The following is a 121,896-nucleotide window of genomic DNA, read 5'->3' on the forward strand; positions in this document are numbered from 1 at the left end:
AAGCCCTTCCCGACAATTCATCCCACACTCGCCCGCAGCGCATTGCTTTCAATGGAGCGGGCTGTATTGCCGGCTCCATTGAATGCAATGCGCTGGACAGCTCCGCCCGATTTTCGGGCACCGGTCACGCGATTTGCGGATGCGCATCCGTCATGCGATCCGCAAATCGCGCGAAAAAACGCCCGTCTGACTAAGGCCTTAGTCAGACGGGCGTTTTTCGCACGATTTGCGCATGCGTCCGGCGAATTTTTATCGGACACATGAGCACTTTTTATGCGCTCGTCCGATAAATTATAGAACAGAAATCGCAGATCGCACCTATCTGCGATCTGCGATTCCTGTTCTCTTCTCTATATGCGCTCAATGGGGCCGGCGGCAGCAGCGCCGACCCCATTGAGAACATATAGAAGAGAAATCATTCTTCTCTGCCACAGCTGTAACAGCTGTGGCAGAGAAGAACGATGTTAGCCCATTGAATTCAATGGAGCGGCAATACAGCCGACTCCATTGAAAGCAATGGGCTGCCGACGATCGCGGGATGAATTGTTGGGAAGGGCTTAAATATATAAGCCCTTCCCTGCAATTCATCCCGCGATCGTCGGCAGCCCATTGCTTTCAATGGAGTCGGCTGTATTATAAGCCCTTCCCGACAATTCATCCTGCGATCGCCGGCAGCCCATTGCTTTCAATGGAGTCGGCTGTATTGCTGGCTCCATTTAATTCAATGGGCTAACATCGTTCTTCTCTGCCACAGCTGTTACTGCTGCGGCAGAGAAGAACGATCTTTATGCTGACAGTGCGGGGGGGGGGGGGCACTCTCGCCGCTATTGTGGCTTAATAGTGGGACCTGTGAACTTGAGATGCAGCCCAACATGTAGCCCCTCGCCTGCCCTATCCGTTGCTGTGTCGTTCCCATCACTTTCTTGAATTGCCCCGATTTTCACAAATGAAAACCTTAGCGAGCATCGGCGATATACAAAAATGCTCGGGTCGCCCATTGACTTCAATGGGGTTCGTTACACGAAACGAACCCTCGAGCATCGCGAAAATTTCGTCCCGAGTAACGAGCACCCGAGCATTTTGGTGCTCGCTCATCTCTAGTCCTAATAGCTACAGTATATCTATTTCTTGGATTGAAATAGGAAGCTTTAGTTCTTGGATTTGCTTCTGGGAAAAGATTTTGTTGAGATGAATTTGTTAATTATTTCACTAGTGGGTTGAGGGGTATCTTTGTCGTGAGTTAAATTGTAGAGTAGATTGTAATATTCGCTAAATTTGTTTGCAATTTCTTCTGGGCTATAAACCTTGTTTTTTGTTGTTTGAGATATTAGAAAGGGGATTCTGAACTTGGCTTTTGCTGCTTTGACTCTGTTGGCCATTAGTTTGCTTGCCTTATTATGTGAGTGATAGTGCAGTATTTTTAGCCTTTTAAGATGGTTTCCATGGTCTAGTACCAAATGTGCTCTTGTAATTCTGTTCTTGCTTTTTTAGGGGGAGTAGGTTTGGCAGGGGTCAGCTATGTATGTGGGGGTTAAAGTGGAAATTTTGGTCAAAAGATCTAGTGTAGTTGCGTTCTGATGCTTTTTATAGTGTGCAGTTTGTTGTATGAAAAGGCCCTTGTGTAAGCCTTATGTGCATTCCAAAGCAGGAAAGGGTTGGCAAGCGGAGATGAATTAAGTGAGAAAAATTTTGTGAGAAGCTGTTCGGTGCGGGTTATATTGTTTTTTAGGGACATTACGTAAGTATTGTTTCTCCAGACAAAAGAATTGGGGGGTAAGTGAGGCAGCTGAAGAGAGAGAGAGGAACAGGGGAGTGGTCGGACCATGTTATGTCCTCTATTTCACATAGAATTGTAAACCGCACACAAACACATAAACTGCATCAAAACAATAATAAACTAAAACATGGGAACTCTTTCCCTATCTAAATAACCTCAGGGAAGGGGACCTGCCTACATGTAGGCAATTCGCCCTGACAAGGACGTTCCTGACCTTGTATCTCAGTCCTTAGTCAACCCTACATGGGACAGGGGAATAACATAGGAAACACAAAAGAAAAGATACACAAACTTAGCTTTGTGATGCAGCAGGCAAATGATAATTCCAGGACCGAGTCAGAGCTAGACTGAAGATTCAATGGCAATTCAGTCCACCCTTAGCGAGACTAAATAGCCGTGACAATTACCCTCAGGTGCGACTAAGCATGTCTCACCTAATACCAAACCCACCAGGGCCAGAAAATGGAGAACTACCTGTAAAACCTGCACCAGACTATCAGCATGGCAGCAATCCCAGAACCGCCACAACAGTACCTCCCCTTTTTAAAGGGGCCCCAGGACCGATAGGACCAGGTCGATTTGGACTCAGCCTGTGAACATTTTTCACAAGCCGATCCGCATGGACAAAAGCAGCCGGTACCCATGTCCTCTCCTCAGTACTATAACCACGCCAATGTACCAAATACTGTAGGGATCTACTAACTTGATGAGAGTCTACTATGCGACTTATCTCAAATTGAATATCTCCATCCACCAGCATCGGGACTGGTGGAGATGAATCATTTCCTGAATCAACAAACTTCTTTAAGAGAGATTTGTGAAACAAATTAGTTATTTTCATAGAACTAGGAATCTCCAAATGAAACGATACAGGATTAATTTTTTCAATGATTTTGAAAGGGCCAATAAACCATGGGCCTAACTTAAAGGACTGTTGTTTGAGTTTTATGTTCCACACCAAATTTTGAACCATCCTCTGAAGGTTCTTCTGAATCATCTCCCACACTGCCTCGATATTAGAGGAAAACTCATTTTCCTCTGGTAAGTCTGACACCTTTTTGGAAAAGGGACCAAAACATGGAGGAAACCCATAATTACAAAAGAAAGGTGACGTCTTCATAGATTCCAACGATCTATTGTTAAGTGCAAATTTAGCGAAAGGCAAAAACCCACCACCAATCCTCCTCCTTCTCTGAGACATAACTGTTCCAGACTCCAGTTACATCTCTCAGTTTGCCCATCAGTCTCCGGGTGATATCCCGAGGAAAAAGAGTGCTGAATTCCCAACTGAGAGCAAACAAAACGCCAGAACCTGGAAACAAACTGGGCCCCACGATCAGAGACGATATTTGCTGGTAACCCATGCAATCTCACAATATGAGTAATGAACAATCTGGACAAGGTTTTAGCATTGGGAAGACTGGGAAGAGCCACAAAATGACACATTTTGCTGAAATGATCTACAACAACCCAGATGATAGTATTTCCTTCAGAAAGCGGCAAATCTGTAATAAAATCCATAGACAAATGAGTTCAAGATCTCACTGGTATCAGCAAAGACGTCAACCTCCCGGCAGGGACAGTACGAGGCGATTTTGTTCTGGCACAAACCTTGCAAGAAGAAACAAAACTGAAAACATCTCTTTGTAACGACGGCCACCAAAAAGGCTCCGGCCATGGAGCCCAGTACTATGAATAAAGCATTATGGTTGGTGGCCCTGTTATAGATTTTGCATTGGGGTCCAGAAGCTTCAAGTTATGCCTCTACGGGGCGCTTTTACTACAGCAGCCTCAGTAGTAATAGTTTTCCCCTATATCAGCCCCAGTAGTAATAGTATTATTACTGAGGCCACTGTGGGGGTCACTATTACTACTGGGGCCCCTGTGGGTCACTATTACTACTGGAGCTGATACAGGGGACAATACTACTGTCAGCTCTCCCTGCCTTCCAGTTTCCAGCAGCCCGGTCAGGTATATGTATAATAGCGATGTATTTTTCATGGTTTCCTACCTTTCCTTCTGTACATAATGTTCACATTGACGTGATAAAAATATTCTCTAGAAAGTGAGAAAGAACGAGAGTTGCTTAATAGTTTAAAAATGTCGGATGCAAAAATTATTGAAAAAAATACTAAATATTATTATAGGACGCTGTAAAATACTGAAGAATGGGTTACATACCACGAGGTAGTGCTGAGGCTAGTGTATATAGTGAGTCACAGGGCAACACTTTATGCCACTTTACCAATTCAGCCCTCACAAATGCTGTCAGAGTACCATGGCTATCATTATGACATTTGCTAAGTATCACTTCCTCTCTTCCCAGTCTGTCATGTTCCTGTCATTATGCGCCCGTCGCCAGCTGATCACCAGCAGTTGTCACAAATGTAGAAGACAGTTTTCTGAGAACAAAGGCATCAACTCATGATTTAAAATCCTGCAGCTGTCAGATACTGCAACCTTTTTTCTTTCCCTAGAAGGTGGAAATGATCAAATGCAATTATTTATCTCACATTATAGGACTCACCAAGCTGTCACATTATACACAGTAGTGAGAAAACACAGAATTACTAAGACTTGGAATTTTAATGAATAGCCTTAAAAGATATTTTTAGGGTTTATTCATACAAGCAAACATATGGAAAACCTCACCACTGTCACCACTGAGAATTTTCTATTTGGGGTAGGCTTTGGACTGGCTTACTCCTTTTTTTCATACCCAAATCTCAGTGCTGCATGATCAGTGTTGGTTTGTGATCTGCACTGGAAGCTCCGGTTGGAGGTTGCATCACAGATCCAGAACAAAATACAAGAAGAAAAAGTGCATGCAAAACTAGTTCTTCTGGGCAGCTCAGCAGAAACCGAATGATCCCATTATGGTTGGTAATGTTTGGTTTTGTCATAAGGTGGAGCTATTCCACCAAGGATTTCCTCTTTCTTGCTCCCCGCTCAAAGCAAAAAAACGGAACACCCAATGCAGATGTGAAACCACCCTAATGCTATCCCAGCTGTGAAGTATGGATGGTGGACAAATTCACGGTTATAGGCTACAAAGTCAAGCCATCTATGTATAAGATCCTAGTGGTGGGGGGATATATTGGGTTTGCCATAACCACCATATACTGGAAAAATGGATAGACCAATGTAATACTAATAATATTTATATAGCGTCATCGTATTTCATAAAAATCAGAGGGTACATACGGAGACAAAGTCAGACAATACATACAATGTAAAACCCAAAATAAAATAGAACTGAAGGGCTGAGGGCCTTGTCCGCAAGTTCTTGTGCACTTCAATGATATGGCCATCTTTAATAAATAAGGTAGTATACAAAATGCTATGTGAGCAGTTCACCAGCCAATATCTACATATGTGCATAAGTGCATTCATACATATGGGATGAGGTGGACGCCTTGATCAGATTTGGATGGAGATTGTAGAAACCAGATAGAGCGGGAACAGTTAGATTAGGAGATGTGTTATGCTTCCCTAAAGAAATGTGTTTTTAGGGCTTACTTATATTTATGGGTGTTGAGGATTAACCTGGTTGTCTGGGGTAGAGCATCCCAGAGGACTGGAGCAGCTCGGGAAAAGTCTTGGAGATGGGAGTCAAAGGTCTATTAGGAGCGTGTAGAAAAATGGATGCCCTATTTTGATTTTGCTACGGAAATCAGTGATTAGTTCTGATGCCTTGGAGTACTAGGATCATGGGATCAAATGTAACCAAGGACAATATCAGCAAGGAGTGGAGTTTGCATTTTCTTCTTTGGTCTCCTCCTATAAAATATGATGATCCTATATATGCAATGGAAAAAAAATCATCATTAAATGAAATGCTCTGACTACACAATCTCCAGCTTCTTCGGATTTCAAACTGTTTAGCAGAAAATTTTGTTCTTGACCATTCTGTTGTAGGATATCATTCAGTATACATATGTATATTGCCAGGCAAAGCCGGTAAAGTGCTGGTAGATTGTTCAGTATATTGTACCTCTACTACGGTAGTAACAAGTAGTTCTACTTCTAGGAAGATCTGTATTTGGAAGCATGGTGTAATTAAAGTAGAGAAAACAAAACAGCCACCTGAAGTTTCTACAACCCCCAAAGTCTTTGCTTCTCCTTGAAGTTGAAACAAGTTTTCAGCTAAGGTTTCTTTGTTGTTCACTTGGCTCAACAAAAGACTTCCTATTTCTCACTTTATAGTATAGCCCATTTATGTATGTGTTGTATAAAGGGTTGCAGTGTCTAAATTACAGACGGATTGTGAAAGCAGTGATGAAATTGAGCAGTGGTGGGTAGCTTTAAAGCACAGACTCCGGAAGTTACAGTTGTGTAATTCAGCGTCTCAGCTACTCAAGTATTAAGATACGTTAAGAAAAGCTTATTGTACTGTGTAACTCCAATGAAACTAAAAGCCAGCTTATGTGGAGCTTTGTGCCATTAAAGCTGCCTATCCTTGCTGCTATAGTGGAGCCAATGCTAGGTAACTGCAACTGAGATAATTGCTGCTGACTGCAGAAATAGACTACAATAGAGCCAAGCTACTGTACATGCCAGATAAGCAGTGCCAAATCCTTTTTACTGTAGATCCACCTGTGGATAAAGTGATACGGAGTGTATATTAAGTCAGTTCCAGGTTCCACCCTGGTTTCTATCTTCATGCAGTTTTCTACCCAGAATGGACCCAATGCTAGTTTCACAAAACATAGTGTGAAACCAACCTTGGTTCAAGTGTTTGTGAATTATTGTGTTAGAATAGACCTTTTATGGTACTGATTCCATAACAGCCTTTATTTGTATAGAACGTTTTTTTTCATTTAATTTTAGTACTTCAAGCAACCCTCTAGTTTGGGGACATAATTATGTCCCAGGACCAGAGAGATAGGGGGTATATTATCTGCAGTTTTTCTTCTCTGCCATCTCTCCAATCCACCAGTTCAGACTTCCAAATCCCCACATTGCACTAGTAGTGTTAGACTACCAGTGAACTATACCTGCTCTATGATTGGTCACCCTTGCTCATGTAATCAGTACTGGTCAATCAGAGAGCAATGCACGGTGTGCATTAGGTAGTTAGAATTCTGCTAAAGACTTTTTGGACATGAACATGTGGAATCTCTGTGGGTAGAAATACAGGGAGGGAAAAATAACAAAATCCTGATAGGGGTTAAAAATAACAGAATAAACTAAAAACTTCTTAATAAGACAAATAGAAAAGGTGTTAAACCGCAATGAAGCAATTATTATGGGAGACTTTAATTATCCAGATATAATATGGGAAGACGAAATCTGCGAATCTCATAAGGGCAATAAGTTCTTGAGAACAATTAAAGATAACTACCTTACCCAACTTGTACGGGAGCCATCTTGAGGGAGGGTGTAATGACTAAGGATGTGGAGCTACTGTGTCAATGTTACTTGGTAGGTTATGGTCTTGTCCGGCACTGCTGACAACTGACTCTGGCATTCGGATATGATACCAGATGTAGGAAACCCAATCCTTAGGATAGAACTAGGGAAGATACCTTGCCCAGACCTAGTAATGGGAAGAAGGTAGACCATCCCTATAAGCAAGGCTAGCATCCTAATATGGACAACTCTGCAGTCTTACTCTAGGCACTAAGTGACCCTGACAGGACAGAACATCTATACAAACAAAGACAGGCCTATACCAGGATACGTATAGAAACAGAAGAAGGGACAGGCTGACATGGATAAACAGAGGAACAGTTGTCATTCAATAGGAAGCTCTATCAGGGAGTGACAAAAAAAACTAAAATTTGATCAACTCAGAATTACCCTTGGCAACATTAATTGCAACAACATCCTCAAAAATAACAGTACAGGCGACAAATGGGAGAAGTTTAAAAACATCCTAATTACCCCATGTGAGCAGTTCATACTCTTTAAAAATAAAAAAAACTACAAGTAGAAGGAAACCAATGTGGCTCGACAAGACTGTAAGGGGGGCAATAAATGAAAAAAAGAAAGCATTTAAATTATTAAAACAAGAAGGCAGCGAAGAAGCGTTAAAATCATACAGGAAAATAAAACTAATTATGTAAGGAAAAGATCAAAACTGCCAAGGAAGAGGTAGAAAGACTGATTGCTAAAGAGAGCAAAAATAACCCTAAACTATTTTTCAATTATATAAACGGTAAAAAGATCTGCACTGAAAGATGCAGTAAACGGTAAAAAGATCTGCCATTTAACAAATAATGATTAAGAAATCATAGAAGGCGAAACTATAAAATAGTTTTTTCTCAAGTGTATTAAAGAAGGAAAAAGAAATGTCCCACAAGATGCAGGGGATAAAACAACCCCCCACCACTAAATATCACCTGCCTAACGCAGGAGGAAGTGCAGAACCGGATAAAAAAGTTTAAAATCGACAAATCACCAGGCCCAGATAGAATACACCCAAGGGTCCTAAGGAAACTAAGTGATGTGATAGACAGACCGCTATTTATTATATTCTATTGAGACCAGGGTTGTACCACTGGATTGGCATATTGCTGATATGGTTCCAATATACAAAAAGGGGTCAAGAAGGGAGCCTGGTAACTACAGTCTGGTATGTCTCACTTCAATAATTGGAAAAATATTCAAGGGTTTTTCGAGAAATGCCATCCTAGAATACCTCAAGGAAAACAACGGTATAACTCCCCATCAGCATTGGGTTGATTATGTCAGACTAATTTGATCAGCTTCTACAATGAAGTAAGTTCTAGGCCGGATCTGGGAGAATCTATTGATCTTGTGTATCTTGATTTTTCTAAAGCATTTGACCCCATGCTGCATAATAGAATGAAATATATATATATATATATATATATATATATATATATATATATATATTACAGCTTGGTCTAGGCGAAAACCTGTGTATCTAGGTAAAGTATGGTCTCAGAGATAAAAAGCAGAGGGTGGTAATAAATGGTTCGTACAGTGATTGGGACACCATTGCTAGCGGGGTGCCACTGGGTTCAGTATTAGGCCCCATTCTGTTGAGTATATTTATCAATGACCTAATAGAGGGACTGCACAGTAAAATATCGATATTTGCAGACGATACGAAATTATACAAGATAATTAATACAGAGGACAGAGGCTTGAGTAGAAAAATGGCAAATAAAGTTCAATATTGATAAATGTAAGGTTATGCACATGGGCAGGAAAAACAGATGTCACCAATATACACTAAATTGGGGTACTGCTAGGGAAAAGTGAGATGGAAAAAGACCCGAAGGTACAAGTTGACTGTAGACTTAACTGAAGTAATCAATGCCAATCAGCTGCTGCAAAAGCAAATAAAGTCTTGGGGTGCATTAAAAGAGGTATAGGGGCGAGGGACGAGAACATTATTCTTCCACTATATTAGGCACTCATCAGGCCTAACATGGAATACTATGTACAGTTCTGGACACCAGTGCTCAGGAAAGATGTTGCAATGCTTGAGGGGATTCAAAGAAGGGCAACTAAACTAATACATGGAATGTGAGGACTGGAATACCCAGAGAGGTTATCAAAGTTGAGATTATTCACCCTGGAAAAAAGATGGCTAAGGGGCGATGAAATAACTATATATGAATACATTAGGGGACAATACAAAGATCTCTTCCATGATCTGTTTATACTCAGGACTGCAACGGTAACAAGAGGGCATCCTCTACATCCAGAGGAAAGAAGGTTTCATCACTATCCAGAAGGGGATTCTTTACTGTAAGAGCAGTGAGACTGTGGAATTCTCTGCCTGAGGAAGTGAAGATTGTAAAATTGATAGAGGAGTTTAAGAGGGGACTAGATGTCTTTTTAGAGTACTATGATATTACAAGATATAGACATTAAATAGCCAGTGGGGTTGTTTATCCAGTTCTTGGAGTTGACTGCAATTATGGAGTCGTGAAGGAATTTTTTCCCCCAAATGGGCTAAATTGGCTTCTGCCTCAATGGGAATTTTTTGCCTTCCTCTGGATCAACAAGAGGGGGTGGAAACAGGCTGAACTACCGTGTTTTCCTGTCTTATAATAATTTTTGCCCCAAAAGAGGCACGGGGTCTTATTTTCGGGGATGTCTTTTACTCACCTAGCAGGCGGCGTCAATCAGAGCCGGAGCTCGAGAAACCAATCACAGCCATTCATTGAATGTCTTATATTTCAAGCTCCCCTCCCTGAAATCAGGGTAGAGCTTATTATCGGGGTAGGTTTTACTTTTGGGGAAACACGATAGATGGACATTGTCTTCTTTCAGCATAACATACTATGTTACTATGTAACAAAACTACAGTCACTAATTAAAAATGTGCTCTAAAGGAGTAGTGCTAAATACTAATCAGGCGATCAATAATGAAGGAAATAAAAAGCAGCTACTGTGAATGCCATTCATAGGTGGCCATGTATATATCATTCTAAGCATTTTTTTATTGTAAGCATTGCAATATAGTAAAAATAGTTCAAGCGTCCATCAATCCCGCTGACTGGAATTTACAGCTTGATGTAACACAGGGTATTTCTGTTAAATCATGTATGGATTTTTCTAACTGTAATCTCAGCAGTAAAATCAACTGCCAGAAATAAGATTTCCACTTATATTTTCGGGAAGAATATGGAAGAAATCAATTATTTTTAACAGTATGTGGCTTGATGCCAGGTAATGATAGTTACTAAAATTAATTTATGGCAAAAAAAATTTGAATAATTTGACTAAATGTCTATGTAATCAGATTTTATCCAATTTTACCACTTACAAAGTGGTCTGTGATAGCCTGAAATCCAAGAACTAATTTAGAGTGAAGTAGTCTTTAGCTGTTTTCTACATTACCTTTTCAGTGCAAACTCAAATTCAGGGGCCTAAAGGGTCATTTACACCAGCTGATGATCGTCGTTCCCCTGATCATCTGCCCGTGTGAAGATAACGCCAATCACACGACGAATAAGCAAATTATGGATGAAGGTGGATTATTACTTTAGGGACACATAGGGGTATTATTATCATGGAGGGGCATGAAGGGGAGAATTATTAGTCTGTGAGAAGATTTTTATTGTGTAGAAGAACAAGGGAAAGCACTAGAGATGAGCGAGCACCAAAATGCTCGAGTGCTCGTTACTCGAGTCGAACTTTCAGTGATGCTCGAGAGTTCATTTCGAGTAACGAACCCCATTGAAATCAATGGGCGACTCGAGCATTTTTGTATATGACTGGTGCTCCGCTAAGGTTTTCATTTGTGAAAATCTTAGCAAATCACCAAAGTCAAGTAAAAAACACAGAAATGGGCAGGCGAGAAGCAACATGCAGGGCTGCATTTCGGGCTCCGAGGTCTCACTATTAAGCCACAATAGTGGCAAGAGTGAGACCCCCCCCCCCCCCGCGCACTGTCAGCATAAAGATCGTTCTCCTCTGCCATAGCTGTACCAGCTGTGGCAGAGAAGAACGATGTTAGCCCATTGAATTCAATGGAGCCGGCAATACAGCCGGCTCCATTGAAAGCAATGGGCTGCCGGCGAGCGCGGGATGAATTTTCACGAAGGGCTTAAAAATATAATTAGCCCTTACCTGAAAATCATCCTAAAATGTGTAAAAAATAAATAAAAAATTATGTCAGCATTAAGATCGTTCTCCTCTGCAACAGCTGTAACAGCTGTGCAGAAAAGAACGATGTTAGCCCATTGAATTCAATGGAGCCGGCAATACAGCCGGCTCCATTGAAAGCAATGGGCTGCTGGCGAGCGCGGGATGAATTTTCGGGAAGGGCTTAAAAATATAAGCCCTTACCTGAAAATCATCCTAAAATGTGTAAAAATTAAAAAAAAATGTATACTCACCTTTCCGCTGCAGCCGGAGTTCAGCCGCGTCTGGCCGGCAGTTCTTCTGAACCGCTCTGAGTAGTATTCAACAGCCGGGGATTTAAAATCCTCGCCTGCTGAATGAGCTGCCTCTGATTGGTCACAGCCTCACCAATCAGAGGCAGCTCTCACTCACACCCATTCATGAATTCATGAATGGGTGAGTGAGTGCTGCCTCTGATTGACTCAGCGCAGGGACCAATCAGAGGCAGCACTCACCCATTCATGAATGGGTGTGAGTGAGAGCTGCCTCTGATTGGTGAGGCTGTGACCAATCAGAGGCAGCTCATTCAGCGGGCGGGGATTTTAAATCCCTGGCTGGTGATAGATCAGCAGTTCAGCACCACAGTGCAGGGGACAGCAGGAGAAGACGCGGCTGTGCCCCGGCAGCTGAAGGGAGGTGAGTATCTATTTTTTTTGTTTTTTAAATCGCTTTTAATTCATTTCCAGGGAATGGCTTATATGTAAAGCCCCTCCTTGAAAAAGAATTCTGGTGTGCCAGCAGACCATTGTCTTCAAGAGAATGCCTGCATTTTTATTCTTTTTTACACTAAAATCTTTCTTTTTCAGGGAAGGGCTTATATGTAAAGTCCTTCCCTGAAAAGGCATGCAGGGAGCCATCAGGTTATTGTCTTCAATGCGGCAGCAGCCGCGGCTCCATTGAAAACAATGCATGCATTCCCTATGGTGCACGCATGTCCTATCTTTGCAGCCACGCACCTGCAAAGTACGGACATGTGCACACACCATAGGGAATGCAGTGTTGTAAATACAAGCGTGTTTTTGTGCGTGCGTATGCACGCACCAAAACACGCTCGTCTGAACGCACCCTTAAGGAAGATTTTCAGGTAAGGGCTTATATTTTTAAGCCCTTCCCGACAATTCATCCCGCGCTCGCCAGCAGCCCATTGCTTTCAATGGAGCCAGCTGTATTGCCGGCTCCATTGAATTCAATGGGCTAAGATCGTTCTTCTCTCCCACAGCTGTTACAGCTGTGGCAGAGGAGAACGATCTTTATGATGACATAAATTTATTTTTTTTTTTACACATCTTAGGATGATTTTCAGGTAAGGGCTTAAATTTTTAAGCCCTTCCCGAAAATTCATCCCGCGCTCGCCGGCAGCCCATTGCTTTCAATGGAGCCGTCTGTATTGCCGGCTCCATTGAATTGAATGGTCAGTGCTCGTTTAATCGAGACGAGTACCGTGTGATGCTCGTCTTGAGTAACGAGCATCTCGAGCACCCTAATACTCGAACGAGCATCAAGCTCGGACGAGTATGCTCGCTCACCTCTAGAAAGCACTAACTGTGGCACATTACTTGGAGGGCACAAAAGGGTGTTCTGTGTAGGCACACAAGAGGGAGAAGTACTTACTTTGTGAGCAGCCCAAAAAGGTTATTATTGTATAAGGGCATTGAGAACACTATTACTGTGGGACACAAAAAAGGGCATTATTGATTTGTCATGGACACAAAGGGAATTCCTTTGGAATGGATGTGGATGCTAAGCGACGCTCCTGTCAAGTGCTTTCCAGTTTGACTGTTGCCATGTCCCCAAAACATGGAAGATCAAGTCGTGGATGTTGAACAGTTCAAGCCGAATCCTCGGCTTGACAGTTCTTAAAACATTTACAACCATTTTTTCAAACATTTTATGTTCGCGTAGTGAACATCGGGTCAATCTAGTATCATAAAGAGTCGTCAGCGATCTGTCTCATTCATATACACTACATGCTGGTTAAAATCAGAATTACGTTTCCTCGCATAATTCCAAATCATAGCTAACTGAAGTGTGTGTATGTCTGTGGTGGCAATTGGGAAGATGGAACAATACCACTGCAGCACCACCTATTGGAAGGCAGAATTCCTACAAGTCAATGTCAGACTCCTTAAACAAGCCTTGTAACAATTACTTGAAATTGTGAGCCAAAGCTAGAATAAGCATGCACATAGATATTCTGGCTTTAGCCCACACATCCCAGTGATTGTTACAAGGCTAGTTTAAAAAGTTGGCTGCCTGTCCACGGGCGGGTGTGAATTGCGTTCCCCGCGGTGATAATCCGGCCACGGGGAACGCAGGGGAAACCTCTCCATTGCTATGGAGAGTGCTTGCCCCCTGTCCACAAGCGGAGAATCATTGCGATTCTTTGCTGTATGCCTATCTGTCAGATAGGCTGACAGCGGAAATCCGTCTGCCAGCTCCTGCTCACGGCCGGTGGTATCCCGCGGCTGATCTCCGCCGCGGGATACCGCACCGCCTGTGGACAAGCAGCCTAACGTGTAGGAATTCTGCCTTCCAATTGGTGGTTCTGCGGAGGCATTGTCTCATCTGTTCATTTGCATATTTACCAGAAGGGCATGGATGGCCTTATAAGGCCTCATGTCCATGGGGAAAATCAGGCCCGCTACGGATTCTCCATGGAGAATCTGTAGCGGGTCCCTTCTGCCCCGCGGACATGAGCGCTGAAAATAACAATTACTCACCTCTCCGCATGCTCCGGATCTTTCCTTCTTCGCGGTTTGATCTTCTCTCCGTCGCGGCCGGATCTTCTTTCTTCGGCCCGGCGGATGTGCACGGCACGGCGGTTGCATGCCCACACCTAAATGGAGCATGTCCATTTTTTTTCATGCCCCCTTTTTTTTTACATTCACTTTTATTGACCATCTGCGGGTATTTATCTACCCGCGGGTGGTCTATGCATCCCTATGGGGTGCAGATCCGCGTGCGGGTGATCCGCTGCGGATTTTAAATCATCTTTTGCCCGTGGACATGAGGCCTAAGTCTCCTTACACCTTCTAGGTGTTCTCGCTGAGGAGAATCAATACCCCCCCTGTGGTGACAGTGGCATGGGGCAGCAGCATTGGAGCAGAGGGACATATTGTAGAAGTTGTTAGGGAGCTGCAACCATACAGAAAGCGCTCTGTGCCATACATATTTATAACCTGGCATATAACAATCTCTGCCAGCTCACCCTCTGTGATTCACACATCACTCTGTGTGCTGACATCTGGATACTAAGCGAGCCATATGTCTGATAGCTGGGGCTATGTGCTGAAGTTTGCTGGGGGAGACCAGTTTTTCCAGGTAACAGCTTGACACTGTCTCAGAGAGCGCAGTCCCTGCAATGCAAGCCATTCCAAGCAGATACATAGACGGCACATCTTATCTGGCCTTTGAGCACACAGTATGGTATGTGAAAACAATCAGCTGGCTGGCCACATTGCAGTAAGGAACACTGTCACTTCCTGGAGCGCAATACAGGAAACTACTACAGGGGTGTTCCAAAACTAATAGAGTCATCAGTTTAAGTAAATCTGCAAACAGCTCTTAACATAACTGTAAGTCTAACTGCAGCAATGCTGCGGGGACCTGTTGTGCCTGCAGCAATACAGATGTGCAGCTGGATGAAAAAGGAGAGCTGGAATCCTGGTCAAGGCCTGCAGAGTATGGCTACATGTCCATGGGCGTGATTCCCCCAGCGATAAATCGCCGGTGAATCACGCTGTCTAAAGCTTTCCATAGCGTTGCTATGGAAAGCGCAGCCGCGGCGTCCACGAGTGCAGAATCATAGCGATTCTCCACTGGCAGGATTCAAATCGCAGCATGCTGCGATTTGCAGCGATTCTCCGTGGTGAGCCTATCTGTCAGATAGGCACAGTGCGGAGAACTGTCGGCTGTCTCCTGCTCCCCGGCGGTGGCTCTCGCTGCAGAGATCTGCCCCGGGATATTGCTATGCCCGTGGACAGGCAGCCTAAGAAAGAAGAGGAGTTCGACACCTGGTGTGGACCCACAATCCAGAGTAAGGCCTCCTTCACACGACCGTATGCATTTTTATGTTTGCCCGTACGCATCGGGTGAACGAAGATTTGACTCGATCGAGTCATGATCTTTATTTGCGTATTTCAAGCTATTTACACGGGTGACTGCTGTGTGAATGTTAAAAAATATGCAGAAGCGAGGGAAACCAACGATTGGCACTTATCCTTGTAATGATCAATAATGCTTCATTACAGCCAGCTGTCTTCTTTGCCCAGCGTTATACACAGGGTAAGGGTGCCTTTCCACTAGCGTCTTCTGCATCCCCTGCTCGGAGCGCTCGGCTGTATACCAGCTAGGTGCTCCGAGCAAAGAACAGCTGGATGCAGAAGACAAGTGGCTCTGCTTGTCTTCTGCATCTCCCGCTTAGAGTGCAAAATGATCGCTCAACGTTTGAGCAATCACCTAGCACTTTAAAGGCACACAGCGATTATCATTTAGAAGTCGCTCAGAAGAGTTTTTGAGCGATAATCGTAGTGTCTAAACCAGGCTATAGTACTCTATACAGCAGATGCCAGAGAAGTACTGGTCAGCTATGTCATTGCAATGATCCCAACTACATTACTGCCAAGCACTGAATAGTTTAGAAGTTGTCCTTGATACTTTTCAAGGTCAGGCACCCAATACTGCACTTGAGCATAAGGCCGATGTCAAACGGGCATATTTGAGTGCGTATTTGTGCATGCAAAATTTGCGTGCGCAACCTGAAGAAAATAGAACTCGTTGATTTCAATGGCTTCTTCACATTTGTGCATTTTTCTGTGCATTTCAGTCGTGCAAAAAAAATGCAGCATGTTCTATTTTTTTTGCAGATTTGCACACCAAATGTCCCCATAGAAGTCAATGGGGGTGCGCAAATACACGTAAAATACGCTAGGAGATAAGTGAAACACTGCGTAATTGCTCAGGAAAAAGAATACATCTGGAACTAATTAATCTAATTAGCCATTTCTATCCGTGTATATTTCTTTGCTGCACGCAAATACCTCGCACGCTGAAAAAGTACAGTAAAATACGCAGATGTGTGCGCAAAAAAAAAAATCATTTGTTCTGCAAAAACGCTGCTCTTGTGCGTGCACAAATAGGCATACGCCCGTGTGAATCTAGCCTAACTGATACAGTAGGACACAGTTTTAAAGTGCCATACAAGAATTGTACTGTATGCTTTCTTCCTTCAGAAATGTATTCTTGTGGTTGGTACCGACATCCTCAAGATAAAGTAGCAGATTGTCAGACGGACGTTTCTGCAAGAAGTGATTTGTAATTGAGAAATGTCAGTTTGTAATGAGAAAGAGGATAATTAATAAAAAAGATAGCGTGCGTAGGATTTTAAGATTAATGATTGCACCAACCATGGGAGCAGGCAGCCTGGTGACAACATGCAGTGGAAGCCACGGTGATTCAGCAATGCTGTCACAAGACCTGAAAGAGGCAGATAGATTATACGGAATAAGGCGCTCCCCGTGACATTTACAGATATGTTTTTCAGATGTTGACAGAACATGACATCTCTAATATTTAAAATATTGTGCTGTCTCCAACGTGATGCCAAGGACAATTTTCTTTGCAAATGCCTCACGTTGAGCATACATATACCTGGCAAACTCTTAACAATGAGTCAAATCCAATGTACCGTAGTAATAATATATGTATTCTATTGTGTATTTATGTTCATATGTTTCTCACATCAGCCTATGCAAACATGAATATATCTATAGATATTGGTCTTCCTTCTTAGTAAATAACAGAATCTAAATAGTTAACTTGTTCAATATATTTTACACTAGTATGTATTAAATTCTTGTCCTCTATCACCTACCCATGGTTCTCAGGTCCCACACAGCCCTCCCACAGATCTTTCTCATGAGAGCGACCTGGGGCCCCAACCTTCACATTTGTAGGATAATGAACACAGTGTAAGTTCTTTTTCTTGGAAATCACGAGTTTTAATAGTAACACACATCTTAAGGCGTTAACATATGTTAATTATTAGGAACTAAAAGCCCATTTAGACACAAAGATTATCGCTCAAAATTCGCTCAAAAGCCATCTTTTGAGCGATAGTTGTTCTGTCTAAATGCACTTCTATTGTGCACTGTTCATTCAGCCAGCTAGAAATTAGCGATGAGCCTCATCAGTGTCGCACGCTGATTTTCTCAGCGGGCGGCACTGATAACATTCTTTTAGCTGGTAGTGGTATCCCATTGGGACTTCTTAGCAGGATACCAGCTGAAAGCTCTGAGAAGAAAGGAGCTGTTTACAGAAGACAGCGCTCCAGCTATGTTCTGCATACCCCTTTCGGAGCACTCAGCTGTATACCAGCTAAGAGCTCCAAGAGCACAGCAGCTGTATACAGAAGACAGCACTCCCGCTGTCTTCTGTATACATCAGGAGCCTTCATTCACACACTATTAAGCTCTTAAGAGCTTATGCGAAGTGAACACTCAAATTGTCACTCAAACTGGCGTTTGAACGAATTTTAAGCGATCATTCTTTGCGTGTAAATGCACACAATGATTATCACTCAAAAACAACTTTTTGAGCAAATTTTGAGCAATAATTGTTGTGTCTAAATGAGCCCTAAGCCAATTAAGAGTTCTTATGATTTTAGGGGTATGTATTTCTATTCTTATATCATTTGACGTATATATGTACCATGATGCTATTAATAAATGAGAAGCATACTGGTTTGCTCCAAGCAGTGTTTCAGTCTGTTACTCTTTGTACACAAACCTCACACAGTAAACTCAGAGGGGCCCATTTGGCCCCAACAACACAGGCCAAGTTACATGTTGCATTAAAAGACATTTCATGGATTTTCCACACAAAATACCATTAATGACCTATTCCCTGCATAGAGCATGCACAGTTGATCACCTTGGGTTCATCGTTCAGGACTATCAAAGGATTGGGCATCCGCTGTCAGTGCTGCGATACCCAGGGGTCAGAGAAGAAGCAGCTGCTCCAACTCTTCTGTAGTGCCGATGCTTGTAACTGCAGGCGCAGCTCACTTTGATTTTAATGAAACACCAGCCTGCAGTTACAAGCACCGGCCTCTACTTAGGGGCTGGAGCAGCAGCTTCCATTTTGAACCAGTGTGTATCCTGATACTGGCAGTGAGCAGCTGATCAGCTGAGGTTTCGAGTGGCGAACCCCAGCTGATCAACTAAGGATGCTCTATCCTGAGCATAGGTCACTAAAAGCAATTTGTGTAGAAATCCTCTTTAAAGAAATATGTTTTATTACAGTTGTTCTGTTTTGCTAAGATATAGTATGTTATGTTGTTGGTTGATGCTTATTAAACAATCACTGAAAACAGACAGATACATTGATTCTTATTATGTTCAGACAGTGACACCTCAGATTATATTAGCGCTAGACTCATAGATGCAGGAATATGAGTGTAGGGATTTGCAATAATCCTGTTATTTATATAGCACATGCATATTATACAGAACATTACATCATGGGTTCTGCCCCATTGGGGCTCGCCATTTTCAAATTCACCTATTAGCATGTTTTTGAAGCGAAGAGGAAACCCCCTCAAACATTGGGAGAACATGCAAACTCCATGACAAATTTGAACCTAGGACCATTGCAAGACAACATTGCTAACCACTGAGCTACTATGCTACCCAGTAGTTCTGTATACATAGCATGTTGTGTTCCAGGATATATCTTAATTTCCTATGTGATCGATAAGGTACATATAATTAATATAGATCGGGCAGGGACATTTTTCTTATTCAATGTACATTACACTAACTTGATATTATCCTTCCATAGGAATGAGCAAGAAAACTGTGGATTGTTGGTGGGGTTATCACTATATAAAGGCAGAGAGGATGACTTTTTTTCTTTTTTTGAATAATGCCATGGTCCTGTTAGTAGGTGATGAAATACAAGGAAGCAATTTTCTTGGGGGAAGTTGGAATAGTAAACTTGTACATATACTCTTTGTCAAAAAAATCAATAACACAGGAGGAGTTGTCGTTTTACAGCAAAACTCAGCATGCAGTTACATCATCAGCAGACAGATATGCAAATTATTAAAGTTGTAGCGTGACTAGATGAACAGTCTTGCCCCTTGAGGTCTTAAAAGTAGTTTCACCCTTGGCCTATGAAAAAGCTTCTCAGAGACTACTTGTGTTTAGTGGACCTGTTTTTCCACTTGTGTAGGGCTTGTTGACGATGAGACATGCCTCTACAACACAATTAAAGAGATTTCGCCCAGTTAACAGAGTTTGAGAGGGGGCTCATTTTTGGAATGAAAGAAGTTGTATGGTCATATTGATGAACTGCTGCCACCTGAAGCATTCTAACCAGACTATTAGGATGTTTTGGGAACTGTGGATACGTGAGGGCACACACACAATGTGGCCAGGCTCAGGATGCCCTCAACAGAATACCAGTAGAGAGGAAGCATTTGATTGTCCAACAAGCACAAGCAGCTCCAAATGTTACATTGGTGCCAGCCAGAGACAGGTGGCACAATCATTACAGCTTCTTATGTTAGAACCATTTCCAGGTGATTGGCTGAATTGGTCTCATGGTGCCCATTACACCCACTGCCTTTGTCACCCACTATCACCTCAATTTGCAATGGTGTCATAAACAATGAAACCGGACTGCTACAGAGTGGAAGCTAGAGGCGGTACAACAGGGTACCAGATCCACCCTTCAAGTGTTCAGTTTTCTGCAATAAATTATCCTTTTGCCCTGATACTGTAATCACTTACTTATAGCAGCATTACAATCACACATAGAAAGTTTAATTCCATTCCAACAACTCCTTCTAGGTGAGGGATTTTTTTTCACAAAGAGTGCATGATCTGGTATGGATGTTTTAACCCCTTAATGCTATAGGACATACAGTTACATCCTGCAACGCCCAGGTATGTATGAAGAGAGATCGCACAGCGATCTCCTTCCATGCAAGGTGGCTGTCGGCTGTTTCTTACAGTGGACACCTGCCGGCAACAGCTCTGATAAGCAGCGCAGCTCATCTGAGCTGTTAACCCTTTAAATGCCACAGTCAATTCTGACAGCGGCATTTAAATCCTCCGGTCGATTTTCGCAGGTCCCATATGGTTCTCCGCGATGAGATCACAGGGAGCCCTGCAGGAGTCATGGCAACCGGAGGCCTTATGAAAAGTCCCAGGGCTTTCATGACAGAATGCTTATCAAACCATGCCCGTAGGGTGGCTTGAAAGACTGCCTGTCTGATTGCAGTATGATGTAATGCTATGGCATTACATCATACTACAGGAGCGATCAAAGCATCGCAAGTTGTTGTTGTGAAAAAAAGTTAAAATATGATCAATAAAGTTTTACTTATATTAAAAAAAAGAAATAAAAGTTTAAAGAAAACTTTTTGCCATATTTATAATAAAAGAATTTAAATAATAAAAGAAAAATACATATTTGGTATCGCTGCCTCCGTAAAAGTCCGCTCTATCAAAGTAATGCATTATTTACCCCGCACGATGAATGCTGTCAGATTTTAAAAAAGCATGTGGAAGTGTGGTGTGCTTTTTTGGCCATCCTGTCTCCAAGAAAAAATGCAATAAAAAGTGATCAAAAAGTCGTATGTATTCCAAAATGGTACCAACTCAAACTAAAGGACGTCCCGCAAAAAATGAGCCCTCGCACAACTATGTTGATGGAGAAATAAAGTGTAGCCGCACTGATAACTGCGTATTTTAGCGTGGAATTACCATCAGAATTCTGCTATTTTCCATTCTGCATCAAAATCTGCATATTAGCAGTGCAGATTTTGGTGCTGAATATTCTGCAGAAGGGCATATTCTGCAACTCTGTTGTGGAATATTGCATCCTGTGTGAAAGATTCCTTCATTAGATTAGTTTACACCAGTTTAGCATCAAAATTTTGGCAAAATTTCTGAAGCATAATGTTGCATTTAGACCATTCCAGCTCCTCTGACATTAGTGGGAGCCATGCCTGCATGCTCCGACACCTGTGTATTTGTGGCTCTGTCAGCAGACGCACAATTAGCTAATCGGTCGAGGATCCGAGCGGCAGACTCTAACCGATCAACAATTGATGACCTATCCTGGGGATCCTAGGTTATCAATAGTATTTTCCCGAAAAACCACTTTAAGGGGTTAAGATGCTGGTAAGTGACATAGGAGAAAGTTTAACTCCTTAAGGATGCTGCCTTATATTTTATTTTCCGGAGTCCGGATGCCATAGGTATGTTTGCTAATAAAAAAAGTCTGTAATAGGGGTGGTATTCCTGGTGGTTTCTGTAACAGAGAATGATTTAGCCTTACTGGATAAATGGTCCAAACAATGGAAACTGCAATGAATAAGAAAAGATGCTTATAGCATATTTTGAGGGCCGCAGTTGTTCCTTTTCCGGAATACAATTAGAGAAGTCATTGCAGCATTTACACAATATAGCTGACACTTTTATTAAAAGAAAAATGCAGTGACTGTGCCTCGGAGGAGTCCTGTGTCCTCTAGTAAGCTCCAAGAAAAGGATTTGTATCCCCCACTGCAACCTTATAGCTCTAAACATTATGTCAGCGAAACAGATTAGTCTAACTTACAGTATGTGTGGGAACTCGGTTTATAAATGTGGCCATAAACCATTGTATATCAGCCAGGTTTTCTTCAAAGTACCCCAGCTGTTTCATCCTAAAAACCAGATTGCTTTATTAGTACCTACTTATTACCTCTTTGTAAATACACATATATTACAGAAGTCTGACATAAATTGTCAAACTTTTCTTTCTGTGTGACTACGTGTTTTGGTACTTTTTCATACATAAGTTGAAAATTAATGACACTGAAGGGATACAAATATGCTAATATATAATAAATATGCACAAAATTGCAGTTGCTGGTGTCCCCAAAGTGGACCCTAATGGTAGAAAGTAACTTGAATGGTTTTATATGCCTCATTATTTACAGAACCTTTGGGTGGCTTTACACTGGAGAACGATTGGCCGAAAAATCGCTTAAACAAGGGTTTTTGAGTGATACTTGTCCCATGTAAACACATGATCTGACAAGATACTGAGTACAAATCCATCAGTAGTAGAGATGAGCGAGCGTACTCGGAAAAGCACTACTCGCTCGAGTAATTTGCTTTATCTGAGTATCGCTGTGCTCGTCCCTGAAGATTCGGGTGCCGCTGCGGCTGACAGGTGAGTCGCAGTGGGGAGCAGGGGAGAGCGGGCGGGAGAGAGGGAGAGAAAGATCTCCCCCCCGTTCCTCCCCGCTCTCCCCTGCAGCTCCCCGCTCCGTGCCGGCACTCGAATCTTCAGGGACGAGCACAGCGATACTCGGATAAAGCAAATTACTCGAGCAAGTAGTGCTTTTCCGAGTACGCTCGCTCATCTCTAATCAGTAGTCGCTAGTCAATTAGTTTCAGCTCACTGAAACAAAGTGACTAGTGAGAGACTTCTCGTTCAGTATAAACAGGCAGTTGTTCATCTATGAATGACTGCCTGTTCACTGTGAATGGAAATCGATGGCCTGAAGAGATTTTCGGCATGATCTACCTCCATTTGGTGAAGGCTATCGCCCCTGTGTGAGAGCAGGAGTGATAGTCATCATATGTAAAGTAACACTTTCACTAAGTCCAGGCATCCAACTCCTTTGTAGAAAATGTATCCCAATACCATCTGAGATACTGGAAGCTAAACAGTAGACAAGACACAATCTGGATGAACAACTTTGTCTTTGGCACCAACAACTTTGATCCCTATCTGATTCATGCACATTAAACTTGCTTTAGTCCAAGCAAATGACATGTTTCCACTGTTCTTCCATTGTAAGATTCACAGAAATCACATGGGAAAATAACCTATTGTTTTGATTGGGTGCATTTACATGTGCTATTGTTCTCTTGCTTAAGAAACAAAAGCTGTACTGTGATTAGTTGCTATGAGCAACAAGGACAATTTCTTTTAGACAGTTATAATAAATGAGGTACACTGTTCTTCATGGTGATACAATTTTTCTGTGGACTACTGCTTACGGTGTTACTGCTCTTTAAATCCTCTAGGTGATCAGGGGGCTTTAGCTGTAGTTCATGGATATTAGAATTTTGGCTGAAGATAATAGGTAACAGTTTGTTACATAAACAGACAATCTACCTGAACTAATGAGTATTAACCAACAATGAGCATGTCAGTCAGGGTGTATTGATAATGATTATACTGGCAGATTACCTGCTCATATACAGTGGCACATCTGTTTACACATCTACGTCAGAACCTCCAGTTGGAGATTCCATCACAGATCCGGCTCAAAATACTGGGAGAAAAAGCCATGAATGCAGCACTTTTTCTGCCGTCTAAAAGCTGGGCAAAAAAGTGAATGGACCCCATTATAGTAAATGGGGTCCATTTGGTGCAGTTTGGTCCTGATCCGAAATGGAGCCATTCGGCTATGGAAATTCCCCTTTCCTGCTCCTCGAACAGAGCAGGAAAGCAGAAACCCCCAACACAGTTGTGAAACCACCACAACAGCAACTGGTGAGCATTAATAATAAATTAAAGCTTGCAACAGAGGCTAAGAGCAATAAAATAGGATTTGGGGGGTATGTCAAAAGAAGAAGAAAAGTCAAAGATGCAATAGGATCTTTACAGGATGAAAATGGTGAATTGGTTAAAAAGGGTGTTGAGAAGGGAGGGAATTTTGGGGAAATTGATCAAATTTGCCAACAACCCAAAGCTAGGAGGGATAGCTAACACTAGAGAAGAGAAACATACAGACCAGTAGCCTATTGGAGGTAATTTTGTAGGGCTGCAGTGGTGTACCTCCTGTTCCTTCTTGCATAGAATAGCAGATACCAGTCCCGATGCTGGGTTGATGCGGTTCCATGGACCTCTGCAGCTATAGGCTATGTCCTGGTATCTGCTCCATGCTCTTTAGATTATGCTGGGAGAAACTACAAACCTTGCAACACCAAGTATGTGTGTGCCATACTAGAGGAGGAGGACTACCTATGCAGCCTGATTGGGTGAAGGTACCACATCATGCCACCAGTAGTGACAAGGACACCAGTAAAATGCAAAACTAGAGAAGAATTAGTCATGAAGGATAAGGGCGGAGTAATTCTCTGTGGCCACCACCTGAAAAATCAGTCCCTTTTTGGGGGATGTCTTGCTGTTGCCTCTCCATTGCATCTGTTGTCACTTTCATTTGCACTAAAGCAGGTGAAATTGATTCATAATCGTTTATGCTTCATAATGAGACAGATTAATATCTGCATTGCGGCCAAAAATCGCATGAAGAAGAGGCAGCCACAACCAAGTCACGGTTGCATCTCAGTTTTCTCACCAATTCAGACGGCCTGGCTGCAGCATATACACACCACAGCTCTGCTAAACACCCTCCTCCGCCACTTGCTGGCTGCCGGCAAAGAGAGGGGGCGGGAGCTTACAAAGCTAGTGCATTAAACTCCCTTCCCCTCTTCGCCTCAGCCTATGGGAGCTGCCGGCAAGGGGTGGGACTTTAGCAACATGAGCCGCTGCTAACTCCCCCCCCCCTTTCCTTTTCTGACGGCTCTCATAGGCTACCATAGGAGTCTATGGGAACAGCTGACGTATTCCCACAAAAGATAGGACAAGTTTTATCTTTTCCAGTTGTGCGTAAAAGCAGCTGGCACTATCTTTCCCGTCTGATTTCTCAATGGGGCGGCGGCAGCATTGGGCCACGTCCTAAGTGCATGCGATGCGAGGCCTCCCATTGAAAACAATTGGAGAAACTCCACGATCCTCCACTGTGGTGATTAACAGCCATGGTGGAGGATCGAGTCTTCTCCGGAATGATGTGAAGTGGTTTTGAAACAAAATCGCCTCGCGACTAAAGGGGAAAAGCATGTTGGCGAGCATGACATCGGCCATGATTCACGGCCCCATATCGCACTCACCTGTGTGAAGTTAGCCTAAGTGTTCTCTTAATTTTTTTGAGCAGTGTATTTTCATTACTTTTATCCACATAAGATCCCTTTTTAATTAAAACTGATGTTCCTAATTCCAAAATAGCTAGATAAATTATACTGTATACCTTGTCACATAAAACTCTGCCTGCTCTTATAAACTAAGTATTTGTGACAGTGGTTACTCCCAAGATGTCAATAAATCTCTTGGCTGACCTGGAATAACCAGGACATTGCGAAAATTGCAGAAAGATACAATCATCACAAGCATTAACAAGCTATAGAATTTACGTCCTGTAGGGAAGTATGACAGTCCTATAAATCTCCTAGCTGTTCAACTGTAATACTGCTGTAAGTTGTAACAGACATACACTCCGTAGATGGGTTTAAATAACATTTACTATTGAGCTGAACACATTTTCCTAATAAACATTACTTGCCTAGTACTTAAACTTGTCTCTGCTAACAAATGTATGTAATGTCACCATTGGCAATGCTGCTAGTTAAACTTCTACTTTAGGTAAAGCTGAATTTAGATCTGCTACTGTATTTTAGTGTACTTGATGTGTGCATTACAGGGTCAGAGAGGGACATAGTATAGAGTGCTGCAAGTACTATGGAGGGGGGCAAAGGGGTTAAAATGAACTCCATATGTATGTTGGAGTAAGTTATCTTGCTAGACCAGAGTTCTCTTCCCCTCAATTTCCTGCAGTTTAATTCAGTAATCCAACTGTGACTCTGTATATCATTGCAACATGTAGCTTTTATATGATGACAAATAATTCTGCTGAGTTTCAGGTATCTGTTGTCAAAGTTTATAAATATGCAATCCTTATGAACAACATAAAATAACTTAAAATCAGTACAAAGACTATAAACTTTTTATGGAGATATAAATTGAATAAAAGTATGCTTTAAGTGCCTATAATTTACTTTTGGACCCCAAAGTAACCACCACAGCAGTCACCTTAACTACTGAAATCTACCACTAAGGGTGACTACCCACTAGCGTTTTTTTTCTCTGCGAAATTCGCAGCGTTTTTTTTCCTGCAGGGGTCTATGGGACTTGTAATGTTAAAATTGCGATTTTGCGCGATCGCGATTTTAGCTTTACATGTCCCATAGCCCAAAGACCCCTGCAGAAAAAAAAACGCTGCGAATTTTCCAGTAAAAAAACACTAGTGGGAAGTCATCCTTAGAGGTACATTGGATGTTTGTCTTCAGTTGAACACATTCTTGATTCTAAATTCCTCTGCTGGGTCACAGATCATCATCAACTTTTTTCCTGCTCCGAAAGAACAAAAGCAAATGTATTTCCTCACATTAAGTCAGTTAGATAACATCTGGCATGTCAATGTTATCAGTTGTTGGCATGATTCCTCCTCCACCTCCTTCAGAACAATTCTGCAGACTGGCACATTTTCATCTAAAGTAATGCACTTTTTCTTGCTGGCACTGAAGCTCCCAAGTGTGCTGTAATGTTGGCATAAATATCAAACCCATGCTAACCTTATTGTTATGTTTGTCATTGTTGTCCGCCCAAGCAAACTCATAACTCACTGTAAGCTATCAAATAGTTACTATGATTCTGCAAGGGAGTGGATCCATCCCCTTCTACATCCCCTACAATCAAAAACCTTTCCTGACTGCTTCTATCTGGTGCTTGAAAAATGTTTGGTACCATGTTAATCAAAATAGCAAAATGTGATTGTTCCGAACAAGAGAAGCAAAGTAATCTTGTAGATATGATAGCTTTTAATGGATAATAAAAATACATGATGTTAATGTGAGCTTTCGGCAGAGGCGCAACTTGAAGCTCCTGGGCCCCAATACAAAATCTGTAACAGGGCCCCCAGCGATAATGCTTTAGTCATAGTACTGGGCTCCCTATATATGGAGAAGACAGGCCTTATGGGCCCCCTAAGGCTCCTGGGCCCGGGTGCAACCGCATCCCCTGCATCCCCTATAGTTACGCCTCTGGCTTTCGGACTTAAGGCTGATTTAGACACAACAAGAATCGCTCAGAATTCACTTGAAAGAATCTTTTGAGCGATTCTCATTCTGTCTAAATGCACTGACATTGTGCAGTTTTGATGCACGAGTCATTGATCGCTGAATTCTAGCTTCCTAGAATTGAGCGATCAGCTGTTATCAGCGGAGCAGGCTGTTATCAGCCGACTGCACTGATAATATTCTCTGTGCCTGTGTCCTGCTTCACAGCGGGGCACGGGCTGTAAGTGCAGAGAACACTACAGCTGTTTCTTCATGCAGAACAGCTGTAGTGTTCGGCGAGAGATAGCGGCGGTGTGCCGCTGTGCATGCATAGCTGTATAGTAACTAATTAGCTACTATAAAGCTGATCGCTCAAAACTGTCACTCAAACTGTTGTTTGAGTGACTTTTGAGTGATTATCTGTCAGTCTAAATGGGGTATAACTCAGAGTCCTTCATCAAAGCAAAATGAATCATTTTAACTTTTGAATGAGTAAGTCTGAAAGTTCGCATTAACATCATGTATTTTTGTTAGCCATTAAAAGGTATCATATCTACAAGATTACTTGGTTTCTCTCACTAAGAATAATCACATTTTAATCTGGTCTTTCTAATCCTGTTTTGCTAGGAAGCTGCCTTAGAAAAGATGACTAATTAAGCCCATTAATTAGAAAATATTGAAAAGTATATAAAAACCCTAATGCCTGGTTAAGGAGTATCTGCACATGTTGTGCAGTAACTTGGATAAGTGATCTTCATTGTGGCGGTCACAGTGTGAGTGGGACTGCATGCTACTGGCCCCATTCCCCCTTACTGCTGATAAGAGCAGACAATTTACCTGGAGTGAATTACAGCCCTCTGTAAAGCCTCATTCACACGAGCAGTGCGATTTTATGCTGGCCACACCGCGGTCTAAAATCACAACACTGAAGAGTAGCCGTGATCGAGTCCCGTGATTAATTAATGTTTTCTTGTTCATTCACAAGGGTGTATCATGGGAAAGAAATGCTGCAGCGTGAAATTCTGTGGGACAGCAGAAATCCTCGTAGCGAATTCTAATGCTTAAATATAGTCACCTATCTTCTTTCCGGAGTGCTGGACGCAGGTAAACTGCCTCCCCTTCCCTTTTTTTTCAGCTCCCATAGGAGCTCCAATGGGAGCCTCCAGCAATTTTCATCAAAAGGTCAAGACTAGAGATGTGCGAACGTACTCGGTAAGGCCGATTTCGCAATCGAGCACCGCCATTTTCGAGTACTTCACTACTCAGGTGAAAAGATTCGGGGGGCGCCGTGGGTGAGCGGGGGGTTGCAGAGGTGAGAGGGAGAGAGAGAGAGCTCCCCCCTGTTCCGCGCTGCTACCCCCCACTTCACCACGCCACGCCCCGCCCCCCGGCGACCCCCGAATCTTTTCACCTGAGTAGTTGCGAAATCGGCCTTACCGAGTACGTTCGCTCATCTCTAGTCAAGACCTATCTTCTGCCACAGCCATTTTTACAATGCAATTTTTTTTTCACGCGCCAAAAAATTGCCCATGTGAATGAATGCATTAGAATCCAATGCTTCACATGGTTGTGATATTCGGCCAACGTTTTATCGCAGCAAAATAGCCACGTATAAACACTCGCATGAATAAGGCTTACTAGTAGTTTTCTCTGCTCTGCTCTCTGTCCTCTTAATCTTCACCTTCACCATCCCTCAGCACTGTGATACATCCCTCTGTAATAGCTCAGTGGAGAGGCAGTGAATACATGTTCACAACAGGGGAGCAGGCTGGGGGACGAGCTGTCAGTTTACTCTAAATGACAGAATTTGTTAAGATTTCAGTCCTCCAGTCTGCAGGTCCTTGGAAAACAATACAAGTGTAGAAATCAAACAAGCAGAAATTTAAAAAAAAAATGTAATTACAAAAAGTCTTAATTTCCAAAAACACATTTATTAAAAAAAATCATGGTGTGCATAGTCTTTAAGTCAGCAAAATAGCCCAGTGATGGCTGTTAGGAGACATCAAAGAATACATCCAGTAAAAAAAAGACCTCAGAAGACAGGGTTTGGGGGCACTAGAGTGCCGTTAAGTGTTGTATGGGTCGCAATTGTGACCCAACCCTTAGCTAGGGGGTCCCCTCCCATATACTGATTTACCGTCATGGGCCAGCTATGGGTGGCACTCAGGGAGGAGAAGGACCATTACCTGGGGCAACTGATAGCCAATTCAACGCTGTAGACTCCCCCAACGTATGGTCCTCCCTACCACTGAGAGATTGCAGTTGTGATTCATCATAACTGCAGTCTATCAGTGCACTGCAGGCTGCATGATTGGTCCAGCCAGCAGTGTCTGATAGCTGAGGAGAAAGAGAGGACCATGCTGGTGTAGCCAGGCATGTGTTGCATATAATTATATATGTACAACTTATACCAACTATACATATCAAACTATATGCAGATTACACCAGCATGCTCAATATCTATATACAGAAGATGTACATCCCTATATAGTAATATGGACCATGCCGGTATACCCTAGGTATCTCCTGTATGTATATATATTATACATGCATATATATATATATATATATATTTATATATATATATATATATATACACACACAGGAGAACTTTTGCTGAGAACTATTCCGAGCTGAACTTTTGCACCTGGGCCCCGAAGCCTTTAGCTACGCCCCCGATACAGAGCCATGTACTGCCCAGATAGCACCATATAGTACCCAGTTAGTGTTATAGTTTGGCCAAGCACATAGGGAATACTGCAATATCTAGAGTACCATTAATTGTCAAGCATAATTCATACATTGACCTATAAAGCTGAATAGAGTGCATTTAGAACTATAATATAGCTAAACAATGCCCAGATAGTAGCATATTTTGACATCATACTTTTCCACAGTCAAACTTTTCCCTGCATAGTGCTCATGATACTTTGAACTTAAGGCTATATAGTGCCAATGTGATCCTTGAAAATGCTATACAGTGCTCATGTACAGCCCTATAATACAACATACTATCATAATGTGCCCACAGGAAGTTAACCAGTACCCACAGGGCACCGTGCATTCCTATCTGTGCCTATATAGCCATACAGTGCCACACAGAACACTTGGCTTATATAAAATCTACAGGTCCCACAACCAGCAAAATAGCATTTACATAGTACCACAGCCTGGTCATAGCCACTAAGTCCCATCCCCTGCATTCCAAGTTGGGGCTGGGAGGAAAATGATAGCCAGGAAATGAGTCCTGACAGTTCTGAAGACAGGTGCTTGTGAGGCATCAGGTGAAGCCCCGTCCTCCCTGCCAGCGCAGAGTCAGGTAGGGACCTACTACAGAGCGTTGCAAGCATTATGGCGAGGAGGCTTCTTCCCAACTGATGAAATACATCCTAGGATACTAAAGTAAGCAGCAGAGGTAATTGCTGAACCACTCACCATAATCTTTGAAATTTCCTGGAGAACAGGAGAAATCCCAGAAGACTGGAAAAGGGAAAATGTTGTTCCTATCTTCAAAAAAGGGCAGAAGGTAGATCCAGGAAATTACAGGCCTGTGAGCCTGACTTCTATACTGGGAAAGGTCTTTGAACAAATTATTAAACAGCATGTATGCAAGTACTTGGATAAAAATGGAGTAATTAACCAGAGCCAGCATGGGTTTGTAACAAACAAGTCATGCCAGACAAATATAATTTCCTTCTATGACAGAATCACTGACTGGGTTGATCAGGAAAATGCGGTGGATATAGTATATCTTGACTTAAGTAAAGCATTTGACAAAGTATCTCATACCATACTTATTGAAAAATGACCAAATATGGTATGAACAAGGCAACAGTTAGGTGGATTCACAACTGGCTGAGGGATCGTACTCAAAGAGTGATCATAAATGGCTGCACATCCAAGTGGAAGAATGTATCAAGTGGGGTACCACAAGGCTCAGTCCTAGGCCCAGTGTTGTTCAACATTTTTATAAATGATCTGGAGGAGGGAATTGATGGGAAACTGATCAAATTTGCCGATGACACAAAGTAAGGAGGGATAGCTAACACTAGGGAAGAGAGAGAGTATTCAAAAAGATCTAGAAAAGCTTGAACAGTGGGCAGAGACTAACATAATGGTATTTATCAAGAAGAAATGCAAAGTCCTACATCTGGGCAAGAAAAATGAAAAAAGCACATACAGAATGGTAGGAATTGGGCTAAGCAGGAGCACATGTGAAAAAGAATTGGGTATGCTAATAGATCATAGACTGAACATGAGTCAACAATGTGATGCAGTAGCTAAAAAGGCAAACTCAATTCTGGGATGTATTAGGAGAAGCACAGAGTCTAGATCACGTGAGGTAATTATCCCCCTCTACTCTTCCTTAGTCAGATCTGATCTGGAATACTGTGTCCTGTTCTGGGCACCCCAATTTAAAAAAAAAAACGTAGACAAACTGGAGCAAGTTCAGAGAAGAGTTACCAAGATGGTGAGCAGTCTGCAAATCATGTCCTATGAGGAACGGTTAAAGGATCTGGGAATGTTTATCTTCCAAAAAAGAAGGCTGAGACGAGACTTAATAGCTGTCTACAAATATTTGAAGGGCTGTCACAGTGCAGAGGGATCAGCCCTATTCACATTTGCACAAGGAAAGACCAGAAGCAATGGGATGAAATACAAGGGAGGAGACACAGATTAGTTAATAAAAACAACTTTCTGACAGTGAGGGTGATCAATTAGTGGAACAGGTTGCCATGGGAGGTAATCAGTTCTCCTTCAATGGGAGTGTTCAAACAAAGCCTGGATAAATATCTGTCTGGGATGATTTAGTGAACCCTGCACTGAGCAGAGAGTTGGACCAGATGACCCTGGAGGTCCCTTCCAACTCTACTTTTCTAAGATGTCAGCGGCTGTGGAGACTGAATGCATGCAAGGGAGAGATTATAGGGACTAAGGCCTCCCCTCTGAGGTATGAGCCCAAAAGCTCAGATTCTTGGCTCATCAGGCCAGTGATATTAAATACTGTGAGTTGTGTCACAGTTCTGAGTGATTTTGCTACAGGAAAAGGGAGAGAAGCAAAGCAGAAGCCCAAAGGAGGTGGTAAAGTGATGGAGGCCATTGTCCACAGGTGCCGTGCTGTCCCCATGCTGGGGAGCAGCCAGCAGGACAGAGAGGGCCCTAATGACTGAGAGCTGAAAATGTAGCTTCGACCAAATGGAGTCCGAGAGAGAGCAGCAGTGTTGTGGCCCCAAACTGGAGAGACAGCTGGACAAGCACTGCAACGAGAATCAGCGTACGAGGTTGAGGGTGATGCTTCCTGGCATCACCAGCTGGAGTTAGTAGAGGTCATACCCCCTTCCAATGAGATGTAAGTAGGGCCCCCAACATTAAGTGTGCACACCATTTAGGACTAGTTAGTGAGTCAGCAGGCCTGCTGTAAGGGTGGGAAGGAATTGAGTACTATTATTTTGGAGAGTTGTGCTTTAACAGAGGCTCAAACAGTTAGTAGCAGACTATTATTGGGACTTTTACTGGGATCGAGCCTTCACATTTATAAATGAGTAGAATTTAAGGTAAATGTTTCCACATCCCACAAGTTGGCCACAGCACGACTGAAAATCGCGTGAACAGGCACACAAATCTCCAGTTTGTGCGCCCATTCAGATGGTCTGGGTACGGTGAGTATATGCCGAGCCCGGCATGCCGTTGGGCGGGGGGAGACAGTGTAGCTCTCGGCAAGGGGAGGGGGTGGGACGGGGCAGGAGCTAGTGTGCTAAGCTCCCTACCCCACTCCAACCCTTGCTGGCTACCTATCTTTGCAACTAACTCCTGCCCCCTTCCATTGCAAACAGCCGGCAAGTGTCACACTACTAAACTCCCTCCCACCTTCCTTCTCCGGCAGACCCCATAGGCTCCCTATCCGCTTTTACACTGTGGGAATACACCCAATCGAACTGATGCATTGTAAACCAATGCATCTGATGGGCAGTGTATATCGGCCGGGTGGGAAAAAGCAACAATAAATTAAGTTATGGTGCCACAGTAACCCGGGTAATGTATTTTTTATACTAACCCACTCAGGCGATTCAGCGTTGACACCTAGTGCACAAAAATCTGTCCTCAATTTCCTGGACACACACTCTCCTATACACTTGTATGGAAGAGCACACGAGGCAATCAATGGGAGCGAGTGAGAATAAAAAATACATCACCTGCCTCCCTGTCGTGCTCCCTAAGAGCACAATAGCTTGATTTATGGTGCTGTGGGGAAGTGACATGTTCCCTTAAGAATTCGACTTGCCTTATTAATATTGTGATTTGCCAGCATTGTAACTATCACACAGGATGTTACAGGTCAAGGCTACAGGCAGTGGAGTCGGTAGTGGACATATGCCTGAAGCTGATCAACTTGTTGCTGTATGATGTTTGATGCAGCGTTTAATAACAACTGCCCTCCAATGGAGTGAAATCATTTAATTATTGCTCATTAAGTAAAGTTCGGTTTTTGAAAACCTCCACCTCCATCTGTCATCGCCGCACCATATTGCATAACCCACTTGCTTCATACACACATAGGCAGTTTATTCTGAAAAGTCATCTGAAAACTCAGGCACACTTTAAGGTTATAATAATATAATATTATAGAGAAGAACTGTATTGTCTTTCTTTTTCTTGCTAAATCTTGGGGTAAACTTTTCCATGAGGCTATGCTGAATGCAGTCGCTCTTGTTTTCTCAGATCTTCAAAAATATACCAGTGTCACAAGATGACTTTCAATACCAATTTAGTTGTATTTCTTAAAGAGATATCTGGCCCTATATACACAGCACTTTCCAGTGCATCCATGCATACAGTTGTTCTTAATGACAGTAGTTTGCCTGACTTATTCTACAGCATGTCCCCACCTGTCAGTACTGGAATTTGCTGAATTGTACTGCAGTCCATGACTCTACAGAAACAGAGCAGTGAAATATAGGATGATACTACAGCTTCTTCGGCAGCTGTAATCGCTGCATTTAGCCCATGGTTAGACATCTGGTCACCCAGGTAATGCTGGCGCGCCGGAGACCCCCTCCCTGTACCCTGACGAGGAGGAATCTTCGCGGGTGGATGTCAGCAGGCAGGTGTCTGGAGAGAAGATCTTTAACATGGCAGGCGCTGGGACCCAGGGGATGTGTTATCTGTCTCTTCTAATTAGTACAGCAAGCTTCCTGGACACAGAAACCTATAGAATAGCAGAGAGGAACTGCACCGAGCTGTTGGGGAGTAACACAAGGGGACTTCTGCACTGGGGACGGAGGGACGGCTGCACCGGGGCTTCTGCTCTGCTGCTGGCGAGAAGAACTTAGGAAGTGCAGCAGGGGCTTCTCACTACTGAACATTGTAAAACAGGGGCTTCACCTGGAGCATCCCCTCTACTGGATGTACTATAGTAACACAGGCTGCACCTGGAGCTGCTGATCTGCTGGATATAGGAGTAACACCTTGGATTTATGTTCTACTGGACATAGTAACACAGGGACTACACCTGGAGCATCTTCTCTCCTGGATATAGTAGAATAAGGACTACACCTGGAGCCTCTTCTCTCCTGGATATACTAGTTTAACACAGGCTGCACCTGGAGCTGCTGATCTGCTGGATATAGTAGTATATGAGTAACACCTAGGATTTATGTTCTACTGGACACAGTAACACGGGGACTACACCTGGAGCATTTTCTCTCCTGGACATAGTAACACAAGGACTGCACCTGGAGCATCTCCACTGCTAGGTATAGAAACACAGGGACTTCACCTGTAGCTTCTCCTCTCCTAGATATAGGGACACGGGGACTACACCTGGAGCATCCCCTTCCCTGGATATAGGGACACGGGGACTACACCTGGAGCACCCCCTTTCCTGGATACAGTAGCATAGGGACTGCACATGGAGCTTCTCTTCTAATGGACACAGGGACTACACCTGGAGCTTCTCCTCTCCTGGATATAGTAACACAGGGACTACACCTGAAGTATCTCTTCTTCTGTACATAGGAACACAGGAGCTTCACTTGGACTCTACTGACTATAGTAACAAAATCTGCACCAGGATCGCCATGATGTACGGGACACTACTTTAGGATTACACCAGGCTGTACTACATAATAACTCAGAGAAGCTCCACTTATACAGGATATTGCAACACAGGACCGCACCAGGTATTTCATCTTTTGGATACTAACTCAAGGAACTCCATACTGCAATAGTGAAGTAATAGGTCAGATGACCTTCTGTTTTGTTTGCCGGGAAGTTGGAAATCTTCACTGAACTACTACTACACCCCCTGGGCACTTCCTCTAGTACACGACTTGTCTCTGGCAATTACTTAAGAGCCTGAGCCCAGGACTCTCCTCATTTAGTCATATTATGGGGCTGACACAATCAAGATCTATGGTGACTCGAGAACTTATAGAGAAGACTGGCTGTAAGTAGCACACTTGGTCCTGCGATACACAGTAGATAAGTGGCTGGCATGTGCCCAGACCTCCTTATCAGCACATACACATAGTGTATGCTCACTATCCAGCACTGTCCTCACCAGAAGCAGTGTGTGTGGGCAAGATTCTACTTGCTTTATTTCTGCTTGTATGATCCATGTTATAATATGTAGCTAAAGCATTTGTAAAATGTACACAGAAGGAATGACATATTCGGAAGGATGCTTCAAGATCATTTTCTCTTAAAAGGAAAAACCCTTTATAATATGAAGTGGAACTGTGGAAAAGTCCAAGGTTTCATGACCTTCACAGTGCAGGGGGCTGACAGGCACAACTAATAATAACCTGCTCTTATTTGTTCAATGTCATATTAAGACAGATGCTCATAGGGAGATGTAACACTGTAGCAAATATTAATTTGCTTTTTAAGAGTATTCATAAATAAGTACAGCAGTGATTAAAGACATATGTGGCATTACCCAATTAACTTGAAGCTTCAAAGCAGCACAAAAAACAAAGTATCACGTTTCATGACATATTTTCCATTAATAGTCTCATTTATTGCTTTAGAGAAAAGTTAGTTAACTGCTTTAACTTTCTAGAAAAGTGCAAGCGAGTCATCGCGTTATTCTGCGATTTCGTTTCCTTTGATATCAATGGAGCCCTCCCGCAGTGAATCTGAGGTAAAATAGAACATACCCCGATTTTTTTTTTCACGCACGTGGAAATCTGCATGTGTGCATTGACAGGCAGAAAGCTATTAGCTTCAATAGAACCTTGCCATTGCTGAATTCACCTACGGATATGCGCCACGGGAAACGCGATGCAAACCGGTCAATGAGCATTCACCCTAAGGCCGCCTGCACACAGTCGGGTTGGATACCACTGTGAGAATTCTCGCAGCGGGATGCGACCCGTGCCCCGGTCTTGACCTTATACTCACCCGTCTGGCGCACAACCACACATGCGCAGTGCAGAGCCGGTGTGTCAGCTGTGACATTTCTGTGCGGGCCTCTGTGAGGCTTGCACAGAAATAGGACATGCCCCGATTTGTTTACCGCGTGAGTTTTCACGCAGTCAAATCGTGGCTGTCTGCATAGGATTGCATTATCTAATGCAATCCATTGGCAGCAGGCATGGGCAGAATTCTGCAGGAAATCCCGCCGCGGAATATCCGCCCATGTGCAGGGGGCCTTAGGCCTGCATTTTTTTTCTATACTTTTATCCAATTTACATCTCGGAGAGTGTTCAGACTTTTGTAAATGTTGCAAAATGGTTGTATAATAAAACAACTTTCTAATATACTTAATAGAGATGAGCGAGCGTACTCGCTAAGGCAAACTACTCGAGCGAGTAGGGCCTTATTTGAGTACCTGCCCGCTCGTCTCTAAAGATTCGGTGCCAGCGGGGGTCGGGGAGCAGCGGGGGAGAGCGGGGAGGAACGGGGGGAGATCTCTCACTCTCTCCCCCTGCTCCATCCTGCTCACTCCCGCAACTCACCGCTCTTCCCCGCCGGCACCCAAATCTTTAGAGATGAACGGGCAGGTACTCGCATAAGGCACTACTCGCTCCAGTAGTTTGCCTTAGCGAGTATGCTCGCTCATCTCGAATACTTAATATTAATGATCCACATTTTCAAGATTTCTGTTCGCTGCCATGAAAGAAAAACATTCCTGTCTATATATAACAGTTGGAACCCCATATATAATGGACATTTCTCAGTTATTAGTTTTTGCTACATTTTATTCGGACTAACTACTCCTCTATCTGATAAACAGCATGAACTCCAGGTTAATACATTTGACCTTCACTGGTACTCTACAATGTAACAAAATGTAAGAATGTGAAAGCTATTGATGCTTCTAATGGATTTGGATCACTAATTGCCTAGATGGGATACACTATCAAAGTGTCAACTGAAATCAGAACTGAACCTGTGCAACCTTTCAGCCTCTGGATGTACACACAAATACTTGCATTAAAGGGGTTTTCCAGAGAAATACTATTGATAACCTACCGTATTCTTAGGAAAGGTCATAAATAGCTGATCAGCTGTGGTTTGCAGCACAGGCCCCCGACTGATCAGCTGACTGGATGCCCACTGTCAGTGCCCAAATAGTCATCAGCTTATGCTCTGACCCCTGTGTAGTAGCAGGTGTTTGTAACTACAGGTGCAGCTTCCATTAAAATCAATGGGGGCTTCACATGTAGTTACCAGTGCCAATCACTATACAGGAGTCAGAGCAGCAGCTTCTGCTTTGAGTGGGGCGTAACTATAGAGGGTGCAGGGGATGCGGTTGCACCTGAGCCCAGAAGCCTTAGGGAGCCCATAAGGCCATTTTTCTCCATGTAGAGATCACAGTAACATTGAATAAAGCATTATAATTTGGGGTCCTGTTACAGGTTTTGCATTGGGGCCCAGAAGCTTTAAGTTACGCCTCTGCCTCCGACCCCTTGTATATGGCGGTGCTGACAGCGGGTGCCCAGTCCGCTGATCAGTTGGGGCCCTGTGTGCCGAACCCAAGCCGATTAACTATTAATGACCTATCCTGAGAATAGATTAAAATTTCTAGCATTGTCAGCAGCACAAGCTAAACACTGCCAGTCCAGGGAAATGGTAAATACACGCCCAGGTAAAGGATCTTGACTCAGGATCCAAATTCACAACAGTAATTGAAGAGGTCACTCAAGAGCTGAGAAGTGTCGCGCATGAGCAGAAGCTGGGACTGGATCCTGATACACTTGGTTACAGTAGATAGACAGAGGGGGTGGGAAACAACAGCTGCAGGATAACTTAAAACCATTATGAGTAGAATGATTGGATGGATGCCGCCTCTCCATCCTCCCCTCTCCATGACGGAACACCAGGCACCTGTCCAGAGGAGGTATCGTCTGATTGGATGTGTTGCTACGGGATATTGTTTTAGATATATTGCATGTCATTTGTGTTCTGTGTTAGCTTGATAAAGAGTCTCTTATTTAGGGTCGAAACGTTGCTGTATGGTGCTGTGAGGAATTTAAGTACGCATCTAATGCAGATGTAAGGCCTTCCTCACACAGGTGCTTGCAGAAATGCAGTGTTTTTCAACGCTGCATTTACTGCGGTTTCAGCAGCATTGTCATGCATTTTTGACAACATTTTGGCTGTGTTTTCAGCACAGCTAAAAATGCAGCCAAGGATGTTGAAAAAAAAAAAATAAATACTCACCTAGCTGGCGCTGTCCAGGTCCTTGCTGCTGTTCTCTGGTGCTCCCGGCACTTGTCATCACCAACAGAGGATCGTTTGCTAGTGATAGAGTTTAAAGACCCTGCCCCCAGCAAGAGAGTGCTCTGATTGGCTGAGCCCACTGAGTTTCAGCAGGCTCAGCCAATCATAGGCAGCGCTGGATGCACCAATCATTCATTGAATGGCTGTGATTAGTGCATGGAGCGCTTGCTCTGATTGGTTCAGGAGCGCCGGCTCCGCCAATCAGCGCAATCTCTTGCTGGGAGACGGGGATTTCAATTCCCATCACTAGCAAAAGATGCTTTGTCGGCTTGACAAGGGGCCAACAGCTTGCCTGGAGCTCTGGAGAACAGCGGCTGGGACCCTGACGGCGCCAGCTAGGTGAGTATTCCTTTTTTTTTTTGGTAGTGCAGCCAGTGCTTCCGTTTAGCGCTACTAAAAACGTGCTACCAAGTTGTGCCACGTTTTCAGCAGCACTGAAACCACTGCCCATTCATTTCAATGGGCGATGCTGGACTGAAAACGGCCAAAGATAGAACATACATCACCCCATTGAAATGAATGGGATAGTTGTACAGTGTTTAGTGCAGCACTGAAAAGGCAGTGCTAAACGCTGTATAAAAACGTCTGTGTGGGGGAGGCCTAAGTTTGCACCATTCATGCTGCCCAGGACTGTTATTGCTATCCTGAGAATAGGTCATCAATAGTATTTCCCTGGAACACACCTGTAATGAATGTATTTGTGTGTACATCCAGGGGCTGAAAAGTTGCACATGGCCAGTTCGGATCTCATTTGGGACTTTCATAGGGTATCCAGTTAAGGCAATAAGTGATCCAAAAGATTCCAAACCCATCAGAAGCACCAATAGCTTTCACATCTCTACAGTTTGCTACAATATAGAGTACCAATAGTACTTTGCATGGAAATCTTTCACTGACGAGAAGTAGGAAAATTAAATAGTGAATTTAATCCTCTGTATACACTGATCAGCTATACCGCTAAAGGATTTTTCCAGTATACGTCTGTCTTTACAAAGGGCAAGAATGCTGAGGAATTTCCACTACCAGAATCGCTGCAGAAATTCTGCAGCATTTAGGGTGCCTGTCCATTGGCGTGATTTCGCGGGTGGTAAACTGCCGGCGAATCACGCCCTCTGAAGCTTTCCATAGCACTGCTATGGAAAGCGCTGGCACACTGTCCAGAATCGCAATGATTCTCCGCTCGAGGCGGGCAATTTGCAGCATGCTGCAAATTGCCCCGATTCTCCGCAGTCAGCCTATCTATCAGATAGGGCTGACTGGCGGAGATTTGGCGGCGACCTGCCGCGGGATACCGCAATGCCCGTGGACAGGCCAATTGCTGCAATGAATTTGCAGCGTTTTTGAAAATCACTGCAGGTTCAAAATACGCGGCATGTTTACTTATGCTGCAGAATTCAACCCTTGAAGTACAAGTGTTAAATCCCGCAGCAGATCCCCTGCCAAAAACCGTAGCTAAAATGACATCGTTTAGGTTTGCCTTTGGCCACAGCAGTTTTACAGAATAATTGCTGCAGGTTTTTTCATTGCAAAATGCCTGAACGGTTACGCTGTATGTGAAGGTACCATCATGGTGTGTTCTCATGGCAGATTTGTGCTGGATTCCACAACATGTCTGCATTGCCATAGTGCCCCATCGCTGTCAATGGGAATCTTCACCATTGTCTATGCATCATGAATGCTTTCCGTATTTGGATTTGATATCTACATGCATAAAACAAAGTGACATTTCACTTCTTGATGTTGATTCTGCACAGACTTTGCATCAGGAAATCCACAGGCAGAATTGCCCATTGCAACAAGCTAAATCTTCGTGCAGATCTGCAACCATAGAAGTGCCTAACCGCGTCAGAAATCTGAAGCTCAGCTGTGATTTCTGTGTGGTTTTTGAGGCAGAATCCATGCAGAAAAATCTAATGTGGATTCCGCTTGTATGAACATGCACTTATAATATTGATGACCTATCCTCAGGGTCAGTATCAGATTGGCAGGGTTCCAGGTTCGGCACCCTCAATGGTCAGCTTGTATGACAGAAAAACAACTTCAGCGGGAGAGAGCTGCAGTACCATTTCAAGCCACTATACAGTTTACGGAGTTGTGCTTCTTCCAGCGCATTGCAACTTCTTAATATCAGCTTAGGATAGGTCATCAACATTATAACACTGAACACCCCTTTAATGCCATCTTTCTAATATTGCGTAGCTCTTTCTGGTGCAGCCGAAGGAGCTCTCACCCGTCGTAGCATGGATTCCACAAGACCTTTGAAGACGTCTTGTGTAATCTGGAACTAAGACATTAGCAGCAGATCCTTTCAAGCCCAGTAAGGGCTCCTGTCCACGGGCGAATTTTGTACAGTATTCCCTGCGGCGATAATCCGGCCGCGGGGAACTCCGTAAACGCTCTCCATAGAGTTGCTATGGAAAGCGCAGCCCCCCTATCCGCGAGCGGAGAATCATAGCGATTCTCCACTCGCGACCGGCAAATCGCAAGGACTAGACAGGAATGCTGCATTTATTGTTCAGAAAATCGTTCAAAGAAGCGAAATGCAGCCAACGACTGAACGACGAACGAGAATTGTGCGGGTCTCGCTTGTCGCTCAGTTACAGCTGGCATAAAAATTAGCGCCGGCTCGTTCACTTGTTGGGCAGTTTAAACACTGATTGCTCAGTGTATCACATAGAGGAATCGTGCAGTCTACACAGGCGGCCCGAATGCGGGCGAACTGCTGATGATGTCACCAGCTTGTTCGCTCGGGCAAACGAGGATCATCCAGTTTAAAGGGGATGGAACAGAGGGACATTTAAAAGTTGTGGTTGTTTTCATTGTTTTACCCCATTATCTATGCTCTGGAATTTTTTTTTTTTTTTTTTTAAATCTCGGAAAACTACTTTTAATATTATGGCAAATTAGTGTATATTAATGCTGCATGTTAACCTATATAAGACCCTGCAACACTTTATATGCCAGATGCATTTTGGGAGTTAAAAGCGACTTTCTGAAATTGACATTTTCCCCAAAAGCTCCAATCTGTGAGACGTTAAAAAAAAAACCCTGTCATTTATTTATGATACTTTTAGCATTACAATTGTTTTCTCTCACTGAAACTCTCCTGTATCTGGTCTTTGGTCATGTGATCTTGTCGCAGTGACATTGCATATATAGTGACATAGCCTCCTGCAGCAATGACGGTTGTTATATAAATCTCCCTATTGTTCTCCTCTATTGAGATGGTAAAATGATGCTAGTTATTCATCTAGAGATAAGCCTTGTTACACAGCGGCACAGGGACAGCGGATATGTCTCTGTACATTCAATTGATGGTCAGTTCTTTCAGGAAAAATGGTCCGTTTTGCAGAATCAGTTTATCGTTTGAACGATGTCACAGTTTGCTCCGGCAGCCTGTTTATATAGGCAGAAACAACTGAACGAACGCAGTTTAAAGTGAATGATAAGTGAACGAGCCAACAATGAACTGCAGGAAATGACCGATGAACAGAAAGTGAACAATTCTAATAGCTGCTCCTTCAGTTGCTGGCTGTGTTTGCACTGAACGATTATTGTTCACTTTCGCTCATTTGAACAATTTTTTGAATGATAATCATTCCATCTAAGGGCTCGGTCACACGAGCGGATATCCACGCGGTTTTCCGCACGGAAAAAAAACCGCACCGTGTGTGCGGCAAAAAAATCTGCACCTACAAAAGATAGAACATATGGGTGGCAATAGACGTGGTCTTGTGGATTTTTTTTTTCCGCTCGGATATCCACTCGTGTGACCGAGCCCTCAAGGGGCCTAAAATGGTGTTTTCTTTTAGAACTCCAAATAGACAGATTTGATATTCAGAAGTCTGTTGAAGCTGGGCAGCCTCAGATGTCGTTCAACCTCAGGTGGAAGCTAAGGTGCTTGACCCAGCATGGACAGACAGGGAGAGACATAATAGTAGCTCGCAGGAGGAACTGGAAGAGATGGACATTACGGGGCAGCACCATGCTAAAATAGGGCGTAGGATGTCATAGACAAATATATCATCACCATCAGCTCCTACTAGTTAAGGCAGCACCAACCTCAGGCCCACAGTTAGGTCTGCCACAGGACTAGTGCAACCTGAGCATTTTTTGAAACCACACATTATAACAGGACAGTGGCCATCTGTAAGATCTGTGGTAAACGTTTAAAATGCAGCAAGAATGTAAACAACTGCAATACAACATGTATGAACAGTCACATGAACTCCCACCACCTGCTGCCTCGGAGAGTCCACCGGGGCCAGAGGGCAAAGAGTCAGCCTCACCCTGCTCCCTCTACCACTGCTGTAGCTGCCCTTTTCTCCATCTCCTTCCCTGTTCATGCAGCAGCCTCTGAGCACAGAGAGGCAGTTTTGTGTAGGGGCAGTAGCATGTCTACTTAATGCCTATCCTCCACAATTGACGATCAGGCTGCAGTTGAGTCTCCACCATTACCACCACCTTCGCCAACATTGACATCTACCCCATATTCCAGCATGTCACAGGTCAGCAGTCAGTCCTCCAGCCCCCAGCTATGGGAATGTCAAAAGAAAGATACACCCCAACCATCCATGAACATATAGCCTGAATGTAAGCATTGCACAGCTGCTTGCAAAGAAATGCTGTCATTCAGACTAGTGGACACACATGCCTTCCACAACGTGATGCTCCATGCCAACCCACAGTACTAGATCCCCAGCTACAATTTCTTTGCCCAAAAAGCTGCCCTTGCCTTGCACTACAATATATACTGGCGTTGAAGAATGCTGTCAATGGCAGGGTGCACCTGACCACAGACACGTCGCCCAGCAAGCATGGCCAGGGGCAATACATATCCGTAACAGCAGCACACTGGGTTAATGTTCTACAGGTGGGGCATGAAGCCAAAAGTGGTGGTTCACATTTCATGGTACACCCAAGAGTTATGGGATATTCATCTTGGTCTGTCTCCTCTTCACCCACTGCTCCTCATTCTCCCAAAACAAAAATTTTCTAAAGCCCAAGAAACAGCAGTAGCTCTACAGCTATTCTTTGGTGAAGGTCCATGCTTGGCTATTCTGTTTACCTGGTTGAACTTGTCCTTTACAAACTTTATGACATTCCTTTTAACCCCTTGAGTGGCGGGTTTCCTACCACCCTGTCGTGCCCACCAGGGCAGGTTTTTTAAAATGGTCTAATCATTGAATTTAAACTAGTTTTGCAGTTGCGTCTCAAGAGCCATAACTTTTTCATTTTTCCATTGACATGGCCATATGAGGGCTTGTTTTTTGCGGGACAAGTTGTGATTTTTTAAACAGGGGGGAGGAAAAAAAGAAATGGGGAAAAAAGAAAAAAGGGGCCATGTCATTAAGGGGTTAAATAATGTATTAACTTCCTTCTCTGGGTCATTACGACGCACATGGATACCACATGTGTGATTGTATTTTTGATTTTTTACAAAGTAAAGGGAGACAAGTGTTTTTTTAATTTTTTTAATAATTTTTTTACTTTTTTTTTTTTTAATTTTTTTAAAAATTTTTATTTTTTTTTGTCCCTTTAGGGGACTTCCACAGGGACCCATCAGGACCCCTGATCACATTCCGGGGGTCCGATGGTGACAGCCCTTTACATGCTGCAGTGACAGCCCTTTACATGCTGCAGTCACATAGACTGCAGCATGTAAAGGGTTAACACAGCAGAGATCGGAGGTTTTCTCTGATCTCTGCTTTAAGAGCTGGTACCTAGCTGTCCTCTGACAGCTAACAACCAGCTCTCCCTGCCACAGAGACCATCGGCTTGCTTCTGACAAGCCGATGGTCTCTATGGCAACCTGTAAACAAAGCAGGACATTGCCGACATGTCGGCAATATCTTCTGCTGTTTTTTCAAAGCCCTTGCTTTGTTCTCTGTGGGTCTGTGCAGGCAGAGCACACTGTCACAGCTTGTGGCATTGTGCTCTGCAGCTTCCATAGTGATACATAGCCCGGAAATCTTCCGGGCTATGTTGCTATGAGCAGTGGAGCTCGTCACGGAACTTTTCCGGGCGTGCCACTCAAGGGGTTAAAAGAGGAATGACACCTGATGTTTCCCTTGACGTAATTTGTGGTAGCTCTGCAGCTTTTCCTTGGAGAAGGCTTGAGCTTGGCTGTTCTGTTCACCTGGCAGAATTTATCCTTGTAAAATGTATAACAAGTAGCACACTTGCTGTCTTGCATAGCAACATTTTTGGTAGCTCTACAGCTGCTCCTTGGAGCAGGCCTGTGCTTGAGTGTTTTTTTTACGTGGTAGAATTTCTTGTAAAATTTATGACATTACTTTTAAAACAAGCATCACACCTGCTGTCTTCCTTGGCCACAATTTGTGATCTAGGAGACCCTATGTAGGTCTTTTTTTGTTTTAAATGACACCTGTGTGCTATGATTGAACCCTACACCACTGTACACTGTACTGTCCAATTTTTGGTAAGAGCACAGTGTTATCCAGATCTTTGTCTGTATTACCATGCAATTTGCGGGCCTTTGGCTGCATTGGAGACCTTCTGGAGAGGAAATTAGTGAACCCAATTTTTTTCTCCTATTGACTTTAATGGGAGTTGAAATTGACTATCCTGATTCATGATGATTTTCGTGAAATTGGCCTGATACCAGTATGAACCAATTATTTAACTAATTGCTCATCAATATCCACTATTATAAGTAATATACATAGTAACATAGTATGTAAGGCCGAATGAAGACAATGTCCATCTAGTCCAGCCTGTTATCCTCCTGTGTTGTTGATCCAGAGGAAGGTAAAAAACCCCAAGAGCAGGAGCCAATTAGCCCTTTTGGGGGGAAAATTCCTTCCCGACTCCCTAAAGGCAAAGTAATAAACAGATGAATAAAACTGTATGGAAGCGGTCTGCCTATACAAGTCCTTACAATAAAATAATAAATGAAATGTATTCACCTGGTAAAACCCCTTGTCATTCCATCACCATCGCTCTGGTACTGCTTGCCCAGCTGGTCTCTGTACTTGGCTGCAGCAGTAACAGCATTTCTACAACATGTGACTGCTGCAGCAAATCATGGCCCCAGCAATACAGCATTCCTGGAAAACCTCTTTATATAATCTCCCTGTTTGTCAGTATTTTGAATGTAATTTCTACTATTTGCACTCATTTTCTCAGATAATATAATATTTATTGGATTATTTTATATTTTAATCAAGCTGGAAGTGATATGCCTCAGCTACATGAGGTTAATCACATATGGGTTATTCATGTGGAAGAGATGGGAGCTTGTATGAGGATTAGAAGGTGTCACTAAGGTGTTACATTTACTGTTTTACATAAAATTTGCCTCAGGTAATCCTACTTAACAGACAAACAATTGTGTGTTTGTCAATAATTCATAGAGTGAGCAATGGATTAGATTCAGTGGGTGCAAGAAGTGGACCGCATTCACATCTGCTAAATTGCACAAAGAAAGGAATGCAGGGAAACCAGTTTTTAGCTACACAGTAACTTTATTCAGCCAATTAGTATATCTTTCTTTTTTATCAAGGCCCTCTGGGTAGTGAGGTCTTGTATATCTGATATCGAAGAACATGATGATGAGTGATGAACCTTCAGAGGCGTAACTGGAAACTCTAGGGCAGTGGTGGCGAACCTATGGCATGCGCGCCAGAGGCGGCACACAGAGCCCTCCCTACTGGCACGCGCCGCCATCGGCCGCTCACCACTTGTGAATGCCGGCAGGGGCTGCGGCTCCCCTGCTTGCATTCACTCAGATGCGCTCCTAGCAGCGCTGATCCTGGCACACACTGTGACATCAGTGTGCAACCGGGATCCTCCTGCCCCCTCCCCAGACATCTCCTTGGTACTGGTGTATTATGTCGCCACCGTAAGTAAGGGGTGGTGACATAATTAGAGATGAGCGAGCACCAAAATGCTCGGGTGCTCGTTACTCGGAACGAACTTTTCGCGATGCTCGAGGGTTCGTTTTGAATAACGAACCCCATTGAAGTCAATGGGCGACCCGAGCATTTTTCTATTTTGCCGATGCTCGCTAAGGTTTTCATGTGTGAAAATCTGGGCAATTCAAGAAAGTGATGGGAACGACACAGCAACGGATAGGGCAGGCGAGGGGCTACGTGTTGGGCTGCATCTCAAGTTCACAGGTCCCACTATTAAGCCACAATAGCGACAAGAGTGGGCCCCCCCCCCTCCCAACAACTTTTACTTCTGAAAAGCCCTCATTAGCATGGCATACCTTAGCTAAGCACCACACTACCTCCAACAAAGCACAATCACTGCCTGCATGACACTCCACTGCCACTTCTCCTGGGTTACATGCTGACCAACCGCCCCCCCTCCCCCCCACAGCGCACACCAAAGTGTCCCTGCGCAGTCTTCAGCTGCCCTCATGCCACACCACCCTCATGTCTATTTAGAAGTGCGTCTGCCATGAGGAGGAACCGCAGGCACACACTGCAGAGGGGTTGGCACGGCTAGGCAGCGACCCTCTTTAAAAGTGGTGGGGCGATAGCCCACAATGCTGTACAGAAGCAATGAGAAATAGAATCCTGTGCCACCGCCATCAGGAGCTGCACACGTGGGCATAGCAATGGGGAACCTATGTGCCACACACTATTCATTCTGTCAAGGTGTCTCTGCATGCCCCAGTCAGACTGGTAATATGTACCTTAACAGTAACCGCGTTGGTGGTAATGTGGTGGTGACTGCGGACCTAGTAGCGCGGTTTTATTTTGTTGGTTTTCGGAATGTGGCCAGGATTAAGTGGGCCGTGGCGGGGGGATGGTGGGGGGGCTCTCTTGTAGTGTCGGTAAAGGTGAAATTCTTGGACTGCCACCAGACGAACCAATGCAAAGGCATTTGCCAAGAATGTTTTCCCTGTTGGAGGAGGAGGGGGATGTTTTTGAGGCACTACGTTTCCTCTCCACGTGTCCGTGGTTATATGCACCTTAACAGTAACCGCGTTGGTGGTAATGTGGTGGTGACTGCGGACCTAGTAGCGCGGTTTTATTTTGTTGGTTTTCGGAATGTGGCCAGGATTAAGTGGGCCGTGGCGGGGGGATGGTGGGGGGGCTCTCTTGTAGTGTCGGTAAAGGTGAAATTCTTGGACTGCCACCAGACGAACCAATGCAAAGGCATTTGCCAAGAATGTTTTCCCTGTTGGAGGAGGAGGGGGATGTTTTTGAGGCACTACGTGTCCTCTCCACGTGTCCGTGGTTATATGCACCTTAACAGTAACCGCGTTGGTGGGAAATGGCCTCGCCGCCATCATGTCTTTGGGAAGCCTCTGTTTCCACACCCCAGAGACATACCATTAGCAGCGGTATAGGCAGAGCCCAGAATTCGTAACATTTCAGCCGTAGCATTAGGACAGGCCCCACTAACATATCACTAGCAGCATTATAGCGGGAGCGCAGTCTTCGTTCCATGTCAGCAATAGTAGCACTCAAGACAGGCCCCAGTAACAATTCCGAAGCAGCAGTATAGCGGGAGCGCAGTCTTCGTTCCATGTCAGCAATAGTAGCACTCAAGACAGGCCCCAGTAACAATTCCGAAGCAGCAGTATAGTGGGAGCGCAGTCTTCGTTCCATGTCAGCAATAGTAGCACTCAAGACAGGCCCAGTAACAATTCCGAAGCAGCAGTATAGTGGGAGCGCAGTCTTAGTTCCATTTCAGTAGCTGCAGTATAGCCAAGGCCCAAGTTACATTTATGTAGCTAAAGTGTAGGCCAACCCCACACACACTTCTGTACCATGAGTACAGGCGAAGAACATACAAATTGCTATGATTACACTGTAGGTGAGGGCCCCAAAAAATTGGTGTACCAACAGTACTAATGTACCTCAGTAAAAATTGGCCATGCCCAACCAAGATGGCAGGTGAAACCCATTAATCGCTTTGGTTAATGTGGCTTAAGTGGTAACTAGGCCTGGAGGCAGCCCAGTTTAACGAAAAATTGGTTCAAGTTAAACTTTCAACGCTTTTAAGAGCATTGAAACGTATAAAAATTGTTTAGAAAAATTATATGAGTGAGCCTTGTGGCCCTAAGAAAAATTGCCCGTTCAGCGTGATTACGTGAGGTTTCAGGAGGAGGAGCAGGAGGAATATTAGACACAGATTGATGAAGCAGAAATGTCCCCGTTTTGGATGGTGAGAGAGAACGTAGCTTCCATCCGCGGGTGCAGCCTACGTATTGCTTACGTATCGCTGCTGTCCGCTGGTGGAGAAGAGAAGTCTGGGGAAATCCAGGCTTTGTTCATCTTGATGAGTGTTAGCCTGTCGGCACTGTCGGTTGACAGGCGGGTACGCTTATCTGTGATGATTCCCCCAGCCGCACTAAACACCCTCTCCGACAAGACGCTAGCCCAGGACAAGCAAGCACCTCCAGGGCATACAGCGCGAGTTCAGGCCACGTGTCCAGCTTCAACACCCAGTAGTTGTAGGGGGCAGAGGCGTCACCGAGGATGGTCGTGCGATCGGCTACGTACTCCCTCACCATCCTTTTACAGTGCTCCCGCCGACTCAGCCTTGACTGGGGAGCGGTGACACAGTCTTGCTGGGGAGCCATAAGGCTGGCCAGGCCCTTAAAGACTGTTGCACTGTCTGGGCTGTACATGCTGCTCGATCTACGCACCTCCCCTGCTACCTGGCCCTCGGAACTGCGCCTTCTGCCACTAGCGCTGTCGGATGGGAATTTTACCATCAGCTTGTCCGCCAGGGTCCTGTGGTATAGCAACACTCTCGAACCCCTTTCCTCTTCGGGAATGAGACTGGGAAGGTTCTCCTTATAGCGTGGGTCAAGCAGTGTGTACACCCAGTAATCCGTAGTGGCCAGAATGCGTTGAATGCGAGGGTCACGAGAAAGGCATCCTAACATGAAGTCAGCCATGTGTGCCAGGGTACCTGTACGCAACACATGGCTGTCCGCACTAGGAAGATCACTTTCAGGATCCTCCTCCTCCTCCTCCTCCTCCTCCTCAGGCCATACACGCTGAAATGATGACAGGCAAGCAGCATGGGTACCGTCAGCAGTGGGCCAAGCTGTCTCTTCCCCCTCCTCCTCATCCTCCTCATCCTCCTCCTCCTCCTGAACGCGCTGAGATATAGACAGGAGGGTGCTCTGACTATCCAGCGACATACTGTCTTCCCCCGGCTCTGTTTCCGAGCGCAAAGCGGCTGCCTTTATGCTTTGCAGGGAACTTCTCAAGATGCATAGCAGAGGAATGGTGACGCTAATGATTGCAGCATCGCCGCTCACCACCTGGGTAGACTGATCAAAGTTTCGAAGGACCTGGCAGATGTCTGCCAACCAGGCCCACTCTTCTGAAAAGAATTGAGGAGGCTGACTCCCACTGCGCCGCCCATGTTGGAGTTGGTATTCCACTATAGCTCTACGCTGCTCATAGAGCCTAGCCAACATGTGGAGCGTAGAGTTCCACCGTGTGGGCACGTCGCACAGCAGTCGGTGCACTGGCAGATTAAAGCGATGTTGCAGGGTGCGCAGGGTGGCAGCGTCCGTGTGGGACTTGCGGAAATGTGCGCAGAGCCGGCGCACCTTTACGAGCAGGTCTGACAAGCGTGGGTAGCTTTTCAGAAAGCGCTGAACCACCAAATTAAAGACGTGGGCCAGGCATGGCACGTGCGTGAGGCTGCCGAGCTGCAGAGCCGCCACCAGGTTACGGCCGTTGTCACACACGACCATGCCCGGTTGGAGGCTCAGCGGCGCAAGCCAGCGGTCGGTCTGCTCTGTCAGACCCTGCAGCAGTTCGTGGGCCGTGTGCCTCCTATCTCCTAAGCTGAGTAGTTTCAGCACGGCCTGCTGATGCTTGCCCACCGCTGTGCTGCCACGCCGCGCGACACCGACTGCTGGCGACGTCCTGCTGCTGCTGACACATCTAGATTGCGAGACAGAGGTTGAGGAGGAGGAGGAGAAGGGTGCTTTAGTGGAGGAAGCATACACCGCCGAACATACCACCACCGAGCTGGGGCCTGCAATTCTGGGGGTGGGTAGGACGTGAGCGGTCCCAGGCTCTGACTCTGTCCCAGCCTCCACTAAATTCACCCAATGTGCCGTCAGGGAGATGTAGTGGCCCTGCCCGCCTGTGCTTGTCCACGTGTCCGTAGTTAAGTGGACCTTGCCACTAACCGCATTGGTGAGGGCGCGTACAATGTTGCGGGAGACGTGGTCGTGCAGGGCTGGGACGGCACATCGGGAAAAGTAGTGGCGACTGGGAACTGAGTAGCGCGGGGCCGCCGCCGCCATCATAGCTTTGAAGGACTCCGTTTCCACAACCCTATACGGCAGCATCTCAAGGCTGATAAATTTGGCTATGTGGACGGTTAACGATTGAGCGTGCGGGTGCGTGGCGGCGTACTTGCGCTTGCGCTCCAACACTTGCGCTAGCGACGGCTGGACTGTGCGGTGCGAGACATTGCTGGATGGGGCCGAGGACAGCGGAGGTGAGGGTGTGGGTGCAGGCCATGAGACGGTCGTGCCTGTGTCCTGAGAGGGGGGTTGGATCTCAGTGGCAGGTTGGGGCACAGGGGGAGAGGCAGCGGTGCAAACCGGAGGCGGTGAACGGCCTTCGTCCCACCTTGTGGGGTGCTTGGCCATCATATGTCTGCGCATGCTGGTGGTGGTGAGGCTGTTGGTGGTGGCTCCCCGGCTGATCTTGGCGCGACAAAGGTTGCACACCACTGTTCGTCGGTCATCAGGCGTCTCTGTGAAAAACTGCCAGACCTTAGAGCACCTCGGCCTCTGCAGGGTGGCATGGCGCGAGGGTGTGCTTTGGGAAACACTTGGTGGATTATTCGGTCTTGCCCTGCCTCTACCCCTGGCCACCGCACTGCCTCTTGCAACCTGCCCTGCTGATGCCCTTGCCTCCCCCTCTGAAGACCTGTCCTGAGTAGGCGTTGCACACCAGGTGGGGTCAGTCACCTCATCGTCCTGCTGCTCTTCCTCCGAATCCTCTGTGCGCTGCTCCCTTGGACTTACTGCCCTTACTACTACCTCACTGCAAGACAACTGTGTCTCATCGTCCTCCTCACCCACTGAAACTTCTTGAGACAGTTGGCGGAAGTCCGAGCCTCTTCCCCCAGACCCCAGGAACTTTCGAATGGTTGGGCATCAGTGACGATAAACTCCTCTGGTGGGAGAGGAACCACTGCTGCCCAATCTGAGCAGGGGCCCGAGAACAGTTCCTGGGAGTGTTCCCGCTCCTGAGCATGTGTCATTGTAGTGGAGTGAGGAGGCTGGGAGGAAGGAGGAGCAGCAGACAGAGGATTCGGATTTGCAGCAGTGGACGGCGCAGAACTGTGGCTGGACGATAGGTTGCTCGAAGCACTTTCTGCCATCCAGGACAGGACCTGCTCACACTGCTCATTTTCTAATAAACGTCTCCCGCGTGGACCCATTAATTGGGCGATGAATGTGGGGACGCCAGAAACGTGCCTCTCTCCTAATCGCGCAGCAGTCGGCTGCGACACACCTGGATCAGGAGCTCGGCCTGTGCCCACACCCTCACTTGGGCCTACGCGTCCTCGGCCACGTCCACGTCCACGTCCTCTAGGCTTACCCCTACCCCTCAGCATGCTGTATTACCAGTGATTTGATTTCCCAGGCAGGAAATAAATTGGCGCAAGCCTGCAGGCCAAATATAATGTTTTCGCTTTTTTGCAAAGGAAAGGACCCACTGCGTATATTCAATGAACAATAACTTTTAGAACTGTAGTGTGGCCCTGAAAAAGTGACACACAACTTTAGTGTAGCAGAGTTATTAACTCTAGCAGAGCAGGTATTTGCCAGTCAGGAAAGACAATGGCGCAATCCTGCTGTAAACCGTAGCTGGTTGCGTCTGATTTTTGTACGTTGTCCACGCAGCACACACGTACACGGAGACCTTAGGACTGACACAGGCAGGCCAAATATAATTTCTTTTCCTTTTTTGCAAAGGGAAGGACCCACTGCGTATATTCAATGAACAATAACTGTGTTGTGGCCCTGCCTACACAATTCTGTCCCTGTAGTATCAATGGAGGGTGCAATGCTCTGCACAGACGATTTTTAGAAGAAAAAAAAATATGCAACACTGCTTACAGCAGCCAGCACAGTACTGCACACGCTTAAATTTGGCCCTAGAAAGGACCGTTGAGGTTCTTGAAGGCTACACTCACTCCTAACACTCTCCCTGCCTATGCACCACTTCTGTCCCTAATGCCGGGTGCAATGCTCTGCACTGCCGATTTTGAGGAAAAAAAAACAAAAAACACTGCTAGCAGCAGCCTGCACACAGGTAGATGTGGCCCTAAGAAGGACCTTTGGGGTTCTTGAAGCCTACACTGACTCCTAACGCTCTCCCTACAGCAGCACCAGCACGATAGTACTTTCCCTCAGCTAACTCACAAGGCATGTGTGGCGAGCCGCGGGAGGGGCCGACTTTTATACTCGGGTGACATCTGATCTTCCCAGCCACTCACAGCAGGGGGGTGGTATAGGGCTTGAACGTCACAGGGGGAAGTTGTAATGCCTTCCCTGTCTTTCAATTGGCCAGAAAAGCGCGCTAACGTCTCAGAGAGGAAACTGAAAGTAACCAGAGCACCGCGTGGTGCTCGTTACGAGTAACGAGCATCCCGAACACCCTAATATTCGCACGAATATCAAGCTCGGACGAGTACGTTCGCTCATCTCTAGACATAATACACTTGTCACCCAACTGATTCACACCCCCAGCTTCTGATTGGCTGGGGGCGGAGGACTGCGGCGAGGCTGAGAGCGGTGGGCCCGAGGCTGAGAGCTGGGACAGAAGACAGCGCCGACCCTGGGTGCTGCAGAGGTTGAGGCGCAGGATGACAGCACAGAGCGCACCACAACTATGAGTGAGGGGATGGGAGGAGGGGGGCCGCTATGGGATGTCACTATTACAGCTGAGGACGCTATGGGATTTCACTATTACTACTGCGGGCTGCCATGTGGTGTCACAGCGGCCCCCAGTGTGGTGTCACAGCGGCCGCTGTGGGCTGTTACTATTACACTGGGGGCCGCTGTGGGATGTCACTATTACACTGGGGGCTGCTGTGAGATGTTGCTATTACAATGGGGGCCACTGTGGGTGTCACTATTACACTGGGGGCTGCTGTGGGATGGCAGGGCTGTTTCAAAATAGACAGGGTGCAGATTTTGACTGCTTTTTGGATGCGGAAATGCTGCAGAATTTTCCACAGAAAGTTCAGCTGAGGGCATTCTGCAGTATTTCTGCATCCAAAAAGCAGTCAAAATCTGCACCTGGTCTATTTTGAAGCAGCCCTGTGTTTTGGGTTTTTTTGGAAAGTTGGTGGTAAAATCATACGTTGTGATAAGTCCTGCCCCCTGACATGTTGGCACATTGCGATAAATAAGTGGGTTTTGCAGTTTGGGCACTCGGTCTCTAAAAGGTTCGCCATCACTGCTCTAGGGCCTTAATGCAAAGTTTTTAATGGCTCAGACCTACAATTGTCATTAATAATACTGGTGTCTTCATATGTTTCCGGGCGCAACTGCTACCTCTGTACCCCTATAGCTACACCACTGATTGACTCCTTCTATCTTCTGGGGGCCTTCATACACAATGAGAAGTTATTTTTTACCACCCAAATGCCTGTGTGTTACAAAAAGCAGCAAAAAGAAGCATCACTCTCAGGCCATATTTACACAGATGAATGCGATAGGTATTATTGTATCTTGACGTCATCAGGAATTTCTGGTGGAGTTAAGATTGACAGGGCAATGATGCCCCCTGTACCTCATTGGCTGCAGAGGTGGTTGGCCTCCAGGTCCTGGCAGCGCACTGAGCATGTCTTCGCAAGGCATACACTGGTGGAAGGCATACAGCGGGGGCCGCAGCTGCAAGGGGCTTCCCTGCTTGCGCCCCAGAAGGAGAAAGACCTCTCAGTAATAAAGCGCAGGGCAGCATCGACAGCCGGGACTGGAAACCTGCTTTAGCGGTGACGACCGACAAGTGCTGGCCTTCCTGCGGACTGTCTCTGCATTGCGAGCTGTGAGCGGGGAGCGGCGGTCACACAGCAGTGAGGCGGCTGATGGCACTGATCTCACAGCACACAGGCAGTGGCCGGGACAGAGCCTCCACATCGATTGGGAGTGGCGTTGACCCAGCACAGAGGCGGCACCCAGCAGCGTCCGGGATGGTGGCTCTTGATTACATTGACCGGGAGTGCGGCAGCGGTGTTCAGGCAGCACAGAGGCAGTGCCCGGCAGTAACCTGAGACTACAGAGGCAGCGGCTGGGACTGACGCTCCTGATCCAATGGGGGTACGGCTGCTGCAGCCACACTGAGGGCTGCAGCGTGTGGATGACTTTTGGTGGGCCATGCACACTTCGGGTGACGGTTACTTTGCTTCTTAGCCTTACATTGTCAATGCTGGCAGGTTCCAGCGCTAACATGCCAGCATTTACAGCTACTCATGTAAGCTGATAGGACCTTCCAGCCTTGACCCAATTGGGAGCTATGGGTGTGAGAGGGGCGTTCCTCCTGTCAAACCCCTAGCTTCCGGTGACGTCAAGGTACAATAATACCAGTGCGATATGGGTCTGAGAAACTTGGGCCAGAATGATACTCTTAAACCTGCAATTTCTCCTGCAAGTGGGATGCGTTTTACTAGAAAAACACATAGTGATTTTTTTTGTTCATGCAGCTATAGGACTAAATGGGTGATATCGCCCAGAAAATATAGAAATCCCAGCATGTTCTATTGGTCCGAGAGAATAATCACCCATGTGTATCAGCATATAGAAAATACTGGTTCATTTTCTCGTGTGCATTCTGTCCATATCAGACAAAACTCATGCAAGAGAATCAATCGCCTTTGCTGCTGAGCTCTTCTGTAATTAACCAACGGGAGCAAGCTGCATCTCATGGAGGCGCAAACAAGTTTTTGTACCACTGTAGAAGAGTATTATATATCACTACTGGGGGATAATACTGAGGATATCAAAGGCTCTCAAAGACTAGTTGTCAGTCACACATAAATCTGTAACTGATATGCATGTTAGAAGCAAATGTAATTGATTTGGTGAACTTCCCGCTTCAATATTGCTTTGCTCTCAAACTTATAAGCAGCCTTTTGCTTGTTTCTGAGCCGTGGAGTTAATTTCATACACCAGTATGATATGTAGAATAGACAGAAGTTACAACCTCACTACCCTGTCACTCATCTCTCATTTATAAAGCACAACATTGGGAAATGCAAGGAAGTGACTTCCCCAATCAATACGAAAGCCTTGGCCAAAGCCATCATATCCTTCCATATTACAAGTAGATAAGCATATGTTTCCCCAGACAGCGATGTGCTTCAGATGTCCACAACAAGCTGTCGATTTTTCTTTTTTTCTATTCTCTTGACATCTTTTATGTTTCCATCATACTCAGCTAGTCATTAACAGTTGTTAGATACACCTGGGAAGTCTTCAGTTTGGGCAAGTCCTGGATTGATTCCACCACTAATGAATGATGTTACAAGCACATTGTGTAACCTTTGCATTACCACATACAAAGTTTCTCATTTAGATTCAGCTGAGGATTTGGACATGAGAAAATGTAGAACAGTAAACATGTGAGATCTTGCAGTTCTTACCAGTATATAAAGTTACATTTCTTTACTTTTAAATGTTCCTACACTTCTGTAGCATTTAAAGAGACTTTGTCAGCTACTCTGACCACTATAAACTGTTTTCACTGTTCTGACTTCTTAAAGAAATACTATATAAAACATAACTTTTATTAATTCCAAAAGGATAAAAATTCCCGATATATGTAAATACGAAATGAGACAAACAAAACAATAATCCCACACAGCCCACCACCAGGATCGCAGCTGGTCAGACTATCATTCTAGTGTGTCTGCTCTAGGCATGCATCATATCCAAAGTGTGTATTAATTTGCGCTCCAGTCTCGGGGCCAACAATGTATTACCCACTGGACAATAAAATGAATGTACACACTTATGAGACGAACACTGTCTTAAAGTTACCTAGCCGGAATACTTCCCATTCTGTAAGGTTAATATACACACTTATGGGATGAATACTATCCTACAGGTACCTAACCAGAATGCTCTCCATTACGTGGGGGCTTCAAGGTAGGTGGTGTTGGTTTTAATATTCTTCTATATGTTTGTGATCCTAAGATGGTTTGCTTTGTTTATTCCTATACACACACTGTGATTCAATAACTGTTTCCCAGAAGGTCATGTTACTACTTGAATCATGTATCTTGATCCTCTTATGACATCTGTACCAAGATATCTAGAACTTAACCTCTTAATTTCCAAAAACGGTCATATGTCTACTTCTATTAATTTAATGGATCTTATTGCTTGCATATACCTCATGTATTCTACATCGATGCACTTATAGTCGTGCTCAATTCTGATGCAGTCGTACATTCGGTGTTTTGTCCAATACTACAGCCGTATAGTAGTTTATACAGCTGGGTACAGGATTTGGGTTTTAATGAAACAATGCTGGTAATCTAGTTCTTTTTAGGTTTGGTTCGACGCGTTTCTGTTTAAAGCAACTCATCAGGAACCACTTTTTGAAAAAACCAAAAGCAGAAAGATACTTAGTAACGTTGTTACTCTTAGTAGACACCTATGTACACAGGATAATGTATATAGTGGTGATAGCACAATTCTATAGTAGATGATGTATATGATGGTGAGGGCACACTTATATAGTAGATAAAACAGTCCCTAGTTGCTGGAAATATCAGCGGAGTAGACCAAGATAACCTACAGTCTGACTGCCACCCGCAACATCTAACAAGTGTTTCTTGTCCTAAACTCATCTTTGTTAACCTCGATTAATATTATTAAACATTCTTATCTACCAAATAAATAGCCTGGGTAAATGCTTCTTCTTGTGATTTAAATGAAAGAAAGAAAAGAACAAAACAACAAAGGAGTTTGGTGGAGCCTGCTGCCCAGATGGTAGGCAGGAGACCTATAAACTAAGCTTATGTGCTCCAAGTAGTTGGTCTGCTGGGTCTGTCCTTCCCTGTCGTTCTCCCGCTGTCAGTGCTAAAGCTTGTCACTCACTCAGTCACTATTAAGCTGTTTGTTGAGTAGTCCTGGTTTGAGTGCTGATAATGGGGGAACAACGGGGAAGGTAACTATAAAACTTACATCCCCAGGCTCAGCAGGCCACCTACTTTAAGCACATAAGCTTAGCTTATAGGGCTCAAAGTAGTTTACAGAGTCTGCTTAATTATTACTAAGAGAGCTTTAAAACTCCCATAAGTTACTGATTGATGGGTGTCTGACTGATGGAACCCCTACTGAGTCCTAGTGCATCCCAAATTGCAGAAGAGGACATACATGAACACAAAGACTCAAAATTGCAATCGAGATTGCAGTCTGGTGTATCCTAAAATGTGGGCAGTGAAGCATGTGCATGTATACCTCCATTCTCTACACTTTAATGGGACCACTGGAAATAGCCCAGTTCAAGTGCTCGGCTATCTCAATCGGTCCCATTGAAGTGAATGGAATGGAGGCATACATGCACATGCTCCACTGCCCACATTTTAGGATACACCAGACTGCAATCTTGATATCGGTAGGGGTCTCAGTGGTCAGACTCCCACCGATCAGCAAAGCACCTGCTATCCTAACTGGAATTTTTATTTATTTGACTTATTTATATAAAACATACATATTCAACAGTGATGTACTTCAAAGGTTTACCACATTGTCACTCACAAGCTAAATTCAGTTATTAGTATGTTTTTGGAGTGAGGGAGAAAACCCACACAAGCATGGGGAGAACATACAAACTCCAAGTAGACGTTGTCTTCAGTCAGACTTCAACATCAGACCCCAGCACTGCAAGCCAACGGCTCTAGCCACTGTGCCACGCGCACCTTTAGTTATTTTATTATTACTATTATGTACTTAAATACTTTTCATATCTAACACAGAACAAAAAATAAAAACGGTAAACTTGAACTAAATGAACGGATACTGACTGGTACAGAGGGAGGGAAGTCCCTGCGTGTGAGGGTTTACAATCTACAAGGGAAGGAGACAATATTTGAGAATGGAGTTCTTCCTTGATTAGATAGGTTTTCAGGTTGCTTTTTAAGGTTTCGAAGATGGAAGAAAGTCTGATCATTTTTGGGTAGTGAGTTCCGGCGTATTCAAAATGCACAGGAGAAGTATTTGAGACAACTATATGAGGAACAGACAAGAGGAGAGCAGATAATGAGGTTTTGTGAAGATCAGAGGTTACATGTGGGGAGGTATTGAGAGATTAGATCAGAGATGTATTGAGGGGACAGGTTGTGGCTAGCCTTGTATGTTATTGTTAATGTAATTAAATGTAATTGCTGGGTAATGGATAGCTAATGATGGTGTTGGCAGAGGTAAGAGACACAGGTGGAATGAGGGAAGAGGTAGATTAACTTTTTAGCAAAGTTGTGTTAAGGGTACAAGAATGTCAGGACTCCACAGAGAAGAATGTTGTAATACTTTAAACAGGAGATGATTAGGGCGTGTACTGGCATTTTTGTTGACTTGAGGTTGAGAAAATAGCGGATTGTAGAAATGTTTTTGATGTGGAGGCAGCAGGAGGTTGTATGGGCTTGGAAGTGTGGTATGAATCAAAGCTTCTCCCAGGGCATTGCACCTGTGAGCCTGGCGAAATGTGAAGCCATAACTGAGATGGATAGTTGTGATGGGCAGGGTTGATTGAGATGGGGCAAAGATGATGAATTCCATTTTATGTATGTCAGCGTTTTAGAAAGCAGGAAGAGAAAAAAAGATATAGCTGGAATTCTTTATAGCAGAGAAGAAACATCTGGGCCTAAGAGGTAAATAGGACAACAGTGTAGATGTAGAATAATAGCTTTCCATCCTGTTCATAAAAGTCATCTATATTAAAATAGTGTATTATTTATCCCACACAGTGAATTCTATCAGAAAAAATACACAATGCCAGAACTGTGCTTCATTGAGGACCCCATCCCCAAGGAAAAAATGTAATAAAAAGCGATCAAAAAGTTTCATGTACCCCAAAGTAATACCAATTAAAACTACAGGTTATCCTGCAAAAAATAAAGGGGTTGTATGGCTGTAAACTATTGATGGCCTATTCTCCCATAAATCATCAATAGTAAGTAGATTGGCAGGGTGGGGTGTCATTGCCTGGGATCTCTGCTGATCAGGTGTTTGTCAGCCAGGTGCTTGTGCACTGAGCTGATTTCTGCAGGAAGCAGACAGCGTCGTTCTTAGAGTAGTGGCCAGGCTTGGTATTGCAAGTAAAGTTCCCATTCATTTCAACGGTGGGAACTTGGCTTGCAATACCAAGCCTAGCCACTAAAGTAAGAATGGACCTGGTTTCTGTCACAATTCAGCTCAGCACACAAGTGTACCAGCCCTGTAAACGGTTGATCAGCAGGGGACTAAGGAAATGGGCCAATCTATTACTGATGACTTATCCGGAGGATAGGACATCAATAGTTTACAACCAGAAACCACTTTAATGCTTCACTCAACCTCATCAACAGAAAAGTAAAAAAGTTAAGGCAGCCAGAAGATGGCGACAGAAAATAATTATATATATATATATATATATATATACATATTATTAAAATATAAATAAATTTTTTAAATTGGGCATTTTCAAAATTGTACTGATGCACAGAATAAAGTTAGCATGTCGTTTTTACCACACTGAGTGCGCTATAAAAACAAGACCAGCCCCTCAAAAAAATTTAGCAACTATTTTTTCTATTCTACCCCACATCTAAATGTTTCAAAGTTTTTCAGTACATTACAGATGTAGCAGCGCCATTCTTAAAGGATAGCACGCTACTTCTGCAGTGCAAACCACCCGGCACCTATAAGTCACGCTACTCTAATTGCGCAGAGTGGCTGCTACCATTAACTTTGAATGGAGGCCATGCGCCAAAATTAGTGTAGCTACGCCAAGTTGCACTGCACAGCAACTCAACACTTTAGCGCATGAATGCTGCATTCAGTAGTGCTGCTACATCAATGTATGGTACCCTTAATGGTACCACTGAAAAACACAGCTCGTCCTGAAAAAAAACCTTCAGATGTCGTAACGTTTTCATTTTCCCGTTGATATAGCCTTTTTGAAAGCAGAGAGGAAAAAACTGAAATGAAAAAAAATACAAAAAATGTTCATATGCTCAAGTGTGTTAACTTGAGGCTGCACTGGAATTACTCTATTATGTATCTTCTTTGTCATAGAGATATTATGTGTATTGTGTAAAAAATAATCACTCAGCGTTTTTCCCTTTAAACATACAGCACAATAGCCTCATTGACAAAATATAGAACAGCTATATTCATTTTTACATTCACTAGATGCGTTCTGTAAATGTCTGCATTTTGTTTGGTACCTGCTGTCGATGCTTTCTTCAGCTCTAAAAAGCAACTTCTATTTATAGGGTTTTTTTCTCCAACAGAAAACATATTTTTCTAGGCTACCGCTATCTGTTCCTCATATTTTTAGAAATAATCCTGTAACATCAGAGGGAAGCAGCCAGAATAACACTGTGATAAACAAACAAAAAACTCCCTTTATAGTTTTTAAATTGCTATGGGGTCAAAATAAAAAGGCTTAAAAAGGAGCAGCAGAAATAAAATGTTTAAGGAGAAATGATAAAGTACCATGACAACAACACCTTTCTGTCTGCCTTATCGGGGACTATGAATATTAGCAAGTGGAGTCTGCAACCCTGGACTTCTCTCTAGGGAGCCAGAGCGCTAAGCGGCTCACCTAGAGCAACTCTCACATTAGTTGCTGTAAGGTTTGTGCAGGGCACAAGTACAGCGCCCCTCACAGACGTCACTAACACATCAGACCAATACATAATTAATGTCTTCAATTGGCCAAAACAGACATATATTATATCACCAAAACACGGGAAACACAAAATAGGGCAAATAACAGTAAGGCCTCATGTTCACGGGGAAAATCAGGCCCGCTACAGATTCTCCATGGAGAATCCGTAGTGGGTCCCTCCTGCCCCACGGACATGAGGGCTGAAAATAGAATATACTCACCTGCTGCGGGCCGTGCGTGTCTTCCCTTCTTCCCGGCCGGATCTTCTTTCTTTGGCCCGGCGGATGTGGTCTGCACGCCGGCTGCGTGCTGCGCGCATGCGCCGGGCACATCCGCCAGGCCGAAGAAAGAAGATCCTGCCGCGAAGGAAGGAAGATCTGCATCGCCCGGAGCAGGTGAGTTTAATTCAGACGCGGGTCTCCTGCGGATCTGGCTGGCTTCCATAGGCTTCAATAGAAGCCCACGGGAGCCGTCCCCGCGAGAGACCCGAACCTAAATGGAGCATGTCCATTTTTTTCATGCTCCAGAATTTTTTAAATTAACTTTTATTGACCATCCGCGGGTATTTATCTACCCGCTGGTGGTCAATGCATCCCTATGGGACGCGGATCCGCATGCGGGTGATCCGCTGTGGATTTTAATTCTTCTTTTCCCCGTGAACATGAGGCCTAAGGCGTGGACACTGGACACTGATTGACATGTTTCTCCCTATGGATATATGGTGGGGAGATCATGAATATGTCAGATTTCAACTATAGACCCACACAGTGCGAGACGCACACACTGACGGCAGTGCGTGCACCTGGTTCCGGTGGAACCAACGAGGAGAGGTCAGGGGAGGAAGATCCTGGGTACATACACTGACGTCAGTGAGTGCATCTCGTATCAGCAGCAGTGAGGGATTACTTGCCGGGGAGCTGCGGCACCCTGGCTGGTAATCACCTTCCTGTCTGGTGACCAGACATGCTGAAAGTGGGACAAGTAGCTGTCCCACTTGGCAATCCGGTTGTATGGAGGGGATCACGTGGTGGGTGTCAGAATAGACAGTGGTATTTAAAGAGTTAACAGTTCCGATGAGCAGCGCGGCTCGTCAGGACTGCTGCCGCCGGGTGTCCGCTGTATGAAACAGCCGACACCCAACGTTCGGGGGTCCTGTACAGTGTCCCGCGATAGGATCGCGGAACTCTGTGCAGTCGCTAGGCAGCCAGGGGCCTTCTGAAAGGCCCCAGGGCTGCCTATGCAGAGTGCCTATCAAGCGCACGGCTTGATAGGTGCCCTGCATAGGCTGCCCTGGGGCCTTTCAGAAGGTTCCTGGCTGCATATTATCAATTTCTGCTACAGCTCTGCCCAAACAACCAATCAGGCTGAATCAGCCAACCCAAACAACCAATCCGGGTAAATCAGCCAACCCAAACAACCAATCAGGTTGCTGGAATTGCTGAATAGGGCAGAGCTGTTGCAGAAATTGATAATATGCCTCCCGGCTGCCTACCAACCGCAGAGTGTCCCGCGATCTGACCGGACGGGCTTCATAGAAGCCCGTCCGGTCCCTGCACAGTATGATGTAATGCCATAGCATTACATCATACTGTGCAGGACAGATTGTTCGCATCTTGCAAAGTTCGTAACTCGAACGTTCGCAAGTAGGGGACTATCTGTATTGTGGATCATCCTCTTTGAAGTGAATGGGGTAGAGCTGAAGTAGCAGATACAACCTATTGACAAGAATGGTACCTTTCCAGGAAGAAAACAGACATGTTATTTCTAATCTTACACTACCCCTTTAATCCAATCACAAAAGGACAGTTGTCTACTTCCATTACATCCACATTCCTGCATTGACTAACTTCAGCTACATTTTGCCCTTTTTTGTCCTTGTCTGTACTGGGTTCTTTATGAAATGCATCAGGTGAAGAATGTTAAAACCAAGTTCAGATCTTAGATAAATTTAGACATCAATGTGTCAGAGTTTAATTAACTGTATAAAATGTGCTTCTGGATGGTGGAAGCACAATGTGCCTGCTACCTGACTTTCTCTATTGTTTGCTTCTTCCTTAGAAACACTTTACTTCCTTTCATGATTGTTTTCTTAAAGGGGAGGCATGATTAGGGAACTCTTCCCGTACAAAGCCACTGTATGTAATTTTGCTGCAGTGTGTGCTTTATTAGATTCTGAATACATACTGTAGTCAATGATAATAGTAATGCAATAATACAATAATGCCTAAAAACTCTGTTTGGAGGACATGAGAAGGTCAAATATTGGGGAACTGCTCTGGAAAGTGAATGTGGGAAACTCATCTTTCCCTGGAGATATCCATAAAAAGATTAAAAAACAGCACAGACTTTGGAATGCATAAAAACTATGTATGAGATCCTCTTGAGGGTGGAAGAAAAATAAATACAGTATTAAAGCATGATTAGAGCATACCCTGAATAGTTTTGTAATGGAAATTTAATTTGTATAAATTTAAGGTTATGCACTCTGGATGTGTAAACAACGAGGGACCTAAAATAGACAATTAGGATATGAAAAAGGACAGTGGGACGTTCATAAATAATAAGCAGAACTAGTCTAACCACACATGAAATATTATATCAAGATTTGACAGACCATAGTTAAGATTAAATAGGGTTAAATACCGTTCAAAGGTAGGCAGAATGAGGGGGTGAGGGTTACATTAAAGCACTGTTTGAAGTTTATTTAATATTAGTAAACCAACTGGTGGAACTAATTACCATAAGTTATGTGTACATTTTTCAACACAGACCAATACGGAGATCTTTCTAATGATCTTTTATACCAGACCCAATTAAATAGAACAAGAGACATAAAAATCGCGCTGTGTGGTTTTACTGTGTTTTCCCCTTTTGTTAATCCCAGGCTCCCCGGTAGGGAATCTTTATCTCTTGGTTTTATAATAAAAACAGAAACAGATGCAATCAATGCAGGTCAAGAGATTATTCTGCAATCTTTGATACAGTATCTTTACTCTGTGCTTTACAATGTATCTTTTCTCCTTATTATGTTGTATCGATGTGGCAATGTTTTGATCCTGAGCATTTTCCATATTTTTATTCTTCAGCATAATAAAATAGAACAAGAAAGCATCCGCTAAGTGTAGAAAAATGAGAATGTCAACATCGGCATAGAAGGGGGTTTTCATTCTGAGGTCCATGAGGTTTAAGAACTCATATTGTGGTTGGGAAGCCATTGTACAAAGTTTTCATGCACAAAAGATTCAACTTTTTTTTTTAAATTTCGCAATTTATGTATTATTTAATTCATTGGCAATGAGTTATTTTGCACTGCCACAGATAGCTAGCAAGAACCCATGATCAGGACATGGTTAATGCATACCATGTGCTGATCATGGGGTCCCTGCTGCTAGGTCACTCTTGATCTACTGCAATCAGCAATGCTGCAGGAGATATATTTCCAGCTAAAGGCCGCCCTATTCACACATGGGTCTTGGGTAAAATGAGGGGAAGGTTCCTCCCTATTGGTGGCCAGTAATCTTACATTATTGGGAGCAGCCAGGAGCATTGTCTAAAAAAGACAAATGCTGCACCCGCTAGATTAAGTAACAGAGAGTGCACCCCGATAGAAACCAAGGCTGGAATGGTGCATTCACTAAGCGGCTATACTTATGTGAGAAAGAGAAGTTAAAAGGGCAGTTTGTGTCTGTGGATGGCAGGTGGACATATTTGTGAAGATCAAGGGCGAGGCGGAGGAGAGAAATAATCCAACGTATGTTAAAGCAATTTGGGATTGTATATGGGGATGGGAGAAATGATAGCTGATAGCACAGTGCAGTGCTATAACAAGGGCAAAGAGAAGGCAGTTAATGCATATGTGGCAAGAGAGAGACAAGAGGTAGGGAAGAGCAAATGAAAACAAAAAAACAGGGGAAAAAGACAAAAAACAAAAGAAAACAAATAGTAAAGCAAACTGAAAGGGCTTAGAATGTTGGCAGAGAAGGTTAGGGAAAGGACAATGTAAGCTGAAGTACAACAACTGGAGTGGGACTTAGGGCAGGCTCACACAAAAGTATGGTAAAATGCTGCGTATAAAATGTAGCGTTTTACCACGGTGTGGACCGGAGTATTTTGCCTGCCCCTGATGCGTATCTCACGCATGCTGTCATGCACTGGCTTCCTGCTTTCATTGTTTTTTAAGTTTTCCTCCTTATCAGTTAGCCATGTTGCATATAAACGCCATCCATGTAATTGCGTTTTGTACGCACCCATAGAGAACAATAGGGCTCTATCACATGTAATACGCAGTAAAATAGAAAATGCTGCTTTTTTTCCCCACATGTGTATTATACGCAATGAATAAATACTAGTGTTAGTGGAACAGCAAAAATCAATGTATTTGAATTGCCCCACTGTACCGTGCATTATACGCACGTACATCGCGCTCATAAAACGCAATTCAAATATGCTTGTGTGGGCCCCGCCTTAAAAGAAAAGCCTATATATATATATTTATATGTATATATATATATATATATATATATATATATATAAAGTAGGGGGGTTGAAAGAAACTAGAGGAGCTGGAGAGGGGAGGGATAGTTCCTGGCCAATCGCCCCCATTCACAGTATACGGGCTGTCCTTCATAGATGAATATTGGTCTGTTAACACGGGCAGATCGTCATTCAGTTTTTATGCTTGCAGAAATTGAACGATGAATGATAAGCGAACAAATTCTCATTCATCGTTCAGTCGGTGCGTGCATTTACACTGAACGATAATCTCTCTAGATTGCGTGTATCTGAAGGATTATAATCGGCCGTGTAAAATGGGCCTAAGTGGTGATAAAATGGTGTGAGCAATAATATAGGTCTTTTTCATGGCAGCCTCTCTATCACTGGGTATTTGGGGGTCTGCTTCTTGTTTTTTTGTATGCTGCTTTTAGAGCTTTCAGATAGCCTTTCTCTTCTATTTTTTTAATTGTCTGGCTTTGTAGGATAAAGTCCCTGTTTCTTGTGCAATTATGTCTGATTTAGTAAAACTCTTTGAAGGAGATGTTAAGTAACCATTTCCTATAATGTGTGCTTTTAACATTGAGTAGGCTATTACTGTCAACCTTCCTAAGTTCCAATGCATGCTGTGATTAATATTTTTCCATTTTCATGGTTGAGAGTCAAATCAAACTATTCTATTGATATATACAAAACGTTTCCAGAAAAAGATAGATTCCAGCTGATGCCATTGATATAGGCTGGGAATCCGTCAAACTCTTCCACACCAAATAAAAAGGAGTTTATCAAGGTACCATCTAGATAGGATGATATTAAATCACGCATGGTGTAACAATATTAATTTGGAATGGAAGGCACCCATATAAAGATTTGCAACAGATGGAGGAGCTGGGAGACGGCATTTTCAATGTGCTATCATAACGCCATGTAAAACGTCACAGAAAAAATCCCCTAATTCTGGAATTTTGGTTAATGGTTTATTATCCTCATCATTTTCATTGGGTCGTGGAATTAGACGAGGCTTTTCCCTGTCCCCACTATTGTTTGTGCTTGCCATAGAGCCTTTTGCTGTTAGAATATGTCAGGATTCCTTATATAAAGAAATTCAAACAGGGTCTAGGAAAAATCACATTTTTAGACCAGACCAGTATGTTTCTCCCATATGCTATTTCCTTTATTAACACATTTGGAACTTTTTCAGGATTGTTGGTGAACTGGCAAAAGTCCTATTTTATGCCCTTATGCCTGAATGACAGGACAGTGGGACATGGATTCCTACAACTCAAAATGGTCTCCTCATTTAAATACCTAGGTACTGGGATCACAAGAGACTCCTCAAGGTCTTTTGATCTCAATATCCCCCCATCCCTTATATACCTTAAAACTAAATTTGCAGTGGGGAAGCTCCTACCCTTGTCTATAGTGGGAAGAATACACCTGACCCTAAGTTTTTTTTTAACTCATTTAACTCCCTTTTACACTTTTACATTCATTTATTTGGGGAAGGGGTAGACCGAAACATAAAATGACTACTTGCAAAGCCCTAAGGATAAATGGCACCAGATCAGACCCCACACCTGACAGATTTATTCAGGAAGCTATGGAGTCACATCTCCATGTTTCCCCTGCAGCTAACAATAAATTAATGCAATTGTTCATTTTCCATCCATGTTATTTGATTGTCATATGTCTATTCTGCAAGGGTCGGATACCCCAACCACAATGTCATGGGTGCCCAGAACAAAGGGCTAATTTTTTTCCATCTCATTTGGGTATGTCCAGATGTCATGTCATTTTGAGAATTATTAGCAGAAGTATGGAGTTTGTCTATCCCTAGAACGCAGGATGTTTATTTTTAGGGTCTTTTCTGAGAGAAAAGCTAGTCTCACTATCAAATTTTTCCTGAAAAGTTCCCCTTTTCTTGCCGATAACCTCAAAATGGATGGTACACTGGATACCCTTTATTGCCTTATGGAAAAACATCACAGACACTACCCTGTTATATGAACAAGTGGTCTTTAAAAATAGAAAATTTCCTGAGAAATTTGGGAAGGTGTGTGGTGGCTGGTGTAATTCTCACTCTACATTAACCCCATTTGGTCAGAGTTTATTATTGAATGTGTTAACTGGTTCACTTCAGTGTGTCTCTCTAGCTGTACTAGGTAACTATTGTGGAGAGCGACTTATGTAGTATTCATGCATTTCTGATATACGTTACTTTAAAAGTCCATTTAGACGACACAAATGTTGGGCAAAGAAATCTCTTGCAGCTGCCCCATCCCCCTGCTGGCCGCTCCCTGAATAGCCAGCAGGGGGGCGGGACGGCTGTAGGAGATTTCTCTCCTCGCCCCTCTCCATTGACTTAAAGGGGTTCTGACATCAAAAAAAAAAAACTATATTCACCTTGCCTGGCCTGGCCCGATCGCCAGGCATGTCCCCTCCAGACGGCATCTTCTTCTGTGCCTTTAAAGCAGAGCAGGAGCGGTCAAAAAGTCCGCTTCCTGCTCTGGTCCGTCCGTCAGGCACTTCCGAGGTCAACAGACGGACCGCCACAGCAAGCACGTCACAAGCAGTGCTTGCTGTGGGCGGCCCGTCCATCCAGCTGAACTCCGGAGTGCTGCGCATGCGCAGTGGAGACGCAGCCCATCCTGACTCCTGTCAGAGGGCACCTCTCCACTGCGCATGCGCGCGATCCCGGAGCGGCGCGGCTCGTGCAGACAGAAGAGGAGGAACAGCGCCTGCCGGGAGATGACCCCCCCGATGTCAACAACAACAGAAGAACAGGTAAGTGTTATCTTTTTATGCTTTAGCAGCCATTGATCGTGGGTTCCCTGGGTCCATTAGGCACACCAGGGAACAATGGCTGCTAAAGCATAAAAACATTATTCATGTCAGAACCCCTTTAACACAGGGGCCGTTCACTACTGAACAGCCGCTATTTACACTGAGCACAGGAGCTAGTATGTACGGGGACGAGTGTCGGGCATCGTTTGCCTGACATTCGTCCAGTCTAAATGGGCCTTAAGTCATGACTCTGAAATGTTTTGTTTCCTTGTTTGGACTAGTGTTCAATAAATTGAGTTAAGATAAGTTGAGAGGAAGTATGTGCATTATTGTCAGCTCATGATGGCTGTCACTGAATGCCAAATATGATACTTACAGTGGAAGACATTCATAAAAACTAAGGTACACAAATATTTCCAAAAACCTGTAATGTTGCACATAGCAAGACCCAAGCTTTCCATTTCAAAATTCTAATGATATACTGTATGTATATGCTATAAATTATACAGGATCTGTTGCTGACTGGGTTTTGTCTTTATGTAATAGATTTAATTAGCAGCTAAAGCCATTTAATTTGCATGTGTCCATGATTAAAGGGATGCGTTGACAACTCTGGCAAGATGCCAGATACTTAGTTGCCAGTATTCCTAGTCATTACATTTGTAGGTTGTGGGTGTTGCTCTGCATTTGACATGCAAATAGGTTGAGTACATGGAGTTTGTTTTAACCTGTGTGTGTGAATTTCACAACTCTGCTACATTCATATCTTACTGATACATTTATTTGCTTGCTGTGAACTTATACTAATTATATCATATCAATGCCCCTGTAACATGCAGTGCAGTCATTTCCAACCTTATTATAAAAATGGAAAGATCCAGTGAATGAACAAGAAACAATTAACTAATTTTCTTTTCCCTCTATTTCCTACCCTTATTCTATTATTTCATCTTTTGCACTTTTTTTGCATTAGATAATTATTTAGCTGTCTATTAATGGGGTGGCAGCCTGCTGTGATGTCACAGATGTTTTTTGTTCAACAATTGGCTTTATTAGTTTTCTCACACAGCGGTGCAGCATGCTTGTTGGTTACAGTCACTTTTAGTGGTAAATATGTTTGATGATTTTGCTCACCCATGGTGGCTTAATAGTCTTGAACAGTTTCATAAAATATATTTTAAAGAGGTTGTCTGAGTTATGGAAACCCCTGTCGCTGGGACCCCTATGACTTACAATAACAAATCAGTGGTTACTCACTTCTCACTGCTGCCCCTTACATTGCCCGCCGCCAGCTCCGGTCTCTGCTGTCTATTTACCAGCAAATCACAGTGCTCAGCCGCGATTGTTGAGCACTTTTATTGGATGCTGCAGCTTGTTTGTAGATGGGCTCAGCATCTAAAGGGACACCACAGCAGAGACTGGAATCGGTGGCAGAGGACAAACAGAGAAGTGGAGAGAGGTGAGAAACCACAGAATTTTTATTTTAAGGGCTTATTCACACGAGCACATATAGGCCGCTGTTTTCATGGCTGGCCGATATATGCTACCATTTGGTGCATTAGATTCCAATGCATCAGATCGCACAGACGTATTTCCACAGTGTAAAAGTGCCCGGCTGGCCAATATAGCGCCGGGCGCTTTTAGGCCGGGCAGGAAAGATAGTCCTGGAACTATTTTTCTGCCTGGAAAACATTGGCTGCTGCATAGACTCCTATGGGAGCCAATGACAGCGTCCGGAGAAGGGAGGTGGGAGGGAGTTTAGTAGCATGACTGCTAAACTCCCTCACGCTTCTCTCCTTCTCTCTCCTCCCCTCCCGCTGTTTGTAATGAGAGTAGCGGGGCATGGGGCAGGGAGGAGGTGCGAGCTTAGCTCTGCCCTCCTCCCATTGCAAAGAGACGGAAGGGAGGAGAGAGGAGGTGAGCCGGTGAGAGGGAGGGAAGGGGGAGACAGCTTAGCACAGCTAAGCTGTCTCTCCCTGCCCAACGGCATTGCAGCCACGGTGTATATGCTCCGGGCCTGGGCCATCTAAATGGACACACAAATGTTAGATTTGTGCGCCCGTTCACACGTTTTTACGGCATCAGCGGACGCACGTTAAAACGCTTACGGCCATGTGAAACAGGCCTAAGGCATGGGCGACCCGGTGACAGAGGTGTACTTAACTCTACGGCTGGGTTCACACAGGGTGTATTCCCGTCGGAAATCTCGCGGTTTGGCCGCAGCAAAAACCGCGAAATTTCCGCCGGGAGAACCGCCGTGGTTTAAGCCGCGGCGGCTTTGAAGCGGCCCGGCCGCTTGCTTTTCCATTGCGGCCGGCGCTCCCATAGAGGAGAGCGCGGCCGTGACATAAATAAACAAAAAAGAAAAGGTAAATAGACATGCTGCTGCTTTTGAAACCGCGGCTGCGGCCGCTGCAGCCGCGGTTTCAGCCGGATTTACCGCAGCGGATTAGCCGTCCCATGTGGACGAGATTTTTGAGAAATCTCGCCCACATGGCTGGCTAATCCCGAGATTAGCGGCCGCGGGCGGATCTGCTGCGGCAAAACCGCGGCAAATCCGCCCTGTGTGAACCCAGCCTAACTTTGGGTATAATCACTCTCTTGCCAAGTGCAGTGACCCAGACATGTCACTACACATTATTAATGCAATTCTGGGACAGTATTGTTATAGAACTGTTCATTACGGTGATGATTCTGTGTTGTCTATTCCATTAAATGGGCTGAATAGATTTTTAAAGTGGAGTTGGTGATTGGAAAACCAAAGAGTTTAAAATCAGGAGAACAGAGTAGCCCCATATGATTCAGCACCTGTCCAGCCCCTTACCTCTATGCTGCTGGGAGTTTATCTGTTTACCTCCAGTACCTTGAGTTGGAATGAAGAGCAGACTAGGTGTAGCAAGAAGTTTGTCCGCTATATACAGCCTCATCGGAATCTTACCCTGCCCGCGGCCGGGGACAATTATTTACCTGTCCGGCTCTTCTGCGTGCCAGTCCGAATCTTCTTTCTTCCGCACTGCAGATGTGTTCGGGTGCATCGGCCAGTGCGACGCACATGCACAGTACTTTTTTTTTAACTCCTGCTTTCCTCTGGATCTGCGGCCCATCCACAGTGTCAGCTGCAGGTGTGTCGCAGATTGGACAGCTTCCATTGACTTCAATGAAAGCCATCCATGCAGGATCCACAGCAAATTGGAGCATGCTGTGATTTGTTTACCGGACCAAAAGGTCCACAAATCAAATCTGCATGTTTTAATGCATTTGAGGATGCCCATGCATCCCTATGGATGGCCTGCTTTACGGATCATCCGCGCCAATGCCCCGCGCGGATTCCGCAAGTCAAACCCGGCCGTGGACGTTGGGCCTTAGGCATCATGTCCACTAGCTAAATGGAATTGCGGATTCCGCAGCGGATTTTGCCCATAAGGAATCATTGGCCATCCGCAGTCCATTAAATTGATTTTTGCACCCGCGGATGGCATTTTAAAAGAATAGCGTTTTTCACGCCGGGAGAAAAAATGCAGCATGCTCTATTTTGCCGCGGATCGGCAACATTGCTATCGCATTGATATCGATGTGTGCGGATATCTGCATGCACAAAAATACCATTTAAAGCAAATCCGCACGGAATCTGCCACGGCAGATTCTGCGCGGATGGTATTTTTCGAGTGGACATGAGGCCTTAGTCTCAGGAAAGAGTTAAGTGCCAGATACAATGCTGAAGTCACTTTCCCAGGATCCAGTAAGAAATCTGGACCAGCAGTATGGGAATTTATGTGCAGGAACAGCGGTATTTCCAATCACCAAACTCTGAGCCCCAATGTATGGAAATGACTTGTATGGACAATCACCTTGTTTGCCTGAAACTTCAATAAAGTAAGTTTGGCTGTTAAACCCTTTCCTGACTACTGGAGATCCTTCCCACGGGGGGAACCTGCATCATGCTACACCACAACACCGTATCCAGAATAGAGACCAGCACCTAACATCAAGATTCCCCATCATTTTCACTGTAGAACACCCGGGTTGGTGTCAGAGTTAATAGCCACAGAGAATTGGGAGCAACATTACTAGTGCCCTAGAGAATTTGTTTGCACCCAAGATAGTGGCCAGCTTTCACCTATACAATCTGCAGTGGTGTGGGTCTCTGGGAGGCTATCCCTTGCCTCAGTCTACTACACCCAGGCGTTTCTTGCAGGGTTGTACCAACAACTTATTTATGATTGAACAATATCCCTGTAGGTTTGTGCGTCTACTAGGTTCCTACCCTTTACGGCACTACCTTCTGACTACCCAGGCTGCATATGTACAGATGTGTATACTGCTCATTTCTTAGTGCTACCAGAGTATAGTCCCTGACAGTACTGGTGCATCTTGTCTCCACCAGAACAATGGGTGGAGATGTGGGATTGTCCTGGGGGAGTTAAAGGGTACGCCCACAGCTGCTGATTGGCCTCCTTTCTCCACTGTTGTCCTTCTGGCAAGTAAGCTCCCTGATGCCCTCCTTTCTCAGCTGCAAGTGGTATGCTTGTTAGCGGTGCTGTCAGCCTTCTGCCATGTAAGCTTCCCGTGGGGCTCCTTTGGCCACTGCTAGCCCTAATGTAGCTAGCGTCGTGGTCATTGTGGGTGCACCTGGCTGCCAACTCAGCTCCCATCCCCCACTGTGACTGACACCACTAGGCTCCCTGCAATGTCCCCCACTGTCACTCTTACCTGCTGGGCTGCTTGCAATATCTCATGCCATCCCCACGCCCCAGAAGGTGGCCCTGCTCTCTGTCTAGCTGTCCCCCGGCAGCTGTCAGACCCTTTCTTGACAACAGCGCCCCGACACTGCGCTCCCTTCCCCAGCTGGCACTGGCGCCACTGGCAACAGTGCTCTTACCCTTCATGGCGCCGCTCCAATCCACGGATGTAGTAGTGCTTCTTGCCCACCTCCTAAAGGCAGCTCCGTCAGTCCCGTTACTCCTGTAACCCTAAGGCTAACCCTAACCCTCCAGCCACGGCAAACCCCCACCCTAGGCTAACCCTAACCCTCCAGCTGGGGCAAACTGCCACCCTAGTCAATCAGGAGCTTGGGGGCATTAACAGGGTGGATACAGTCAATCAATATGTCTACACCCATGCTTCTGGTGGAGAAAAGATGCACGAGTACCATTCCTGACTACTAGGTGGTCCAAATAGTTCAAGGTCAGGTTTTTCATATAGAAACACAAAGGGGGATTATTAAGACTGGCATTTCAAACGCTGGTCTTAATATGATAATATGATCTTCCCCGGGGCATAATGTTTTTAATATATGATGAGGCTTGTGCCACCTCTGATTTAAGGCACCTCTGTGCGCCTGAATAGAAATGTACACCATGTCAGTTTCTGGCATAAATTATACACACATTTGTTGATTTGGGGTGGCTAGACCCCCTTCTGACAAGCCCTACCTACTTTTTACAAATGTGTCAAAAACAGCGCAAAGAGACGAAGATTTGCAACTTTTCTATGCCAGAAACTGGTGTAAAAAACTTTTCAAATGTCCCCCCAGGTCTTTATAAGTACCTCTTGTGCGCAAACAAACTAGAACAGCAATACTACAGTAACTATGCATAACTTTAACTTGGCACTAAAATCATATTTCTCTTCACAACTTAATTAAATTCTGACACAAATTACTTGGTAATATATGTACCTTGTTGCCTTGCAGGAGGAAAACACACTAAAAAATATTCAGCCTGATTTAGCCCCTTGTAGACTCATCCCTGTTCTCCACTCACACTGGCGCACACCTACTTTAGCTGGATAGTTCTCCTCAATCCTTCCTTTGGGCTTCTGGGCAGCCAGTCCTCACTATACATGATCCCTGATTCTGGGCTGATGTGTTTCTTGGACGCAGTAGCTCTTTCTACGCTTTTACATTCTCTTTTCAGACTCTGCATCACAGCGATCATTCTACTCAACCTACCAACTTAGTCCTTGGCCACTGGAACATAGACCTACTTTCTGCACTCTGCTAGAGTAGGTCTTTCTATTTGCTGCCAAACACTATGCACTATTCACCAGTTTATTCCCTGGTGGCTGCACTTGGACATACTTACTCAATGCATCTTTTAGAGCTCAAAGTTGCACTACACACATTTGTGAACTGAGGGTTTCTAAGGAGCAAGTAGTTGCAGGCCAGAGGTATGTCAGGCCCCTTTTTTAGGAACCGCTCCACACCACTGGCTGGTACTGGTGAATCTTGTCTTCACCAGAAGAATGGGTGGAGACAATATGTACACCCACAACTTGATTGGCTGGGTAGGAGAATGGGTGCCCATTATCTCCCCGGCTGCAATATCCCTTCTTCGCTGCTGCAGACCCTGTCACTTTCCTCCCACTGGGGTGCCATGTGTGCTCTCGCTGCTGGCGACCCTGTAAGTGACTTTTGTTGCTGCTCTCCCATTATTCCCTTGCCAGCTTCAGCTCTCCCGTGCCCATCTGCCCTCCCACCTCCGGCGCTGTCATTCTCCCCCACCCCCGCCATTCTATCTCCGCCTCTGTAACATCATCTCCCCTCCTGGAAGTTGACGCCTACCGGCTCCAGCACAGTGTGTCCCCCATGGAGACTCTCCCCGCCAGCCTCCCATCAGCGCTGTAATGTGTCCGGCACTTACAGACTTTAATCCCCTCACCGGTCACTAGCCCTGGCGCTCTGCCTTCTCGCCTCCCTGCTTCGACACAGTCAGTCAGCCGTTGTCAGTCTCCTCGCTGGCCAGCCTTGCATAATGGCTGCAATATGTGACCGCAGCGAGGAGACTGACAGCACAGGAATCGGGAAGGGGACAAGGTAGAGCGATAGAGGGGTGAGTGACACGAAGCGGGAGGGGAAATGATGGGCGCCCATTCTCCTGCCCAGCCAATCAAGTTGTGGGCATTGGTTGTGGGCGTGCATTTTGTCTTTACCCATTCTTCTGGTGGAGACAAGATACACCAGTACCCAACTGGCCTAGCTCTCTGCTTTTCTCAGTAACTAGTAATTATTAATAAATTATAGTACCAGTGTTTCTAATGGTTTAATGCACCACACAGCTGTGCTACATGCACATCACACACATAGCACTGTACATATATTGTTTATCCCATACAATAGGGATCAGAATCAGCACAGCACTGGAAATGAAGGACCTGTGATCACATCACAGTCATGCTCTACCCTTGATCACATGATGGTGACGCTCATCCCGAGTGATATAATCAAAAGTTTAGAACTTCAAGTTTCAGTAGCATTCACCCAAAATATTGAGAGGTTACAACACTTGCATGCCCCGAATGGATAAGATCCAAATCCAAGCCAGTGAAGTGAATAAACGAACCAGGGCAGCAGTTGATGCTGCAAAAGAACTCATCCAACAGGATGCATCTTTATTCCCTCATATGCCAAGACAGAATTTGCGAAGTTTTGACTCACTATTGGAGTCTTTGTCAAGCTTTGAACTGCTGCCCTGGTTCGTTTATTTGCTCATCCCGAGTGAAGATCTTAGATGCTTCGCCCCTGATCACATGACTGTGACATCATCAAAGGTCCTTCATCGCCAGTGAGGGAGTTACATGGTCCGCCCCTTATCATATGACGTCATCAAAGGTCCTGCATCCTTGTGCAGATTACGTGCGGACTACAAACTCTCTGTGGCCTTAGTTGCTATGGAATACTAACAAACACTTAGCCGGACAACAACCATGTGCGTACAGGACCTGTGGTGATGTTAATGTCATGTGATCAGGGGCGGAGCATGTGAGCCACTCACTAACCCATTCACTCATGCATAGACGGACAGGTCGTCGTTAGTAGTTTGACTCTCTGCCTGGCATTTGGCCTCAGCCACACTGACTTCTTGATAGCAGCTCTTTATGTAACCTTCCCCTAATATGATGCTACAGAGCTATCTAGTGGCAACAGTTAATATTGCACACATAAAATTAATACAATAGATTATATGTAGATAGAATCAATAGAGTAAAGGCCCTTTTTACGCACAAAGATGATTGCTCAAACTACTAATTGGTACTAATGCCTATTAGTACCAATTAGTAGCGTGTGAGCAGCCAGGAGCTGTATTCAGGGAACAGCTGGTGGTCTGTTTTCTAAATACATTCCCTTTGTTCTGCCTCGGGGCTGAGAGCTGAGACAATGTTATCAGAGCTCCCCACAGAGAACACAGCATGAAGTCCCTGCTATCAGCTCTTCTGATAAAATCATCATTTGGCAGAAAAGTGAATGATGGGCACATTTACAAGCAACGATTATCGCTCAAAAATAGGCTTTTGAGCAAATTTTGAGCGATAATCGTTGAGTGTAAAAGGGCCTTAAACAGTGAAGACAGTTAGGCCTCATGCCTTACGGCCATGACGCACTCTGCTAGCGGAATATCACAGTGGAGTCTGCGATGGCGCACCCCAAAACTCTCACACTCACCTCCCAGATCCGCCACGTTATTCCCGTCCCTCTAGCCGGCACGCATGCGCAATACAGCACGTGACGTACCGGCAGTGCAGGAGGACACGGCCGGCACTTGGCGGGGATGCGTATATTGACACAATACTTCCGCTCTGCTGCATGTATTTGCACAGCAATTAGAGCATGCCATGGTTTCTTTCACCCTGAGCATGAACATTGAGCTATTAGGTTCAATAGAACCTAATAGCTTCGGAACAATGCTGCAGATTTTCGCCGCGTAAAACGCGGCAGAAATTTGGCCGTGGTTAGTAGCCCTTATATAATCATACAATCACATTGGCGAGGGGTGGTAAGTCTTAACTTCCCCCCTTACAATCTAATCATCTGTCTGATTTCATGTTTTCTCTTCTAAAAAGCATCAGAGTTTAACTTCTGTGTTTCTGTTTGAGTCAAAAAAACATTTTATTCAGAGAGCAAATAGATATAAGATATCAATGAATAACAACAGGGAAGAGATGTTGTGCAAACTGTGGCTTTATTGATCTAGCAGATACAATATGACATGTCCTTCAAATAAGAGAATGTCCAGAGGTAGAATGTAAAATGTTCAGTAATGTAGCAGTTTCATCTCGTCTGATAAATAGGAAACTGTTCTCTAGTATAAATATAAGTTAAATGTGTAACAATACATTTAGCTAATATGTGTTGCCATAGTTTATTCATAGTTACATAGTACAGTTGAAAAAGGCATATTTCTATCAAGTTCAAGGATTTGCTTAATTTTTGAGTTTTGTTTCCCCTCTATTTGTCAAGAAGAAGGCAAACAAATTTACCATGAAGCATAAGCCAAGGTTTAACTTGTCAAGGAAATTGAAGATATAAATGCTTTACATTCAACTTGTATTAAGAGGTACCTCACACATGAATGCTTTACCGCACTTTACTTGCATTTTAGGCCGCAGCGATGCTGAGGCTGACACCGGCTTTTAGCACTCCTCATCATGGATGAGGTGTGTAAAACGCCCAAAAATAGAACAGGCTCCACTTGAAAATTGCGATGCTAGAAAGTGCCGCGATCGAGCGGCTGTCTGAGAATTTCCATTGAAAACAATGGGAGCCTCTGACAGTGTTTAGTGATGCGCTAAAAGCGCAAAGCTAAACACTGAAAAAATTGTGTGTGAGGGAGGCCTTACAGAGCTTCTCACGTGGGTAGGTGGTATCACGGTGTAGATTCAGGATACGAAGCAGCAGAAGGAGTTACAAAACAATATTTATTTGCTAACCAAAAAATGAAAATGAGTAATGTTCTAATAAGCAAGCAGGTTAACGTTTACCATAGTTCCACCTGTCGCTAGCTACAACTAACCAAATCCTAGGATTATTACCTTATGTACCATAAGAAACAATAATACAAAATAAAAACAGCTCCAGCAAAACAGTATTGCTAATGCTGTAACCGGATCAGTCCTGTAAAACAGAAATATAAATCTCCCAATGCAATGCATAGTTCGTCCATGAAAAGGTTAACCTTTCACTTTCTGTGATCCATGCCACACCCCGTCTTTTAGAAACGCTGGTTCCCATATTCAAATACATTGTCTTTTTAAATATTACATTTCATAACCTGAAGAACCTGGAATTTACACAATGTCAGTGTCCATATTATTAGCCCTTCTAATGAAGGCTTACTAATGTTTTGTCCCTAATGCTGTGCACAAATAGTGGTTTTACTGAGGCTGGCCTCACTTACAACTTGTTGCCAAAATATTCCTCAATGTCTTCCTTGGTCACGATCCTGTGCTCTCTCTTTTGTTGGCAGCAATCAATCTGAATTTCCTTCACTTGATGGTCTCTGCCTTTTCCAAGCAGCCTGCCTCTCATCCAGGAGATCAGGCTCCCATTGCATTTTCCTCTCTGGTAGCAGCTGCTCCTCTGCACATCATTGCACCTTTTCAGCAGCACCTCAGCTCACTTATGCAGGCTCTGCACTCTCTCTCTCTTCTGGTGCAGCTCCAAAACTTTTTATAGTGCTGCCATATCTCAGAAGGTAGAAAGTTCCCAGGGAGTTTGCTCAGTTGTGTTTGGAGTGGCCACCTTGGTGTTCTATTGTGAAGCCCAGTATACCCCTTAGAGGAGTTTCCTGCGCTTCTATAGGGGGAGAAAGCAAACATGTGCTCCCCCTAGCAAAGAATTGGGCCCTTTGTTCTATGGCAAAAATCAGCATATGAACTCAAAAAGAGTGAAGTTTATGATTACAAGGATCTTCTTTCCTCCCTTCCAGTACTCTACATTCCAATATCCACTATTTATCTCCTTCAATTAGGTGCTAAATTTTCCTCTTAACCACCATTATCTACACAGATCACTAACTGCCCCTTACCTGTGAGGTATACTTAAGAGGAGGTGGGCTCCATCACTTGTGGCACCTATAGCAGCTGCTTCTGCTAGTCTATTAGATATCTCCATGCCTTTTTCTGAATCTCTATAGCTAAATAAGCTCTTGTTCACAGAGCTTATTTAGCCTTCCGTTTATGACATAAGAGGAGGTACATTATGCTCATCCCATAGTAGCTCTAATAAGCTTAATACCTTGGTCTTCCAGCCACAGAAAGTCCATGAGAATCTAAAATGTGGGTCAATGCAAGATATCATAAAAATATAACATAAAAACATGCCTTGTACATTTACAGCTTGAGAAAAGTAAAAGTGATACAGAAAACTACACCAAATTTATAGTACACTCTCCAACAAATACCCATGTGTTCTTGCTCAGACCAATGTAAATGCCCTGACTTTATCTGTGTCCTTCAACGGTCATTGTGTTTCAGACGTCTAATGGAGCGGGTCAGTAATGGGAGTGGTTGATATTAAATGTGTAATAAGGATCAATGCATAAAAATACAAAATAGGAAAAAGCTGAATGAATTGGAGGACAAAACTGTGAGGTCCGTGTGACAAAAGAGAAGACTGTAATGGAACTGATACAATTTAAGGGCTATGCCTGGTGGTAATTGGGGTTAGAAGGTATATGTGTAGTAAATAACATTTTATGCTATATCCTCATGATTTGTGTTTGTGTTCTTATTAGAGATGAGCGAGCATGTCCGTCTGAGCTTGATGCTCGTTCGAGCATTAGCATACTCGAAAGTACTCGTTACTCGAGCGTGCACCACGCGGTGTTCGAGAAAATTTCACCCTCTCCCCCCCACATGTTTAGTGGCTTTTTGAGCCAATAAACATGCAGGGAAGGCTTTGGCACCACCTCCTATGATGTGCCAACCCTGTGCACGTCTATAGCAGTGAGTGGCTGGCCGGATCAGGTGACCTAGGATCATAAAAAGTCAGGTCACCTGAGGCTCGCCTCACACGGAGGCTGGATTAGCTGAGGGACAGAGCTGCTGTGAAAGAGGGAGAGCGTTAGTGTAGATTAGAAGGAGCGTTTAGGCAGGGATCCATTTTCAAAGAACCCAACAGTCCTTTTTAGGACTACAACTCCTGTAGACTGCATACTGTTACCGATTTTATACAGTATACTGCTACTGGTGTACACAGACTATATAGGAATAGGCCCAAGTGTGTGTCCTGTTGATCCACACTATATAACAAGACTGTACACATTTTACACTGTCTATTTTTGGCTTAAAGCATATGCAAAATACCTTGCAGTTTGTGGAGCATTTTAGCGCAGTGAATTATACAACATGACCAACACTAGGGGTAAGGGTCGAGGATGTAGACATGGACGTGGGTGTCCGAATGAGGGTGTAGGCAGAGGCCGAGGTCCTTGGCGGGGTGAAACAGTGCCTGCTGCTGAGGGAGAAGTAGAACGCCGCGTATCTACGCTCCATAGCTTCATCTCATAGTTTGCAGGTCTGCGTGGTACACGATTATTAAAACCACAACAGTGCGATCAGGTGATGACGTGTATAGCGGATAACGCGTCCAGTAATTTATCCACCACCCAGTCTTCCACGCAGTCCACTCACGCTAGCCAAGGGACTGGACCTGTGAATCCTCCCGCTGATCCTCCTTGCTCCCAGCCTGGTCACTCCAGGAAAAGGAGAGATTCAGAACAGGCATACTCACAGGAACTGTACTCAGGTCCCTCCCCTGAGTCGCAAACAACGGTTTATGACCTGCCTGAGGAGTTTGTCGTGACCGATGCCCAAAATTTGGACCTTTCACAGTCTCACAGTCTCAGGGTGATGAGGGTGGGGACTTTCAAGTAGTGTCTCAAGAGGTATTTGTTGATGATGAGTTACAGTTGTCTGTCAGTGAGGTTGTTGTTAGGGCAGTAATTCTGAGGGAGGAGCAGACTGAGGATTCAGAGGAAGAGCTGGTGGATGATAAGGTGACTGACCTGACCTGCGTTGGTAAGCTACTGAAGACAGCACTTCAGAAGGGGAGGCAAGTGCAGCACCAGAACAGGTTGGAAGAGGCAGTGGATGGCCAGAGGGAGAAGCAGGGCCAGAGCAAGTAATCCCCCAACTGTTCCCCACAGCATCTCCTCGCGGCAAGCTCCCGTGCAGAGGGCTAGGTGTTCAAAGGTCTGGAGGTTTTCTAATGAGAACGCGGCAGCTGACGAACAGTGGTGTGCAACCTGTGCCACACCAAGATCAGCAGGGGAGCCACCACTACCAGCCTGACCACCACCAGCATGTGCAGGCATATGATAGCTAAGCACCCGACGAGGTGGAACGAAGGCCATTCACCGCCTGCAGGTCACACCACTGCCTCTTCCCATGTGTCACATGCTGACACTGAGATGCAATCCCCCCCCAGGATGCAGGCACAAGTGTCTCCTGCCCTGCACCCACCCTTTCACCTGCACGGTCCTCCACCGCCTCCACCAATGTGTCCCAGCGCAGCCTTCAGCTGTCCATAGCACAAACATTAGAGCGCAAGTGCAAATATGCAGCCACCCACCTGCATGCACAATCGCTAAATGTGCATATCTCCAAACTGCTGAGCCTGGCTACGCTGCAATATAGGCTGGTAGAAACTGAGGCTTTCCGCAACCTCATGGCCGCGGCTGTCCCTCGCTACTCGGTCCCCAGTCACCACTATTTTTCCTGCTGTGCCGGCCCCGCCATACACCAGCACGTGTCACAGAATATCAACCGTGCCCTCACCAACACGGTTACTGGGAAGGTCCACTTAACCACCAACACGTGGACAAGTGCTGGCGGGCAGGGACACTACATCTCCCTGACTACACATTGGGTTAACCTGGTAGAGGCTGGGACTGAGTCAGACCCTGGGTGCGCTCACATGCTACCCACACCAAGGATTGCGGGTCCTACCTCGGTCATGGTTTCTCCGGCTTATTATGCCACCTCCTCCAACCCACCCCCCTCCTCCACCTCTCAATTACCATCTGTGAGCATGTTGCCTTTAATCAGTAGCTCGAGGTGCTGCAGCACTGCCGTGAGGAAGCGTCAACAGGCCGTGCTGAAACTCCTGAGCTTAAGTAACAAGAGGCACACTGCCCAAGAGCTGTTATAAGGTTTGACGGAGCAGACGGATCTGTGGCTTTCGCTGCTGAACCTCCAACCATGCATGGTCATGTGTGACAATGGGCATAACCTGGTGGCGGCTCTGCAGCTTGGCAGACTAACACACGTGCCATGCCTGGCTCACGTCTTAAATCTGGTGGTTCAGCGCTTTCTTAAAACTACACCAATTTGTCTGAGCTGATCAGCAAGGTGCGTTGCGTGTGCGCACATCTCAGAAAGTCCACCACAGATGCTGCCACCCTCAGGACACTGCAACAGCGCTTCCAGCTGCCAGTTCACCGACTGTTGTGCAATGGGTCCATGTGCTGGAATTCAACTTTGCGCATGTTGGCCATGGTTTACGAGCAGCGTAGAGCCATTGTTGAATACCAGCTGCAACATGCCCATCGGAGTGGTAGTCAGCCTCTGCACTTCAGAGAGGAGTGGGCATGGATTTCTGACATCTGTCAGGTCTTAATAAACTTTGAGTAGTCAACACAAATGTTAAGCGGCGAGGCCGCCATTATCAGCGTAGCCATCCCGCTGCTTTGCCTGCTGAGAAGGTTGCTGCTAAGCATTAAGGCCGACGCTTTGCAGATAGAACAGGAGATGGGGGATGACAATACATCGCTTGATAGCCAGACCACCCTTAGCTCTGTTTCTCAGTGCATATTGGAGGAGGAGGAGGGGGAAGAAACTGCTGCCCACACTGCAGAGGGTACCCATGCTACTTCCTTCACATCTGTTCAGCGTGTATGGGCTGAAGAGGAAGAGGAGAAGAGACTGAGAGTCATCCTCCTAGTGAGGACAGCGATGTGTTGCGTACTGGGACTCTGGCACAGATGGCTGACTACATGTTAAGCTGCCTTTCCCATGACCCTCGCGTTAGACTCATTCTGGCCAACACAGATTACTGGGTGTTCACCCTTCTCGACCCACGGGAAAGGAGTACGAGAGTGATGCAATACTACAAGGCCCTGGTGGAAAAGCTGATACTAAACTTCTCATCTGACAATGCTAGCGGTAGAGGACATAGTTCAGTGGGCCAACTAACAGGGGAGACGAGGGGAACAGGCAGCATATCCAGCACAGGCAGGGGAACACTCTCCAAGGCCTTTGCCAGTTTTATGGCACCCCAGCCAGACTGTTTCACCACTCCCCAGTCTAGGCTGAGTAGAGGGGAACAGTGTAAAAAGATGGTGAGAGAGTACATAGTCGACCATACCAACGTCCTCCATGATCCCTCTGCTCTATACAACTATTGGGTGTCAAAGCTGGACACGTGCCATGAACTTACGCTGTACGCTTTGGAGGTGTTGGCCTGCCCTGCCACTAGCGTGTTATCAGAGAAGGTGTTTAGTGCTGCTGGGTGGATTATCACGGATCAGTGTCAACTGACAGTACTGACAGGCTTACACCTATTAAGATGAACAAAGCCTGAATGTCCACAGACTTCTCTTCTCCACCGGTGGAAAGCCACCTGGATCCAAATAAGCAACTATGAGCTCCATGTTAAAAATATATTTCAGAGGGTCACCTGCACTCTAGGTAAACAAATCTTTTAGGGGTTCACCTATACTCTTGGTACACAAATCTTTCAGGGGTTCGCCTATACTCTTGGTAATCAAATCTTTCAGGGGTTCGCCTATACTCTTGGTAAACAAATCTTTCTAGGATTCGCAGTAGAATCGCGAGCCCCAAAAGTACGATAAGGACACACAAATTAGATCTTCCGGTAACCAGACATTTTGTTGAGGCACGACACTTGATCAGTCAATTTAAATTTTGCATCATAGATTCAGTTCCGAAAACGCCACGAGGTGGTGATAGAGAAAGAAAGCTTAAATTACTAGAAATCAGGTGGATCTTTATGCTTGAGACTCTCTCTCCTAGAGGTCTCAATTTGGATTATAATCCACTGCCGTATGCGTATTGATAGTATATTTATTTCTCCTCTATCCCCTATTTGTATCTGTACAGTATTGTTTTTAATTTTGTATTTTATGGTGTTTTCTGTGATATTTGTTTGTATATATTGTCTATTATTCATGCACGGTCTATTCACTTCGTATTTGGAGTAAAGAAAAACATTTTTCCAGACATTTATGGAATGCGGTTGTTGTTCTATGTGACTCTTTCAAAAAAAAATTTTGTACACTAATAAATGGCTTTTATTTGCATGATACATTGTGGTTCTGATGACGTACATAGGGTATTGGCTTGGGTGACAAATAAGGTTGGGTACATTAAGTGTGTGATATTGACACTTGTGTGCATCATATTGTCAACATCAACATGCCCTATTTGAACATTGGTGCCCATACCAGGGACTTAGATCCAATAAACCCATCCCTTACAGCATATATATGTGGATCGAGATAGTCCTTAATTAACATCCTATTTTGCCTGTAAACATTTAAAGGGCACGTGTGGATAGGTGCAATATTCACATAGTAAATTGTGTGTCCTTTGATGGTTTATACCAGTACAAGCTGTCCTTGTGCAGTTATTATCAATATTCATTATAAATATTGTGCAGGGGAGCGTAGGCACAATTCATATTGTTGGTGGCCATCTTTATGTAGCCCAGATCGGTTACCATGCTCCCTCTAGTGTTTGGCAAGCTTTGAGATACTAGCGATGCACATGCTCAGTGTGTACCGAGGTCGGCCATTTTTTTGAAGTCCGGATTGGACACACTGCTTTCTCTAGTGTCTGGATGAGTGATTTTTTAGCACTTGTGCAGTTCCTTTATGCACATACTGGCGTCTAATGACGCTGTGGTAGTTAGTCCCCCCTTTGCTGGCGATTGTGGCTACTGAAATGCTGCGACGGATGGCATGGGATGGCACTTACAATCATACATTAATTTGTCTACGATTTGTCAGCACAATTTTCAAAGGGTCACACGGCGTACGGAAACGTATCCCAGTGTGGTGTCCATCTGTGGCCACTAATTTCTTTACAGTTCATATTGTCTTTTCCTGGGACACTAGTTAACAAGCCCCTCGGGGAGAGGCAGGGGCTGGGACAGGCGGTAGCTTGCCTGTCAGTGGACTGCCACCTGAATCCCATTAAGCAAGTACGAGCTGTCACTCAAAAACTCTTTTAGATTTTTACCTGCACTCTTGGTAAACAAATCCTTGTAGGGGTTCACCTATACTCTTGGTAAACAAATCCTTGTGGGGGTTCACCTATACTCTTGGTAAACAAATCTTTCAGGGGTGCACCTGCACTCGGGGTAAAAAAATCTTTTGTTTTAGAATGGGTTGTTGAATTGTGGAGATGTGTAGAAGTACTGGCATCTGAGTCCCCTTTATGCCCACGTTTGTGGCTCATGAAATTTTGTGATGGAGGTGACATGGGATTGGAATTATGATCATACGTTAATTTATCAGCAATTCTCATCAGCCTTGTGGGCTATCGCCCACAATTTCAAAAGGGGTCGCTGCCAGGCCCTGCCAACTCTCTACAGTGTGTGTCTCCTGTTCCTCCTCATCCAATACGCACTTATAAATAGACATGAGGGTGGTGTGGCTATATAGCGAGTTTGTGGCATGAGGCCAGCTGAACGCTGTGCAGGGAAAATTTCAGTATGCTGTGGACTACTGAGTAGGCAAAGGGGTGTGCCTTACCCCATCTGTGATGGAGACAGCTGAACACTGCGCTGTGATTTCAGTACGCTGTGGACGCAGACTCGTGCCTGCGTCCTGGGGGGGATTGGACAGCAATGCCAGCATGTAGCACAGGAGAAGAGGCAGTGGTGTCCCGTGCAGGTAGTGATTGGCCTTCATTCCACCTAGTGTGGTGCTTAGCTAAGATGTGCCAGCACGTGTGCCTTGCTGATTATGGTTTGGCCCAGCTAAATTGTTAGGGGCGTGACCCCCAGGCTCTTGCCTACAATTTGGCTTAATAGTGCGACCTAGGAGCCTCAGGTGCAGCCATGCATGCTGCCCCTGCCATTCCCTATCCGTTTCTGTGGTGTTTCCATCACTTTCTGATGTTTTCAGGTGAATTACACACCCTCCCCTATGCAGAGCATGGGTCACCTTGAAAAATGCTCGGTCTCCCATTGACTTCAATGGGGTTCATTACTCGAAACGAACTCTCGAGCATTACGAAAAGTTTGACTCGAGAAACGAGCATTTTGGTGCTTGCTCATCTCTAGTTCTTATACATATCATACATTTCCTTCTGTTAAAATGTAAGCATTTTGTGTTGAAATACTTAGCCAGACACATGTGGAATTGTGCAATTATTAGCATTTACCATCAGCATCCCATTGTTATGTAGAAGTCTGCATTGCATGTGATTGCTAACAATTTAGCTATTTATAAAGCTACAATTGCGCCTTCTGTAAATGGCAATCCCATCATACATCCTAAATGACTATATTGTTCAGTACAGACGTTACATGAGTAGCGAGGGAGGCAAATCTCTAATCCATTAAATACAGTCGCTGAGTCTTGGAGGTTTTAATAAAGTATATTGTATAAAGTACAATATGCAGTGATAAAAAACAGCTTTACTGTATAAAGTCATGTAGTACAACCATGGAGACAGTAACACAATGCTGTGAACGCTTCTGTAGTGTTCGAATATGACAATACAGAGAATAGCAGCATGACTTGTCAGATTTGGATAATTTGCACCTTTGGCCAGAGCTATAAAGGAGACCGGCCTTGGTCTGCATTAATAATGATAATAGAAGCAAAAGCAACGTAATATTTTGAAGTAATGGAACAGCAGAGGATCATTGACTGGTTAATTCAAGTAGACTTGTAGCCTCCAGGCATGAATGTCTTGACTTCTTGTTGCTATTATTCTTTGGTGCTACACACCTGAGCTCTGACCCATCGCATTCATGAATTTTAATGTCACCTTGCAAACATCTACACACACATGTCTACTTGTATAGCTCCTGGGTATCTATTCTCTAGGATTCTAAAGAATGATTGACTTGAGACTTTAACTTAAACACCGGGAATTTATATCTCTTTTACACAGTATACAATAAGAAGTAACAATACAACAAAGTATTATCAATCATAGTACATTACTAGCCATATATAAGAAGATACTGCATATGTGAATAGCAGTTCAGTTGGCTTGGCGGGAGCTTTGCTAGTTAAGGAGGGTCACAGAGGACGTCCTAGATAATGTAATGTAGAATTCAAACTCTTTCAGCTGTACAAAAGTAAAATACTTGCGCAGATATTTTATATAGATTTATATAAAGGAAACCTGTCACATTGAATATACTGTGTGACCTGAGCGCAGACCTTTACAGAATAGGAGGAATTGAGCAGATTGATATATAGATTTATGGAAAAAGATTCAGTATAAAGCCGTTTTCTGTTGAGCGTATTTTTGTTCGGTATTCTGAGTTCCCTTCATGGCTATTTCACACGGGCGCTGTCCGCGAGCAGTATAGCCGCATGCAAAGCTTGTGGCTACACTGCTCTAAAGCTTGAGTGAATGAGCTAATTCAACCTACTTGAAAATAGCCCGTTCACACGATTCGAGGTGCGAGCTTTGTAGCTCCCATAGGAGTGTATGGAAAGCACGAAGCAAAGATAAGCAGGTCCCAACTCGGCGCGCACAACGGAGCTAATAGCGAGTTTGCTCTCACATGTCCTATCTTTGTTAGATGTGCAAATATTTAGCTGAGAAAGGAATGAGAATTAAACTGTCCCCCAGCAGGCAAAAATTGTATAGCCTCGGCTAATGCTGTACTGAGATGTGAAACTGAAAGTAAAAACTTTCACTCTCAAGATGGTGCCTGACAAGCATCAGATAGGGGGCTGCACTGCATGGGAGGGAATGGAATACACAGAGAAAACCTCCAGAGTGTAACAAAAATCAGGTGAAGGAGCAGAGATGGAAACATTTGATAGAGTGGTCCTTTAAAGCAGTATTCCCGTCTCTGGAATCTTATTTCAATGTGTTTGAAATCGTAATGCATTCACCATAAGGCTGGGTTCACACGGGGCGGATTTGCCGCGGAAATTCCGTGTGGAATTTCGCCACAGCAAATCCGCATCAGCCGCTAATCCCGGGATTGGCCAGCCATGTGGACGAGATTTCTCAGAAAGCTCGTCCACATGGGACGGCAAATCCGCTGCTGACCGCAGCATGTCCATTTTTTTTTCCTCTGCGGCTGCGCTCTCCTCTATGGGAGCACGGGCCGCAGCGGAAGAGCAAGCGGCCGGGCTGCTTCACAGCCACCGCGGGTTTTGCAGCAGCGGTTCTCCCGGCGGAAATCTCGTGGTTTTTCGCTGCGGCCAAACCGCATGATTTCCGCCAAGAATTCGCCCTGTGAGAACCCAGCCTAAGAGGTTTATTTCCAAAATGCTCCATTCTCCAGAAATTGCAGATATTGATTCTTCTGTCCTTTGGTTCTTTACTGCTTGTTGCCTTGTAATCAGGCAACCTCTTCAATGGAAAGAAATAGCAGAGGAGGCCAGCACTTGCACACTACTTTTATCTAAATCTGATGGCCGGGATCTAAGCACACATGCAAACTAGCTTTCGGCTAGGCCAGCAGCTACCAGTTGTGCTCTGCTATTTCTTCTAATAAAAAAGGTGGTCTGTTTCCCTGGCAACAAGCAGTAAAGAACCAGAGGGCAGAGGAATCAATATCTCCAATATCTGGAGAACGGAGCATTTCGGGAAAAAAGGTGAATGCATTGTTTTATGATTTTGAACACATTGAAGTAGGATTCTCAGGATGGGAATACCCCTTTAAAATAGAAATTGCATGGCCTTGCAGTGTTTGGACGTTTTGGATATGTCTTTAGGGATTAGTACATTTTATCATCTTTGCCTTGGGGCCTCCAACCTTTGTGTCCTGCCCAGATATTTCTGCTTGCCTGGGATCTTTCCTTCGTGTCATGACAGGCTAACAAACCTAATTACCTTTCACATCTCATCAACCTGTTAATGGCTGTGATCTGTATTCTGTCATTTATGGAGCAATTGACATTGTTCATGTGTATTTTATTAGATCTTTCATGATGGTAAGGGGAGTAATTATAATAACACCATATTAGGGTGGTTTCACACGGGCGAGAAAATTGCCCAAGTTTCGCATGATTTTTGCCTGATGCGAAAGTCAGTAAAAAAGCAGATTATGAATCCAATGATTTACAATGCTTTCCTTCTCATTAGTGATGTTTTCACTCATGCAATGTTTTCATTCCTTTTTATCGCATCGCAACACAACAAACTCGCGTTACGGTGAGATTTTGAAATTAGAAAGTACGTTCGTGTTAAAAAAAACTTAGCGCAGTTAAGTCGCAAGAACAGAGATGTGATTTTGCCGCGATTTTCTTGTGGCAAAAACGTGATCGCCCACGTGAAACTAGCCTTAGGGTTGGAAATTATATGTACATAGATTGTGTGAGATCCCATTTCTGTTCTGTATATCTTTGATATTTTCCTGACGCCATAGTACTTGTACCTTTTATTCAAGATTATCTGCTCTTAACTGGAGTCTTACTGCGCTGTGTAGCTACAACATTTTACATGGTGAGAGCATCTGAAAATGGTGACCTCAATATGCCAGCAGTCTCTAGTCACTTTAGCCTACTTGTATTGTGATCTCTTTCATATGAAGTTCAATGACTGGCAGAATGCGGCTAGAATACAAAATATAACATTGCAGTTTTCTACAGCATAGGTGACCAATATAGCATGAATGTGTCATTGTCCCTGTAAAATCAACTATAAATACAAGTTCTTGAGTTGTGCTATATACTGTCAGGTTGTATATTCTGTGTTTGGTATTTATGGCAGCACTCTTGGCACAAGGGCTGTTTCTGGTGTTGCAGCTACATTGCTATACTGCAATAGACAATAGTGGCACCATTTCAGGAAGAAAGCAACCATATTTTTCTATACTCTTTAAAGATAAATCTGCTTCATAGAATCATAGAATGGTAGAGTTGGAAGGGACCTCCAGGGTCATCGGGTCCAACTTCCTGCTCAGTGCAGGATTCACTAAATCATCAGAGACAGATGTGTGTCCAGCCTTTGTTTGAACACTTCCATTGAAGCAGAACTCACCACCTCCTGTGGTAACCTGTTCTACTCATTGATCATCCTCATTGTCAGAACATTTTTTCTAATATCTAATTTGTGTCTCCTCCCTTTCAGTTTCATCCTACTGGTTTTAGTCGTTTCTTGTGCAAATGAGAATAGGGCTGATCCATCTGCACGGTGAAAAGGATGTGAAAAGAACTGGTATGGAGGCACAACACTCTAAGCTACTAGAAGATGTAGATCAAAGTCCAATGTGTGATGGTGAAAGCACTTCTTTTTTATTATTTTTTCAGAAATTAAAAACCAGCAATGGAATACGCGTTTCGGGGAAGAACCCCTTCGTCAGTTCGGCTGGATAGGACAACAGGATGCCTAGGGGTGACACGATTCCAAAGATGTATAGGATGTGTCGGAGGTCCTGTGTGCAGGAGGACAGGGGAGAAAAAAGTGCTTTAACCTTTAAAGCATTTTTTTTCTCCCCTGTCCTTCTGCACACAGGACCTCCGACACATTCTATACATCTTTGGAATCGTGTCACCCCTAGGCATCCTGTTGTCCTATCCAGCCGAACTGACGAAGGGGTTCTTCCCCGAAACGCGTATTCTATTGCTGGTTTTTAATTTCTGAAAAAATAATAAAAAAGAAGTGCTTTCACCATCACACATTGGACTTTGATCTACATCTTCTAGTAGCTTAGAGTGTTGCGCCTCCATACCAGTTCTTTTCACATCCTTTTCGCTACACTTACGCCCACACTGGTGGAGCGTCATCTGGTTGGCAGCACCTCCACCATTCAAAATACTCAATCATTGAAAACTCTTTGTACTCCATAAATATTCCACTACCCTCACTGGGTCTTGCTCCACCCTCCTTTTTCATTTCTTTTACTCCCATCTGCACGGTGACAGCCCTTCAGATATTTGTAGACAGCTATTAAGTCTCCTCTCAGCCTTCTTTTTTACAAGCTAAACATTCCCAGATCCTTTAACCGTTCCTCATAGGACATGATTTGCAGACCGCTCACCATCTAGGTAACTCTTCTCTGAACTTGCTCCAGTTTGTCTATGTCTTTCTTAGGCTGCATTCCCACGAACGTATATGTGTGAAAACCGAGCCGATATACGTCGTCCTCATCTGCAGGGGGGGGGGGGGATGGAAGAGCCAGGAGCATGAACTGAGCTCCCGCCCCCTCTCTGCCTCCCCTCCTCCCCTCTGCACTATTTGCAATGGGGAGAGGTGGAACGGGGTGGGGCTATTTAACAGAACTTAGTCCCGCCTCCTTTCATTGCAAATAGTGCAGAGGGGCGGAGAGGAAGCAGAGGGGCGCGGGAGCTCCGTTCCTGCTCCTGGCTCTTCCATCCCCCCCCCCTTCAGATTAGGACGACGTATATCGGCTTGGCGTGAAAACTGAGCCGATATACGTTCGTGGGAATGCAGCCTTAAAGTGGAGTGCCCAGAACTGGACACAGTATTCCAGATGAGGTCAGACTAAGGAAGAGTAGAGGGGGATAATTACATCATATGATCTAGACTCTATGCTTTTCTTAATACATCCCAGAATTGTGTTTGCCTTTTTGGCTGCTGCATCACATTGTTGACTCATGTTCAGTCTCTGATTTATTAGTATACCCAAGTCTTTTTCACATGTGCTGCTGCTTAGCCTGATTCCTACCATTCTGTGTGTGCTTTCTTCATTTTTCTTGCCCAGATGTACGACTTTGCATTTCTCCTTGTTAAATACCATTCTGTTAGTCACTGTGCGAGCCTTTTTTAGATCTTTTTGAATACTCTTTCTCTTCCCTAGTGTTAGCTATCCCTCCTAGCTTTGTGTCATCAGCAAATTTGATCAGTTTCCCATCAATTCTCTCCTTCAGAACATTTATAAAAATGTTGAACAACACTGGGCCTAGGACAGAGCCTTGTGGTACCCCACTTGAGACATTCTTCCACTTGGAAGTGAATTCACCGAACAGTTGCCTTGTCAATCCCATATTTAGTCATTTTTTCAATAGGTATGGTATGAGATACTTTGTCAAATGCTTTACTAAAGTCAAGATAAACTATATCCACCGCATTTCCCTGATCAATCCAGTCAGTGATACTGTCATAGAAGGAAATTAGATTGGTTAATTACTCTATTTTCATCCAAGTACTTGCATATATGCTGTTTAATAATTTGTTCAAACCTTCTTGGACATTTCTATCCTTAAGAACATCCAGCCATTGGAATCTTTCTACCCTCTTTCTGAGTTCATTGAAATCTGCCTTTCTGAAATCCAACCTTGAGGTCTGAAATGCAACCTTACTTATGTACTTGGCAGTACAGGGACTCTGAAGTAATAACTAGGCAGATCTTTTATTCAGGTGTCTGTGAAACCTGAGTGATGGCCTCAGTTGTAGCTCCAATGGCAGTAATACTGCAGTGATTTGTTTTGTTTTGGGAAAACGCTCAGTAGTATATATTGTCTACATATATTACAGCTAAGTTCCTAAAGTAGCAGATGCATGTTGTACATCACCAAGTGTATTGTATCACATAGCTACTTAGAACAGTGGTGGTCAACAAGCCTCATAGCGGAAGACTCAAATGTGGCTCTTCACACCATCAGGCAAAGAGACGTCAAGGTGCAACATCCCAGAGGGATGACCCGGGACACTTGACTAACGTGTAGAGCTGGGAGGGTTAAGTGTTGGCTTGTCACAGCAGCACTTACCAGGCTCTGGTCCCAGGGGGATGACACGTAGCCAAGGCCAGAGCAGGATTGCAGGCTACCTCTAGGATAGGTAATGCCAATAAACGAGTAGATGGGGGTAGTAGTAGTTATCGCTCGTGACGCCACCCTTCCCACACACCAGTATGCTACTCAGCGGAGAAAATAACACAGAGACTTGTGTATAGTACCTCAGGTCCCCATGAACGGTTAGGGCTCAGTAAAACTTTACTCGAAGAATAAACGTTTACAAACAAGTATTCAAGGCAATGCAGGTATAATTCTCTTTAAGGACAAGCAGGCTAAAGCTCAGAGCTCAGGGAGGATACACAGGATAAAACCGGTCCTACAGTCCACGTTCTCTGTATGGCACCGCTCCTGGGCTGGGAGCACTTCAGAGGAGGAAGGGGGTAGGGGTCACTCCACAGACCCTCTACAAAAAGCTACATAATGAATTAATAAGAAAATCACTGCATCTATGTATTGATACAGAAGCTTTGTCTATCTGGAGTGGCCCTTTACCAATGCTAATCACAGCTTTGAACACATTCAAAGGAGACAGAAAAAAGGGTACAAGCTATCAAGTAGCAGTTTCTATCCTTTGCATAGTCAGACAAAGCGTTCGGCATATAGCAGTGTTCCTATCAAATCAGTATCCTAGGGCAAGACATTTAACAAGAAGAAATGCAAAGTCCTATATCTGGGCAAGAAAAATGCAAAACAGCACACACAAAACAGAAGGAATTGGGCTAAGCAGCAGCACATGTGAAAAAGACTTGGGTATACTAATAGATCACAGACTGAACATGAGTGAACAGTGTGATGCAGCAACAAAAAAGCAAACACAATTCTGGAATGTATTAAGAGAAGCATAGAGTCTAGATCATGTGAGGTAATTATCACCCTCTACTCTTCCTTAGTCAGACCTCATCTGTGTCTACTTCTGGGCACCCCAATTTAAAAAAGACATAGACAAACTAGAGCAAGTTCAGAGAAGAGTTACCAAGATGGTGAGCGGTCTGCAAATCATGTCCTATGAGGAACGGTTAAAGGATCTGAGAATGTTTAGCCTTCAAAAAAGAAGGCTGACGGGAGACTTAATAGCTGTCTACAAATATCTGAATAATAAAAGTTATACAAATTTATGTACCCCAGAGTGGTGCCTTAAAAAAATACAACTCATTATAATAAACCGAGCCCCCATATGGCTATGTCAATGAGTTATAACTCTTCAATTGTGACTATGAATATCACTTGGTCCTTAAGGCACAGAATAGACTCGTCACTAAAATGCAGTATGGCCTATTTTTTGCGTTTTTGCCTGCATATAGCTATTCCTAGATCAGTACTTGTCCAGTAGAAATTAAAATATACTGAGGCAGAAATGGAGCAGTGATGAAATACTGATGACATATGACTGTAATGTAATCTGTAACACGCCCGTAATACAGATCCGTATTATGGATGTGTTATAATATGGTTATCTGAAACTGGCCTTGTACAGAAAACCCATTGTTTTTAATGTGCACAGCATAATGCTTCATTAGTGCAGCAGGGAAATTAATTGGGGTCCCAGTAAGGACACACATTGCGAGCAGCCCAAGGGACCCTTCTGACAAGATGGGATTGTCCAAAGCAGAAAACCCCTTAAACGTTTTATGATATTTACAGAGAATCTCTTTGAAGATATCAGTGTATATGTGGTAAATACTGCAGCTGAATTATCATTTTTTTTTACTTCTTTCCATACTTAAAAACTTAGTTTTATCTATTATTTAACAGAATTGGATACTTGGGTTTGTTCTAGGGACTTCTGTTGGGCACTTGCCAAGAAATATCAGCCAGTTCTATTAAGCTAAGGCAGTGAGCCAGCATTGTCATTACTGAATTCAGTCCCCACTGAGTATCTTCTACAGCTGATATTGGAAACTGAAAAATTGTGACATACTGGTTCTGCCGATGCCAAGGAGACTCATGACACAACATCATCTAAAAGCCTGACTCACAATGGCGAATTTAACTTTTAATCTTTCGCTTTGTCTTTTCAGTCTCTGGAGAGCAAATTGAACATCTACACAAGCGCTTCATCTACCTAACAGGTGACAAGCCAGTTCTCAGGTATGCATCCACTACCACAAATACTACATTGAAGTTGTTGGCATCATGCATTCTGCGTCTAGGAAATAGAAACATTGCATTTATAGAATTTCTCCATTGAATGATTTATATAGAGTTGGCTAAGTAAGTATATAAAGTTAAGTATTCATGAATCTTTAATGAGAGGAAAAACATAGACGCTGTGTACTAATCCTCATCTGTAATAAAAGTGCTCTCATAAAACCCCTCTCTAAAGGGCATCTAAACTGTAAATTGATGAAGCTTTTTAAAGAACAACTTTACATTATTTCAGTTTCAGCATTTTTAAAAAGTTGAGTAAGTTTTTGCTTACATCCTCCCTGGAGGCTCCAATGCAGATGCAGCATAACATCTCGGACAAAATAGTGTAGCTGGAAGTTGGCATGTTGGAAGCCAGAAGACACCATTATAGTCAATGGGGTCTGTCTGGCTCAGTTCCTGCCAGATACAGCATTTCCAGTATTTTCGTTGCTCGGTTCCAATTAGAGAGCCAAGTAGAGATGAGCGAGCATACTCGCTAAGGACAATTACTCGATCGAGCATTGCCCTTAGCGAGTACCTGCCCGCTCGGAAGAAAAGGTTCGGCTGCCGGGGGAGGAGCGGGGAGGAACGGAGGGGAGATCTCTCTCTCCCCCTGCTCCCTCCTGCAACTCACCTCTCACCCGCGCCGGCAGCCGAACCTTTTCTTCCGAGCGGGCAGGTACTCGCTAAGGGTAATGCTCGATCGAGTAATTGTCCTTAGCGAGTATGCTCACTCATCTCTAGAGCCAAGAAATGGAAATCAAAACGTTGATGTTAAATGTTACCTAACTTTACAAATACAAAGTACCATACAGCACAAACTGATAATACAAAACTCAGCACAGCCCACAGTATTATTTTTTCGACCAAAAAAAGGAAAGTTGACAGAATGGAAGCAAACAGAAGCGTTTCCATTTGCTTTCACCTTTTTTTGTTTCTTTTTAAACACCATTGTGATTTGTGGGGAAAAAACGGATTCGTTTTTTTTTTTTTCAGTTTCTCTGCTCAAAAAATGGAGCACAGAGACGGAAACCCAAAACTGACCCTAACGCAGGTGTGACAGTGGCCTTACTTTAGTGGGAACTACTTCCATACTTGACTTTACGACTTCTAATATTGAACACTAACCTCGTTCACTCCAATTGGAAAATAAATATTATTTTAGATATAGGGTGTTTTTTCCAATTACAGAGTATTCTCGGGTTTCAGTTATTTAAAGGGATTGATCGTGATGTGACCACAACGTTGGAATGCACCATAATATGTCAAGACTCGCTATTTTGTCTTGGGTATTTTACTTGCACTCTTGTGTTTTAACAAATTACATCTCATTAACAAAGATTGGACTGATCTTCATTAGATTGTTAATTATTTCAATCATGTTTCCTGTTCCCTTGGTGCGCTAATTAGCAGAGTGTTCTGAGATCCAGCTAGTACTGATTTCATACTGCATGTAGTAACCTATTCACTCCCGTAGGGAAATTTGCAGCTCTTTTTTTAAAGCCTACCATGAGCTACAAATTTTTAATTTAAATGGTACTTTGGAGTAATCCCTAAATACAATTTTAAGAAATGTTAGTATTTTTTCATATATTGTTTGCATTATTGCTCTGTCTTGTGTGGCATAAGAGGATATATACACTTTGTGCAATAAACAAAACAAACGCTTGCCCATCAAGGTGCCAACTAAACAGCAGTCCTCTCACTTTTATGTCCCATTGATTAACTCAGTGGGTCCAGCTGAGCTCACTGGGACCTGTACTGGAGTTTTATCTCACCCAGGCTAAGGGCTTATTTACACGAGCGTATATTGGCCGGCGTTTTCACGGCTGGCCAATATACACTTCCATTTAAGCAGTTTTTGAATTTTTTCTCTTGCAGCGTCGCTGTAAGGTGGAAAGATTGAAACTTGTCCTATTTCCATGCGAGTCTCACACAAGAATAGTACATACAAGTGTCAGCACCTTACACAGAACCCAGACACGTGTAAACGTGGCCCAAGATTTATATGGGGCCTCTACAATGCCTGCTTATGTCTCTGATTTCATATGAAACCATACAGATGCCATATAGATGGAAACTCAACAAGATATAGAACATGGTATGCAAATAGCCTTAACTTAATATTTAGGGTGCCTTCATATACTCCGTCTTTGCCACACTCTTTCTGCTGCAGAAAATCTGCTGTGAATACACACCAAATCTACAGTGGCCTAATCTGCACATTAATAGCATGGGTTTTTGCTGTTGATTTTGTTGTGGATTTGCCACAGGTTCTAAGCTTTGTAGTTCAGATATTAAAATATGTAGTCAGAATATGTAGCATAAATAGACGTAGGGGGAAATTTATTAGGGTCGGCATTTTAAATGCTGGTCTTAATTGGATCCACTCCCCCCACATGCACCTAATATATAAAGAGGCGCTCGCCTACACTGATATAAATGTATGCCAGGTCCAACCTGGTGGACATTGGTAGAATTTTTACCTGTTTCTGGGGTAAATGATACATAAATGTGTTGGTCGAGCTTGGCTACACCCCTCCCAAAAGACCCATCCACTTATTTTTTATAAAAGTGTCAAGCGTAGTGCAGAAAAGCAAAACGTTACAGATTTTTGAGCAAATCTCTACTTGTGCAAAAATTTGCATCTTTTTTACACTAGAACCTGATATAAATCTATATTATATATATATAAAACGGTGAAAGCCTAATTCTCTAACCACTAATTCTCTAACTTCCCAGTGTCGTACAAACATGAAATTTGGCAGGAGCACTCTTTAGGTCCTAAATAGGAAAAGTAAAGGGGTCACAACTTGATTCCTCAATGCTAAGTGCAAAAGTATTGGCACCCCTATGTAATGTAACTTCCCAGTGTCATACAAACATGAAATTCAGCACAACCATTCTTTAGGTCCTAAATAGCATTGAAAACTTGAGTTGTGACTCCTTTACTTTTCCTATTTAGAAAAGAATGGTCGTGCCAAATTTCATGTTTGTATGACACTGGGAAGTTACAGTGCATAGGAGTTCCAATACTTTTGCACTTAACATTGAATAATCGAGTTGTGACCCCTTTACTTTTCCTAAGTGCAAAAGTATTGCCACCTCTATGTAATGTGGATTCTTTAACTTCCTGTTGTCGCATAAACATGAAATTTGGCACAACCATTTTTTAGGTCCTAAATAGGAAAAGTAAAGGGGTCACAACTCAATTGTTCAATGTTAGGTGCAAAAGTATTGGCACCCCTGTGTAATGTACCTAATCTATTTCTCTAAGTTTATCATGTCGTACAAACATGTAATTTGGCATGACCATTCTTCAGGTCCTAAATAGGAAAAGTAAAGGGGTTACAAATTGATTATTCAATGCTAAGTGCAAATGTATTGGCACCCCTATGTAATGTAACTTCCCATCGTACAAACATGAAATTTAGCACAACCATTCTTTAGGTCCTAAATAGGAAAAGTAAAGTGGCCACAACTCGATTATTTAATGCTAATTGCAAAAGTAAGTGCACCCCTATGTAATGTAACTTCCTGGTGTCGTACAAATGTGAAATTTGGCGCAAGCATTCTTTAGGCCCTAAATGAGGAGAGTAGGAGGGGTGGCACATTCTGCAGAGGGACATCGGTACATGCAGCCTGAGGAGAATATAACGCTCCTCTCTATGTATACATATTTTATTCCTCAGTTACTCTAAAGTAACTTTGACTTCATAAAATTTTCAGTGTGAACAACATGTAAACTCTTGTATCAAGTTAACTCGGGCGAAGCCGGGTATATCAGCTAGTTATTTTATAAATGTCCCCCATTATGTGGATTTAAAATCTGTACTGCATTTCAAACACTCAGTTGATTCTGTATGGATACGTTCTGCTCTATGTGGAAAAGATTTTTTAAATCTGGTCCACACAGCTTGTAATGTTAATGCTGCAGAATTTCCACAGAAAAAGCTGCTTGAAGATATATTTAGGCTTTGCACAATGTCCAGAAAAATTCCCACTACCATGGCTTTGGGTTTAGTAATTGCAGCTCAGAGTGGTGCTGATTCTTGTTGAAGAGACCCAGTAAGTGTATAGAGACTTATTTTTCAAGCAATGCTCCATGGGAAAAAACTAAATATGCAGATTAGCTAATTTGAGCCTCTATCCAGAGCTATGTATCTCCATGGTAACAGACTATGAACAAACCCTGTGTAATCTGATCCTTTAGGTTTATTACCTTATATCAAGTACTTTTTGCTTACCTATCCAATGTATATTAATAGGAAATAGGTGACAGATGGAAGGGAGTATGGCTGCAGGATCAGACTATGCAGGACTTGTTTGTAGTCTGTCACTATGGACAAATATATATGTGTGTGTGTATAGGTTCTGTAATCATAAAAGGATAGAATATCAGCTAAAATGGCTATTTGCAAAGCTGTTTGACTTTAGATGCATTTGGATAATGAAACATGTAATGAAGGTAAGCATCAATATAGTCTTTAAACTCTTGCTAAGAGATTTCTGTGACTCGTAATGTGACACATTTGGTAAAATAAGTATTTTATTGTACAGCTAACAAATTTTATATTAAAAAAAAAACAAACATATGTCCAGATATAAATTCCTTAAAGGGTTTCTCCAGGATTAGAAATCAGGCCTGCTTTCTTCCAAAAATAGAGCCTCAACTGTCCACAGGTTGTGGGTAGTACTACAGTTGAGCCCCATTTACTTTAACGGGACTGAGCTGCAATACCAGACACAAACTGTGGATAGACATGGCGCTGAAGAAAGCAAACCTGTTTAGATACAATTCCTTAAAGAAGTTTTGTCACAAAAAAGAAAAATCTATATTCACCTCTTCCTCCACAGGCAATCTTCTTACGGAATCTTCTTCTCGCTGATCTTCTCCAGTCCCCTGGGTCAACTCCCCGCAAGCCGTCCGGCTTGTTATGAAGCATGCATTCCTGGCATTCTTCTTCCTGCAGGTCAGTAAAGGTCACGTCCCTTTAACGTAGCCTTCACTAGCTAGGAAGGAATGCTGATCTATTGCAGAGACAGTGGGCATGCGCAGTCTCTGCAATAGCTCAGCACTCCGTGCTTGGCTGTGAACTAGTGACGTAATGCACTTTGCCGGGCAGGAAGGAGATTGCCTGTGAATATACGTAACATCACAGGAAGCAGAAGAATCAGCCAGCTGGAGGTGACCACCCTAGACTGTAGGAGACAGGAGAAGATCAGCGGGGAGAAGATGCGGTAAGTAGACTGATGGAGGAGGAAAAGGTAACTAGAGAATTTTTATTTTAAATGGAAGAACCCCTTCAAGGAGAAATTTGATCAGATAATTTTTGCTCTGCAATGTTAATGCATATTTACACACTGTGTAAAAGATCTATCAGTAGTTTCCTGGTGTAAGCAAACTGAAAAATATAGTTACAAGGGAGCTCCTTGTAAATATCAGTGTGTTGGAATTATCATGACTCATTCCATCTGCACTACTTTAAGGCAACAATGTGCACCATATTGATGAATCTTGCCCACTTTGACCTGCAGCAGAGACTGGAGCACATTGACGCCAGCATTAATAAATCTGTCCAGTGTTCTTTTTATTACTATTATTACATAATGGATAAAATGTAATCCTTTTATTTTCTACCTTATTTATAGTAAAATAGATTTCGAAAAGGTTGCAGATTTGGAGCAGAATCCTATTAGAGGCAAAATAAAAAATGCTTTTTTTGACAAAAGGTAAGTGGAAGAGGTGTGCATGGAAATTATTTTTTGGACATTAAATAGATGAATAATCCACTTACTGCCATGTTATTCTCTTCTGTGTCGGACTGTCAGCAATCCTGTATATACATTACTTACTATACATGCTAGTAGTAGACTCATATTTAGGCTCTTGTTGATATAATTAACAGAAGGCATTTGGTGATGCTCTCATCTAACAGTATAAGCTTGTATCCACATGTACTGGTAGATACCGATAGCGTGCTGCACTGCCAAAGGTTGAATTAGAAGACTGTGGTAACTTGTGGTAAATACACACGTTTGACAGAACAGCACTCTACTGGTACGAGCGAGTACATTTTACCTGCATTTCAAATTACTTTTCAAAATTTGCTGCCCTGTGTGTACATGAGTATTAACACTATTTCTGGTCATTATACTGTATGACTTGTAAATGGCAGTAGACACATGCACATATACAACATTATCATAGAGTACAGTGTACAGTAGCACTGAGCAGTATGGATGTGATTGCAGTAGCTTTCAGATGCAGTAACTCACATACTATTAGTTGCAACCACACCTGTGTGTGTATATCTCTGTAGCATATGCAAACATATAACATAATCATGGCATACATACAGTGTACAGTAGCACTGAGCAGTATAGCTGTGATTGCAGTAGCTTTCAGATGCAGTAACTCACATACTATTAGTTGCAGCCACACCTGTGTGTGTATATCTCTGTAGCATATGCACACATATAACATAATCATGGCATACATACAGTGTACAGTAGCACTGAGGAATATGGATGTGATTGCAGTAGTTGTCAGACGCAGTAAATCACATACTATTAGCTGCATCCACATCTGTGTGCATCTCTCTCTGCTCCTGCAGCTTTTTCCTCCTCTTCCTTATCCTATCATAGAATGCTATGAGCAGCATGAACAAACACTTGCCTGCCTCCTGTTATTCATCTTGATGTCTGTTACTAGAGACAGATTTTATTCGACAACAGGTGGTTGACAGCAAATTAGAAGGAAGGGAGACTCCTAGTGGCCAGCACTTTACTGGAATTTTTCAGCACAAAAATATGATTTTAGGTAAATAAAAAGATTTGCACTTTTGCCAGTTATCACATTGCTTATCATATTAACACAAGTTGTCTCAAAGTATATTTTTCTATAATTGCTGATTTATAATGGGTGCAGAAGAAAGTTGGTGGCATAATTTCTAATCAAGCAGAACAATTACAAAAATGTTTTGTGCAAAAAGATATGGAAAGCTTAGCGAGCCAATTAATTCATGCTTTAAGAGTGCGATACTGCAAATCTGGGCCTGATGTCAACCAATTCTAATCCATTCTGCATACATTGTTTGCATTGCCACGGGCTATAATCTCAGATAGTACAGAAATATGCAGCAGTCGGAGGATATGAGAGGATGGATTTCATCATTTAACACATTTTCCATTCCGTTAACTCATGGTAGTGTGATAAGTATCCTCAGCTAATTACTTCACTGTAATACAGAGTACTGCTGACATATCTGATAAGATATAAGGTTCTTTCACAATTGTACCATGCAGTTGCATTGAGATTGACGGATTGAACTGTGAAGCTCATCTATTTCATATATGTCAAAGATCATAACATTGCTAAGTATAGATAAATAGCCCAGTGATGTCACACGTTCATGTCCCAGGACAGTACAATGGAACCATTTAGAGTCATTTTTTATCGGAATTTGCTTCATTTAGAGATAATCTGTGGCTTTGACCCAAATGAATAACTAACGAGAGTTCCCATGTTGCAGTTTAGCGAGGACAGGCCTAGTTCCAGAGACCACTGGCTAAATGAGACCGCGTTCCAAATGTGTTTGCTTTCCTAATTAAATCGGAATTCATCTTGTTATACTGTTCCCTAATTGCCCTAATATGTTGTCTTGTAGGAATCTACAGACCGGATCTCATGGGTATGAAAGTGAAATTAACTTTGAGCAATTTCTTATCATTATGTCCTACTTCCGCCCCATGAGTGGGCATATGGATGAGGAGCACATTTGTTCTTGTCGTAAAGACAAGCTGAGATGTAAGTACAGTCTTACAGACAAGCGAAGGGTGTGTAGAAATACATGTTTGGATAAGTAATTGTATGTGTCACCTGTAAACATCCATTATCTCGTTACTGTAACATTTGAAACTGTCTTGCTTTGATACATTAACAGTTTTTTATGCCTTCGTGGTCTTGTACTACATTACAGACTGCTATGGAAGATAATCTACATTACAAGCTTCCATTAGGGGTTTCCAGCAGCCCTTCGGGAATGTTTTGATAACAAGTATAGCACAGTCTCCAGTGCTACTCTTGCCATCAAAATACCAGAACCTTGAAGGACCCGACTAAAGTCCATTTGAAAACGTGTGATAGTAGAAAGGCCTCTGTTATCATGAGGTCAGTGTGAACCAAGCCCAAGATTAATAATGTTATGGATTTTATATAAATACTATACTGTACGGTATCTTCCCAGTGTAGAAATATTACACAACCACAAAAAAATATCAGTTAGAAGGATAACCAAAATTAGTTCTATATGCAAAGTGAAAACTACTTCAAGCGAAAGTGGAGGAGTTGTCCACAGCAATGACTTAGGCTCCAGCTATTATATGTTCTAAATGAGCCTACAGATAATAACTCGATTTTTCTTTTGTGCTGTTTTTGCACATTTTATTTATCAAACATTGGAAACTTAAGCGCAAGCCCCGCTTTCACACAGGAGTGATAGTCGCTCAGAGAATGAAGGCGCAATGGCCAGAAATTTCTTCTGCATTCACTACAAACAGGCCGTAATTCATAGATGAATGACTGCCTGTTTGCATGAGCTGATAGTCACCCAGTTTTAGGTGGCTGGTTGACCGCATGTACTTGGAATGACTGTCGTCTGAATTCACTGTTTACAGGTGATAATGGCTCCGTGTAAAGGTACCTTAAATTATACTAGGCATGTACTCTAGATTATAGCTGGAATGGATTTCCTTTTTTGGCCAACAGACATTTCCGTGAGGCTCCTAATGTGTTACAAGGTGTGCCTATTATCACACGATGTCAAGTCTACAGATGTGTGTTACTTTGTACACCACCCAGTAGTGGAGTGAAACTGCAATAAAGTTTGCCACTTTTGAAAGTCACATGTCATTAATGTCTCTAAAAACCTCACTCCAGACGCCTTTATAGACCCTTTTGAAAAGTGGAGTCGTCACATCTGTTCTTTTTAGTGCAAATTAGTAGTAAATTTGTCTAAACAGATTTGTGTCAAAAACTCCGCAACCTATACCGGAAATCTGCCGCAACACCACAAGATTCAAGCTAGCCTCACTGAATGTCTTAGGCCGCCTGCAAATGGGCAGAGTGGGCGCCTGCCTTAGGATTCCGCAGCAAATACCGCCCATAAACATGCTATTGAAAATCACCTTCTCCTCTACATGAGCGGAGATCACAGCATGTTCTATTTTTGTGTGGATTCCGCATGGATGGCTTCCATTGATGTCTGATTCGCAGCCCTTCTGCAATGACATTGCAGAAAAGCAGAAGTTTAAAAAAAAACAAAAAACTGTACTGTGCATGTCCAACAGCTCACCGTACGGACCATCCACAGTACAGAGATTTCAGAAAGCAGGTACGCACCAGGATGCCGGCCAGGCACAGTGCCGGATTCCGCATGCGGAATCCGACCCGCCCATGTGCAGCCAGCCTTATAATGATTTTCTCTAACCATTTTCAATACACTATCTCACGTCTTCCTACATTCTGATTGCAGCTTGTACAGCTCCAATGTCAGAAGACCTCCGACAGGGTATTCTTACCGTCTATTGCCAGCCCCTCCGCTGTAGGAGCCTCTCTGGCGCACAAGCACACGGGCTTTAGCCAGCAGATGGCACCGTTGTATAACAGCAAAAAGAAAAAGCCTTTTAGGAAACCCTGAATCCAAAATTGGAGTGGAAAGGGTTAATCTCAAAGTATACTTGATCTTTGTAAAAATGTAACTGACAGAAGATCAAATTCATAGAATAATATGGGATGTTTCTGCAGCATGTCCATGGATTTTGACAACTATCAGCTCAGTTGGACAGTCATAGAAATTCCGGCAAAAATCTGCTATGTTGAATATAACTTATCATTATAAATGCCCAGCATGAGCATAGAATGAAAGAACTCTGACAGGTATATGGTCAAAATCATTTAGATATACAGCATGCTGTCTTACATTGTCTACACAGAGATCTATTAGAGACAACTTATGCCAACGCTATGAAAGATTTCCCATTGTGGGATGCTTTAAAAAACCATAAGATGCAAGCACAATGTACCTGCCCAGCATGTGAAAGTTATAATTATACATAATTTAATACTATAGGGTCATCATTTTGTATTTTACAAGTGTGATTACATCATTGCTCTCCAGAACAACTGAAGGTGTAGTCAGATGTGACTCAATCACGTACATAAAGATGTACTTTAAGATCAAGTTCCACCTGTTTTTAATACTATGTTAATCTTTAGTAACCGGTAGTTGAGTACAACATGATATTACTTGTACTAATAATAAATCTTACTGAAAAGCTTGTAACAGATTAGGTAGAAAACTGTGTTCTGTTTCAAGCACAGCGCCACACTTGTCCATGGGTTGAACTTGGTATTACAGCACCCGCCATTGAAGTAAAGTGGGCTGAACTGCACTTATCAGACAAATTCGTGAACAAGATTGCTGGTTTAGTAAAGAAGCTAACCATTTTTCTAATCTCACACAGAACCTGTAATTTGTCCTTCATTGAGCAGCAAAAGCACAAGAAAGATGTCTCATTTCCAAGAACATACCTTTTTAGTGCTTTTGCTACTCAATCAAGCCATGATTTATATTTTCAGGTTCGGACTGCGGGACTATTTCTAGACATTGCATGCTTATCCAGCAGTTCGGGCTCTTGCACGTGAGCTTTTTTTGGGGGGGGGCGGGGGGGGGGGGGGGGGGTTGGCTGTGCCACGGCCACGTCACGACCAAAAATCGAGGGAGCGGGTGCACAAATCTGCCGTTTGTGTGCCCATTCAGTAGGCCTGGGTCCGGCGCATATACGCCCAGAGCATGGATTGTGGTTGGGCGGGGGGAGACAGTTTAGCTCTGCTACTGCCTCCCCCTTTCCGTCCCCTCGCCGGCTCTCAGTAAGGGAAGGGGACGGGAGCAGAAGCTAGTGTGCTAAGCTCCCGCACCTGCTCTGCCCCTTGTTGGCTGCCAGCAATACGAGGGGGCGGGACGGGGCGGCAGCTTAGCAACTAGTTCCCACCCCATTGCAAACAGCCAGCAAGAGGCGGAGAGAAGGGGGGGTGAATTTAGCAGACACACTGCTAAACTTCCTCCCACCTCCCTTCTCCGGCAACTACCATAGGCTCCCATAGGAGTCTATGGGAGCCGCCGCCGTATTCCATCTATCTTTTCTGGCCGAGGTAAAAGCGCCCAGCTGAATGTGCCATTTTGTCCGGCGGGGCGCTTTTACGTCGCAAGAATACACCCATCTGAACTGATGCATTGTAAACCAATGCATCAGATGCGCAGCGTATATCGGCCAGTCGTAAAAGTGCAGCTGATATTCGCTCGTTTGAATGAAGCCTTAGACTGTTTTTTTAGATGCTGAATAAATAGAAGCTCCGGGCCAATTAGTTCCTTTCACTATAATTACTGCACGGTTTTAGACTATATTTACTACATATAGTCTACTGCATTCTGCATTAGTAACAACTATAAAAGGAACCCATCACCAAGGAAGTGTTTCCCAACTAGGAAAAGTTAGAATAAACTTATTTGATCCTGCTCAGAGATGCAGTCAAGAAGTCTGGGTAAGAATTCTACAATGTTTTACGTCCCTCGACCCTAAACTTCTTGAAAGTAGGGTTTCCCAGGGAGTGATAGAAACTTTCAGGGCTGATGGTCAGAAGGTGGGGAATCGCTACTGTAGTCAATCAAGTTAGTGGAACTTGAAAGGGCTTTTTCAGAGTTGAGATATTTATACATGTCGTACATTTACAACTATGATGGACCGTAAACTATGGACTTCTATGTTTCAGTTCTATTCAACATGTATGACACGGACAATGACAGCAAGATCACCCTGGATGAATATAGAAATGTATGTACGCAATCTTATAAAGCATGTGGTCCTACTCATGTCGCATTTCGATATTTGCTCATAGTTAACAAAAAATCTACTTTTTCATCCTTTGCAGGTAGTAGAAGAACTACTATCAGGGAATTTGAACATTGAGAAAGAGACAGCAAGGTCTATTGCAGATGGAGCTATGATGGAAGCAGCCAGCATGTGTGTGGGACAAATGGTAATATAAACTTGTTACCTATGGTCATATATGTAGTATTAGACAGATTACTTTAATCCCTTCCTGACACACATACAGCTATATACGTCCCCATGCAGTTATATGTGTATATAGACGTGCACAGCATATCTTCTGAATGCAGCAGGCTTGGGAGGCGGGCCCTCTCTACACACAGTGGGTATTGGCTGTCTGACAGCCGACACTCGGCTGCAACAGCTGCAATTGGAGATAACTCAGATCGTGAATATTAACCTTTGAAATGCAGCTGTCACTTCTGAGGTCCCCAGAGCTGCCATGATTGCTTGCCTATTAAAACGTGCCTGTGGCAGGTCCTATAATAGGCAGCCTGCAAAACAGTATAATGTAATACCATAGTATTGCATTATATTGTATAAGCCTTAAAATGATCGTAAATCCCAAAGGGGACTAATCAAAATTAAGAGTAACTATAATAAAAACTTTTTAATGATTGCAAAAAATAAAAAAAATATAAAAAATTTAAGAGAACCCTTTTCACAGTTGCTCTTCACAGAGTAGACTCTTTAAAAATAATTAGTAATAATCTTTATTAGAATAAGGCCTAAAAACGTACACACAAGGGCTAGACCACTGGGGCAAAGGTCCATGAGAGCAAACTGGATCCCCGAATCAGAGTTGCTGAATCAACCAAATAAAAAGAAATAGAAACATTATTATTGCTGCATTGGTAAACTTCCAGTTTATTAAAATATCACATTATTAATCCCACATGGTGAATGCCATCAGAAAAAAAAATACAATACCAGAAATAAGATTTCTTGGTCACCCTGTTTTCACGAAATAAAGAGCAATAAAAAAAAGTTTTACGGAACCCAAAATGGTACCTGGGGTCTGTGATTGGCTGGGCTGTCACATGAACAATGAACATCATGACACCACTGCAGTCTTTTTCGGGAAGATAGCATCAACTCACCATCCACAATATAATGCGGTCAGGCTTGTTAGGTATTTCATGTAGAAGCACAGAGAAAAAACACATTGGATCGGTTGGGGCAATTGACACAAAGCAGAAGGGCATCTCTAGCTTCAAGTAGTTGAAGTAGAAAACATTTTTGAACCAAGTTAAAAAAAATTGGGGTGCACAGTCATAAAAAACAAAAAAGATTTTAAGCGTCTTTCAGCGGTGAGACCCCCACCAATCATTAAAGGGGTTGTCCCGCGAAAGCAAGTGGGGTTATACACTTCTGTATGGCCATATTAATGCACTTTGTAATGTACATTGTGCATTAATTATGAGCCATACAGAAGTTATTCACTTACCTGTTCCGTTGCTAGCGTCCTCGTCTCCATGGTGCCTTCTAATTTCAGCGTCTAATCGCCCGATTTGACGCGTTTGCGCAGTCCGGTCTTCTCCCTTCCGAATGGGGCCGCTCGTGCCGGAGAGCTGCTCCTTGTAGCTCCGCCCCGTCACGTGTGCCGATTCCAGCCAATCAGGAGTCTGGAATCGGCAATGGAGCGCACAGAGCCCACGGTGCACCATGGGAGAAGACCCGCGGTGCATCGTGGGTGAAGATCCCGGCGGCCATCTTACTAAGGTAAGTAAGAAGTCGCGGGAGCGCGGGGATTCGGGTAAGCACTGGACGTTTTTGTTTTTTTTACCCCTGCATCGGGTTTGTCTCGCGCCGAACGGGGGGGCTATTGAAAAAAAAAAACCCCGTTTCGGCGAGGGACAACCCCTTTAAGTTATCCCTATCTTGTGGATAGAGGATAACTTGCAATTGTGGCACGACCCCTTTAATGATTCAGTCGAGTCTGCCTTCATAATGGAAATGAACCATTTGCCATCCTCAAGACAAGAGATGAGCGAGTATACTCGCTAAGGCACATTACTCGAGCGAGTAGTGCCTTAGCCGAGTATCTCCCCGCTCGTCTCTAAAGATTCTGGGGCAGGCGCCGGTGACAGGTGAGTTGCGGCAGGGAGCAGGGGGGGAGCGGGGGAGAGAGGGATCTCCCCTCCGTTCCTCCCCGCTCTCCCCTGCCGCTCCCCGCCCCCGAATACTCGCTCATCTCTACTCAAGACTCATAACTATATTTAGTTTCTATAAGTTGCGCCATGCTTCCGATAGCTGGTTTTGACCTTACTGTGCTTATAATATCACTTTACATAGTTACTATACTCAGTTTCTGATACTCCTTCATTTCCCACTTTCAGCCCCAGTAAGACCTTGTTCCTTCTGCCCAACATTTCAGTTTTACCCTCTCCAACTATACCAACATACCACTATTGAGCATTCTGTTTTTCTGCTCCATCACAAGATCAGGAAAACAAAATACCGAATTTGTCCACACATGGAAACAAGTGGAGCCGGATGCACCCCATTGACTATGATGGGGTTGGTCCAGCTTCCATTGTGCTCTCAGCCATTTTCTGGATAAAGCAGCACAGCTTGCTGCACTATTTTGTCTGGGATTTTATGCGGAACCATCAGCGCAGATGTGAACATCACCTAATAATATTTATTATAGATGTTTTGCATTAAATGTGTAAACAGCAGCAAGAAATATAACAAACACTGGAGAGATGTATATTGTCTTTAGATTTAGTACATCTCAGTAGCCTCACCACAATAAGGCCTCCTTCCCACGAACGGATTTCCGCCGCGTAATTCGCGGCGAAAATCCGCTGCGTTGCCCGCAGCTATTAGGTTCTATTGAACCTAATAGCACAATGCTCACGATGCGTAATTCCACCGCGGAATTACGCACCGCGATTTCTCCCGTCCTCACCCGCAGCATGCTCTATTTTCTGCGGGTGAGGACGGGCTGTACGCACTGACGGCTTCCATTGCAGTCAATGGAAGCCGTCCATTCACGCTATCTCCCGCTGTAACCAGCGGGAGATAGCGTGAAAAAACGCTTTCCCGCCCACCGCCGAGCGTCATATGACGCCAAATGACGCGGTCCGGCCGCGTCACGTGACACGGCCGGCCGTGCACGTGACACGGCTGGTGACGCGAGGGCGGTGGGCGGTGACGCGCGGCGGTGGGCGGGGAAGCGATTTCACGCTATCTCCCGCAGGTAAGTATAGGGGCTCTGGGGGGCGCCGTGACGGGCTTCACAGCGGAATATTACGCTGCGGAGCCCGTCACGCTCGTGGGAAGGAGGCCTAAGGGTCTTAAGCAGGACAGACCTGAATTCAATGAATGGCTGTGATTGGCTGAGCGCTGTGACCAATCACAGGCAATGCTCAGCTGTCATGCAATGAGTGGCTGAGCGCTGACTGTGATTGGCTAAGCGCTCAGCCAATCAGATACGGCCCTTTCAGCAGTCGGGGATTTTAAATCCCCACATGCTGGAAGAACTTCACTACACTGCCAGGGACCCAAGCAGCTGGAAGCGCCTAAGCCCCGACAGCGGCAGAGAGGTAAGTATATGTTTTTTTTTACTTTTTTACATAAACCAGGGATGATTTTCAGGGAAGGGCTTATTTTTAAAGACCTTCCCCGAAAATCACTGCAAGGGTTTCCGGCAGCCCATTGCTTTCAATTGGGCCACCAGCAGCGGCGGCCCCATTGAATGCAATGGGAGAACATTGTGATCCTCTGCCACAGCTGTGACAGGGGATTCTTTACTTCCCATGGGAAGTCCCCTTGTCACTGAACACTGTGACAGTGCTGTCACAGTGTTCAGTGACAAGGGGACTCCACACGGGGAATATTAACACACAGAACGGACCTATGGTGCACGCATGTCCTATGTTTTGCAGGTACGTGCGTTTGCACGCCTGTAAAACACAGACATGTGAACACAGGATAGGGAACCAATGGTTCCAAATAGATACGTGGTTTTGTGCACACATATGTACGCACACAAACACACTTGTGTGAATGAGGCCTTACAGGTGCATTTCCTTATGTTAGGGCATCAAGTGTGGTATCCAAGCCATCAGGGCCAATGACACCCCCTTTAGTAGTAACAAGTATTACAACACAAAGTTTGTATGCTCCTAATGGTCTCCTGCTTGCTAACTGCACAAGTGTCAGGTCTCTGTTCTTAATGGTAGAACTTACAGCCTGAGATGGTCTGGCGGTCATGTGTTTCTTCCTTTCATCTGCCCCTTCTCTTTGCTTACTTATAAAGAATATGTGTGGGGCAAATAGAAGGGAGCAAAGCATGACTGCAGGATATGACTACACTTTGCTTGTAGTCTGTAACCATGGAGATGGCTAAGTCTGCATAAGATCTGTGTAAACAAAATGGTAACATATTTTTAACCAAAACATCAGCAAAGTTTCTTCACTTTTTACTTTAGACACACTGGAGCAATAAAATGGTGTCACAGTCTTTTTTTCAAAAAAGCTGCTATTTATTGCAGTTTCCTAGCTGGCATTTTTTGCTGCTTTTTTTTAATGTTTTGCAGCAAAAAAATACTGTATCTAAATGTTAACTGTAGAATAATCAGGAATTATGAACTACACTACAAGCAGTGTTTATTATGTGCCTTTTTTCAAACTTTTGGTCTGTTTTTTGAGTACCTCACGTTTTTTCAAAATCTCAGCATGCTCTTTGTATGGTGTTTCTTTTGTTATTTTCTCATAGACTTTTCTATAGAGGGGAAAATCCAAAGGGCTCAATCAGATGAGCGTTTTTGTGCACGCATTGTTAGGCGCGTTTGCGATTCGCATCTATAAGAACCAATGAAAGCCGTCACATGTGTGTTTTTTACATGCAAATAAAATGCGCACCTGCAAAAGATAGGACGTGTGAGTTCTAATGCACGCGGTCATGCAATTTTTTTCCTACATGCGTCGTGCGATTTAAAAAAAAAATTTTTTACCCCCGTGTCTATAATGTGTGAAAAATTTGCTCATCTGACTGAGCCCTAAAGATCTACATATCCTTTAACCCCTTGAGTGGCGGGTTTCCTACCACCCTGTCGTGCCCACAAGGGCAGGTTTTTTAAAATGGTCTAATCATTGAATTTCAACAAATTTTGCAGTTGCGTCTCAAGAGCCATAACTTTTTCATTTTTCCATTGACACAGCCATATAAGAGCTTGTTTTTTGCAGGACAAGTTGTGATTTTTTTAAACAGGGGGGAGGAAAAAAAGAAATGGGGAAAAAAGAAAAAAAGGGGCCATGTCATTAAGGGGTTAAATAATGTATTAACTTCCTTCTCTGGGTCATTACGACGCATGGATACCACATGTGTGATTATATTTTTGATTTTTTACAAAGTAAAGGGAGACAAGTGTTTTTATAATTTTTTTTATAATTTTTTTACCTTTTTTTTTTTTTTTTTTTTAATTAAAATTTTTTTTTTGTCCCTTTAGGGGACTTCCACAGGGACCCATCAGGACCCCCTGATCACATTCCGGGGGTCCGATGGTGACAGCCCTTTACATGCTGCAGTGACAGCCCTTTACATGCTGCAGTCACATAGACTGCTGCATGTAAAGGGTTAACACAGCAGAGATCGGAGGTTTTCTCTGATCTCTGCTGTAAGAGCAGGTACCTAGCTGTCCTCTCACAGCCAAGCACCAAGCTCTCCCTGCCACAGAGACCATCGCCTTGCTTCTGACAAGCCGATGGTCTCTATGGCAACCTGTAAACAAAGCAGGAGATTGCCGGCATATCGGCAATATCTTCTGCTGGTTTTTCAAAGCCCTTGCTTTGTTCCCTGTGGGTCTGTGCAGGCAGAGCACACTGCCACAGCTTGTGGCATTGTGCTCTGCAGCTCCCATAGTGATACATAGCCCGGAAGATTGGGCTATGTCGCTATGAGCAGTGGAGCTCATCCCGAAAAAGTTCCGGGCGTGCCACTCAAGGGGTTAAGAATGGCCATGATTTTTGAAAATATATGAAAAGTACTTTTTGAAGTTTGAAAAAAAATCATCCGGATTTAGTCCAGTCAATCTACATGCTGGGTTTTCCAATGCAGATTCGGCATCTACCATGTTTCCCTGACAATAAGACACTGTCTTATATTAATTTTTGCCTCAAAAAAGGCACAGTGTCTTATTTTCGGGGTGGGGTGTAGTAATACTTACCTAGCAGGCAGTGTCCCGTTCTCTCGCTCTGGGCAGCGGCACTGCTGCAGGCTTCCGCGTGCTCCGTCGGCATTGAGGACTATCTCTTGTTGGTGATGGGACTTTAATACCCCGCCTGGAGAAAGCGATTTCTCTAATTGGTTAATCAAGCGTCGCCTCAACCAATCAGAGCCAGCCCTTGATTAGCCAATTACAGCTATTTAATGATGTTATTCAATGAATGGCTGAGGCGGCGCTTGATTAAACAATTAGAGCAATTGCTTGCTGGAGGAGGGGTAGTCAAGCCCGGTCACCAACACGAGATAGTTCTCAATGCCGACAGTGCACATGGAAGCCCGCAGCGGTGCCGCTGCCCAGCAAGAGGGACCAGGACACTATCTAATAGGAGAGTGTGTTTTTGTTCTTTTCATGGAGTGTAGCTAGGGCTTATTTTGGGGGGAGGGCTTATATTTCAAGCCCCACCGGCCTCCCCCAAAAATCAGGGCAGTGCTTATTATCGGGGTAGGTCTTATTTTCGGGGAAACGCGTTACATGTCCTTTTTTTTTCAACAGCGCAGATTTTAAAAAAGTAGAGACCACACAGCAAAGATTCCCCTAAAACAAATGGGAAGCTTTTGGATGGTTATTTTAAAGCGGAATTGGTGTGGATTTGACAAAAAAATCTGTGGCGAAATACACTGTGTGAACATAGCCTATTGGGTTTAGGCACATTGTCAAGCTGGAACACAATGTTTTCCCACATCAGCAATGCAAACAGCAATAAATATGACATACGTAGCTAAAAGTTAGAAGACTGAACATTTTCTTCATCCCTGTGCAGTAAATTTTCAGCGGCAGTATAGCTCGCAGATATATATACAATATAAGTGCAGGCAATATATAATGTGTGAAGTACCTAGATCAGGCTGGGAACATTCTGTGAAATATGTTCATTGCAAAAGGGATTTTGAGGTTATCATGAAGAGATGTATGTGCAGCTTCCATCATATCCCACAGCCTAGCACCAGTACCTCACACAAATTAGCAATGACAGTTATTGCCAATTATACATTTAAATGGATGGGCAGATGGAGCTTAATGTCTGAGTCTACACCATCATGTGTTTTCAGAGAAGTCCTACTGTTTAACTCGCAAGACTCTAGATTTACTTGACTACACTGAATTTCAAAAGCAGCCCATTTATACCATTTTTATGCCTAAACATGACAACGTACAATATAATTTAACTATTTTATAAGTAGAAAATCATATAGCTGAGACCCCTATTAACACAGGAAGCTGTATAACAGAAATTGCTGTAGTTGTCAAATCTGTATGAATTCTGCTAATTAGAGAAGACACTGCAGCTTCAGAAGCAGCCGCTCACCACACCAGGGGTCCCCCAACATTCCTTGTGGCACAGAGAGATAAGTAGGACCGAGCATGTGTGACCACCTTGGAATAATTACTAAAGTGGACACAGAATGGAAGGGGCAGGTGGCACAATTTTAACATTAGTCCTGGAATATCTAAGGATACAAATATTTTTTAATATATGTAAATACAAAAAATCATTATAAGTACGTATGAGCTGAATTTAATTGAAAATAATATTTTTTGTCAGACATCCCCTTCTCATTAAAAGAAAAAAAAATCAATACTTACCTATTCCTTCTGCGTCAGTCTTCTTAGCGCACCTTTCCTCGCTCCTTCAGTCCCCCGAGTCACGTCACCTCACCTCCAGACAGCCAGATCTTCTTCTTCCTGTTTTGGAGCATTGGTTCTTGGCAGTCTCCTTCCTGCAGGTTACAGTACGTTATGTCACTAGTGATATGGCATTCTCTGCCTAGCAGGGAATGCTGAGCTATTGCTGAGACTGCCTATGTGTTCTTATACTATTGTCGCAGTCTCGGCAATGGTGCGGCATAGGAGTCAGCATTCCCTGTTAGGCAGTAAATGCTACATCCCTAGTGATGTAGCGTACATTGACCTGCATGAAGGAGAATGCCGGCAATGTATGCTGAGTCACCGGAAGAAGCAGATCCAGCCGGCTAGAGGTGAGGTGACCCGGGGGACTGCAAGAGCCAGAAGATGCGGTAAGAAGACTGACGGGGGAGGAATACGCAAGTTTTAATTTTTTTTTAATGACAGAACTCCTTTAAAGATCCTAATTTGTGTAGCCGCAGAGAAAAGACGGGAGAGGGGAGACATGATTGAAATTGTTACATATGTTAAATGTATAAGGAAGGTTCAGGAAGGAAGTGTTTTTAGTAGGAAGTTAAACACTAGAAGAAGGGGGCACAATCTGAGATTAGTTGGGGGAAGAATCAGAAGCAACGGCAGGAAATATTTCACTGAAAGAGTAGTAGATGCTTGGAACAAACTTCCAGAAGACATGGTTGGAAATTCAACAGTGAATTCAAGCTGCCTGGGATAAGTGTATGCGTATCCTATGATAGAAATAACAAGGAGATAGTGTAAGGGCAGACCAGATAGACTGGGATTCTTTTTCTACCATGAATCTTCTATGTTTTTAAATTCCATATTTCAAGTAGTTTTGTTACTTCCTTTATCAGGCGCCAGACCAGATATATGAAGGAATCACCTTTGAAGACTTTTTGAAGGTAACTTTGTCATTAGGTTCTTTTACCTGACACACATTATTTCTTCCTTAGTTTTGTCAATAGTAAAAAGGGAAAAAGGACATTATTGTCTACACACTGTGGGAGATTTCCTAAGCTAAAGCCGCTCTCACACAGGTGGTTTTTTACAGCGTTTAGCGGGCATTTTTAACGTCTGTTAAAACCGCTACACTAAGCTTCCAGTCATTTCAATGGGGCGTCTCAGATGAGCATTTTAACGCACCGTTTAAAACATGGGCTAAAATAAATGCCGTATGTTCTATTTTCAGGCTTTCAGCGCGTTTTTGACGCCCTGCATCATCCATTGAAATGAATGGGGCGCGTTAAAAATGCTGCGTACGGAACTTTACAGCGTTTTCAACGCTGCTTACTATGCCACTGGGGGAGGGGGGGATGGAGACGTCATCAGCTTGATTTGCCTGCATTGTTGCTGCAAAAAATATGCACTAAAAATGCAGGCAAACGCTCACAAAAACGCAGCATTAAAAAAGCGCATGTGTGAGAGTGGCCTAAATGTGCCAGAATTCTGTTTGATTTACACCAACATGTTCTGCACCACATCTATTACTATATGTGTTTTAGACATCACTTGTGCAAGACATCACTGAACAAGTGGCAGGACTTATAGGGAGTGTGTCAGCTCCACCATACTGTCCAATCTGCAGGCATCATGTTATAGAGCACGAGGATCTGAGCAGATTGTATATAGTTTTATGGGGAAATATTCAGTGTCACTTGTATTTTATTCATTTATACCTCTGCTCATTCTGAGCTGAACAGTCCAATGGGACTGACAGCTACCCCTGTATGTACAGTCATACACAGATAAGCAAATCTGTAAAATTATGTAACACATCAAAAGTTTTGGAAATCAAATATGGTCAATCTGGTTGTCCCCTGAAAGTGGAAGGTAACCTCTGTATGACAGCCCCCATAAGTGGGGTGTGTTGGATCGGTTGACATCACTTTCTCATTCAGGAAATTATGGACTGAATGTATAAAACGTCCTGTGTTACTGAGAGTTCAGAAGTCTTCACTGAACAACTCTGTAGGGAACACAATGGAGTGTTCTTATAGATTTGTGACATTACAGCTAAGCTGCTGTAATTATTATTACTACTGTCTACTCATGAACAGGGTGGGTGTATGTATAAAGGGCTGGGCTGCTCACACATACTGATTAGGCCACTACACCCATCTAAAAGGTAAATCCTAATATTCACACTAGAATAGATCTACTTGTACTAACTCAGTGTCCAGCAAGAAAAAATGTGAAACCTTTTATAGGTTTTATTAAGGCTCCGACTAACCCACAGGATGGGGTAGTTGAATTCCCCAATGCCAAGAGTCGGCCTGTAGTACCCTATACCACCCCACCCACATGAGTGGCGCACAGCATAACACATTCACTGCACTAAATACAGACACTGTTGGCAACATATAGTAAATCAGCCAACTTATGCATCCATATGTAGGTGAAGAAACAGGCTGGCCACTATTCTCCCTTGCTTTCCCGACATTTGCGTAGAGGCTCCCTCAACAGTCATTTTACTGCTTGAGCGTATGAAGGCATGTGTACAGTGGGCCCCCAGAATGAATTTTATTAGTGAGCCCTAGGCACCTCAGTCTGACATTGGCTTCATTTCACACCTCTTATCCAGTCCTTACAGTCATTTAAGAGATGCATGTACGAGTTAATGAAGTTCATGGGTAATAAGTATTAGTGGCTTGTTAGAGACACATAAGGGGGGACCTCTATGATAAGATATTGGGGACCAAGAAGCCTATACACTGTTTTAACACTGCTACCCTCTGTTGCATGTGTGCACGCCTGGGTTACATTGAGGGTCCCTCTTTTAGATTGTCTTTGCAAATTCCATCTCGCCAATATAGTTCTAGAGACAAGTGCCTGATAGAATTTGTGTCTGTATTGTGTGAAACACAATCTGGTATCAGAAACCAGGTATTTATTTGTCCATCATGGATGTGTCAATATATTTTTAAAATTTTCTAAATTAAGGCTAATTGCTGTTTTTTGCAGGTTCCCTCGCCATTTAAAGCAACCCTTTGGTTTTGGGACAAAATTCTGTCCTGAGACAGAAGTGGGAGGGGTATATTATCTGCATTTGTTCTTCTCTGCTGCCCCTCCAATCCGCCCGTTCTGGGCTCCGTTTGCGGTTGTCACAAATGGCTACAGCAATTTTCTAAGTACCTAATGCACCCTATGTACTGATGTTTCATTGGCCAGTGCTAATCGAGGTAGCAGTTCTAGCTAACCAAGAGCAGATATAGTGTAATAGTAGACTAGCAGAAGCAATGCACTGTAGGGGTTAGGTAGCCTGTAGATTGCTTCAGCCATGCTGGATGGCCGAAACCGATAACTAGTGGATTGGAGGTTTGGCAGAGGACAAAGTTTTGTCCTGAAATTGAAGGGTTGTTTTAACTGGCGAGACTGAAGTGATATTGGTTATCTGTAACACCTCTGATATATAGCGCATAGTTCTTGCACAATATGCATACTGCTGGTTTCATGGTTCTTCATCTTCTCTCTTTCTCTTCTAGATTTGGGAAGGAATTGATATAGAAACCAAAATGTATGTCCGATTCCTGAACATGGACACTATACCTTCCTGCCACTGAGTCATCTGATGCTGGTGAACAGTAGTCTACTTGTGCTGGACATGATGTAAACTGTTTATTTCAAGGTGATTGCGGGGTCTTAGGTTGAAATGCTATTATATTGTAGAAGGAATTCATCAATTTATACTGTACATTTATATATAATGCTTCAGGAGCATTTCCTCCTCGAAATACTAATTCAGGAGTTGTCTTTTTTGCGTGAAGTAATTTAAATGGCTAGTCGGAGGATGATAACCCTGTCCATGTAGTCCACAAGCCAGAAAGGATAGCCGCTGTGAAAGAGTGAGAGCCTCCATGCAGTCAGATAGGTGCAAGTTTCCTAGATACATCTATAAATGTGAAGTACAACATTAAAATACTTCACACAGAATCAGAGCTTGGGAGCTTTTTTTTATGTTAAGGAAACGTTTTGTAAAACTAATTTTGTCCGACTACATGCGGATTGGTCCATTATTGAGATGTTTGGAATACATGGAGTAGTGATTCTTTCTTGAATTGGTACGGGATCCTTCTATGCAAGAACATGCTTAAAAAGATTCTAAGGAATATTGTATGTTTCTCTGGAGCTACATTAGCTAAAAGACTGAAAGGAATAATGGAAGTAGTATATGCAGTTTGTATCTAATGTGAGATAATGTCACCTGTATTATGTCTAGAGGGCGATAAAATCTGCACTGCATCTGGAATCATAATGGCTACTCCAGGGAATAGTTCAGTGCGTGTTCTGTAGGGTTACTGAGGTTTTGTTGTTGTTAGCCGTTTAGTCATTCATGACCCTCGGGGACCCGAAAGGCTCCCTCCCTCCATGTTTTTCAATTTCGCACTGCTTCTTTCAGTTGTGTGGTATCCATGCCAGTATCCACTCTAATGATATCGGCCATCGTGTTCTTTGGCAGCCAGGTCTTGTTTTGCCACTGATCTGTCCAAACATTATACATTTTTCTAGCGACTCTGCTGGCACAATATGGCCAAAATACGTGAGTCTGAGTCTGGTCATCTTCCCCTTTAGTGATATATCGGGTCTTATACGATTCAGGTCTTCTCTGTTTGTTACTCTTGCTGTCCAGGGTATACACAACAGCTTTCACCAGCACCACAGCTCGAACGCATTAATCGTTCCTTTTTCGCAGTCCAGCTTTCACATCCATACATGGCTATGGGGCAAATGGTGGTTTGCACTGTCCTGCTTTTAGTTGCTATACCAATATCCCTACTTTTCAAGATTTTGTCCCATGCTTAAAATCGCGCCAGTGCTATCCTACATTTTATCTCTGGCATCGATTCTCCAGACTGGTCAATTTTTGAGCCAAGGCAGATGCAGTATCGCACACGTTCTATGGCCTCATTGTCAATTTTGATTTGAATTTGGCCATTTTTTGTAGTTGTCATAATTTTAGTTTTCATTAAATTCAGGTAGAGGCCCATTTTTTCACTTTGTTTTAATCTTACATAGCTGTTCAGACCTGCTTCTGTTTCTGCGAGCAGAGTTGTGTCATCAACGGAGATTGTTGAGGTTTCTGCAACCTATTTTCACTCAGATTTCCAATTTGTCTAGGGCCATTTTTCGTATGATCACTTCCGCATATTGGTTAAACAAGAAGGGGGAGAGGATGCAGCCCTGTCGGACACCTTTACTAATCCCAAACCAATCTGTGTCCTCACACTGTGTTCTCACGGTGGCTTCTTCATTGGTTTAAAGTGATTTTATCAACTTGAGTAGATGTGCGATGTGCCGATATGCCCAACTCTTGTAGGGCCTGCCATAGCTTGTCATGGTCGACACAGTCAAAGACCTTGATGTAGTCAATGAAGCACATGTAGGTATTATTTTGGTATTCTCAAGCTTTTTCGATGGTCCATCGCAGGTTTGCATAATGGTCACGGGTGTCACGTCCTCATCAGGGAATACCGCTCCAACTACTGATCTCAGTCTTTCCTGTATAATTTTGAGAAAGTTTTATAGATAAACAAGGAACAGAAACATCTGCTGATATTCCATTCAACATGGCTTGTGTGCCCAACTCTTGTCTCCTTTCTCCTATCCAACCTCGTGTAATTCAGATGTCCCTTCCTCACCAATACTCTAGGGTAGCTTGTAGAACCAGCGGTGGTCCTTGTAGTTGGGTGACATGAAAAGCAATAAACTAATTGGAGAAAGGAGAATTATAAATGTAATGCAATCAATAAAATGTTATTTTCAGAAAACTACAGTTTCCTTCTGTATTTGTATTCTGCAATAAGGTTTTAATATAATTATATACACTGAGAATTGAGATAACTTGGTAGCTTAAAATCATGAAAATTGTGAATAATCTCTTGAGGTAAGGACATCACTTAGACATTTTATGATATTAACCCTTTCCAATCCATTTATTTTTTCTCACCCATTCTCCCCAGCTCCAAATAAACTGGAACTGGGGAGAATGGGTGAGAAAAAATACATTTTCTCTGCACCCTCCTGAACTGACAG

The 121,896-nt window shown here is 43.9% G+C and overlaps 1 protein-coding gene across 1 annotated transcript; it reads left to right on the plus strand.

The window, feature by feature from the left end:
* Positions 1–34,293: 34,293 nt before the first annotated feature.
* On the plus strand, positions 34,294–121,631 carry TESC (tescalcin). The gene is made up of 8 exons (XM_066603221.1): positions 34,294–35,794; positions 95,929–95,998; positions 101,690–101,770; positions 103,708–103,847; positions 107,871–107,932; positions 108,030–108,137; positions 116,721–116,768; positions 119,349–121,631. Exons 1-8 carry the CDS (start codon positions 35,737–35,739, stop codon positions 119,424–119,426), a joined length of 645 nt encoding a protein of 214 aa, XP_066459318.1. The 5' UTR covers positions 34,294–35,736; the 3' UTR covers positions 119,427–121,631.
* Positions 121,632–121,896: the final 265 nt, after the last annotated feature.

Source organism: Eleutherodactylus coqui, chromosome 5 (assembly GCF_035609145.1).
Source record: "Eleutherodactylus coqui strain aEleCoq1 chromosome 5, aEleCoq1.hap1, whole genome shotgun sequence".
NCBI classification, from domain to species: Eukaryota; Metazoa; Chordata; class Amphibia; order Anura; family Eleutherodactylidae; genus Eleutherodactylus; species Eleutherodactylus coqui.

Coding starts and splice junctions, on each gene's coding strand:
- TESC (XM_066603221.1), top strand. CDS start 35,737: ATGGGGCTGACACAATCAAGATCTATGGTGACTCGAGAACTTATAGAG. Junction 103,848..107,870: donor TCGTAAAGACAAGCTGAGAT/GTAAGTACAGTC, acceptor TCTATGTTTCAG/TTCTATTCAACATGTATGAC. Junction 116,769..119,348: donor CCTTTGAAGACTTTTTGAAG/GTAACTTTGTCA, acceptor TTTCTCTTCTAG/ATTTGGGAAGGAATTGATAT.